The 107,773-nt window shown below is 33.5% G+C and overlaps 2 protein-coding genes across 9 annotated transcripts; both read left to right on the top strand.

Moving 5' to 3' along the window:
* The first annotated feature begins 26,992 nt into the window (after positions 1 to 26,992).
* RPA2 (Replication protein A2) lies at positions 26,993 to 64,847 on the top strand. 6 transcript variants are annotated; one of them, XM_076463761.1, is made up of 10 exons: positions 27,046 to 27,130; positions 33,865 to 34,142; positions 37,115 to 37,197; positions 45,140 to 45,240; positions 53,674 to 53,775; positions 54,262 to 54,378; positions 55,511 to 55,702; positions 57,306 to 57,440; positions 61,228 to 61,322; positions 64,548 to 64,847. In XM_076463761.1, exons 3-10 carry the CDS (start codon positions 37,185 to 37,187, stop codon positions 64,630 to 64,632), a joined length of 840 nt encoding a protein of 279 aa, XP_076319876.1. In that variant the 5' UTR covers positions 27,046 to 27,130; positions 33,865 to 34,142; positions 37,115 to 37,184; the 3' UTR covers positions 64,633 to 64,847. The 6 variants fall into 6 exon arrangements, with proteins under 6 accessions (XP_076319874.1, XP_076319879.1, XP_076319876.1 ...); XM_076463760.1 differs by having other exon boundaries at positions 33,865 to 34,259; XM_076463759.1 differs by lacking the exon at positions 33,865 to 34,142 and having other exon boundaries at positions 26,993 to 27,130.
* A 5,628-nt stretch (positions 64,848 to 70,475) lies between these two features.
* LOC143230344 (nose resistant to fluoxetine protein 6-like) lies at positions 70,476 to 102,169 on the top strand. Of its 3 annotated transcripts, none has more exons than XM_076463755.1 (15): positions 70,476 to 71,304; positions 73,775 to 74,007; positions 74,419 to 74,533; positions 75,742 to 75,829; positions 79,994 to 80,091; positions 80,256 to 80,423; positions 80,970 to 81,063; positions 81,936 to 82,028; positions 86,097 to 86,262; positions 88,311 to 88,390; positions 92,595 to 92,717; positions 94,691 to 94,811; positions 96,434 to 96,620; positions 99,163 to 99,305; positions 100,723 to 102,169. In XM_076463755.1, the coding sequence occupies exons 1-15, from the start codon at positions 70,527 to 70,529 to the stop codon at positions 101,053 to 101,055; spliced, it is 2,820 nt and encodes a 939-aa protein (XP_076319870.1). In that variant the 5' UTR covers positions 70,476 to 70,526; the 3' UTR covers positions 101,056 to 102,169. The 3 variants fall into 3 exon arrangements, with proteins under 3 accessions (XP_076319870.1, XP_076319872.1, XP_076319873.1); XM_076463757.1 differs by having other exon boundaries at positions 100,833 to 100,971; XM_076463758.1 differs by having other exon boundaries at positions 100,748 to 100,890.
* Positions 102,170 to 107,773: the final 5,604 nt, after the last annotated feature.

Here is a 107,773-nt window from a genome sequence, read left to right as displayed (position 1 = left end):
CTCCGTAACAAACATTTTTCAGTTTAAATCTTTCCTGGGAAAAGTAATACAAGATATATTTATTCTTCACATCCAGAAGAACTATTAAGACATCAATCCACCGTCACATGCTGATATATTTGATTCCACTATTCCCCTGCCACTAGATAAAGAATTATTGTTATTAATTTCTGATACAAGTACCTAACTTCTTGGTGGTGCAATGACCACTTGATGTTCAACTTCCAATACCATGTAGTGCACAAGAATGTCCTGACTATAGGTTATGAAGCTAGTCAAAGTATGCATCCACGTCTCTGTATGAAATCAGTTCCTGCAATTATAGCAGTTACTTCTTTCTGATATCTTTAGAAAAGAGCTGTCAAGAAAGGCATTTACCTGTGTTTCCCGGCAATACATCATTCAAAGTTACACTTTAAATACGAGGGCTGTTAAAAAAATACGCGGACTGACGTCATAAAACAAAATGTACTTTATTTAGAAGTTACAGGTCTTGAATCCCTTCAAAGTACTCTCCTCCCCAACGCACACACTTATCCCAACGGTGTTTCCACTTGTTGAAACAGTCCTGGTACGCTTCTTTTGTAATGTCCTCCAGCTCCTTCGTCGCATTTGCCTTAATCTCGGGAATCGTCTCAAATCTTCTTCCTCTCAAGAATTTTTTGAGTTTGGGGAACAATAAAAAATCGCAAGGAGCAAGGTTAGGTGAGTAGGGGGGTGGGGAAGAACAGTGATCGAGTGTTTGACCAAAAACTCACGAGTTCTGAGGCACAAATTTCGCAGCAACGCGGTGCATCTTCAATTTTTCGGTCAAAACCTCGTAACAAGATCCAACTGATATCCCACACTCTTCAGCAAACTCCCTGACAGTCAGACGTCGATTTGCCAGCACAAGGGTGTTGATTTTGTCGACGTGTGGGTCGTCAGTTGACGTGGAAGGACACTCATCATCTTCAATGGACTGTCGACCATCCTTAAAACGTTCATGCCACTTGAAACATGCCGTACGTTCATAGCAACATCACCGTAAGCCGTGTTAAGCATAGCAAAAGTTTCAGTCGCAGATTTTCCAAGTTTAACACAAAATTTCACAGCAAGTCGTTGCTCCTTTAGGTCATTCATTCTGAAATCCGCCAAACGAAAAAATCGCACTTCACATAAAACCGCGTAGCTCATACACAAATGAAGATATATGCAATCGGGAAATGGCGTCGTAATCAGCTGATCATTGCGAACCTAGCGACACCAAGCGGATTCCCCTGGAACCAACTGGAGCCGCGCAATTCAAACAGTCCGCGTATTTTTTTTAACATACCTCGTATGTATTATCCTGTGGTTTATTTCTGTGATCTGTTTTATTAGCTGTCTAACTATCATATATACACATGTGATAATTGACCAATGATATTTGACCAAAGAAATCTTAATTTTTCGTAAATCTCCTGTCAGTGACGTACTAAGAGGGTTACAAGGGGTCGATACACCTCAAGTGACAGCCAAAAGGTAGGTGCCATTGAGAGAGTTCAAATATCAATACAAATTTTCAAACCAAATGAAAAATCCTGCAAAGTAAGAAAAAAATTAAAAATGTTCAAACTATTACAACAGTTTAATGTTAATTTCCCTTATAAAACAAATTTTTAATTTTATTGACAATACAAATTTACAAACTAGAAATTAAATATTTGATAAAAATTATATCGAAAGATGTTTTAGTATCAGTTTGTTGAGCGTAGCCAATTGACTGCAACTGACATTTCAAGTCTTGTTCACTTGACTCTGTGACTTCATACATGAAGTATGTTTCATTAAATAATTATGATAATTATTTGCTGGTGTTTATAATAATATCATGGCATTTATACCAGTGTCCAGTAATTTTTGACAATGTAGTATTATAGTGATGTTTATGTGTTTACAAATGTATTGTCGTGATGTTATAATAAATGCATCGTCATGATGTTATAGAAACTCATGTTTATGAATGGTGGTCCCTGTGACTATTAGTGATCAGTAAAAAGACACAGAAAGTTACACTTTTTACTAAATTTTAGACTTGACTTCTTTACTACAACCATCACTATTGATCTAACTATTATGTGTATGACTGAGTGATTTTTTTTATGATTACTATATGGTGATATAACTGGATGATTGTTTAATGCAATTACATGATGGTGTTAAGAGAGAGAGGATGATGATATGATTGAATGGAGATGTGTTAATGCTTACATGCTTAATATAATAAACACCGTTTCTGATTTACATCAACAACTAGAGTACTATTCTATTTTGAATTATTACTAATGCTTAATTTCAGCAGTTTTACAATGTCTGGTGTGATATCATTGTATAATTAACATGTTGTTTATGCTTACTGCTTAATAAGTAATTATATCAATTATAATAGGTAGCGTATACTATACTATACTGCATTAGTATTAATTATCTCTGCTTGGCCCTTCAATGGCACAGTGTTATGTCTGCGGACTTATAATGTTGGAATCCGGATTTCGATACCCGGAGTTAGCAGAGCATAGGTAACCAATTGTGTAGCTCTGTGCTTTACTTCAAAGCAACAAGACAACAAAACTACAACGCCTCTGTTTGTCTGGGTTGATAGTATGATAACTCAATGGGTATCTGGTTGGAAAAAGTGTGAGAACCACTTGTTTGAAGCTTCATTGTTGTAATAAATTACTAGATATACTGTTAATTTTCACTTTGGTAGTGTCTCTTTATTTGTGAGTAATTTTAATAGTTTTTTGCGTTTTTAGGAGTCGTCTTTACACTTATCTCACAAAAAACAACAGAAAACACTCATATGAAGCGAAATCGACACAGTGGATTCCAACAAAGAAAAATGAAGAAGGCAAGATAGCGGGTGGCTGACGCATTGTTTGGATCAATTTTGAAGTGTGTAACGCTTTCATCATCAATGCAATAGGAGAAAGTCCTTAAGATATTCAGCTTGGTGAATCTGAAGGACAAATACAAGAAGTATCTTTACAAGCGGATTCAAAGAGAGAGAGAGCAAAAACTGAAAGATGGTAACTCATCTTTTAAAAGCACTGAATCTGATGGAGAGAAAGATAATGCTAACAGAAGTCCACACTAACAGGAGGGAGACTTTAATGAAGAAGAGGAGGCGAATAGATTTTCGATTTATTCCGGTTCCAAATAACTTGAGAGATTATCTTATTAAGAAAGGAGATGAATCCTTCCACAATAAAGATGGATTTGTCAGTGCAGTTCAAAGACAAGGAGAGAAAACCAAATGAAAGAGTGAACAGCTGGACACTGCATTGTTCTATAAAGCTGTGCCAAATGGCGAGAAAGTTTTGAGAACATGAATGATTTACTCTCTATCAAAATAGTTTGTTTTGTTTTTGCTGAAGATTGTTTACTCTTGATGACAAAGAAAATGGAACATCCAGCTTGGTCATTGAGTTTCAAGCATGGCGGAACATTGTGAAGCTCCAAGCTCTAAAACTGCTCATTGAGATCAGCGCAATGAAATTGTGGAGAGGGCCATTCATTATGCAACTACAAAGTTTGAAGATACATTTCTATGGAAATAAGATGGAGAGTAACGCTCCGAAAAAGGATGTCAGGAGAGATAGCAAAGGATGTTGGTCTCACATTGCCAGAGGAAATAAAAAAGGCTATGTTTGAATGTCTTGATCACTGTTATCAAGAATTGGAGATTTGTTTTAAAGCATGAATCAAATTCTGTCAATCTTTACTATTATTCAGCCAAACACTGGTTGTTACGACAGAAGAAGAACTTCGGAAGTGTATTCCAAAGTTGACTCAGATTTTCGATGAATTTTCTGACGAAAATATCAATGTGGGAATTGGACAACTTCGGAGGCATTTTGAAGCTTCCAAAATCAACGTTAAAGAGGCAAAGAAATGGACAACATTGCAGTTTCTGAAGTTTATTGTGAAATAGGATTTTTGCGAACTTCTTCCAAGCTTGTCACTGTGTTTGAGATTCGTTCTGACTGTTTGTGTTTCGATTGTTTCATGTGAAAAACGTTTTTCCAAATTGAAATTGTTAAAAATTTCTTTCGCTCGGCCATTAGTCTGACAAAATTGACAGATCTGGTTTTACTTTCAATTGAATATTAATATGCAAAGAATGTGATTTTAATGAGGTCATTGATCAATTTGGAGAAATTAAGACTCGAAAGCAGAGACTGTGAATTTTCTCTATTTATCTTTGAAGAAGAGGCTGAGCGTTGAGAGGGTTTCCTATATTTTTGTATGAAATAAAATGCACTATTACCTGTTCACTGAATTTTTATCGTCCTGCATTTTTCTTGTTTCCAATTATCTGATGACAGTACTGTACTATTTTAAAATTTACTTGCAAACATAATATATTTTTCTGTATATTTCAATTTTAAAATTGTTTATGGAGAAGTGCCAAACACTTTAGGTACGCACTTGTCTCGTGTAAAACTTGACCTTGTTTCTCAGGCAACCTAAAACAGCAACCATTCACCCCAGTATGGTCATACATTATACGGAAAACAAATGAAATCATTTAACTGCTGACACGGACTCGATCCCAGGGACTGACCATGTGACTACTTTAATTTGTATATAGTTTTAATATTATAATTAGAATCACTTCAAGTTGCAACATGAAATGATATTTTTTAATACTGAATAGCTTTAAACTTCTACAAGTACGTATATATATATATATTTGTACTTAAATTTTATTGCTCATGTTATCCTCTCGAATAACAATACGCACGAGTTGCTTACGAGCGTACCTCGTGAAAGCTTTCTATTTTATTATTACTGCTACCTATAGCACCCGTGCCCTGGACGGAAGCTATGTAAATTCATGATTAATGAAAAGTTATTTTAGCATATCAAAGTTGCTTCCCTTATACGTAAAAAAAAAAGAAAAAGTTTGTACTATCTTTCTTCACATGGATCCAACAAACCTTCATGCCAAGTTCGGTAAATATCCATCTACAGAGGGCAAAATGGAAATACAACAGAAAGAACTATAATATTTATAAATATATTACCAGCGTAAAAGCCCGTAAAAATAACGGGAAAATATTGTTGGATGGCTAACAAAAATTAAAGAATTTAACTAAAATTAAAATCTCGGACTCGAATGCTTAACCAACTTTAGAGCTGGAGGACTTATTCAGGTTGATGCTTTATTATCAGTAATTGACTGGATGAAGATCTATACGCTTCTAGTGGGAGACACAATCATCTTCCCGGAGATATTAAATGCTAAGGTGGGGCTTCACAGTCTAACCACTGCTAAATGTAAATGATATATTTAATGGCTGCCTGAAACTTAAGCCTTTGGGGTAAATGACTACTATCAGGAGAGGAAATGAGATGAATCTACGGATATCGGAAAACTGTATCAGACCAGGTAGAAGTTGGTCTGAATAATTAACATCATTTGGTGGATGTCATCATGGGGATGAAGGGCAATATACTATCCTGCCTCAAGTAAGTCACCTTGAGTTACTGTATGCAAATATGTATATTTTATATATCAATTAACTTTTTCGTAACTTTATTTCTTTGTTTGCTTTTGAATTTCGTGCAAAGCTACATGAAAGCTATTTGCGCCAGCCGTTTCTAATATAGCAGTATAATACTAGAGGGAAAACAGCTAGTCATCACCACCCACCGATTTTCCGTAGCTCCTCCATTTCATCTATCCTCTCTTAACATATGCAAAAATGACAGTTTTCATAATATAAAGCGTTTTCTCCATATTCATTTTTTTGTGTGTGTGAACCTAGGTTTCGTAAATATGTATATACGTATTGTCTATTTTTTCCCTTTTGTATTTATACTTTTGATTCAAAATCGTATATGGTTTCTTTAATTTATTTAATTTTAATTTTGTAAATGATTTACATTGTTGTATTTACACGTAATTTTGCATCTAACTATTGCTACTCCACTGTTTAGTTTAATTAAGATTTTGTGCACTGTTTTACATTCATACAGTTTTTTTGTGGTTTTTTGATTACTTTATTGTGTTTACTTTATTCAATTTATTCTAACACAGTTTTATTTTATTTGTTTATTACCAGGCATCTCACATTTTCAGCAAGTGTTTTACTGCTTTTATATATTTCATTCTTTTACATGAGTGGGCCTGGCATGGCCAGGTGGTTAAGGCACTTGACTCGTAATCCGAGAATCGCGGATTCGAATCCCCGTCACACCAAACATGCTCGCCCTTTCAGCTGTAGGGGTATTATAATGGCGTTACCACTATTCGTTGGTAAAATAGTAGCCCAAGAGTTGGCGGTGGGTGGTGATGACTAGTTGCCTTCCTTCTAGTTTACACTGCAAAATTAGGGAAGCCTAGCGCAGATAGCTCTCGTGTAGCTTTGCGCGAAATTCAAACCAAATCCACAAATCAGAAAACACTCTTACATGAGTGTGTGGTCTAGTGGCTAGGGTCTACAAATATAAAACCAAGGGTTAACGTTTTATAACCCATTATCATAAAAACACTTTTCGCAGTTTAGTGTTGTGATTTTTCCTAATTTTAAAATACTTCTGAAAGGTTGAAGAGTTCAGAGTGATAGTGATCTCATATATATATATGTACCATCCAATCATAGATAGTGGAGCACAGGATTTTATTTATAATGTAATTTATTAATATGGTAGTGAAATCCGTAAGAAAAATTGGATTTTGCAGAGGTTCAAGATATGACTTATTTATATTACAATCTAATTTGGAAACACCCCTTCTTTAATAACTTTGTTTTGTATTATAGCTTAAGTAGCAGAAATAATAGGTACAAGCAAGATAATATTATTTATCAAAAATTAATCGCCCTCACTAGTCCAATACCTTTTAGGTCATACATACAGAAACACAATCACTTGCCTTGTATTGTGTGCTAGCGCACTGCAGTTTTGTAAACTGTAAAGAGCTCCCTTAAATATTTGTTACTTGTGAAAATCTATGCCATGTCTCGTTCTTTGTAACCTAGCAGGAAACACACTTGTATACGAAAATCAGAAATTTCCTGTTTTTGCAAAATTAGTTGTCTGTTCTTTACTGGAAATCTTCGAGATACCACAGCTATATGGTGATCAAGTGTACATCCTACATAAATCCTACTGTAGTTGTGACTGAGGTGTAACAAGCCTTCAATCTACATTTTTAGCTGAACTTCTGACAAATCAGAAACTGACTTGAATAAGCATTTTACTCCTGTTTTTCTCTGTATAAATCCAATTCTGGTTTTTCTGTTTACAACTGGACTTGTTAGGATAGCAACAATCTTTCATTTTAGACAAACCTTTACGGCCGATGTCTCCCTTTTTTATTCAGAAAGGACTACAGGGACTTACTTGCTCTCCTAAGTCAGTGAAAAAGCTACGTTTTGGTGACATCTTAGAGGAAACATACGCTCCTAAATACAGTGAACTCCTCTTGCATTCGTAGGCCATTGGGGATATACCCATCGAGGTTACTCTGCCACACTACTTTCAATTCGCCACGAGGAGTTATTGTTGAGAGGAATTTGAAGAACATCCCCAAGTCAGAGATCCTCGCTGGTTTCTCTACCCATGAAGTTACTGCAGTGAGATGTATCTCCACTCGAAAAGTTGGAATTATGATGTCGACCAATATCCTAATTTTGATATTTACATCACCACATTCACCTGCCATTATCAAGGCAGGTTAACTAAATTGCAAAGTGTAGCCATATATTCCTAACTCTCTCAAATGTTTCCAATGTCAATAGTTCGGTCGCTCGAAGACATCATGTCGTAGTTCCTTTACGTGTACATGTTGCAGTGGCAAGGACCATGATGTTTACGAGTGTGGAATAGACCCTCATTGTATTAATTGTAGTAGCTCTTACCTATTTTACTTTCGTTCATGTCCTAGGAGGGTGGAAGAAAAAGAGGTACAGCATTTGAAAACGGTTTACAACATTTCTTACTCCAAGGCTCAAAAATTATTGTCCAGCACTTCTTCTCGGATGTATGCTGCTGCACTCCGTTGCACTGCTACAGTGGGAGTGCAGACATATCTGTCTGTTCCTCTGAAAAAATCGTTTTCAAACCACGTGAAAAGTCTTTTGCCCTCCACTTTTAAGAAGATTAATGCATCAATGTCAACACCCATCTCTGTTCCTGCTACTCCTTTCAGCAGATCCCCGGATCTATTTCCTTTGGTTCCGAGTTCGGGCGTTTCCTCCGGTCCATTTTCTTTGGCCGTGAGATGCAGAACGATTATTTGTTTATGCAGCTGCTCAATGTATTCCTAAAACCTCGATACGTTTTGCACGGTATCCTCGTCTATAGTAGAATCATACCTGCCACATGGCACGGAAGGCTCAAAAGCGAGCCTGGGATACCTTTATTAGGTATCCCACACTTTCAAATCGCATCGCTTTTCCGTGGGTCCGTGAACATTCGCGGCAGGTAAGAAGTAAAAGCCAGAGGGAATCTTGGATTAAATTCACATCCAACATTTCTTCTCACCAGTAGTTCCAAAGTCGTATGGGACAAGATTTTGAAGGTCTGTGGGGAGTATAATTCTGTCCCTTTTTCGATCTTGTTCTCTGATGGCCAGGAAGATGTTGATGTTTAGAGCATCACTGAGGCTTTCGGCGAAAGGTTTTTGCCGGGTATCTAGTACTTCTGCCTTATCCTTCACATTCATAGCCATAAAGACTCGAGCAGAGCGATCACCTCTTTCCTTTTGGACTGATCGTCTCTAAGACTATAATTGCTTCTTTACACTAGTGTAAATCAAGCTTGCTCTCCATCATCCTGGCAGAACATCTGTCAGACCTGATGATATACACTACGAGATGCTACGTCATCTTTCTCCTGCTTATTTTAACATTCTTCTGGTTGTTTTTAGATGAATCTGGCAGGAGAATGTTTTTCCTGATAAGTAGCACTAGGCTATTGTCCTACCTTTCCCTAAGACTGGAAAGGATCCCAAGATTCCTCCAAACTACCATCCAATTGCTTTGACGAATTGTATCTGTAAGATCTTAGAGATGATGGTTAATGCTCGTCTTGTTTGGTTTCTCGAATCAAACAACCTCCTCCTCCCCACCCAGTGTAGGTTTTGACGACAGTACTACACTGAACCACCAGATTCAACTTGAAATGTCAATTAGAGAAGCATTTTTCAAGCGGCAACGTCTTGTGTCAATATTCTTTGACCTTGAGAGGGTTTACGATACTATGTAGAGGTAGGGCATTTTGCGAGATCTCCACTCATATGGGTTGCATGACCATTTGCCCATTTATATTGAAAATATTTAATGAGCAGGTGATTCCAGGTTCATGTGAGTTTTTCCCGTTTTCTTCCTACAGGAACTTGGAGTTTCCCATGACTGTGTATTAAGTGTCGTACTTTTCAGCATAACAATTAATACCATCAGTGGATAATTCTCCTCTACTGTTGCAAACGGGCTATATGTCGACGATTTCCACATCTCATGACAATCGTCGAACATGAGATTTATCGAGCGGCAGCTACAGACTGCCTCTAATCGTTTATCGAAATGGATCACAGTAAACGGTTCTAACCTTTCTCTCTCTAAAACTGTTTGCATGCACTTTTGCCGCCAACGAGGTATTCACTCTGATCCTGAACTATAGGTGAAATTGTGCTTCCCATGGCCCCTAAGACAAAGTTTTTGGGGCTTATCTTTGATCATAAGCTGACCTTTATAAAACACATTAAGCAGTTACGAGTCAAGTGTAGGTAGGATTGAACATCCTTTGTGTCCTCTCTTCTACCTCTTGGGGAGTGGATCGACGTCATATGCTAAATATCTATCGTGGTCTAATTCAATCTGGAGTGGACTATGACTCTCTGGTCTATGGTCGTCCAGGACCTCAGCCTTGAATATGATGGACCCCGTTCGTCATCAAGGGCTTTCGCTCACTACAGGGGCTTTATCACTTCTCCAATCTAGAGTTTGTACACAGAATCTCATGAACCTCCTCTACATCTCCACCATTTGCTGTCTATACTGTATGCTTCAAAACTTCGATCCTTACCACAGCATTCCACCTGGACTGTGTTTTCCTTCCTATGTGGGCCATGCTTTTTCAGAAAAGACAATCTGCTATTGTTCCTTTTGGTCAACATTTCCACGGTTCACTGCCTAATCGTACACTATTTCTCTTACCTTGAATCACGTAGAAGCTAAGCAGTACTGGAATTGAACTATTTATACCAACTCGCTTAACTCTCTACTGGCCTTGGAATCGTTTCACGTTAGTTCTCACCTCGTTTTTGCCAATATTCATAACCAACTATCCCATTTATCTTTAACATTTACTTCTATCTAGTTCTTGGTATTCGCAGAAACGAGCTCGCCGACACCACAGTTAATTCTGTCTGCTCTGGCGCTATCACTGTCAAGCCTATTCCATACGTGGACTATGATCCTGTTTTCAGATAAAACTCTCTATTAGATTTTGGCTGGTTGTTTCCATAAGGATCAGAAAGACTAAGTTGTCCTAACTAAATTACGCATTGGTTACGATTTTTTATTTCGTGGTTTTCTTTTATCTGGGACTGATACACCAATGTGCATTCTATGTGACACTCAGGTCATTAAAGCCCACATTTTACTGTCGTAACGTTGCTACGACTCTGAACGACGGCACCATTTTAGACATTAACTGTCCACAGGTTTATCTATTTTTAACGCTATTTATTTTTTTTAATTCAAAGTTGGGCTTTGTTTTGCTTTAACGTGATTTCTTTTTAAGAATTTTAATAGTTTTTACTTTATTTTTAATTTTTTACAGGTTGTTTGGCGCAAATAGCCTAATTGCTTCGCGCCATAGAACACCAAACAACTAAACAACCAACCAAGACCACTAGATCTTCCAAAAGAAAGTTTACTTGATACATGGCTAAATTCACCCAGCTGAAGAGATAAGAGGCAAGGTGAAGTGCAGTGGTAATCTCAACCAATCTAAGTCTTTCCGAATTGGTTCTTTAGATTTGACTGACCTCGTAATCACAAAGTAACCATTAGAGTTTTCTTGCTATAGCTTTGATACCTTTTGTGTATCTTTAGGAAGCTTTTTTGGCAAGCTTTCAGTCAGAGGCGTAGATCCTGGGGGGGGATACGTCCCCCTTCATTTTAGGTGGGGGTATGGTGCATACAATAATCCCCTCCTACAGTTGGGTCTGTTGAATTGTTTTATTGCATCACAGGCCTACAAATTTTCTATTTGTTCTTGTGATTGTCATGTTCTTACCAATCGAATTACATAGTTAGGCCGAGATGTAGGCTTCTTCAGTAGCCGAAATGTACATCTTTAATATAGGTGTGTTTCTAAGCTTTTCTATCTAAGCGACAGTTCGTAAGTATTAGGTCTAAATATACATGCAAGGCTTGCAAGCACTATCATAGAATCTACCTACGTCTCGTACGTAGCGTAAGATTAGGTAAAATTTTCAACACAACAGATTAAACAGAGCATGAAATTCGAAAATATTACTCCCAAGCGTAAACTCCTGTGATCTAGATCTCGCAGGCCATTTTTAGCTTGTAGCTGCATCAATCTTATTTGTATATTGTGCAGTTTTCCTACGCCATTTATTCTTATGCATGTCTAGCCGGTTTTATTGTCGAATGCCTTACTCTCCTTAGCTGCCGAAGTCGCTGACCAGAGTGTACATTTAGTGTACAGTTAACGATAGGTTCGGGCCGCTCGGATTCAGATGCGCCCTACATCGCCCTCCTCCGCTCCCTTTAGTCTGAGCCTCGATTTTACAACAGGTCTCATTAGACCTGTGTTTGTGGCCCTCATTAATCCATGAAATTTCAGGTTATCACCGCCCTCTAATAAAGTGCTGCTGCTTTATGGTAAAAGAACAATATATTCTCTTATCATAGATAGTAAAAATATTGTATTTTCTTGTATAATTAGAACACAAAAGGAGCGATTTCAACGGCCTGAAACTTCTACTCGAATTGTATTGCTAGTTTTTGTTTAGGTGTTTTTATTTAATAGACGTGCTTGTAGACATTATATCACAACGTGTTTGCCTTTTAATGAGCTTTAACAGGAATATAATATATTTGTGACTGTTTAAGCATTTTTCGAGAAACTTGCAATTACTTGTGTTGTAACTAGCACACATTATTGTCCCAGCGATGCTCAGGCGGTCAGTCAACTCGGTAGTCATTGTGAGGTTGGCGCGTTCGACTTAAATACATTGTACAGTTCAGTCCTACTTCCATTCTGTTCTATCTTTATTCGTTGTACGTTGGAGTTTTTCAATAAAGACTGTATTTTAGCCTGTTGAGTCATCTGGAAAACATATTACAATTATGACAAGCAAGCGTCTGAAACTTTCCGATATTAGACAGTTCTGCAAGCCAGTTACTAGTACTACAAGTGACAATGCAGATGCAGATAATCCAACAATCTCAAACAAAGGAATAGAAACTTGCCATACAAAGGAAATACCATGTTCATCAAAGAACGAGTCTGAAAATACTTGTGCAACTATTACACATCATGAACCACCAGATAGCTGTGAAACAAGTTTGTGTAGTAATGAAAAATATGACACTCCACGAATACAGTGTGGAAAGCCATATCATCCAGACACACAACTAATACCACGACAGAAAGCAAAATCTCAAAATATCAACTTCCAGGACAAGTGGTTTGATGAGTTACCATTGCTGCATTTCGACAATCAGATTCAAAAAGTCATATGCTTTCATTGTGCCAAGGCGGAAAGTAAAGGCCTTTTTACAGGGAAATTGGAGAGGCCAGTGGAGTATACGCCACATCACCCCAGGCTCAGAATGAAATAATGGAGATGTTCAGCCATCAAATACTGAGAAACATAGCACACGAAGTGCAGCAAAGTAAAATCTTTGCATTAATGGTTAATGGCACTCAAGATTTTACAGGTGCCGAACAGGAAGCAATATGTGTACGATACGTAGATGAGAACCTTGACGTCCATGAGACATTTCTTGGTTTGTACAGTGTTTCCAATACAACTGGTGAAACAATATCCTCGACTAGACTTGATATACTGACTAGACTCAATTTACCACTCTCAGGATCAAGAGCACAAAATTGTGATGGAGCCGCTAACATGAGTGATGCGTACAGTGGATGCCAGGCAAAAATAAAAGAGAAGCAACCGTCAGCTTTGTTTTTTCAATGTGGAGCACACAATTTAATAATGCAACATGCAGTTGAAGCTTGTGAATGTGTTCGAGGGTACATGAACTTGGTGTCTTGCTTCAGAGATCAGGCAAATACAAGACAATCTCTGAAAATATTGTATCGTCAGACAGCTACAATGGTCCAGTTAAATATATCCGCCCACTATGTTCAACACGCTGGTTGTGCCGCCTATCTGTAATTACATGTGCTAATCATCACTACAGTGACATTGTTGATTCTTTGTCTGAATTAGCAAATGAAAAATCAGATGTAGCAGTGAAAGCACGAGGTCTGCTGGACACATTTGACAAAGGAAAGACAGTTTTAGGATTGTTGATGGCTCAGCATCCATTAGCTGCATTATAGGAACTAAACCGTGCATTCCAAGCAAAATCAGTGACAGTATCTGGCATGATTGAAGCATCTGCAATGATAGTTGGGCAATTGCGGGTATTGCGAACAGAGGAAAATTACAAGATATTTGATGAAGCTGAGAAAAAGATAACTTCCCTAGATCTGGTGCCTATTGAACTACCACGCATTCGCAGACCCTCCAGAAGGATCACAGGTAATGGCTCAGCACACCATTCTGCAACAGCTAGAGATTACTAGAAAAGCCAATATTTTGAATTTGTGGACACAGTCATAGAACATCTGACCAGTAGATTCAATGCAGACAGCAATGACTTGAGGCAATATCTGGCACTTGGGAACATGATCACATCTGGCAAGATTGACAACTCGGTTATAAACTTATATTCAGAAATCTCTGCACAACGGCTCGATTTTCAATTGCCCATGTTCAAAGGAACAACAAAAGCAGTATCCCTGAAAGGTGTGAAGGATACTTACTGTAAAACGCATAAAACAAGCCAGCAGATGTTTAGTGGAGTGTTTCTTCTCATGAAAATTTTGCTTGTATGTCCAGTATCCAGCTGCGAATGTGAACGCAGCTTTTCTGCATTAAGACGGTTGAAGACGTTGTTAAGGTCAACTATGTCTCAGTGCCGCCTCAACCATGGGGCAGTTTGTCACACTCACAAAGATGAAATCGACAAGATAAATACAGAAAAGCTTATGAAAGTATTCATAAACAGATCATCACAAAGGAGGTCTACGTTTGGGAATATGTAGACTAGAGGACTAAATGAATCTTACTTCAATGAAAAGTATGAATAATTATGTGTTACATTGTACTGATGTGTAATTTTCAAGAGTTCGCAAAGACATTTTAATTATTTTTATCAAACAACATGAACAGTTTTTCAGTAGATATAAACTTATCAAGGGTAATTACTAATTTTATTAATATTTGAAAACGTAATTCATGCAATAAAAGTTATTAGTAACCTTGTCAAGTATAATGGCCATCTTTTATACTGTGCAGTGTGCAGGAATAAATTCATGTGGCAGTTAATTATTCTATTAACATTTAGAAAACTGTTCACAACACCTCACTTATACAAACCTACATGGAAACCTTGAAGTATCGTGGCAACAAGATTACTCTGTGACTGCATGTTTACAGCTTTCAGATTCACGTGATCAGTTTGTTTGTTTTTGAATTTCGCACAAAGCTATTCGAGGGCTATCTGTGCTAGCCGTCCCTAATTTAGCAGTGTAAGACTAGAAGGAAGTCACCACCCTCCGCCAACTCTTGGACTACTCTTTTACCAACGAATAGTGGGATTGACCATAACATTATAACGCTCCCACTGCTGAAAGGGCGAGCGACGGCGATGCGAACCCGCAACCCTCAGATTACGAGTCGCACACCTTAACGTGCTTGGCCATGCCGGGCCCACGTAATCAGAGATTACCAATTTGCAAATTGAACAGTCCACATAAGTGGTTGCAAAAATCATCCCCCCCCCCATCGGGTGTGAAAAATCTACGCCCCTGCTTTCAGTAAACATTACAAGTATTTTATGCATTAAAAATCTGTTTTTTATTTAGTATTTTACTGTAAATTCGTTCATGAACTTATACAATCAGAGTTTTGACTGCTGTTTTTGCAAATTTATTTTCATGTTAAGATTACAAGCACCTTTATTCATCTGAATATTTTAAAATTTCATTTGTGTAACATTTAAACTCTCCTAAATAATTATCAAACACGTTTAGTAACAGTCTTCATTTCATTTGTTCTTTTCTCTCCCATAGTTTTATGCGGACTTGCTCGTTTTGATAGACCTTATAATCATCATAAAAATACGAAATAAATATAAATTACTATTTTTTTCTTTATAGAATTACTGCAGCTTGTAACATAAAATATAATTATTTATTCTAAATAGTTTAAATATCGTACATTCTGCAGCTGTTTACATTTAAAGTTATTGTTTACTTGCTATTTGAACTGCGTGTAATTAAAATCCCACCACACAAGTTGTAAATCACTCGCTGATCACGTCGCCCCCCCGCTAATACAGCGGTATGTCTCCGGATTTACAACGCTAACATCAGGGGTTCGATTCCCCTCGGTGGGCTGAGCAGATGGCCCTTCGTGGCTTTGCTATACGAAAAACACACACACACTATGATTACGTAGCTCATGTAACCATACTGAATGACACAAGGCACTAGCTATTCGCGAACGTATTTCGTGAATAAATTTTATTTCTTTCATCAATTTAACTAATTTAACCCAATAAGTTTCCAATTATTACATTGTACTTACTTGTACAAGAATAAATAAAGCATATAAACGAGAAACAATGAATACAGTATTTATTTTTGACATCTTTTTTGTTGTTGTTGTCGTCAGTTGCCCATGAAATTTAAACCTACTTTTTTTATAATAATGGTTCTAGTACACAAAATATTTTTATTTAATTAAATAAAGTACCTAAGAACACGGAATTATAACACGCACAGAGAAAAAAAGTTCTATAACTGTCATAATTTAACTGGTTTTCCAACTATAAAATAAAAAATCTTAAAATATTTCGAAAAGCTTCTCGGCCTCTCTCTCTCGGTGTTTGGGTAAAAAATGTTCATACCCTGGAGGGTCAGGTTCTCTATGATCTCTTCCTCCTCCCCGTAATTATGTTCTTGACGGATTGGTATTTATAATTGTAGAACTGAATATTATTGCAATGTCCATCTATTGTGGCTCATATATAGTGATTATTTTATTCTATCAGCAGAATGTCAAGTTTGTTGGTGGCATTTTTTTAATTGTTTAATACATATATATATTATACAATACAGATGCTCCTAATATTATTTATTATTATTATTATTATTTTTATTATTTAATATATATATATATATATATATATTATTTTTATTTATTTTTATATTTAAAATATAAGTTAACTGGGGAGAGATATTTAGGACTAGCTTCATCATGTATGAGGTACCTGTCCAGTTCGCATAGTAATTCGTTTTTCATCCAATTCTTATTAAAGTACATTATTGTACTATGTAGGAGTCTATCTGGTATGGTTGATATGTTCGAGTATTTGTGAATGAACTGAGATGATATAGTTCTTGGAACTCTGTATGCAGTTGTGACGAGTGTGTTTTGGATTGTTTGTAGTTTGGTTTTAATTATTTTATTGCTTACAGTTATCCATGCTGGAGCTGCATAATCTATTACAGGTCTAATGTATGTTTTATAGATTTTTTAGTATGTTATCTGTAGATGCTCCACTGTTTTTACCAGTTAGACTCCTAGCATAGTTAGTTCTTCGTCAGACTTTATTTTTAATTTCGTTCACATGATTGATCCAAGTTAGTTTTTAATCATAGGTCAGACCTAAAAATTTTGCCGATGGGGCAATCTGGAGTAGTGTGCCATTCATATATAATTCTGGCTGTTGGTTTTTATGTTTTGTCAATTTCGTAAAGACTACGAGTTGTGTTTTTGCTGTGTTTATTTTTATTCTATATTTTTGACAGTATTCACTTATTCTATTTAGTTGCGGTTGTATGTTAGTGGCTGCTATCGTAGGTGTTGCGGCACTTTTCCAGACTGCCACATCATCTGCAAACTGTAAAGAGAATCCATGATTCGGATCCCTCAGTGGCATATTGTTTACATACATGATGAAGAGTATAGGGCTAACCACCCCTCCCTGAGGGACACCAGCTTCTGGAGTAAAGTATTCAGAAAATGTTCCTTCAACATTTACTCTACACTTTCTATTTTACAAAAAGTTACATAACCAGCGAATAATTCCTCTCGGTAGTTCCATTTCATTCATTCAGAACCTTAGACCATCGTGCCACACAGTGTCGAATGCTTTCTCGATATCAAGGAAGCAAGCGACAGTACATTCTTTTTTTATTGAAGCTATCTATTATGGTTTCGGTTAATTTGATTAGGTGGTCTGTCGTTTGTCTAAATGTCCTGAATCTATTTTGTTCTTTTGGTAATTTTGATGTTATCTCCAAGAATGTGAAGAGTCTATTACTGATTATTCTTTCAAGAATTTTGCCTACACAGCTGGTCAGGCTGATTGGTCGGTGGCTATTAGGTTTATTTGCTGGCTTTCCTTCCTTATGGAACATTAATATATTTGCAAGCTTCCAAGAAAATGGGATGTATCCTGAGGATAGAGATGGGTTAAAAAGTGAACTTAGGTGGTCAAACAATTTCGGAGTGCCCTTTTTAGAAGGATAGCTTGTATTTCATCTTCACCTGGTGCTTTGTGTTTTGTGTTTTTTATTGCTTCGAGTAGTTCTTGAAGGGATGTTTCATTTGTTAGTAACGTGCTTGCATAATCTGTGTCGGAACTTGTATTTGTATCAGTTATGTTTATTGGAAAAATTGGTTCAAATTGATGTTTATTGTTTAATATGTGATTAGTGACTTTATTGTAGAAATATGTATCCATATCTGGATCAGTGTGAGTTTTAAAAGTATTTTGAAGTTGATCTTTGAAAGCTTCGGCTATTTCTTTATGTGTGTGTGCTATAGTATTATTATGTTCAAGTGAAGAATATTTCCTTATGTTTGTATTTTCATTGGTGAGTCTTTTAAGATGTGACCAGAATTTTTTCGGGTCAGTTTTATCATTTAGTTTTGAGCAGTAGTTGTCCCATTTATCTTGTTTTTATTGTTTTATTTGTGTTCTGATGTGATTTCTAATGTTGTTTATTTGCGTTTTGGTTTCTCTGTCTCTTGTTATTATGTACTGTCTTCTTAATTGTCTTCGTTTTTTGATTAGATTGATTATTTCTGTGGTGGGTTTCCATGTGTTGTTTGTTGTTTTATGGTGTTGTTTTGGTATTGTTAACTTGGTTGCTTTCTGAAGGCACTCCGTAATTGTTTGACAGTAGTTATCCATTTCAATATAGGTTTGAACTTCTTTTATAACTTTATTAGGTAATAGGTTGTCTAATTCCTGTTTGTAATTTTGCCAATCTGCTTTTCTGTAATTAAATTTTTCTTTCCTAAATGTTATATTTTTATTGGGGGCGAGATCGAAGACACAATATATTGGAAGGTGATCATTGTCAACATCTTTTCCCACTTGAAATTTTATTATTTTTTGGCTCAGATTATATGTACACATGCACAGGTCTAGTATGTCACTGGAGTTAGTGGCATACGCTGTATGTGTAGGGGTGGTATCATTTAATAAGACTATATTGTTATCATCTATGAATTGTAATAGACTTCTACCATTGTAGCTTGAGCTTCGGCATCCAAAGGTAACATTTTTACTATTTAAGTCACCCGTAACTATGAAGTTTTGGTTATGGGAAAAGATGTTGCTGACTAATGCTATATCTAGTTGTTTATTAGGTGAGCAGTAAATTCCTGCTACAGTTACTTTTGTTTTATTTCTTTGCAGGATATCGACAGTGACATATTCGTTGTTATTGCTCAATCTAATTTCTATTACTGATAGCTCCATTTTGTAGAGCAGCATAATGCCTCTGTTTTCATCATTTTTATTTGTTCTGTCTTTCCTTATTGTTGAATAATTTGGTATTTTAAATCTATTGTTAATGTATATCAGAGTTTAGCTTACTATTATAATGTGGGGGTTAGTTTCTTGTATTAGGTCTTCGATCTCATGTTTCTTGGAAGCTATTGCACCTTGGATGTTGATATACACTACTGTGAACATTATGCTGTGAGCATGTAACCAGTAAGTGTTGATATCATGTAGGGTATGTGTGGTGTGATGTGTTGTTTGGAGATATTAATCAGTAATTCGAAACAGTTGGTTGTTTGGTTCGGTTTTGTGTATTCTGTTACAAATTCTGAAAATATGTTTTTGATTATGGTTGTAAAAAGGCTTGTTTTATCTAGTGTGTTAGTATTCGTTTCTTGGAAGGTGGTGCTGTTTTATTGTGGCTTTTGTGTTTGTGTTAAGGTGTTCTTATCCTGAGTAATAATGTTCTGTTCTTGCTGTTTGTGTGGTTCTTTTCCTTTTAACATTTCTGCATATGTGGTTTTAGTTGTTTTATTAAATTCTGTTGATATGTCTGTTTTTGGTTGTCTGTTTGTATTTGGTTGATTCTGTTCTGATGATGGTGTTCTTATCTGATAAATACGTTCTTTTATTTGTTTGTATTTATCACATCCTTTATAGTTGACTGTGTGGGTTTGACCAGTTACAACATTTGGGTGTTTCTTTATCTTTTTTGCACTGGGTGATATGGTGTTCCCCGCCACAGCCGCAGCACCTCGGTGTTGCTAAGCAGGCTGCAGAAACATGTCCATATCTTTGGCAATTGTAACATTGTGTTACTACAATTGCCGGTGTTTTTAGTTGTTCTACTTGGTATTTTTGATACCAAAACGTTATTCCATTATTTATTAGTTTTAGAATGTTGTAACTGTGGTCTATGTCTATACATATAAGATTAGTGGGTGCCTGAGTTTTCTTTGAGATTATTCGCTGTATATTAGTATGTGGAATGGCTTGTTCGTCTAAAACTTGTATAATTGATTCAAGGTTAATGGTTTGGTGAACCTCTCTTACTACAATGACTTTAAACTGCGGCTTACTTCCTGGCAGGTGGATTTTAGTTTTAACTGGTTTGAAGGCATCTGCTAGCCACTCTTTCACTAATCTGTTTAGGTCAGCAGCGTCTTGTCCTTGAACAAGGACACCGCCTCGGGGCAGACGCTTGATATTAACAATAGTTACATGCGGCTTTCAGCGTTTAACCTCTGTCGCAAGTAGGGGTTGGTTGTACTGGCCTGGCATACCTTCTATAATGATTGAGAATTGTGGTGGTTTTGTTTTTTGTGCCATATTGTTACTTATTTTTTGTTCTTTCTGTAATGTTTTTTTTTCTTTATGATGTGACTGTAATAAAGCCTTCTTGATCTTCGGTGTCTGGCTCACTGTCTGTGGTATTTTTCACAATATTATTTTGAGTGTTTTCGGTAAATCTATCAACATCTACGGCGTTTGTTTTTACTTCTATTTCTTTTACATTGTTAGTTATTTTATTGTTAATGTTACTTGCAGGGGAAGCGACCTCTACCTCAGTATTAGTAACAACAACTGCTTCTTCTTCATTTTCGGAATTTTCCGTAGAGTTAGTTTAATAATTTTTCTTTTGACTTTTCTTCTTTTTCTTACATTATTCTGCTGTACTAAGTTCCTTTTTAGCTATAGTACATAGCGTCAATAATGGTGAATTAGTTAAATTACTTTTCGATTTGCCACCAACAAGACTTGACTTACTTGTTTTCTCTATATCCTGATGGGCATCGGTACTTTTTCCGTCTGCTATAGTTTTTCCTGGTCTGATTTTAATCTCCAGGTGAGATCTTAAACGCGTTTTCCCGCTCTGCTGTCAGTGATTTCTTTAGGTGGCCACCGCTGTAGTAGTAGTCTTTGTAGTCAATTGCACTGGTAATGTGTTATATATTTTTTCAGCTGTATTAGTTGGGGAAGCCTATCTATTTAATCTTTCCTTTTTAGCGTTGAGAGAACATGTCTGTATCTTTCTCACTCTCGCCAAAAGCCCTTTACTCGGCTTGAAAACCATGTTTGTTTGTTTTTGAATTTCGCGCAAAGCGGCACGAGGGCTATCTGCGCTAGCCATCCCTAATTTAGCAGTGTAAGACTAGAGGGAAGGCAGCTAGTCATCACCATCCACCGCCAACTCTTGGGCTACTCTTTTACCAACAAATAGTGGGATTGACCGACACATTATAACGCCCCCACGGCTGAAAGGGCGAGCATGTTTGGTGCGACCGGGATTTAAACCCGCGACCCTCAGATTACGAGTCGAACACCTTAACCCACCTGGCCATGTCGGGCTTGTGTTTGTTTTTTGTTGTTTTGAACTTCGCACAAAGCTACTTGAGGGCTATCTGTGCTAGCCGTCCCTAATTTAGCAGTGTAAGACTAGAGGGAAGGCAGCCAGTCATCACCACTCACCGCCAACTCTTGGGCTACTCTTTTACCAACGAATAGTGGGATTGACCGTCACATTATAACGCCCCCACGGCTAAAAGGGCGAGCATGTTTGGCGCTGGGGGGATGCGAACCCGCGACCCTTAGATTACGAGTCGCACGCCTTAACACGCTTGACCATGCCGGGTCGCCCGGGCTTGTGAAAGTGTTTAATCAGATAAGATAAACATTGGCCAACGAATAGTGGGATTGACCGTTAAATTATAACGCCCCAACGGCTGAAAGGGCGAGTATGTTTAGTGCGATGAGGATTCGAACTCGCGACCCTTAGATTATATGTCGAGCGCCTTAACCACCTGTCATGCTGGGCTGGTTTTTAAATTTAGATATAGAGATGGTCTGAAAATAAACGGAAAAGTAGTGTGACATTTGGAAAATTGCAATGTTTTATTTGTCTTTCAGGTTAGATCGAATGAAATATTTTTTTGCATATGCATTTATTCAGTGCAAGTATTCTGTTTTCGGTACTGTTACTAAAATATATCTTGACCTTATTCTCGCACTAGTCACACATTGCCATAGATTATTTCCTTATGATGTTGCTAAACTTCACGGAAGGTTTCACTGGATATTTTGCTGGCTTATAAATAATGAAATCTCTACCGACATTGATCAGAAACAGGTTCATTGAATGCAAAAACATAAAATTTTCTCAGTGTTTGTTCACAGAATAACCGGACAATGTGTGTGAGAACTATACTGTGAGAAAATTGACCATATTGAACGAGTATGTAGTGATTAATTGTTTAAGTCTTATTCATTTATTTTTGTTATTTTGAGCTTTCTCTCTATTCAATGGTAATGCTTTTTAACATCCTTCTATATTTTCTGCACTAAATTTCACTTATTTGTCTTAGATAAAGACTGGTTTTACACTTTTCGCATACTGCAACAGCTTTTCTCTTTTTAATTTAATCACGCGAGAAGTTCAGATGAACTATTTAGTAAACTTTTTACCATATCTCCCATTACTGAGGTAACAGTTTTTCTTTAAAAAATAAGTGAATCTAAGAATGCCGCAGGGCATTAAGTGAATAAGATAGTAAAATGTTTTAGTTTTCGTTGAGTAAAATACTTATTGTCACCTGTTCGTTTAATTATTTTGTTACTCATTCTACGAACCTTGAATAATATATAACAAGAGGCTAACTGGTGTTTTATCGCTGCTACCTTTTAATCAACTAAACTGGTATGATATGCAAACATACCATACACTTCCCACACCCCTAATTAAGTCTTCTTCAAGCGATCTTTTCATACTGAGGATTTTGGTCTTAATATTTAAAGTTGGTCAAAAGAGTCATTCAGCCCCTCACACGTTTGGGTAACTATCGCATCATCTATATCTAATCTCTAGTAAGAATGATTGCTTTGTAGAAAGTGAATATAATATTTTGTGCTGACAACTTGACTGGTGTCCAAAAGATATTAAATTCCTTACTTTGAAGATAGAGTGGTATTGTTGTTGTATTATAAGTTTGGACATTTGAGTTGAAATGAAACATTAACTATAAGTTTTAGCATATAACTTTGATATAAGTTTAAGTTTTAATTAGCTTTTACTCTTAATCTCACTACTGAAAGTTCCCACATAACTTTAACTTAGCATGATCTAAAAATGCCACACATGTCTTCAACTATTATTATTGAGTGATTTGAATAAAGATAGCTTTCCTATGTGCAAACTTACGTCCAGTATCTTTCTTTGTGTCAAACTCAGTTGAAGTCAAGGTAAGTCTGGTTTATGCTCTGTAACAGATTTTCTTGCAAACATCCAGCTATCGTTCGGCTCCTGCTCCAAAACTTACAGTTAACGCAATGAACGTAGGAATAAAAAAATAAGAAGAAAGAGTTAAATTGTTTGTTAAATTCTATCGAAAGCTATCCAAAACGTAGTTGCAATGACTATCACTAAATTTGAAGTTATAAACTATTGTAATGTATTTAACATTGCATTTTACTTTACCTTTAACGGGAAGGCTATATCTAATATTTGTTTTCGCACATAAGTTATGTTCCAGACTTTGTTCTATATTATAGAGATGTCACACCATAATATCCCTTAACACTGCTAAAAGAGCGAGTATGAACAGTGACGGGATTCGAACTCATGACTCACAGACTGCGAGTCAAACGCCTTAACCATCAGATCATGCTTAGCCATAGTAGGAAAGGCTATTGGAGAAAAGGTATAACTACATGCAGAACACTGGCATAAAAATATAGAGCAATAACCTAGGCATACCCAATATTTTAGTATTAATGCCGTCATGTAAGCAATCTGATCTTCAGCTATGGACTTGCCCAAGGGTTATACCTATATATTAGGTCCTTCTGATAATGTCACAATACAGTCACGAGAGTTAAGATTGTGCAGTTTTGGATACTTTCCTGAAAAAAAGTTCTGATCAGGACTGTCAATACTAAATGTTCACAGAAACATCATTTCAAAGGGAGAATAATGTATAGTGAAGTACCATCATGCATAAAAGTGACGACAAAAGGTGTTGCAAATCAGACAAGATCGTAGTTGTCAGTTTTTGTAATTATCACTGTCTAGTGTTAATATACGTCTATAGGCATTAAACCCTCAATCACCTATAAAAATGGCCTCACAATGAGGTGAGCGTGGAATTCACGCTATACTATAACTTTTGGTAAATGACAATGTGGTAAATAGTGTAAAATATACTTCAGTATAAAATGCCTGATGGGAAAAGGTTTACAACTTCATATTTGCAATAAGAGTTAGAGCAAAATTTAACAATTTCTGATAACTGACTGTTACCAACTTCTGCGTCTCCTTAGTTTTATGAGTAACAAGAAAGACTCTTCCTTAGGCACTTTTGCAAAAATAATCAATGATTGTGGAATGTGCAACTGACTAGAAACATTATATTCGTACATTGTATGTGTATGCTATTTATATAGCATAAGCTGCATACAGGTTCTCAGCAGTAGACTCTGGTATGGTTGACTTTCTACTATTCTCTGTACGTATTCGATTGACCTTGTTCCCTAAAACTGTATATGGGTTGCAAATAGTTTCTGATACATAAAATATTTTTGCCAAATTAGTTTCTTAGTTGTGACAGAATGCTGCACTAACACTTCAGCTGTTAAAATAATTTTAGTAATCGTACACGGCTTTACGCTGACAGTATTGTGTTCAGTTGGTGCCATTTCACATTACTTTTGATCTTTTATTCCCATTGAATTCTGCTAATGATGAAAAACTGTGTATCACATGTCTTCCCATCAGTCATTTTTGTAGAATTGTTTGCACGGTGTTTTAGAACTGCTGAACAAGTATGGCATTACATGCAGCTATTGCCAATGAATACTATCTCGAGCAGAGCAAGGTAATATAAGATTTTCTTGTATTGTATATTTAAGAGAAGATTACTCTAAATTTTGTTTCCGTAAGTAAGTTTACTATTTTATTTTATATTTATTACAGAGCTATTAAGTGCTAACTGCTACTATCCTTAATTTTGAACTACTGATCAAAAGAAAGACAGTCAATCAGCAGTGCCTCTATTACTCAACATCTGTTCTAAAAACTGATTGCCACTCTCATATTAGACCCACAACATAAATTGAATGGAATAATTGTGATATTGTTTAGATTAAAATTCAGCTCCAAAATCAAGATTTCTAACGTTCGTAGGGTTGGTCGATTGGACTGACTCTATGTTGGAGAAGGCGTTTTGACTAAAATTCCGAATTTATTTCTTGTAATTACATGAAAGATAGAAAGTTTTTAGTCAACTGTACAGGTATGATGTACACAAAAAAGCAGATATGGTACATATTTATTTGTACTCAAGATGTCTGTGAATTACAAACATCAGTCTGACACAACCAAGTTGAGTGCAACATGATGTTCAAGTGAAGATAAAAAAACACTTTTGTTCATTGTACAGTTTTCAAAAATTCTAGAACATTTGAAATGCATATTTTCAGCCTTTCTTGGCATTCTTGTTATTCTTACATATTGTACCTGGTATTTACAGTTCTTTGTCACGAACTGTCGCTAAATTAATAATGTAGAGTCAAATGAGTAATTGATAAGTAACATTAAACAGCAAAACTGAATAGCATTCCAAAAAGTCTTGTATTTTACTCTTTGATCCACCACCCCACCTATATACATAGGACTAACTCGATATTTAAGTATGTAATGCAAATAAAGAACAACGTATATATTGATCTATACCTATATCAATAAAAAATAATTTTAAACATGATGAAAGTCAGAGATTATTAAATATTCAATCAACCACACTTTTTGCATTTTCATTACTTGTAATATTTCACTATTTCACTGAATGCATAAGGTATAGAAAATAATAATTTCCTTCTGAGATTTCCTCTTCAAGGTGAAACAGATTAAACAACTACGTTACGCTAACAATTAAGATGCCATCCATGTCATTATCAAGACAATAAAAAGTTTAAATATAGTATTAGGTTTTTCGGCCTTTCCATTTTTTAAACTAAACAAAAACTATTAATAAATAAAATTTGAAAATTTTAATGCCAACCATTATCATTCATATACTTATCTCGCTTTCTCTTAAACTCTCTCTCTTAAATCTAATGCCTTTGCAATATCCGAAGGCAACAACCCTGTTAAAAAATAAAACTGTCTTAGTTGAAGATGACTCCTATCCTGTCAGAATTTATATTTATGTCTCATAGTCCTACTAGCAAGTATGAAAAAAGATGATGCATCAACACTAATAGTTCCCTTTACAATCTTTAACACCTCAATCAGATTCCTTCTAACTATTTTTTCTTCTTTTTTCAAAATAAAACAAGTTGAAATATTTCAACCTCTCCTTGTATAACAGCTCCTCCATCCCAGACACCATTTTCTTAACCCTCCTCGGAATCCTTTTCCACAGCTCAATGTCGTTCCTAACGTAAGAAACTTAAGGATGAACAAAGTATTCTAAATGTAGTCCAACAAGTGATCTGTACAATGAAATTATAATCTCCTTAGACTTATATTTTAAAAAATATTACAAGTAACAACCAAATAAATCTCTGCACTTATGTATTTCTTTAATAACTCACAAATATAGTTTACGTATATCTAGTTTAATTTCTCTCAGCAAGCTCAGTTAACTTCATATAGTATGCTTTTGATTTCCTTGTCAGACCAGGAAATGACACATAATGTGGCTAACAATTTAGCATTTGTTTTACATAATAAAATACAACCCTTGAATCTATACCTCACCGCTAAAGTTTTATTAGATAAAAAGTAACTTATTAAATATTTACTTTGTAGTAGAAGGTAAATAAGCTAGATTTTTAAAGCAAATAAAAAACATACAGCGAAGCTAAAGAAATGGAGGGAAGAAATACATAAACAATAAAATAAATTACATTAAATTATAATTTGATCGCCCTCTATGAAACATGAACTTCTTTGTTTGAGAGTATCGAAAGGCTTCCCGCGTTTAATTTGATATTGTACATTGAACTGTTCGTTTAAAGTCTTCATAGTAAGTATAAGGTATAATTGATGTTTAAAACTTAGTTATTACAAATGGTTGTTTTTTGTTCTTTAAAGAAGAGTAATTCTCTTTTTAATTTTTATAGCAGCTTTCACTTTCTGCCCCTGGAGTGTGTTGGCTATTTGTTAAAAGTATTACCAATGCAGTACTACTATTAGTACGAGTATTAATGATATAATTTATATAGAAATATAGCAGACCCGTGTGCATAGTGTTTGAAAGGATTCTTTAATTTGTGAAATCAAGAGTTTTCCATTTACAAGGTGTCGACATCCATGAGGCTGTTTCAAGACAAAAATGCTAATACTTCATCAGAAAACTTTAAACTATATAGAAAGTGTTGAAGAGCATAAGCAACTGTGTTATAACTATATAAGCATAATATTTTTACATAAAAATGATTCCCCCTACATAATATTTAGCGTACTAAATGATTAACATTAGTTGTTACACTTTTATATTACATTAAAGGCTGCGTATATTTTACCTAAAATGATTGGCATTGGGTGAAAGAAACTAAGATTGTAACGGACATAATGTGGTTGAAATAATTTAACACTTTCTTTTGGGCTCGAACTTAAACTAAAGAATATTATAATAATTACTGCTACATGTTCCACACTACTATTAGTACTGATAGTACTAGGATAATTAATTACCTTTAGCTCTTTCAACTGCTAATGGATATACAGAAACTGAAATGTTTAAAAGATGATAGAAAAATTAATAGAGAAAAGAGAATAAAAGTTTATTTCCTTAAAAATCCAAAAAATTTAAAAACTTAAAATTGCTTATTCAGTTAATAAAAGTTATTAAAAGTCACCCTGCTGTACCATATAAAAGTGAAATGGCAGGTTTGTAAAACCAAAAATATATGAAAACTATAGATAAAAAGAAAGAAGCTTTTTTTAACCTCAGAATTAACCTTAGTACATCATATAGAGTTAACAAAGGTCTAATACTATTGTAGTCTGAGGAAGTGAATACTTTGTTTTCCTCCTCCTGATATTGTTCATGTTGGGAGATTTGCCATTCAGTTAAGCAGTGGGATAGGTGGGCCTTGTTCCTCATGTTTATCGGATCAGCATACTTTCGCTTATCTCCACCAAGAGGAGATGTATTTAGATTCTCAATAAATGGACCTGTACAAATCTAGTTTGGAATCTGTGATTACTTTACAGATCAGGGAAGCTTGTCTTTAAGGTCAAGAGTTCTTGGGTACTTGGACAGAAGATGAGTCTGTCCTCTATATGTGTGTTAGGTAACTTTTTTCAATACTGTGGCAATGGTTTAAGGTCCGTCTCTCAAAGGGAAAAATTGTTCTGATATATTCCAACAGTTCCATGGTGGTATCTACTTTCATGTCAAGGAGGCACACATTCTAGAGACCTTTGTTGTTGTTTTCTTTTATTTTGGATTTTCTCAACTGGGCTCATTCCCATGGTATCAGTCTCTTAGCATGTCATGTTCCAGAAGTGAGGAATTTAATTGTAGATTACTTGTTCTTACCCAGTTGGATTCTTCCTAAAGAATGGATGGTACATCGCAAGGTTGTACTCTCAGTTTGTGACTCATTGGAATTCTCAACTGCATTTGCTTTGGTCTCTGATACCACATTCTCAATCACTAGCAATAGATGCATTCAGTCAGGACTGGACAGATTTACATCTGTATATACTTTTTTCCTAATTTGGCTTTTGCCCTGGATTCTGCCCCTCAGTGTGGAGTTTTGTACCTGGTGAGGGGACCTGCCAGGGAAGGCTCTGTTCAGTTTACCTCCTTTGGGATCCAAACATCCACCCACGTGTTTGCCATGCACAGCAACCCGTGAAGGGGAGGAGAGCATTCTGGTGGCTGAGGGGTCCAACCCTAACACACCACTTTAGCCTTGAATTCCTGTAAATGGGCAGCCTTGGGGTGGCCCCTTGGGTCAATTTGCTGGTCCATTTGGGCTAGGGTCAAACAAGTACTAGTGTTGGATGTTCTCAACAAGTGTTGTGAACATTATATCTGATGCTGGTGTTTGGGTATAGTGCTCATGAAACCCTGGCATTGCTGCAGTGTCCTTGTTTGACATTGTAGTGTGTCCCCTTGCTCCATGGTAGGTGGGGTCAGTGGGCATAGAAATTTCCCTCTCTTTATTATGGGTACTCCAATTAAAAATCTCAATAAAATAGTGAAAAAACAGTCTATAGGTAAATGACCACATCTTGAAGATTCAGAGCAGCAATCCTCACCATCTGTACCACCTGTTGTACCTCATTTTCTTATATTGCACTCACTTTCAGACAAACCTTTGGGGCAAATGTATCCTTTTTTCATTCAGAAGGGGCTAGAGGGACTTGTTGGCTCTCCAAAGTCAGTAAAGAAGCTTCGATCTGGTGACATATTGGTGGAAACATCCACATCTCAGTACAGTGAACTCTTCTTGCATTCAAAGGCAATTGGGGATATACCTACTGAGGTAACACCTCATGCTACTTTGAATTCATCACAAAGAGTTATTGTTGAGAGGGATTTGAAGAACATCCCAGAGTCGGAGATTCTTGCTGGTTCTCCACCCAAGGAGCTTCTGAAGTGAGGCGTATCTCCACTTCCAAAGATAGAATTGTGGTGCTAACCAATGTCCTCATTCTCACATTTATGTCACCATGTCCACCTGCCACCATCAAGGTAGGTTATCTTAATTGTAGAGTACGGCCATACATTCCAAACCCTCTCCGATGTTTCCAGTGTCAAAAGTTCGGTCACTTGAAGACGTCATGTTGTGGTTCCTTGATGTGTGCTCGTTGCAGTGGCAAGGACCATGATGCCTACGAGTGTGAAAAGGACCCTCATTGCATCAGTTGCAATGGCTGTCACTCGTTCTAGTTTCGTTCTTGCCCTAAATAGTTGGAAGAAAAAGAGGTGCATCATTTGAAAACAGTTCATAACATTACTTATCCTTATACATCTCGGAAGTATGCTGCTGCACTTCATTCCACAACTACTGTGGGAGTGCAGACAGATATTTCTGTGCCTTCTAAAGAATCATACTCCAAACAAATGAAAAGTCTTTTGACTTCCATGGTTAAAAAAATTGATGAATCAACTTCAACACCTATCTCTGTCCCTTGTATACATTCAACCAAACCCCAAGATCCACATCCTTTGGTTCCAGGTACAGGCTTTCCTTGGATCCATCTTCTTCTCTCACCCCAAGATGCAAAACAATCATTCGTTCACATCCTTAGTCTCTGGAATCCCCTTCCAATGGCAAAGACCTGCCCAATCGATCCAGGGCAGGATCCATTGAGGTCGATAGACCTCCCTCACATAAGGACAGTAAGGAAAAAAGATGTGGTCATAAACAGAAGGGTTCTCCACCTAATTCACCTACACGTTAATAAAAATAGCTACCCTGATACAATGGAACTGTCGAGGTTTACATTCTAATCTGGATGACATCAAAACTGATTACTTCTTACCATCCTGTTTGTCTTTCCTTACAGGAAACATGAAACCTGCCGATATAGTCACCTTTTGACAGTTTTTTTTATACAGAAATGACAGGCTATGTGATGGAGGGGTGGCACTGTTTGTTGATCAGCATGTGCTCACCCTGTCTTTGCCACTTGACACACCCTTGGAGGCCGTAGCCATCCGTGTTTCTTAGGGTCATACCATCACTGTTTGTTCTCTCTACCTGTTACCTGGAGAGACATATGATCAATCAGACCTTAATGCTTTCATTGAACAGTTGCTGTCTCCCTTTTCCAACCTGGGGGATTTTAATGGACATCATCACCTCTGGGGAAGTGCTGATATTGATAGGAGGGGTCGCTTTCTAGAGCATATGCTCTCTGATCACAACCTTTCTCTTTTCAATACTGGTTTTTCTACTTATTTTCATGCACCTAGTCAGTCCTTTACTGTTATTGATCTCTCACTTTGCTCCCTTTCATTATTTTCCCATTTTTCATGGAGGGATGACAGCAGTCCACAAGCCAGTGATTATTTACCTATAATCTTGAGAGAGACTGGCCATGGTTGATGTCACCCAACCCGCATGCCCCTGTAGAAGCTAGATCAAGGAAACTTGGCCCTCTTTCACTGCCCTCACAGAACTTGATCCAGCCATTGTCTGTAAGCCATCAATAGCTGACTGTGTGGCAGCAGTAACTGACTGTATTATACTGTATTTCTAAAACATTGACACGTTTTCCACTATATCCTCATCCATGGTGGAATTCTGCCTGTGACATGGCATGGAAGATGCAAAACCGAGCCTGGGATACTTTGTAGATATCCCACACTCTCGAACAGCATTGCTTTTCAGTGGGCCCATGCACATGCTTGATGGGTAAAACAGCAAAGCCAGAAGAAATCTTGGATTAAGTTCACAACCAGCATATCTTCTACTACCAGTTCCAAAATCATATGGGACAAGATTCAAAAGGTCAGTGGGCAATATCACTCTGTCCCCCTCTCGATCTTGCTCACTGTTGGCCAGGAAGTGGCTGATACCCAGAGCATCGTCGATACTCTAGGTGAAAGCTTTATACGGGTATCTAGCACTTTTGCTTCTTCTTCCACCTTCATAGCCATCAAGACTTGGGCAGAGCAATAACTTCTTTCCTTTCAAGCTGTTTGTCTCTATGACTATAATCGTCCCTTTACAGTGGTGGAACTCAAACTGGCTCTTCATCGGTCTGGCAGTTCATCAGTTGGACCTGATTATATACACTATGAGATGCTGCATCATCTATCTCCTGCTTCTTTTGCTATCCTTCTGATTGTTTTAAACCAGATCTAGCAGGAGAATGTTTTTCCTTATGCCTGGCACCAGGGTATTGTCCTACCTTTCTTCAAGCCTGGGAAGGATCCCAAGATTCCTTCAAACTACTGTCCAATTGCTTTTACGAGCTGTCTCTGTACAACCTTAGATAGGATGGTTAATGCTCATTTTGTTTGGTTCCTTGAATCAAACAACCTTCTCTTGCTCACCCAGTGTAGGTTCTGACAACAGGGCTTCACCATGGACCACCTGATTCGACTTGAAACGTCAATCAGAGAAGTCTGTCTCAAATGACAACATCTTGTATCAATATTCTTTGACATTGAGAAGGCTTATGATATAACATGGAGGTGTGGCATTTTGCGAGATCTCCATATATATGTGTTACCTGGCTATTTGCCCATTTTTATTACATTTTTTTTAATGTACAGGAGATTCTGAGTTCGTTTGGGTTTGACACTTTCTCATTCTTTTCTATAGGAACTTGGAGTCCTTTGGGGCTGTGTTCTGAGTGTTACACTTTTCAGTATAAAAATTAATGCCATCACTGAACATTGCCCCTTTTAACCTTCGTATCAAGGCTCAGTTGGATGAATTGGGTTTGTACTTGGATAACATTGCTGTATCTACTGGTCAGTCCATCCCACCATGGCTTCTTACAGTCCTCAGTTGTGACCTATCTTTAAGTCATCTGAAAAAAGTATACACTCCTGATTGGAAATACTGTCTGCTATTTGCCGAATATCTTTTGAACCATCCTTCCATTCCTATTTATACAGATGGTTGGAAATCAGGTGACTGTGTGGGCTCTGCCATGGTTTGTTGTGTGCAGAATCCCATCTACAGCTTCTGTGTTCACTGCTGAACTGTACACCATTTCTCTTGCCTTGGATCACATTAAAACTAAACAGTACTCAAACTGCACTATTTATACTAACTCACTTATTTCTCTACTGGCCCTGGAATCACTTCACGTTAGTTCACACCCTGTTTTCACTGATATTCAAAACTGACTGGCCCATCTCTCTTTAACATCTGCTTCTATCCAGTTTTTCTGAATATCGGGCCACGTTGGTATTCATGGGAACGAGCTCGCTGACACTTCAGCTAAGTCTATCTGCTCTGGAACTATCACTGCTGTGCCTATCCCATACATGGACTATGGTCCTGTATTCAAGGCTTGGCTCCATGTCAGCTGGCAGTTGACTTGGAGTGAGCAACACGAAAACAAGCTTTTTCAAATTAAACCCTATATTGGACTTTGGCCGTCTTATTTCCGTAAGGATCGGCAAGAGGAATGTGTTCTAACTGGACTACACATTGGTCACAGTTTTTTAACTCATTATTTTCTTTATCTGGAACTGATGTACCAGTGTGTAGTTTGTGTAACACTCAGATCACAATAAGCCACATTTTAGTTTCTTGTCATCATTACGATTCACAACGGCAGCACCATTTTCACCATATTCTGTCTCAAGGTTTGTCCATAACGTTAGACAGTGTTATTGGTGATGGTGGCACTGTCCACCTTGCTAATGTCTTTAGTTTTTTGAAGGCCATTCATCTTTTTAATGCCATTTAAGTTTTAGTTTATACATTGCACCTTTTTAATGTAGCTGCTTTTTAAAAATCACAGTTCATCTAGTTCAATTTGAAATTAGAAACTGGCCAAAACATTAGATAACTCGAAACCAGGACTGGAAAGGCCAACTTCAGGTGACTGATGATGGTTTTTGTACTTACCTGTTAGTCTTTTTGGCAAGTTATGATTATTACAGTTATGCTACACAAAGTCCTTTACAACTTGAATTACTGTAGTTTTTTTCTTGACATTGTAGACTAGATGTAAACATTGGTTTTATGCTATTTATGTTTTCTAAACTTTTTGTTTTACCTTAATTTCCTTTTATGAATTTTACTAAATTTACTTTTAACTTTTTACCAGATGTTTGCACAGATAGCCTAGCTGCTTTGTGTCATAAAACACTAAATCAACCAACCAACCCTGGGTTCTGACTGTTATGTTCTACTCTTGGTTGCACCATATTGCCCAGTTCAAGCATAGTTTCTGCTTCAGTATCTTTAGGAATGTCCACGTTTACCACTTCAACATTGGCACTCTTCTTTGAGACAAGATTGATTAGACATACTCTATCCAGATAATTGAAAACTCAGTTTTCATGATGGAAGCTATGACCAAGATAAGGGTTTAACTTGTAAAAGGTTCTCTGTATTTAACTAAAATCTCTTTGTATAGCAGTTACAACCATTTATCAACAGAAATGGAATATATATCATCAGTTGTGTATTAAAAGGAATTTAAACCATCTTTATCCAAAAGTATATACCGTATTTGTTTTTATGACTTTAATATTTGAGAAGGGTTTTGATTTGTTTATAGTGTCTATATGCAAGTAATCTTTTTCCACTGTTTTCAAGAATTTTAAATGTTGAAATATTTTTAAACTTCAATTCTATCAGGTCTACTAATATACTTTTGTATGACCTTTCCAGTTACTGATTTGGGATTTTACAGTTCTTTGACACTGGCATCTCTTAACCTGTCATTCTATTAGAAGCAGATTTTGCACTTGTGATATAACAATAATGACTACACTGGTGTGAACCATTCCAATAAGTACATTTATGGCAACATGGATCACTTTGTGCTGTGAGGGCTCTTTTACTTGTGTTGTGAATATTTGTTTGTCTAGCATCCATTGCAAGTAACTTATTGACTTGGAAAGAAATATATATATATATTTTATCACTCTCTTGGCTGGAACTTTGTACAACAAATTTGCTTTTGATGGCATCTCCATGTAGGGTAGGATGAGATTCTTTCAGTCCTGCCTTATTACAAACATATATAGGTAACCAATATGCATATTGCATGGGGTCAAGACCAAAAAATAATGGAACAGCATTGTGTAGAATAGCAATATATAAATCAGTTTTCTTTATGTATCATTATGTAAAGGTTTAGTAAGATCCCAGACCCTTTCAAAACATCCCAGTTAAAAAAAACAACAAATAAACTGCAGTTATTTCTTTGATTTCTTTTTGCACCAATCTTCTTCTCTTTATATGGAGCTTGTCAACTGTGGTGACCTGGTGGGCAAACTGTGTATACTTCACATGAGAGGCACTTAACAGAACTTCAACTCTCTCTGATGTTACAACACTAATTTTTTTCTATCAGCTCAGACCATCTACTGCCATCAAGCCAGTCACTAAAGTCTTAAGAATAACTATCTTAATATGCAGACCCCTCTTCTATGACAGCTACAAATTTGTCTTCACCATGTGTTTCAGGATTTGTCTACTGGATCTGCTTAGCAAGGGTATATAAAGTCTGATCCATGGCAGTCACAGGTATCTTGCCTGGGTTGACATGCTGAATTGTTTCATTAGCTTTTGTCTTTGCATGTTTTACCATTGCAGCTGAATAAGTATTTTCTGTTAGAAGAGGTAGTAAGGGAAATTAGTTTTTGACTGAATTTCTAGCATGGAAAACCGTCCTCTAAACAACTACAGTTTACCTCTGACTATTTCAACTACATTTCAAATCACTGACATTCTTATGTTTTTTTTTGGTTTTTTTTATTTTTGCATAACAAACTGGATGGTTTCACTATAACCACATTCTTCATTGTAGAAAGTAAGTTGAGCAAATGCAATTGATTTTACTGAAAATATTATTTGAACTACTTTTTTGCATTACAGGCTTTTTGCATGTGATTATAAGAGTCACACATTTGTTATGATAAATGCATTTAAGTCTAACATTGCTATATTAGCAAGAATTTAATGTATCTAAACTTGACAGCTAATTCTATTAATATGCACATCAATTTCATCAGTACTAGTTTTTGAAACTTTCCAACAGCTTCATTACAAAAGAATTGTAGAGATTCTTGTGTTGTAGTGTTAGTGGGTACATTAAAACTTGATCAAGATTTCTTGGAACTAGATTCAAATGAACCATCATATCTTGGTGTTTCTGATTCTCTTTTTTAATATCTGTCTAGTCTTGTTGGAAAATTGTATATATATTCTTGTGATACATTGCATCATTTAACTTGAGAATCTGAACAATTCATATGCAGCCATCAAGATTAAGTTGCAAGTTTTTTGAAAGACATTCTGTTGAATCAAGCTGCCAATTTTTCTGGTATACAGTCATATCCAGTTGGATACCTCATACTTTATTTTTCAGGACAGATTAAAGATTAAGCATTTATGTTTGCCATCTAACTGACAAAGAAAATATAAAGCCTAGTCTGTTGTGAGATAACTACAGGATTCTTCTCTAAATGTAATAAGTTTTTTTTCTAATTGGAATAGACATTTTGTTATCATGAATATTCTGCCACCCCTACACCATTAAACAAAACTAGTCACCATACCACCACACAAGCTGATACTTTTATTGAGCATGTGCATTTGGAAAAGAAGAATTTAATTAACTTAAGCCATTTTATGTACTTATGGTGAGGTGCTGTATCTTCAAATCATGGGAAATGTAATTAAACCTGAAAAATAGAAGAAATTTGTTTCCTATGGTCTTTTAATGTTGACTTCCATCTCAAAACAGTCTCTATCCCTTAAAATTAGTGATAAAACACTACAATATTAAACTTTAATAGAAAGGGAAAGTATACAATATGCACATTATTATAAAAATATATGTATGTGTATTGTATAATTCTAAATTTGTTTTAATGGGTGTATGAAAATTAGTTTGCAATCTATTTTCCCAGATGTAGTTAATGATGATAAAAAATACTAGTTTACATATATGTATTTTCTTCCATCTGTTTATGTTCATAATTGTTACCACTGACATTTTCTTGTAGTTGTTTTTGCTATATTTTTGTTTTTATGGTGTTTCTTTATATTAAGTAATATTTTTTGGAGATTTGTCTAAACCTACTGAGTTAATGTGAATGTCTTTTTATTCACAAATCATTTTGAGGAATGGAAGCCATGCTTTAAGTATTGACTAATATAAAAAAAGTAACATTACTTCTTTAAATAAAACAGATTTGATTTGATTTTTATAACCTCCAAATTTGATTATAATATTAGTATCACATAATTTGTTTACCATTTTGTGTAAAAACATTTACTCTGATACTAACATGGCATACTTTTCTGTTCTGATTAAATTATGCATTGACATTTTTCAACAGTTTTTCAAAATCTACATTAACAAAGGCCTTTATTAAAGAGACTGATTTGTTGTGAACTGAAACTTGCAACATGTGGAACACAAGTGAGTGCTTAAAATTTATGGACAGATTACATTTTTTGGTAGAGAGATACATTGATCTTTTAATGTATTTAGTTATTTTTTCTTTTTTGTATGGAATAATATATTTATGGTTTCTTTAAAAAGCTATTTGTATTGAAAATAATATTGAATTGTAAATGCCACAAGTGTAATTGAGGTTTTTGGATATGTCTAATGATGCAAGGTGTTGTTCAGAGCATGCAAAGAAAAAGTTGAAGTAATTCTGTTTATGAACTAAGGACCTGATTCAAACTGCAGTACAAAAATTAAGTCAAATTGATTTGTAAATGAAAACAGGTATTCATTTTAAATGTAAAAATATTTTGGTTTTCAGCTATACAGCATACAGTTTTCATTTATAATATATTTAAATAATAATTTCTATAATCTTAAGTGCAGCTAGACTTCTTCATTACAGAATTATTTTAAAGTTGGTTCTAAAGCTATTCTTCAAGTGCCATTGTTGAAAATTGAACATACATCATCTATACCTTTATAATTTATCAAAGGAAGACTGCTTTCTAGATAAAAATTCAGGCAATTTTTGTTGAATCTTCAAGTATCATAATGCATGCTAAACTCATTTCACTGGATGACTTAGAAACCTTGGTGGAATGCTTCTAGTAAGCTGGGACTTTCTTTTATTAAAGTTTCTCCAATTTCTCTTAAGTCATTTTTAGTTCACAATCTTACACTTATCAACTTCATTTAGCTGAAACTGTTTGTCAAATTGATATGTTGTTGGATAATTTTTTTCATTCTACATTTTCCTAAACTTATTGGTTGTCTTCCCAACAGTTACACACATTTCTTAGGAGGGATAATATGAAGAAGTAATTCTCTATTTGGGATTGGGATTCTTTTGCACAGTATTTTTTTTCTCACTTTCTGAGTCTTTTCCCCATGTACTTGTTTTCTTTTCTATTTCATGTTCATCTAGTACAGGGGTCACCAAACCTTTTTCACAGGGGGCCAGATTACTTGGGGAATGAGAAGTGCAGGCCTCATGATCATTATGTTCAATACTCATAAGCTAGAAGGAAAGCTCTCTGTAAAAGACTTAACACTAAGTTTAAGATGCCACATTAGCCACATGGGAGTAGCATGCAATACACACATATAATAAAATACAAACAGAAATACAACCAACATTTTTATTTACCAAAGGGTTATCAAAGAAGGTGACATTAGCAAAAACAATTGTCACATCTCACATAGTGAGTTCATATCTGAATTTCACTAGGCCAGAAAAAAGTTAGCGAGATTTATGAAATTGGCATTTGGCTTTCAAAATATCTTAAATATTCGGTTTTGAATTGCTGCATCCAATCATTAGAATTGCTTTCAAGTGTTCATCAGTCAACCTTGATTGATGTACCGACTTCACATATTTCATTTTTGAAAATGCTTGTTCACAAACATAAGTTGTTCCGAACACTGATGCCATACCAGATGCGAACTGCTTCAGCTTTGAAAAATCATCTTCAGGTATGCAGCTGTAAAATTCAATGAGTTGCCCCTCTCTGTGTTTTGCTTTCAACAAGTCATTTCCTTGCAAATTGATGACCTCCTTACTGACACAATCAAAAGGATTCTGAAAAAGGAGAATGTCACTTTTGATTTTGTTGAGATCCAAGAATCTCTCTAAAAATGCTTATTTAAATCAGCAATAATCTTTTTCTGAATCTCCAGGTTGACATCATCTGTGATTCCAGCATGAAACTCATTGAAACACTAAAAATGAGAGAGGTTTCCTCCTTCCAAATGTGCTTCAAACAGTGACATCTTTCTCTGAAATCCTTTAATGATTCTACAGAGATCACTGAAGTTGTTGAAAGGCTGATACTTTCAAAGAAATTGGCTTTTTCAGGACACTGCTCATTTGCTGCTTCCATCATACACTCTTTGATGAAGTTGCTATCAGTAAAAGGTTTTCCTTGCTTGCCATCCTATGCACTATTTTGTAACTTGTATGAGATTTATTTTCAGCAAACTTTTTCGTGAAGAGATATTTTGAGATTCTAAAGCACGTTTCATGGATTCAAATTTCTCAGATTGGAACTTTCCTGAAAATTTCAAATATGTTGATAAATGTTTTGTTTCATAGTGACACTGAAGATTGTACTCTTTCAAAACGGCAACACTTTTGGTGCATATCACACAAGTAGCTTTCTGGTTTTTTGTTTCCACAAAGAAGTACTTTTCTCCCTATTCTTCATTGAAAGCATGACACTCAGAGTAAACTTTTCTTCTTTTAAAAGCAGCCATAACGATGGGTGAAAAAAAACAGGATCTGAAAATGAAAAACACAGAACGCTGTGAGAAAAGTATTGTACTGGTCCAAGAACGCACAAACAAAATGTATTGAAATGTACATTTGCCACGACACTTACTTAAGAACGAGTTATGAAAAGCGCATAACCTGACTACTAAGAGAAATGAGCTTGTGAAGCGGTAACCCTAGGCTGCTGAAATTACAATACGAGTTGATAGGACGAGGGTTAAGTCTGTACTTATTTTTGAAATCCTAATGCTTTCATAGATACGTGCCTCGATATGAATAAACAGGCAGCAAGGACAAAAGAAGAATTTTCCTATTGGTTAAAAATGCATGTGACAGCCTTGTTTCTTTTTATCATAACTTCTTGTGTTTGTGTTCCAGCTTAAAGCAACCATCAGTGTGATTTATTTTGTTATGACAGATAGACATTTGATGAAATATCGCTTTGTATTTCCAAGTGGCTAGGTGCTGGTGGGCCACACAAAATGACCTCAAGGGCCGTATCTGGCCTGCAAGCCATAGTTTAGTGAACCCTGATCTAGTAGGAGTGTTACAACATAATTATGCCATTGCTGACTTTTTTTCCATTTTAATGGTTGTTCTTGATCTAAAATTTGATGTTTTACACCAATGATAATTTAAACCAATTGTTTTACGTAACTAGATTACTATTTTTAGATTATGGTCAATAAAAATGTATATGAGTTAAGTTTCTTCTTGTGTCAGTTTTGTGGCTAAGAATACTTATTCTTAAAATTAAACTGTAGTGGATTATTAAATTTCTAAACCATTATCATTAGTTAAAGCATACCAGAAAGTGCAGAAATCAAGTTAGTCATCCATGTTGTTCAAGGTGTTTATGACAGATGACTTGTGAACTGTCAGTGTAGGTTATTGCTTTGGGTGGAGGATGGTGATTAAAAGCACAGATAATAAAGCCATAAAATTAAAAGAAAAGAAGAGCAAGTGTTAAGAGTTAAAAATACAAACATAATACAAAGTGATGCATTAAAAAAAAAGTATTCATTTCATATTTTTCAACTTTTCAGTTCACTGTACATTCATAATTTCTTTACAGGAAGTGTTAGGATAGAGAAAATAACAGCTAAAATACTAGATGCCCTTTCTAAAGGCTTCCTCCACTAAAGTCTTAAGAGTAAATAAAACCAAAATTAAGAATAATAAATATTTTTATTTCTTGCTTTTCAAGTTCATGTGTCATACTGTGTTGTAGCCAATAGGTTTTGCATAATTCATTGCACATGCACATTTTACTTGTGTCACAACAGTACAAACTGCATCACTAAGTGTCTTTTATGTGATATCATTTTGGTGTTTATTGACTGACTGACAGACAACAGTAATATATCATGGTGCAAGTATTTAAAACACATAACCTCCCCCAGGCATACTTCAGCTTCTCTTTTGGGGAAAGTTTTAGATAAAAAAAGGTTTGATGTTAATTTAGAAGGTTCTGAAGGTTATACAAATGTAATACCAAAAAATAATACAAAAATATATTTTTATGCTTTCTATGAGAATGTCATTTCTCTCAGACTTACTGATCAAAGGGTTCATAAGTTCTCAGACAAATCTTCAACAGAAATACTTCCTTAAAAATTTCTTTTTTTATATACAGCAGTTTTGTAATGTTAACTAAAAGTGTTAAATTTTGTTAAGATACACTTAGTAACTTCAGAGTTAAATACAGTGTCAGATTGGCCTACTTTATACTTAATGTTAATAACTTGTTGCTTTCTCTCACTTAACTATCCTTCAATCCAATTAAGTAGTTATTTTCCAGTATCCACCAGTGTGATGTTTCAACCTATCTTCTCTGTGGAAATGTGTCAAATGTCTTTAAAATCTAAATATACATATCCTTTCATTCACCTGTATGATACAACATTCTTTCTTTAAAAAAACTGACAAATTAGTAAGGTGATTTCCATTTAGTTAATATGTGTTGATTTTCTTTTGTTATTCTGTATTTCTTTTAATGGTTTTGTAAATCTTTAATCTAATTAAGCCTTTTTTTCCACTACAGAAGTAATTCTGCTCTCTTTCTGTCAGTATTGGCCTTTAAAACATTAATGATAATATCAGTATATTTGCATAACAGCAGGTTTAGGTCAGTTCAGGTTTTTTAGTCTGCTCTAAGTTTCATATTTGTTTTAGATGTAAATACAACTTAGTTACTAAGCTTGGTAAATTATAGTAAAATTCTATGATATTGATAATGTAATATATAATTTTTTGGTTATTCAGCTGTAGATATATATATAAAACCTAAAAACATTGTTTGATATCCTCCACTTACAGAAATTTTAAAAGGCTTAGGAACCTATGTTCAGCACAAACAAATTTAAAGGCTGTAGCTGGAAGAGATAATTGTTTGCTTTACTTCATTTATTGGTCTATATTTTAAGACAAATAACTTTAATAACTTATTACTAAGTGGTAATAATCTACATACGTATATACTGTATTAAATAAAGTAAAAACCCTATAACCCAAGTGCTTTTGAAAGATGGGTCTTTCTTCTTCAGAGGCAAACTGGGAGTGGTGGTGTAATCGAACAGGTGATATATAAAGGGAGTTTAGTGGCATCATGAAGGTCATCAGGTTTTCCAGGAAATGTTTATTTCTCTGTGTACTATTGTAAACTCCTCATTTTTGTTACCATGAGGTTGATGGTGAGAATTAAGTGAAAAGGTGTTAGGGATATTTTAATTTATAAATGGCTAAATATATGAATATTTAAAACTATACTTAGGTGTTTAAGATGGAGACTAATTGAAAAAGATATACTAATCAATTTTTAAAAATAGGTATGAAAAATTATCTTAAATAGTAAGTTTTAGGAAATTCAGCTTCTATATTACATGAAAAAATAAGCACAGAAGAAAGTTGTGAAAAAATGTATATAATGTATTGTATCTGAAATTTAACTATATATTACAAAATGCTAGTCCACTAAAACACAGCCAAGACAGAATCACATTATAAAGACTAAAGGTTAGTTTCATATTAATATATATGGTAACATGAGCAGACAAGCATCACATCAATACAAGTTATGTTATATTGATCAGGCACGACTGGAAGGTCAATATAATAAATCAACATAAATATATAACATTACGAGACTTAAGCTACTTAAATAAATGTTTGTATCTTTGTGTTATGTATTCATTCTAGCACAAAACAGCAGGCAAAATGTATAGTCTTGCTGAAGACAAGCATTTGAAATATATTTAGTAAGTTTTAGACATTAGACAGATATTTGAGATTTTTAGGACAAAGAATAGTTTTTTAAACATAATATGAAAGCTAAGTAATGAAAGTTTTGATATTTTCACAAACAAATGTTAAGCAACAATACTTCATTATAACATCTGGTTTTTGTGTACCAAAACTTGTAATCTGTACTAAAAGTCCACTAAATTTTGTGAAGATACAATTACTGCATCAGTTACACTAAATATATAACACATGCAAATACATATATGAACTCACGTACATTATACTGAGCCCAATGCAAAATGGCTCATGTTATGCAAGTTTTAGGTTCATAATTTTATAAGAAAATATTTTCAGAAAATTCTAAGTCTTACCCTACTAGGAGAATTGTGACATTTGTTTTCTTGGTATTCTGTTTTCTATAGTTTAGTTACTACCTCTGAGAAGCATAGAATGTAATGTAAATTACTCATTAAAATATTGTCACTACTCAGACAAAGCATAATTTTTGTAGTCTTCAATCTTATTTGGTTACAGTGCCATAAATTACAAAACACCTCTTGCCACACCCACCTGTTACATTCTCTTACACATATTACCAATAGTTCTCTCTGATGTTTAATATTGCATTATTTATGACCTATAGAAGGTTTTAACCTGTGAAATAATGTATTATATTACATTATATTTTGTTTCCAGTGCAAACTTTATTCTTGTGGGAATCATCACATCAGTGTTAGCTGAATTCTTAATGGCTCTAGTTGCATAGCTAGAAAGTATGAAAAATTATCAAAGTTAATGGATACTGTCTTTACACATGTTGTTATTCTGTATTCATGGGTTAGTTATTTAATTAAACAAACAATTACATATTGTAGTGGCATTAGTTTAAAAAGACAGGATTAAGTTTCATAAACAGCAAAAAAAGGCTCCTATAAGTATTTATGTCTTAGTTTCATGTGTATTTTTATTTATTATTATAAAAGTAACTATATTTTAAAAATTAGATAAGTTTAGATCAAAAAAGTAGTAGTAATATTTTTCATAAGTCACAAATTATTTGTGAGTTACATGATAGGGTAATGCGAGCTACATGTTTACCGAGTGATTTACAACTTGCAAGATAGGATTATTAGTTAAACAGATGTATGCTGTTTAGGTGAACAAACAATTTCCTTCACAAATTTAAGTGTCATTCTATAAAGAAAAAAGTATAGGCTTTTTATGGTGGTTATGATGTCAATCAAATTGACTAACTCTGACTAGTTAGGCTGGAGAAAATAACAGATAAATTACAAGTTTTACAGAAACAAAGCTTAGATTTATCTAGGAGGTTTAAACAATTATACAAATGAAAATCACTTTGCACTTTGACTAGTGTAAAAAAATACTATATATTCATGGACAAATCTTTAGTAAAAATACTGCTTCAAAAATCAGATTCTTTTTGTGCAAAAGTTTGTAATACCTATTGAAAGCTTGAAACATTTAGTGAATATACCCAGAAGATATTAACAGATATTGCTTGAAAACTAAAAGGCCAATTTGAAGTCAAGTTGTAGGTTAACTCAATTGACCATGTAGCAAGAGAGTTACTTTTATAAAAGATATTTGGTTTAATACACTGTAGATGGGTGCTGGAGCTTCATAAAAACAGTTTGTCATGTTTAGTGTAGTTTTTGTACTAAAGAACAGTAATAGTACACAAAGATTATCTAATCATTCTATAAAAGTAATGGTTATTTGATACAATTTATTTTTATTTTTTTAAATAAAGTCAATTTCCAATTGTTTTTAAAACTATCAAGAAAAGTACGTCGGTGATTGTGATGTGTAAATTTTTGTTATTCTTGAGTTATTATCAGTAGCAGCATTCAACAGGACTTGTCAGTTATTGGTACTTGGAGTTTTGTTTTTGTTTTTCTGTTTTATAAAAATATCATTTAGAGGAAAATCATCTATTGATTAAGTATTTGAATACACATTATATGCATAACATTTATGCAGTTTTAACTTTGGGCATCAGTGACTGCAATAAATATTTATTTATGAAGAGTTGTGATAAATTTTAAGTTTCATAGTCATAGGAATTTTTTCTGATAAAAAAAAATGCATCACTAATATAAAGAATGACTTGATTAAACTTTTACTAAATGTTTGATCTAAAAATTTAGATTTCTTCTGAACTGTTAGTACTGAAGTGCGTATGTGTGAATGTAAACAAAAATGCATTAAAGAGTGTTAAATATTGAAACTGTATGTCCATTTAATTTTATGCTCTATGAGCATTTTTGTTAAGATTTATAAAAATTTCATGTTAACTAAGATTCTAAATACCTAACTTCATAAGCAACTAATTTGAATTAACAGCAAAAGACATTTCATTTGTTTCTTATTTAGATATGGATCAGCATAGTTTTGATCAAACAGGAGGGGGTTTTCTGAACTCTTCAGGGAATTTTGGATCACCTGCTATTGGTTCTCCTAATGAAAAGAGGAAGGTGCGTATTTAATGTGTAAAACAATTTTAAGAATTATATGATCTATATAAATGTAATAGCTGAGAGTAGAAAGTTTTTGAAAAGAACATTTCTATTAAGACAGTTCATAAGCTTGTTACATTTGAGTTATGCAGATGGTAAAACAATTTGCACATGTCTTTTAAAAGTATTATTTAAATTAATTAAATGAATTTGATTAGTCTCTGAAAAAATGTTCATTTCTTGGTTTTAAACCATATTTTCATCTCAGTTACAACTTGTTTTGTGTGATTTTGAAGTAATTTTTGTTGGTTTGTAAAACTAATAAATGCTTTTCTTGGTTTATAAGGTTTCTGTTTAATTTTCTTTTCTTTTTTTTATTCTAACATTTTGTTATTACTAACATTGTGTAACACTCACTGTTGTTCTTCATGACATTGGCAGTGCTGGATTAGTATTGATATATATATACAGCTATATCATTTGTCTGTGGCATATTTCTCACCAATATTCTGTTTGGTAAGATGTTATCCTCAGATCACTGAATGCATCAGTGGTAATAATTGACTACTCAGCATTTGCATTAGTAAATCTGCCTGATAGGGGTTGTGATATCTCATGTACAAATAAGTTTAATAAACATTTCACACAGTTTTCAAAAAGAAATATTTGCAAAAAAATACTTGATAAATGTGATTGAATGGCAATCTATTCTAGACTCATAGTAGGAACTATTTGATTGTTTTTGGGAATCAGTTTTTGTTTTGTTTATTACTTCTGTGTATATTATGGTATTGAACATTTCAAAAGTAAAAATAATAATATATCCTCACAACTAAAGTATATATATCTCTGGATCATAGGAGATGGAATTTTTAGTGTGTTCAAACCTATCCAGCCAAGCTGTCACATGCCCTTCTGTTTTGTTTAGGCTAGATATGGGAAAGCTGTACTGTAAGTTGACCTGTCCCTCTACACAGTGTAATTTGGGCCACAAGAGTGTAAGTTTAAATAAAATATTCAAGGGAGGTCAAGGTCTTCATAAAATAGTAATGAACTATAAATATCATATGAAGAGGATGCCACTAGCACCTTTTGTATAAAATGGCTTAAATGTCTTGAAATAAAGAAATTGTAATAAAGTGATCTATAGTTCTTTATTACTTCTTGAGTACAAGTCTCAAGTGTGTGTATCAGGTAGTTATATGGATCACTGAAGGACAAATTAGACCATCTCATAATACCTTTCTTGCCTGTGAAGAAATAAGGATCAGGGAGATTAAAAAACAACCACGTTTTGAAAGTCATTTAAACCTTGAAAATAACTAGATTTTTTGGCATAACACATTGTTTATTTTAGTTTTCTTGGTTAAAGAATAATCTTTCCAAAACACCACCTCTCCTCAACACTTTAGCTTTATCTTGATAAAGTTTCTCTTCTCTGCCAATCTGATCATTGATATGAATTATACCTTGCTTGCTCCAATCTTTTTACCTCATTATACTGCCCGTAGCAATTTCAGTATTATGAATCTCTTCACCTGCATGCCTTGTAAAAGACAAATTTTATATAAGGGTTAAGTTCTGTGGGGTCTCAACTCAGAGGTTTCATATAAGTATGGAAGAATTTCACCAAGAATTAGTGTGTTATTCAATTCTTAGAAGAGAATTAGTCATTCATTTCACATTTTCTCCTTTATTGTCTCTCATACCATTTGGTTTTCTACTTCTTAAGGACCTTCTTGCATCCAGCCATTGAGCTCAAGTCATCTAGGATCTTTGGCGCAACAAGCCAAAGAGCATGTTGACTTCTATTTCAAGGGTTTTTATTTATGGCTGTTTATAGCCCCAAAAAGAGACAGGAGATTGGTGACATTTTTTGTCTCAGTTGCTTAATCCAGCCAAGTCAGTTTATAATGGAGGTGTTTCTTTCCCTTTGATGGTTATTTTCACCCAGCCTATGGATTGCAAAATTCACACTCATCATTACATGAATGACTGGCTTCATTTGGCATAAATTCACAATCTCTGTTAGCAGAAGCTACAAAAATTGGATTTCTTATCAAATGGGAAAAGTCTATTCTTACTCCTACACAGTACCTCATCCATTTAGGGGTGATTTTTAGTTTCACTGTTAAGGTCATAATACAGTTGTCACTTTCACCACCAGTATGTGCATTTCTGTTTCTCTTTTAGGGACTTAGGCATCCATGGAATTGCTCATTCCTTTGGGTCAAGCTCACTTGCAGATCCTTCAGTGGTGATTTTGGAACCAGTGGGACATTTGCATAGATACTCCAGTTGTCCAGTAGTCTTGTTGGCTTCAAGTTTGCAAGACCTTGGCCAGTCGTTGTACAGGGAAAACACAACAATAGTTGGTGTCCCTCTACTGCTTCCATGTCCAGAGATACATCGTTTCACCCCAGTACTTGGGATCCTACTATGTCATTTGACTTATCCCCTGTTACTCTGATAGGCTGGATTCATCATTTGCTTTATATGGCTTACTTCAGGTTTTGATTGGAAAAATGGAGTCTTCTTAGAGTCTTAACTCATGAACTTCAACATATTCTGATCTCCCTAGCAGCTCAGTTGCTTCTCTCACTGTAAGAAATTGTACATGCTGGTATCTGGTCCACACCTAATACCTTTATATTTCACTATTTACATGATTTACATGTTTCCTCCACAGATAGGTTTAGGCTGTTCGATATATGCTCTGGCTCAGTTGTGACAGAGTTGAATAACTTCATTACATCTGTGTTCTATTTCATTTCAGGGAACCTCTCTTCATTATCATTTGGATCCTACTCAGTGATGGGTGCTGCCTGGCCAGTGATATTTTTTTCTATATCTGCACTAGCTACAAATAGACTAATAAATATAACTCCTGGTAGAAATGAACTCTGTTTAGATGGGGTGTTCCATAAGATCATCTTGGCACTTTCCAGGTGGTACTGTTATTCAGTATCATGCATAATATACAATATTGGACTTCCATTCATGGACTATCATGAGTAAAGCATAAAGGGATTTTCCCCATCCCTGCTGTTTCCTGGATTGTATAAATTTGGATTGGTTAATTTTTCAAAATAGAGATTTTAGTTCATCTGTTGCACTGTCTCTGGAATGTTTTTACTCAGAATTCCCAGTGCAAATTTTTCCCACACTTTTACATAATGGAGCATGGGATTTATTGCCACTCCCAGTTTTCAGTTGCTGAGGTGGTGAGTAGAGGTCTTTTCCTTCTGAGTGATGTTAGCTATTCCACTTAAGGAGAAGAGGGCAAAGCTAGACACCCTTCCATTCATAACTCTGGATTGTTTTTACGAGATGTTAGGTTAAAGCAGGACCAGCCTATGTGTGAGCCTCTTCATAATTCTTGTTCAGAGATAACACTTCACTATCCAGTTGTGTTGAATAAAGACCTTCATTTGGGTCTTTATATTACTTTTCATGATCATGGAAGAGGGTTCTTTGACCCCTTAAAAATACCATAGGCAGGAGGTGTTACCTTGTTTCTCAGGTTGGAAAGATAGAATTTAGGTTTCTAATCCCAGGCTGAATTATCTGTTTTTTTCAGGTTAAGTGAGGTGGGAATTGCCCTATAATTCTGAGTTCACTTTATTGCATTCTGTGCTTCTTCACATTAAGAGGAAGGTGTGTTCATTTGGATGCTACTTTCCTTTTCTTCATGATTCTAGTGGCTCACATACGGCATTCTGTAACTTTTAGGTTGGATTCCTGGACTCATAATTTTCAGTTCAGTTTGTTGCATTTTGTGCTTCTTCTGGTTGGGATGAAGATTTGTTCACTTGTATTGCTTGCCTTCACTTAGTGATTCTGTTGGTTTGACAGGCAACATTTTGTAACTTTCAGGTTGGGCTCCTTTAATATCATATTACTATAATATAACACTGCACCTTGAGTATATAGCCCTGTAATTCCAGTGCAATGTATTTGGGGCCTAAATAGCTTGTGAATGTTTATATTTCTACACAAGGTGAGTGTTGTTTTGCAGGAGGAACCAGTTTTGGAATAGATGTTCCTCCTTGCACGTTTATTTTCACAGTGTTTTGGTTTTGATGCTGTGGCTTTTTGTCTTTGTTGCACATGTATCTGATTTCACAGTATCTGAGTAAAGAGCATACGTATTCCATATGTATTGCAGATCTCACTAGTGTGCAATTCCATATCTCATTTTACATACATTTTCTACCCAGAGCTTTTTGCTCTCACTGAACCTTCCACCTTATCATTATTGGATAAGTAAAGTGTGAAAGGAGGTGTGTTTCAGAAGTTTACATTGTCCTATACAAAAAGATGTGTTTTCAGTAATACGTACCTTTTCAGACTATCCCACTGTTTTATGCAACTGTTTACAGATGCAAATATTAATAATCACTTTGGGGGAATTTAAGAAACCTACATGCTTTATTGGTAACATGTTTAAGCCTGTGTCAATGGGATTATATCTGTGAAGTTATACATGGTAATACTATAATTCTGAATTTACTGAATGTACCTTCATAAAATTTGGCATACTTTCAGTAAATACTATAAATCTATGGTACACAAAAAATTCTACTTTTTAATAGAAGTATATTTTTTACTAAAGGTTTTTGAATTTATGAAGCCTTTACTTAGTCGGTTAGACTAGTCTGTATGCAAGACACTTTCAGGTTAAAAATAAAAATACTTTTTATTACACAGTTTTTATATTTCATTTGTATAACCTCCTAAAAATATCATAAGTTTAGTTCTGTGGAACTTAATGCTTATATACTAGTTTCTATATCATAACACTAAATGTAGCAATATTATCATTGTAAAATAAAGTGGAGATAAAAAGTCTCTGAATGGATAATTTGTGGATTAATGGTCTTCACAGTTTAAACTCTTAACATTTTCACACCTGTTGTCTTTCATTTTATTGCTGTAGCTTTAATCAGTAGATCATTAGCAGTAATTACAATGAATGAATGAAGTGTATAATCCACGTAATCTTTGAGAGAAATCATAATCGTGTTGGACTTAACTTTTTTCTCTTATTTACTTCTTCAAATAAAAATTCATGTATCTTTAACATATGCATCTTGTAACACATCAGATTCATCAAGCACTAGAAGATGATGTCCAACTACTATAACTATGTAACTAGGTTAGAAGAAAAGATGCATTGAGTTTAACAATGACAATTGCACATGAATTATCTGAGGAGCACTCTCTAAGTTTGTCAACCAAACAGAAATAAACATAATGAGATTGAGCTGTAAAATTGTTTGCTTTCTAGTGGTTATAAACATGCCTCTCCAACAAAGATATGTTTTATAGATAAATTTGTTTAAAGCTACAATAAGATAGGAGAAGCTTCACCGATAGATACAAGAACTTTAAATTTATATCTTGGCAAATCAAAAAGATAGGAAGTTCAAATTTTATGTACTGATCTTTTGGTATCTAATTTGTGTTTTTAATTGGTTGTTCACTCTGAAACCCATAAGAGTTTATAAAAACATTTTTTTATAAAGGAATAATGAAAAGGGAGGTTGTATGATATGATGCAGAGAAATGAAAATTGAGAATTTATTTAAATACTTCATTTTGAAATTCAGTAATTACAGCTTAGTTTATATAAAACTTTGAATTATAAACTACATTTCACTGCCAGATATTTTAATACATATTAATAAATTTGTAAAGCAACCCTTTTAAAAATGATGCACGCTTTTGGCTGAGTAAAGATTGCATAGTTAACAGGCTTACATGATTTATCACAGTTTCTAGCTGCTAAAACATGAATAACATACTTTGTAAGATCAATTGAAACAATCTTAATTTGTTGTAAAAATAAATTTAAATGTTAAAATTAGTTAAAAGATATAACCAACAGAGCATTGGCTGAAGAGTATAGTGTTCAATTTTCAGTTACTAATTGAAACTTGGCTGTGCAGTCTGTACTGTATTATCAAAAGCTGTTGGATAAATTGTTTTTTAATTAATAATGTGTTTTATCAATGACACTAAAATCAGTAGGACATTTACTGTCCAACTATGACTGTCAAAAGACTTATTCTAAACTTAAATATTTTTTGTAACTTAGAATTCTAAGTTATGCATTCTTGTATGTTTATTAGAAGTTATATAAGTGAAGATTAATTTGTATTAGTTTTGAACTTCTAAAATTAAACTTGGGCATTAAACATCAAAATGGGTTCTGTTGCAACATATTTATTGGAACATGTCATTCAAGATATTGACAATATTAATGAGTAACTGACTTTTCCTTGTTGTACTGCAAGTATGTAAACTCAGAGTAGGGATACAAGTTTTTGATTGTATCTCTTTTTATCATCATGTTTGTGCAAGGGATCATGTGCACACTTAAATTTTATGTCTATAACTCCATGCACATGTTTCTATTCAAATATGATTGTTTTCAGTAGCATTTCTCAACGTGTTGAGTGATTGCTGTATCAGTATAAATATGAACCAAAGTCCAATGTAACGTATCTATCAGTGAATAGAACTACCAATGATTTGATTAATGACCATTACTTGTGTATGCTGTAACCTTATTTCTGTAATGTATATACTATGAATCTTTTTGTATGTAGGTGTTAGTACTATCTGGAAAGAAAATTAGGTAATGACATCATTGCTTTCTTCTGTCAATAGGTTGTCTGCAATCGGGCAAGAATGGTTGAATATCATTTCTTGGTGAATGATATGTCAAGATTCAAGATAAAGAAAAGCAGACAAAATAAAAAAAATATTGCTTTTATGTAACACAAACATTTTGGTTTATCAAAACTGAAGAAAATTCTATTGATTAACCCAGTACAGAGTTTAATGAGAACCCCATCACAGGGTTGCAAAGGCTTTGCATGGATATTCTTTAAAGAAGGAATTATGAAAACCAGTTCATATAACCGAGACTTATTTATTTGAAGCAGTTTTTGTTTTAGGTGTTAGCAAAGTTTGTATGTTAAAATTGCTATTTGCAAAAAATCTCCATTCTGTCCAGGTGGTGTGAAGTATCAGCTTTCAGTAAAGATGAAAGTGTCTAGAATTACCAACACTCATGCATAAAACTGAAACACTTTGGCCTGTTCTCACATTCACATTAACATCTTTTATAGTACGTCATTGTTATTTGGTTAACTGGATTCAGGGCAAATTCAGCATTACATTACACTGATCCAGAAAGTGCAGCAGATTGCAAAATTGTCTTCTGTATAGGTATTTGCAGCACTTTACCTCATGTCAGAGTTTTACGTTTTTCAAAAACCTCACTCAAATCTCTAAAAGATGGCAGCAGCTTTGCAATACCATAAATAAAAAGTGTTTGGGGTCAATCTGAATATATTTTGGGAACATAACGCATTTTATATCAGTACTGCCGATTCATCTGGTATTCAAAACTAAAACTCGTATGATTAGTACAGTATTTTGCTGGATGATGAACCAAAGTGTACAGAAGGAGAATATCTTGGGTCACATCTGTAATTTTACTGTTATCTGTAGGGAGATCTATAGCATGTAGATTATGAGAAAAAAAAATAATTTCAGCCTTTTGGTGATATATTTATAAATATTTAGCTTATCTTTAGAAGCTTGTAAGTTTTAAAAAAAAGTGCTATTCCTTGGATTTTCTAGTTTTTGTCATCTCAAAATTCAAAAGTTCACAGTTTTCAAACTATATGACCAATAAAGATGTAGAAAAAACAAATATTTATAGCTGTTTCACATGTTTACAGTTTTTGTCTACACAGGCAAGTAAGTATAATTATTGGTATTTAATTAATTAATGAGGCTGGTACTTCTAGCTAATGCTGTAGTGAAAGTTAAGAATTAATGACAGTGGCAGGTAGCCTTAGTAGCTTTTCAGTAACAAATATGGGGTAAGCAAGTTTAGTGACATTATTTTAATTACTTGTATAGTTGGAATAATAAAAATAGTAACAGTAGTAAAGCCTAATTTTAGTTTATATTTTCATGACAATTTTATTGTAATAATCAGAACAACTAATTTGATTTAATTTAAATTAACCAATTAGTTTAAGTTACTGTTTGATTTTGTTATTTTATTGAAAATAAATGTTAGTAAAGTTTATATGAAAAAATTAATCTAAAAGTAAGCATTTCAGTTATAGTTTTATTTTATAGATGACTAAAAAAGGAAATCTGTCAAAATTTGTACAAACAATATTAAGTGGGTTAATTTGCTGTGTCACTAAGGGCATTATTGTTACTTTAGTAAACACTTAAATAATTATTGTTTGTAAAATAATAAACATATGAATCATATACTGTATGTAACAACTGTCTTGAAGAAAACTATTATTATGGAATAATCAGATATAAAATTAGTTTATTATTAAGTATTATTGACATTATGTGCTTCATGATTTTATTTAAAGGATTAATCTTCATGTTTTTGTTTGTTTACAGAGTGAACGACTACACAATGTAGTTCCAGTGACAGTGGCTCAAGTTTTACAGGCATCAGATAAAGAGGAACACCTTACAGTTGGAAGTATGGAATGCCATATTGTAAGTTATTACTTTTGTCTTTTATTAGGCATGTAAAATATTTTAGGTGATTGGAATTGGAAAAAGTCAATTTTTAATTTTTTCCCTGCACAGTTTATAGATCAGTGAATACCATTGATTATTCTTTGGTTTGTCTAAAGTTAAGTACATTAATTAACTCATTTAAACAAATTTTTATTTGAGTTTTTCTTTATCCCAGAGCAGCTCCAAATACTTTGTTCTGAATGAAGCTTGTGAAGATAAAGTAATAAATTAAGGGTAAAGAAAGTTTCTTTAATGATAGTTTATATTAATCACAAATGTTAAGCTCAAATAAAAATATGAAGTCTAAGTAACCTAACTTTTCAAATCATAACATATAAATTTGAGTCTTTATGTTTAAAATTGTATTAAATTTTGTATGATACAAAAAACAGTACCAGTTAATTCCATCATTCTATAATATTTCTGTTTAATCAATGTGTTTGATCTATTTTTTTGACATAGTTGACACTTGTGGGACTGGTTCGCTTTGTTGATGAACAAACTATTCGAATAACATACCAACTGGATGATTTCACTGGCTCCCCACTTGAAGTACAGATGTGGTTTGGTGAAAATGAAGTGAGTTTAACCAAAATTTTAAAGTGTGATATATATAATAACAATATGTAATGAAATATTTATTTTTTACAGTTAGTAGGTTTATCTATCTCAACATTTTAAATCAACTACAATGACTATATCATTGAAAGTTGGTTTCCAAATATGGAACATGCAAAACTGTTATGAATTTTTATAAAATTCATATCAGTTCATTTCCATGAATTGATGCTGTGAACTGCTAAATGAGTTCTTTTGGTTGCATCATATTGATCAACTCAAGCATAGTTTCTGCTCCTTCAGTATCTGCAGGAATGTCCACCTCTACCTCTTCAACATTGGCAGTTTCTGGTATGACAACCTCGATCAGACATACTCCACCCACGTGACTGGAAACTCGATTTTCATGCTTGGAACATATTCTTGACATGGAATTTAAACCCTCTTCTTCCAAAAATATGTACCATATCCAATTTTATGACTTAGATATTTGAGAAGGGTCTTTCTTGCCTTGTCTATTGTGGTTAAATATAAATCATCCTTATCCACAGTTTTTAGGTATTCCGAATACTGAAAGGTTTTTAATCCCTACTTCTGCTCGCAAGTTGTTTGTTGTAAATTTAATTCCTAGCAGTACTATGTAAACTTCTTTGCTTGGTCAGTATTTATTATAAATATCAAATGTGGAATGTTTTTTTGTAGAATGCATTGATTTAAATTACTGAACTTTTTTTTTCTAACTGGTTATACCTGTTATAGGATAGTATACAGTTGTCTGAAGCAAAACAATTATTGTTATCCAGCCTTAAGTGCACTGATGTACATTGTTGAATGTTTGTTTTTTATGTATATTTTCTCATTGATTGCATCTAGAATAGTAGACAGTTGTCTGGATCAGAATGGTATTCAGGATTAACTTCATTGATATACATTAATGACAGTTTGTTTCTTCTTATTGATCATCTTTCAGACACTACTAAAAATTAGCTTACCTGATTGACCTTGGTGTAAGAAAGTAGGGATATCTGATTTTCTCAAAGCTGTATCTGTTGATGTACATTGCCGTGTTTTAATTTTGGGTCAAACATTTTAAAAAACCTAAGTTAAGGTCTTTACCTTTAGGATTTCAATACTTAAACTATTTGTTTTGGAGGAATTCAGTGACAAGAGATCTCCTATCATGGAAAACTCGTATCTTCGTGTGTATGGTGGACTTCGGACTTTTAAAGGGAAGAGATTGCTCAATGCCTTCAAAGTTATTCCAGTAACCAATCTTAATGAAGTTACAATGCACATTTTAGAAGTTGTTCACACTTCAATGGCAATTGCTGTTATGGATAGCCAGGTAGGACATCTCAGAGGTTCTTTTACAGAGTGGTTTATCAGTATAATTCTTGACATGTGTAACTAATATCACAATTTTTTATCTGATTGGGATTTTTTTCGATGCAGTACTGGTGGATGATATTTGAATATAATTAAGGGAAATCTCTTGATTTCTCCATAAAATAAAATTCATCTGGAGGTGAGGACTAAAAATGTCAACCTTATTTTTAGAATTTTATATTTACACAGTAAGAACAAAATTACAACTCTCAATTTTCAAATCCTATTACATTTTTAAATAGTTGGTCAGTTCATTTGTTATTCAGTTTTAACATTAAAATTTCATCAGATGACTTTAACATGTCCATTTGGATTTAAAGGGTGTCTTTGTATTAAAATTTGTTAAATGTTAAAAGTAGGTTGAATCTGGAAACTCTCAAAGGGTTTCAGATGTGACAATTTGAAGGCAAGTTTTTGTTTGTTAATTAATAATTTTTAAGTGAACTACAATGTCCTCAAGTCTTCATACTAGCTAGTACTAAGATCTTCCTGCTGGGAGTAAATTCAGTATTTATTGAAAAAGCCACATTCTCAACATCATTAATTATACAATTGCTAACATTATTTGCTCTTGCTATCAGTCATCTTTTTTTCAATTGAGATATGAATGAATTCACTTGCAATTTGACAGAAGAGGTCAAAGCATCACAGTAGTCAGGAGTAGGATGAGCAGACAGGAACATTTTGAAAGCAGTTACAGGAATAATATTGTGCCAGACTTGCTATACAATATCTACCAAAGTGATTTTAATGGGTTCCTGAATGCCTTTGCGTGTCATTTGGAGATTTCCATGCTTTTTGTTATGTTTGTGATGTGCTGATGAATTTGAGTCACTTTACTACTTCAAATCACTTTTGAGAAATGCTTTCTTTATAGCCAGTAAAAATTAAGAAAAACTGGAATCGGTAGTTTTGTTGTTTGTTTACAACAAAATGCCCCCACCCCCCCACTTGCAAGGGGCCTGTTAAATGTATTGTTCAAACAAAAGCTAATTATTGCCAGTTGGTCAAATTTAATATGTCATTGTAATGAAGAACAAGGTATTCTATTGTTTAGTTGAAAGTTAAAACTTGAGTAAAGAGGCATAAAACGTGGACTTAAGAAACTTTATTAATGTCAATTAATTCACTTTGAGTTTAAAACAAAATTCCTTTATTAACATTTGGTATCTATATTTCATGAACAATTATGTTCGAATATAGTAATTCAATATTCATTTTTTTTAAATTTTGAAACCAATGCAAGTTTTAAATTTATATTCAGATACTAAAGATTCATCTCAGATTATTCCTTTCATAATATGCATTTCAAACATAGCAGATATTTCAATGAAAAAATTTTAAAGGAAATATTTATCGAATAAATAAAAAAGGGTAATATTGTTTCTGCAACATAACTTTTTTTTTCCCCAGTCTTTATCGTTTAACTGTATTGTTTATTGGGTTACTTTTTGATTAATTATTTTTAAATAATTACATGTGAATGATCTGTTTATAGACTGTTTGAATTGAGAGCAAGATTTGTCATTTTTGTTCTGTAACTTATTTCTGGGGCCTTCTAGAATGTTCAGGCCATTTCAACTGCAGGGTTTCTTGCTAAGTCATTAGACAACACACAGATGGGTATGAATGTAAGTGGAGGAGCTATACTTGAAGATGTTGGAAATATGTTTGGATTGGATAGAAACCAGCAACTGGTAAGGATCTTAATCACAATTTTAATTATCTCAACATCATATATCAGTTGTTCACATGTTGTGTAAGTAATGCACATTTTATATCCTTCAAAGATACAAATATTTGTATGTGCCTTAGAAGCACAAAGTATAATTCAAATATAATTATTTGATATTATATTTTTTCTCTGAGAGCTTGAATTTTCATTCAAGTAACGAACTAGCATCAGTAAGCATAAAAATAAGAAAGGTAATGCTTCAAGTTTAATATAAATTAGAAGCAGTATATGTTTCTTGGTAAAAGTACAGTTGAAATGTTTATGAACTTTCAGTTCAAACTGTAAACAGGATTTTGGCTTCACAGTTGGAAGGACAGTATATAAAATGCTCTGATGCCTGTGTAATATATTTAATAACAGTATGATGAAACAATTATAGTTGTAATAGCAAAGACTATGTATTATTCACCTTTCTATGGATTCTCTCACCTACAAGTGATTATTATTATTATTACATGTATACAGGCAGACTTGACGGAAAGTGGTAGATGTTTTTTCTCTTTTGCTTTTACAGGTTGTGTGGCAAGAGTTCTAAGTGCATGTTTTTATGTCTAGTACATTAACTTGTATATTATTTTATTTTGGTGAGTTGACAATGCATAGCAAGTAGACCTTAATATTCTAATGCATGTTTCTACATGTTCTTCCACAAAAAAAAAAAAAAAGCAAATGAATGTAACAGTGCAAGACAGAAAGATGAAAAATTTGTATAAAAGAATAAATTGACATATATAAATAAAAAAAATTTAGTTTGTATGACTGGACAGATGGAATTAATCATTCAAACGAGCTTATGTATAAAGAAGAATTAAGTTCCTGTATATTTGTGTTGTGTATTGTTGGTGAAGCATTTTTAATAAACTAAAATACAAATGTGTCCATTAATATATTGTGTATCTGTTTTGAAAAGTGTGCAAAGTACTTTTCATGTTAAGGGTAAAATACTTCCTGATATAAAAAATCTTAAATTTCCTTTGTGTGATCCATAAAATCTCCTAAGTATATTTCAGACTATTTATTTTCAGTAAAAGTTTATATTTTATCTATTATTATTTCTACCTTATCTCTGTATGGGATTGGTCAGTTTAAACAGCTTCATAACCACAAAAGAAAATTGAAATAGAACATAGACCAATAACATACAAAAAGTAGACATTTCCTCCTAACTCTCAGAAATATTCTGTCTTTCTGTATGACAAGAGCCATTGCAGATTCATCTAAGCTAGCCTTAACTATCCCATGGGAATAAAGCCATTACACTAAGTGAAATGATGATTAGCTGTTCAGAACACAATGTTTTGATGATTTTGACTTTCTATAGGTAACATAAGATAAACAATGAAATTCTAACAGAGAGAATATGGCAGAAGGGGCATGATTTTTTATTTGATAGCTCTGTAACCAAACAAATTTGAAGGCTATAAAAATTGTTTGTCTGAGCAATGACAGTTTTATAGTGAGTAATTTATATTTAATTTTGCACATTTTGAAGGATGGTAGATAAAATAAGAAAGAAGATGCTTAGAAAAAAGTCTTGTCATACTGGTGGAAATATGGGAGTTTTTTTCAAAATATTGCTTTGTAGAAGTAAGATTTTAAAACTTGTATGCTATTAAAATATGGATTATTATTAGCTAAGTTTGCTAGTGAAGCTATAAATTAAAAACTAGTTAAACAAAGTTTTGAATTTAAGACACTAAAATATGGTGTTATGTGCAGTAAAGGATACCTGGGGTTGAGAGTGTTACAAATATAGTTCATTTCTTCATGATCAAACATCAAAGTTACTTTACACTTGATAAACAGTAAAATCAAGAGTTCTAGATTCTGTTGATTTTTTGCACTGAAAATTGTGTTTGAAGAATTTTTAAACCCATATTTTTATTATAATATGATACAGTGGCAAACAACAATGTATAAGGATAATGAATATCAATGTTCTGTAGTACACCTCATACTTTCAAAATAAATCACTTCATTATATATGCGTGCCATTTTTCCACTGAAACGCGGATTTCTGCGGTTTTCAAATGGCCAACGACCACCCACGAGATTTGTGTAAATTCGAGGAGAAAATATGAGAAATTTGGGGGCTGGGTAGGTGGTTTTTGAGAAGAAATTGTATTTTTTCAATGTTTATTGCAGAAAAAAAATCTGACCACCATCTTGGAGGCAGTCTTGTTTCGTCTCGTTGCAGGTCTTGTGGTCTGGTATCGTGTGCATACCAGACGATAAAATATTCTCTACGCTCCAAAGAAACAACAGCGATTGAAATGTTTAAAAGGAAAGATGTTCATTTTGATCCTGTAGGCAAGAGAATGTGTAAGGACATTAAATCAGCAGCTTCAAAGTATACCTCAAAGCTGAGGGAGAATCAGAAGAAAAGGGCAGAAAGGCTTGAGGCCTATGGTTCTGTGAAATCTGGCCCAGCCACCTTGGCTAAAGAAAAAGTCCAGGAAGCTGCAGAGGCACAGAGAGCTGCCCATTCAGAGAAGGAGAGAAAAAAAGCTCGGAAGAGAGCACTGGAAACCCTTGTCTCAAAAAAGAGGAAAGTAGCCAAGATTGATTAAAGGAAATTAAGTGATTTGAAATTTGACTGTAATTTATGCAGCAGAGCAGAAGTTGATATCAGTGACTGAAAAACATTTTATTATTATCTGCAGCATACAGTGCCAGTGGTTTATTTTAAAGCATATCATTAATTTTATTTTGAAGCAATGTCAAAGCTTTCCTTGATTTGCTGTTTCAGTTTGTATTGTGAAAGAATGAAAAATATACTGATATTGAGGTACCAGTAATTTACTGACAAGATTGTATAGATGAACAAGTTTTACTGTAGGTAGTCATGTAGAGTAATTTTAAGTAATTTGAAATTTTAATGGAATACATGCAGCAGAGCAGTAGTTGTTGATGTCAGTGACTGTACAAAATCTAATTTCTGAGGCATATCACTGATATCAGTAGTTTAATATTGAACCATATCAGTAGTTGAATTTTTAAGCAATGTCATAGCTTTCCTTCATATGCTGTTTTAGTTTGTATTGTCAATTTGTGAAAGAATGGAAAATTCACTGACATTAAGGTACCAGTAGTATAATGACAAGATTGCATAGCTGAACAATTTGAACTGTAGGTAGTCATGATTAGTCAAAAGAGTAATTTTATGTGATTTTAAAATTGTATGGAATATATGCAGCAGAGAAGTAGTTATTGGCAATGACTGTAAAACATTTAATTGGCAGCAAACCAGTAGTTGATGATGATGATGATATTGATGACAAAAAGGATAATAATGAAATGATTTGTATTTGAAATATTTACTGAGTTATTTTGGCTTTATTAACTCATATTACTAATATATTTTGTTTTATAAAAAAATTAAACTGAATAAATAGCAAATAAACAATCTTAAATTTCATTTATTTACTTTTTATTTTATTTGTTAATTTTAGATACTTTGATATATCTTCTAAAAAATGAATGCAAATTAAAAGAATAAATCAATTTGCTAAAAACTGTAAATGAAAGTTTTTAAAAATGAAAGGCTATATACCTTTTCCTCTTTTTTTTATAAATGTCATTGGTATGCCTGATTATACTTAAATTGTTTTGTCAATTCATTATTATATCTACATAGTGTGCTTCTATACTCAACTACTATGTTCTTATTACTATTAAGATGTGAAAATTATCTTTACAATATGAAGTTGTAACTAATACTATCTGTTGACAAAAATTGAAATTATCAGGTTTTCAGAGCTATCAGTGCAGCTACCAGTGAGGAAGGCATTAGTTTTCAGCATCTCTGCGAGAGCTTGAAATCATTGACTCCAGCTGTGATTCGGTAAGTAAAGAAATTATCTGTTTTATTTTTTTAATACAAGTGTTTTAGAGAAAATGAGCTTCAGCTACTGGTAGTTACATTGTTTAAGAGTAAAACTTGTTAAATTAGTTTTATATTTGTGACAATGGTTGTAAGATCAACAAAAAAGTTTTAAGCAAAAATAAAACAACTAATAAAAGTTTAATTTTATTAAACAAGTCTGACTTGTGAGATTTTTTATGTACATTCCTCCTAATTTGTCCATTGCTGTTCAAAATCAGAGGACTGTAAGCATAACAGTTCAGATCTTTCTTTTGTCTCCCACAGGTTGCAGTCTAAGAAACTTTTTGTTCAATACCAGTGAAAGACAAAAGTCTATGAAACAACTTTATAAAAGTTAGAGTTTAAATGCCATAAAGCAGTGAAGTATTGTAAATCAATAAACCTAAAGATTTTGAGTCAATGAATAAGTGAGTAAAAGTGTGGGAAAAACATCTTTACTTACCTTGCTTTTGATTAACAAATTTTAGGTCTGTTGGTTTCCAGTACTTCACCATCTTTTGGTGTTTGAACCATTTCTAATCATGTACATAAAAATAAATAAGTGACATTGAAAATCTCATGGTTTAGTGATTATTTGACATAAAATTTGAAAATCAGTGAATATTAATTTTTCTTTTCAGTATTAATATTAACAAATGCAAAAAAAGAAAATGTTCATACTTTATTTGGCAGATTTGTAGAGAAATGATTAGATTTGTACTACAGTGTGTGTATAAGTAACAGTGTCTTCAGGATTCTATTTTTTCCCTTACCATTGTATCAAAAATGTTTTTAAAATAGTAATAGTGGGGATTTCAAAAAATAAATCTGATAAGTGCATGGCACATTTCAAAATTAAAGAATTACTTCTTGGATAACTAGTTCTTTCACATTACTGAAAAATACATAAATTTGATAAATTAAAAATTGGTTCTTGCTATAAGTCATAGAGTATACTTGTTTGTTACTCCTATCATGATCACACTTCTGTAAGTTTTAGGTTTAGATGACAGAATTGTTTATCACAATTGCATAAAACCATAAAAATTATTTTTTACTTTTTATAATATCTACTAATAATTGAATTTACTACTGTATTATTTAATCACAAACACCAAATTTGACATTCAAACAGAAGGTAAATATTTTACTTTCAGTCTCCCTTATATGAAACTAAATGCATCATTGAGTTGAGAGCTAAGTAGTATCTAACTCTACGATGTAAAGTTATAGTTTACTATTCTGAAGACAAACTATATGATTATATTGCAGCATTATCTTGAATAGTTGCCATTCCTTTAACAAGACCTTTAGACCATGTGTAAATGTTTAAGTAAACCCTTACTAACAGTTTTTGTAGCTGCAGGCTTTTCCAGTCAAATTTACATTGGTCATGAATTTGTTCTTTCAGTACATGCATCTTCAGCTTTCCCATAAGAAAGCTTTAGGGATGAAATCTGATAATTTTACTTTTTGTCGTGTTTATCACTAAGCACAGTTGTATTTAATATGTAGGGATAGGCTGAGAAAAAAATGGATGTCACATTTTATGTATTGTCAATTATAGTATCAAATTTATGTTACAACATTACATGACGCTTTTTAAACACCTAACATAGGTTTTCAGTAGCTATTGAGACTTTCAGATTAAACAAAAAAAAACATTGCTAAAGTATAGAACCAGCAAGTAGTGTAACAGCCAAATGTTCTATTGATCATTCTGATTCTGGTGTCAGAAGTGTGAGAATGTTTGAATTTTTTGAGATGATTTACACACCAAAATGTTGCATTTTAACTTGGGACTTGCAGAAGCATTTTACTAATTTTAACATATGATGTCCATCAAGACAACTCATCAGGCTGAAACTGCTGCCTTCACATTAACTGCTATTCATGAAAAGAGAAGGAAGATAAGTAATAACTTTTTGAAAGTATAATGATGCCAAAATGTAAAGAAACAAGGTAGAGGTGAATACACAAAACCATACATAAGTTGCCTCTAAATTAATGTTACAAGCTTTATAGGAATTAGCCATTGTAAAAATTTAAAACATTACTCGGCTTAAATGTTTTTATTTAAACCTGAATTCATGCAAGTACAAGGAATTCAACATTTAGTTGTAGCTAAAACTTTTCTTTGAAATATTTTTCTGTGTGTGTAGTGATTTTTTTGTATGATCTTGTGCATTTATCACAACCTTGTTTTTGTACTGGTTGGCACTGCCAGCCTTACATCATCCATACTTTTTCAAAGTTTTTTATTACTTATTTGAATTAGTTTTGTCACTTATATTTGTTGACAAGCATTCGTAGTCTTATATATTGTAAGCTGCATATACATTGTTCACAGCCAAGCTAGTCTATTTATGCTGTGACCTCTGTCTGTTAATCATCACTCTTTATGCACAATGTTGCATTCATACTTAACATTAATTAAAATCATAAAATAGTGTGAGCGTGCAGATACATCACATTCATCTAAAGCATGTTTTAAAATATTTCACATTTGAGTGTTCACTTAAACAGGGTTGAAGTTATCTAGTAATTGGTTTAATATGTGATAAGTAACAAAAAAACTAGTGAAATAATTTAAACAAGGTTGAAGCTGTCTAGTAATTGGCTTAATGTGTGATAAATAACAAAAAAAAAATAGTGAAATCACTCATTCTTTTTATGAATACCAGCAGTGAATAGTGGAATGGTCATAATGATGCTATTTTTATCTGAATCATATTCTGTTAGGGTTCCTGTGTAACAAACAATGACAAGCAAGTGATTTAGTGCACAAATTGTTTAGAAAAGTTTGTTCCAAAAGCACATGAATTTCATAAAGTGTTCAGTAGGTTATGTTGGACTGATCACTGTATGGTTTAAGACTCCATAAGTTAAATGTACAAGCAAATCAAAGTGTAGCATTCTAAAGAATGTTTTGTGTGTATATGATGTAGTTATCCATTAAAGTGACTTTAAGATCTTAATTACAGCTTTTGATAAATGCAATATCTGCATAAAAGTCTACTGAATAACAGATTAAGGTTACAATTTAATTAAACTAGATTAATTGTAAATTTGTTTCTGTAATATTGTCAGTTCCAACAATCTAAATTTACTATTGTAAAATTCCTGTTTCACTTTGTTATAGCTCTTAGCTTAAGTTTAAATAATTATTGTTGTTATCATAGTGAATTTTTATGGTATTTACAGGAAAGTTGTTGAGTTCTTGAGCAATGAGGGACATATTTACACAACAACTGATGATGATCATTATAAAGCAACAGACAGTGGATAAGAAGAACAGCAACAAAAATATTGTACTTTGTTTTTGTAAACTTCTATATACAATTTTAGATTCTAAATACATTTTTGTACATCAAATTTGATCTGTGGAAAACTTTCTTTGAAACTGTGAAAATAAGTGATAAATTGGAAAAACAAATAATTAGTATTGTATGTTCAACTAAATCTTAAGAATGGAAACTTGATAATAAAGTCAGTCTAAAGTTGTGTGGTTGAATCTGTTAATAGTTTTCAAAGACATTGGTCCAATTCAAGATATAACTAATGCAAATTAAATTACATGATAAATTAAAGTAACAAATTAAGGGTGATAATTTTAGAAAAAAAACATTATTTTGGAAAATGTTCTTGTTGCCATTTAGCTCTATTACAGAATGATTGATTTTAAATTTCAAACCCAGTAATTTGAATTATGTTTATAGTGTTATATAAAAACTAAAACTTAAACAAAAGCTGAAGTGTGACATCACAAAATCACCATTTTAGCAGTTTTATTTGTGCATTTTTAAGAAGGCTTAATATCTTGATAATTAGTGTTTTAGATCAATAGTTCTTAATTTATAGTTCATGAAATGATTACCTAAATACTAAAAAAAATCACAAATATGACCTGTAGACCCCATTGGGATCCACAAAGAGATAAAATAAAATATTCAAGTAGTCTCTGAAAAAAACGTTTTGAGAATAACTGCTTTAGGTAACCAGTTGCTTTGTTGTTGTTGGTGGTGGTGATGGCTAATTTTTTTGTTTTTTTAAATAAAGAAATGAAAAATGCCAAGAAATTCTTTAGTAAAAATGTATTTGTTAGGAATTCCAAGCAATTGACCAATGGTTTTTATAACAGTACTCTCCCCTTATACTAGTGTATGGGTGCCAGTTTTGTGAGCTTATTTGTATCAATTCTCTACATTCTAAATATACTTTGGAACCTTGAAATTAATTAAATCAACTTTTACAAAATAAAGTTCTACCATTGAAAAAAAAAATCCAGTACTACTAATTTTCATAATGCAAGAAACTTATTTTTGCCCTAGTGACATCAGACTTGTATGCAAACACAGGTTAAGTAATTGTTCACTATAATATAGCTGTTTATGCCTTAATATACTGAGTGAAAGAAAGGTTTTTGGCTCACTTTATTAAACTTATTTGAAAAGAAAAACAGAAGCTTTAATAAAAAAACAACCACCATTTTTTAGGTAAATGTTCATTAAGGAAATACTGTTTTAAGTGAATAACCTGTATTGACGTCACGTTATAGTAAAGAACGGTGTAACATAACATATTTTAAGGTCATTTGATAGGAAAAACTTTTAAAGGAAGAAGAGTGTAACAGTCATAAATACCTTGTGTTAAAATTCATGGTAAAAAAAATTGATGAAAAAACCAAACTTCCAGTTAATTATTTCTATATTGTATATCATAGGCCTGAATTTCTTCAATGTATACTGTAACAATACTAATGATATGATTATTAAAGATGATTTAAACGTGATTTTGGCCGAGCATGGCCAAGCGTGTTAAGGCGTGCGACTCGTAATCTGAGGGGCGCGAGTTCGCATCCCTGTCGCACCAAACATGCTCACCCTTTCAGCCGTGGGGGCGTTATAATGTACGGTCAATCCCACTATTCATTGGTAAAAGAGTAGCCCAAGAGTTGGCGGTGGGTGGTGATGACTAGCTGCCTTATGTTTTACATTGATAAATTACGGACAGCTATCGTAGATAGCTCTCGCGTAGCCTTGTGCGAAATTCAAAAAACAAAGATTTGGAAATTTTTATTTTTTCCATTCTAAAAACCAAAATTACATGAATCACTAGTATATGAATAATATAGAATAAAATTTTCCTATATAGTGTTATAAAACGCTTTGAAGTTTAACCAGTTTTCAATAGTAAATGTTTTAATCGTTTAAAACTTCATCTTTGTGTGAATTGTAAACATTTGCAATTGATATTTTAAACAGATGTACGTTAAGATTTAGTGTGTGCGCTACGTAATTCCTCCAAAACTGTTGGACTCGTTGACTTAAAAGGTGTCAAACGAATAATGCCAGCCATAACGTTTCCACAAATGTAAAACATTTCACCCAACCCTTAATGACCAGGTGGTTAAGGCGCTCGGCTCGTAATTCGAGGGTCGCGGTTTCGAATCCCCGTCACATCAAACATACTCGCCCTTTCAGCCGTGGGGGCGTTATAATTCCACTATTCTTTGACAGAAGAGTAGCCCAAGAGTTGCGGTGTGTAATGATGACCAGTTGCCTTCCCTCTAGCCTTACACTACTAAGTTAGGGACCGCTAGTGCAGATAGCCCTCGTGTAGCTTTGCGCGAAATTCAGAAAACAAACCCAAACTCTAGCGAACCCGTGTAACTGTGGCAGGCGTTTATTGATCGCCTAGCAAAGTATTAGATGCAAATCTTTTGCATTCTATATATAAAATGCACGAAAATCTTAATTCACTAACGTTTTATATTATCGACGTAAATGGAACTATGTTTGTTTTGAATTTCGCGCAATGCTAAAAGAAGGCTATCTGTGCTAGCCGTCCCTAATTTAGCAGTGTAAGACTAAAGGGAAAGTAGCTAGTCATCACCATCCACCGCCAACGTGGTACCCACAGTACTCGAAATGTGTCCTGATTAACGAATTGTACAACTGTTCAACAAATTATAAGCTCTTTTGAATTGTATTTAGTATTTATTTAGATACAACCTAAGGTCCTCTTTACATTACCATCTCTTGGATGGATTAAAAGACTGACCAATTAGAACACCAAGATATTTTTTCGCCGGTCACACCATTAAAGTTATTTTCTTTAAAGATTATTTCCGTAATTCGTATTGTAGTGACCTACACACTTTATCTTGCAAATATTCGAATTAAAAACTATGTATCGTATATTTTCCAAATTCTCAGAAAATGCAAACCTGGTGCAGCATCCTCATAGTCAGCAACATCTATAACTTTAATAACACATTTAAACAATTTATTTACCATTCCTTTTTTTAAGCCATTGTTATAAATAAAAAAGAGAAAAGGTCTTAATCCTAAGCCCTGAAATACCCCAAACGTGATATTAATGTAGTTTTGAGTGAATACCATTTCTAATAACCTTTGGCTTTCTTCCACCTAACTAGTTGTCTGTCTAATGAGCTAACCTATTCCCCATGCGCATGTTTTTATAAGTCTTTTATATGACACCTTGTCAAATGCGTTCAATAAAAACCCTCATCTACATAAGTAGGAACCTCTTCAAAGAATGTCAATAAATTAATAGGGCATGATTTTCCTCTAGCAAAACCATGCTAACTATCCAACAAAAGTTTAAACTTGGTTAAAGAGCTTCGCAAAACCAAGTATCAGCTTTTCAAACTTTCCAACCATTGATGTTGTGGGTCTATAATTACCGTGACAATTTTTATCACTTCTCTTTAAAAGAGGAGTCACATTAGTTAACTTCCAATCTTCTGGCATCTACCCACTATTGAATAATTTAGAGAAATAGTAACAAGCGGCTTACATAGTCAGTTCTTAACTTACGTCAATCTCTGCTCTCAAATACTTAAGAATAGTAAATCTGTTACTTAAGTTCCTGCCCGGTCGACTTAAGATGTAAAATGTCAACTAAGAAAACGTGGGTTAGAAATTTAAATTAAGTGCGAAAAAGAATTATTAACACAATGATTCTTTAAATTAAGTAGTCAGATATCCAGTTTTTGTAAATTATATCAAAATCAAAATGACATATTAAAGTCGTATTTCTTTGTCACGTTACATATAACTTTATGAAGAAATTATCAAACCGAGTGAGCCGACCTTCTGAGGACCACAGAAGAGTTTCAGAGGGTCTTATCATGTATACAAAATACAGCTTTATATTAACAAACTCAGTATTTATAGATCTGATGAGCTGATTGGAGGAGGGACAATTACAATACGAAATATTTTGGAGAGTTTTATGCTGAGAAAGTCTGGGAATCCCTGTGGCTTAATGTATTTAAACTGCAATGTATTCGCATTGAAAAAATCTTTTGTATTCTGCTAGAGACTCTACCATATGATCATAGACATATGATACTGTCAGAAACTGAAAAATGTGTGTATGTGATAAAACCAGTTTCATGACCCACCAACTAAAATGGCAAAGGAAGTAAACAAACATTTACCTAGTAAACTGAGGCTGGTTTCAGATATTTAGCACCTCAGTGTTTATTTAGTGAGTGTGTCTATCACACAGTTTGAATGCTGGTTATACATAAGTGCTTATAATACTATCGTTAAGGTGAGAATGTGAACCACGAGTAAAGAAATATTCCTGAAAAATTTATAGAAAAAATAATTGAAAGCTCATACTCTTTTTCTAGTTTTGTTTTAATTCTTTTTGCACATATTCATTTTCTAAAAAACAAATATTTCCAACCCCAGTACATACTTATTCCACCCAACTTACTTCAAGTTAAAGTTTGTCTCAGCCGACTAGTTTGAAGCAGTAATTAGCAATAGCAATTCTAATAATTACCTGATAAAATACAACACGACAAGATGTTGAGGTCAGGAGAATAAACTTTTTAAGCTTTTTACTGTAAAGTATATTTACAGACGATAACACCATTTAATATTTTTACATAGCAATAACAAATTATTTGTGTATCTTCTTACATCATAGAACGCAAAAATGACGTTTTCTTGTAAATGATGTTATATCTCAATATTAAGAACTTCAACGCAGAAAGTAACAACTACGTTTTCTCTAAATTCTATTACATTACATTATGATTTAACTAAGTTTTGAATAGGTTGCTGCATTGCGCCATATAATAACTACATTTTATGTAAATATTGCTACATCGCAGTATGTAACAGTTAAGTTTTTCTTCTAAATGCTGCTATCATGCTTAATAAACTGTTCCTTTTGTGAGTGATACTGCGGAAAAATATATGTAACAGCTTAACTGAGTCCTCCGACCCAAAACCGCATTGTGGTGAAGCTAGGCATACCACAAGATAATATATAAAGATTTGAAATAAATAAACGATAGAAGTTCATTAGATAAGTACTACCTCAGCTGTTTTCATGATACATATGGCCGAGAAAATAGAAAAACAGGAACCCTATTTCATATGTATGTATATATCCCTGATAAGTCCCTCAAAACATCTTCAACGGACTTCTGCGACTTTGAAAGCTGGCATGCAAGTACAATGGGGGGCCAAGAGATCCTGTTGAAGATTTGTCCAGATGTATGGTCTTGTCATACTTTACTGAAGCTTGTTACAAATAAAACTGTTAGACGTAGTGTGAACTCCTTAGAATGCTCTGAATATGCAAACTGAGCGCTACTGTGGCACGTGTTTTATTGTAACCAAAAGAATTATAATATTGATTCCTAATTATTTTGGTGTGAATTACTCTTTAAATAAATTTGAGGGCTACAATAATTCTAGCTTTTGGTATTTAATTAAAGCTCTTAAATCAAAGTAAATTCAAATACAAAAGAAAGTATATGTACATTTATATCAACAAAATTATACTGTAACTTTAAACTCAACTTTACTGTATATTGTCAACTTTTTCAACATATAGGGTTTTGTTAGAAAATAATTTCTCAATTGTACCCATTGTTGTTGTTCAAGTTTGACACCAAAGTGAAAAACATTAATCAAATATGACGTCTGTACTTCAGTTTTACTTTCCTTTTCTTTGGAAATGCGCTTTCAACTTTTCACACATACCACGCTATTCTTGCAATTATTAACAAACAAGGAAAGCTTTTTATAACACCAACATGCAATGTGAAGTATGCACATTCGAGCTTTTTCCTCGTAAACATACTTGTAAAACAATCGTTTACTGTCTGACTTAGTTGAATCGAGTCAAAAGATGAAGTACACTAAACTATATGTTTGTCTCTTTAACTTGCTTAGGATTTCAATTGTTGCACCATACGATGTATCCACAGTGTCAGCTGATTTAGCTAAAAATAAATTAAAAGACCAGTTTCAGTTTGGTGACATTTCTACCACTTCCGCACAACCACACATTCTGAAAGATCGGACCACTGTAATGATTGACTCCAAGACGATAAGTAAAACGCCCTTAAGTCGCAGTATGCAGATTCTAAACCATAGTGGTCTAAAACAGCAGACTCAACTCTCTGCGTCAACTTTTGATAGTCTGTTACAAAATTCCAGCAGACTGATGCCGGAATTACTGTTATTGAACAATACGGGAAGGTTGAGTTCTAGAGTTTCAATACAATTACTGAAGAGTCTAGATTTTTCTCGAACGAGTCCCAGTGAATCGATTTCAGTTTTAAATCCGGTAATTGCTTCCACATCAGAACTTCCAACATCCATTCCACACTCTCGTGAGCAACCAAATCAAATCTTCTTATCATCAAATTTCTTCACCAATAACAATACACCGTTCTCAAGTCTTCCTACACGATTGATAAGTTCTTTGGAGACTACGGAGGATATTACTCGGATGTGGAAGGATATGAATAAAGAATTCCGCCATTTTGTGAACTCCTTGATGAAAGAGAACTTACCGACTTTGATACGATACAGTTATGAGAGTCAGATTTCTAGCTCATGCAATGTTGCTCTTCTCCGATTATTGTTTGCTCTCAGACGACTAGAACCATGGGCCATGGAATGTAAGTCAAACATATGAAAGATTGCTATAATAGTTGTTTTTTCCAACTAGAATCTTAATTTATAAAGATTTAAGATCAGAAGTAATACTTATTCTTTAGTTAATAGTAACTACTTCATTTCATTACAACAGGTTGTAATTTAATCGCAAATGTAATCATTAATCTTGTTTCGACGACACATATTGTACATCTTAAGAAACCTGACCTAAAGAATTAAAACAATATCATCATTCAGGTGTTATTGAGATTACAGTACAAAAATAACAATAATAACGAGGGCACACAACTGTTGAATCAATACTTTACAAGAAGTTTTTTTCTTTCCTTCTTACTTGTTTTAAGATATTACATGCTCCTACCAAGACCAGTTTTAAATTAGCTAAACTATTTACTAAATTATTTTATATATCTGATTTATTTACTTGACTTACTTTGCTTAGAAAGTGCTATTAAAACAGCAGTACAATAGAAGATCTAATGAAAAACAATCATTTTGAAGTTACACAATGACTTAATCCTATGATTAACAAGGAGAACTCTTCTGTCCAAATCGTAGTTTCAAGAAAACTGGGCATAATTTATAGTACATGAAACAAAGAAATTAATAGGTGTTCACATGGTATCTGTAAAACTTTAAAATCGATTGTTGTTTTCATAAAAACGATAACCAAGGAAACTGTAATGGCAGCAGTCTTGGTCCAGGTACCCTTATAAAATTAAAGATAAAATAATTTTTGTCTTGACAGTTTAGAGGAAACTTCATGCCAGTTATTATTTCTTAATAAGCGTTATTACTTTATAAAAAAAAGATATATGTAGTTAAATATTTGATTATTAAGAAATCTCACTTTTAAGAAATTAAATGAGTTTTGATATTGTATTTTATAGCTTAAAAATAATAACAACGTGCGTTGAATACGCCGAAATATTGGAAAAAATATAATATAAGATCAAATTTTGTGTTTAGCTTATTAAAATAGTTACCTTTTCCTTTGTTACAGGGAACAAAAAAAATATCAAAAAGGTAAAAAGATTATTATTTGCTGCTATATGAGTAACAAGTGTTATGAATGGTTGAATACATTATATTAAAAGACGAAGACATACAGGTCAGGTTGACAGATGCAAAACTTATTGTCTTCTGTTTCATCGGACTGTTAAAATGGGCGTTGGAAAACCATCGAAAAAACATTAGACTGGTAATAGAAAGCTTGCGGGTAGGAAGTATTTGTGTTGAACACGACAACCTTATGCGAAAGATTATTTTGCAATAAAAACTACAATTGTATATGATAGAACCTGACCAGCCATGACGACATTGACAGTAATAATATGGTTTCTGTGTTTCTTTTTTTTGAATTTCGTGTAAAGCTACTCGAGGGCTATCTGCGCTAGCCGTCCCTAATGTAGTAGTGTAAGACTAGAGGGAAGGCAGCTAGTCATCACCACCCACCACCAACTCTTGGGCTACTGTTTTACCAACGAATAGTGGGATTGACCGTAACATTATAACGCCCCCACAGCTGAAAGGGCGAGCATGTTTGGTGCGACCGGGATTCGAACCCGCGACCCTAGGATTATGAATCGAACGCCTTAACATGCTTGGCCATGCCGGGCCCAATAATATGGTAAGACCAAATTATCGTCGTAATCATCTTCTAGTGGAACGGTGGTAAATCTACGGATTCACAACACTAAAATCCAGAGTTCGGTTTTTCACATTATACACAACGTAATGCCAAAGCAAATATTTTCATAACATACTCTATTGTTGGGTGGTTTATTTGAATTATTTAATGGAAGTGACAAGAAGTCCAATTAATGTAAAAGTACCAAATTAGTTTATTTCTTTATATTTTGTACGTTTTTTACAGCTAAGTATAGTTGTAAGTTATAGAACTAATGTCACAAACGTTTAAATGCTAGACCCACAATTAAATATAAGCCAAACGTTCCGGCTGCAAGTAGTACATACAGCTAACTTAATTAATAATTATTTTGTTGGACAACCAGAAACAAATTCACCAAGTAACTCAGTAGCAGAACAAACGCGATAATTCTCACTGAATACACGTTATTTAATTTCTACCTGAACTTTCTGTTCGTATCTATACCTGTAGTCTCGTTTCTAGATATTTTGCAGTTCCTGAACACTACATAATCATTGTTATCAGCAACTCCCTCTACCGGACAGTCCCATGTAACAAAGTAGTGGGTTTGCGGACTTATAACACTAAAATCCGGTTCTATATCTATAATGAGCAGAGCACAGATAGCCAGTTGTACAGCTTTGTACTTAACTTTAATCGAAAGCAAATCTATGAAACAAATATATTACAGCATTGAAATATGTCCTACAACAATATAAAGTGCTTAGATTCTAAAAACATCAGTTTTCAGCACAAATATATCCACTTCTCTTCACCCAATTAGTTTCCAAAATGCTAAGTAAGTTTTTCTGTTATTTCAGTAATTGATGCTTCTGGAAAACTTCCTGATGGAGTTATGAGAGGAACGTTGGCTGCTTTTGGGAGCTACGACAATTGTTTGGAAATAAAGGAGACCATCTCACCTGAAAGGAAATCGGACATCATAACAGGAAAGTACTGTACAATAAAAGTACGTCCACCTCTTCCGAAAAAACCTAAAGTTATCAAAAATGGAGACATTATAATTGACGGGGATATTTTTTCTGAAAAGTCGGTATGTTTACCTTTTTCTTCAACTTCATGAACTAATGTGATTATTTGAACGTTTTCTCTGTAAAACTTCTTTACAGATTTATATACGAATTTATATATATTCTGTGTTACTTTGGGCTCATAGAATATTGAATCTTGCAAAAAAATAACTATACATAATGTTTCAAGCGACGCAAACAACCTTTCGTTTGTTACAGAAATACAGAAAAAAATACGTATTCTAAAAAGTAAAATATTTTACATTTTGTAGAAAGATAAAGTAATAAAGCTAAGTATAATTTTTGGAGTACAATAAACTGCTGTTTTTATTGTTATAAGACACAGTCTGAACAGTCTATCTCCTAGGGACGCAACGACATTTATTCCACTCAGTGTAATAAAGGAAATATTTCATATATTACTCATTTTCCAGGTTACAAACATACTTGCATCTCGTTCTTTCTTCTTTTACTTCGTGTGGTATCGAGTTGGTATGTGTGTACCGTCCAGCTGTTCGAGGGAAGACGTCGAAGAACTGGTAAAATCAGGTACTGTCTCATTTGGTGAATCGTGACTAATTCCATAAATTTTGTATTGGAAAATGTTTGTACGCTGTACTAAAGAATCATCACTAATTCTCTAGCTGTTCCTGTTTGAGGTCGAATAAGGCTAATGTGTTTGGACTCTAAATCACAGGATTCATGGTTTACGAGATGTTTCAAAATAAATCCGTACTATAGAGCCGTAGAAGGATTATAAGAGGGATAGTCGTATCTCATTATTCAGTCACATAAGAGAAGCTCAAAAGATGGCGATGAGTCCATCAGCACAAAATTAGATGTATCTATGTGAAGATAGCCCTTGTTTAGGTTTGCACGAAAATTCGAAAAATCGAGCTCACTTACTATTGCAGAATAATAATTATTTGTACTAAATATTGAGTTTTGGAACGTCATTACATTCGCAGATTAGTTCTAACTTTACATTAGAAACGCATATCACATAATGTGATAAAAATACTGTTAAACATTTACCATTTAAGGATAAAAGACTAATAATCAGAAGTATGCATAATATAGTATTCAAAACTATATTGTAAAAAAAATGTTTGGAAGAAAAGTTGCATCGATCAGAAATCAAAGGATTTCATATCAAAACTTGTACAGTTTAACATTTAAAACTATCATATAATATTTTATATTACTTAGATATCAATTTATATTGCAGAAGAACATACACCATCAAAAATTTAATAATTCTGGAAAACAATTTGCATCAATGCAATATTATATATAAGTGCACAATAAATTACACTGTTCAATGTATAGTGCAAGAGTATGTACCGTTTAGCAATCGAGAAACGCCATAAGTAATCAAAGTATATTGCACAATGAATGCTACACACAACAATCAGGCCTGATATGGCTAGGTGGTTAAGGTACTCGACTCGTAATCCGACAGCCGCGAGTTCGAATCGTGGGGGCGTTATAATGTGGTGGTCAATCCCACTATTTGGTGGTAAAAGAGTAGACCAATGGTTGATGGTGGGTGGTGATGACTAGTGGCCTTCCCTCTAGTCTTACACTGTCACTGTGATGGTGGATATTACTATAGTTAATCTACCTACAAAATATATTGGTAGATCATTACAGTTACATATAAGTTGTATTATATTGTTTGAAGGATTCGAAATAAATGCTTTTCAGGAGTATTGGGGAAAAATTGTTTCAATATAAATATTTTTTATGTTTTTCAGCGTTAAAAAAGAGCCATCTAGTGGTAGATGTTCCAAATTGTGAGATGAAGGTCACTGAACACATGACAACTGTACAAATCATTGTTATGTAAGTAATAATCGCTAACAAATTGTTTAAGATTAATTTCAAATCATAACAAAAGCAAATACAATATAAGTTATACTTTAAAAATTAAAATATTTAGTTCCGTAATATGTTATTGATTTCGTAAATGATAATGTAATTTGTAATAGATAGTTGTTCTTAAGGAGATGTAAAATTATATATTTTTATTTGTTACAATTTCATATTTGGTTTAGCTTCTATTATATGTTAGGTAAGACAAATTTGTTAAAATTTCCGATTAAAACTACAACTTACTACATAAACATTTCTACATTGAGGACAGAAATACGCACTGTGAAAATAAAAACAAAATATTGAATTAAGTAATACTTGATGCCATTTAAAGCGATGAAAATGTAAACTCACTCTTCAAAATAATCATTGCAAAATCGATTTTTTTGTTCTTTGCGTAATTCGTTTAAAAAGATAAACATAACTTACTATTTGCCCTAAAATATTATTTACTCATTACCTTCAAATGTATCACCTAACTAAAACTACTGATATCTCTATCAAACTATTCAGCCTCTACAAATATATAAAAAGAAAAAATCTCCACTTCTTGTTAAACTGTTGAGTCTTTCTAAGGATGTCCCATCTATGCCGACATGGCTATGTGGTTAAAACATTTACTTCGCAATCCGCGGGTTCGCATCTCCATTCACCCAAACTTGCTCGCTCTTTCAGAAGGGGGAGAAGGGGGTTATAATGTGATAGTCACTCCCACTAGTTGACCAAACAGTTGAAGGTGCAAATTAGGGACGACTAACGCGAAATTCCAGCCATCACTAGACAAATCATCTAAATTTTTGTAAATCAAGCAGTCCATCTCTACTAAACCCATTTTTCCTAATCCCCATAGCTCTCCTAGCCTTTTTAAATCTAGCTTATCCAAATCTAAACTAGAACTGTTAATATCTTCTAAACCCAAATTACAACACCTTCTATATTCAAACTACAAAGACTTTCTAAATTCAAATTATTAATTCTAACACCTGTAATCCAAAACTATACATTTCTATTGAATCTAATCTATCCAGCTATACTATATACGATTAAGATCTCTAAGTGGAAACTGCCTAAATTTTCTAAACCTAAACTATACAAAACTTATAAAGCTCTCTAAACTACATATATACAGTCATTGTGAAACCACTCCAGACGACTTCTCTAAACTTAAACAATCCAACCACTAAAATGAAAACTATATAAACCATCTAACCAATACTATTCAAGTAGTCTTAAAACAAGGTGTTCGAATTTACATACTAAACAGTTCATCCCCTTTAAATTCAAACTTCTAACTTCTTCAGAAACCTAATTAATCACCCTCTCTAAACACAGACTAATCTTTCGCGAAAGTTAAAACTAACATGTCTTCTTTAAACCAAAACTACCTACCACTTTTAAACTCAGAATATCCAACCATTATAAACTGAAACATTCCATTCCATACTAACCTAAATAATTCAGCCTTCACTGAACATAAACTATTCATTTAAGTTTAAGACAAAACTATCTGAGCTCTCTTAACCTTCTCTCAAGTTACAGTACTCAATCACTGGAAAACTAAATCATCTATCCATCTTCAATCCAAACTATTCAGTTCTTATCAATGCAAAAATACGCAGCCTTTATATTAAACGGAAACTGTTCAACCTTCTTTGAACTTTTACTACAAAACCCTTTCTAAATGCAAACTCTCTAGTCCTCTTTATTCCCCAACTATATTAGCCTTAATAAATTTAAGCCAACTATTCTTTACTAAATTTAAACAGCTTCTGTTAATGCAGTCAATCAGACCCATTGAAACTCATACAGTCAAACCCTCCAAATCCAACTTACCTAATATCTCTAAACATCAGCCATCCAATGTTTTATAGCTTAAACTAACCAGCCTTTCCAAACTCAAAAGTTTAACGTTGCCCTCTTATCTCTAACCCTCTTAATCCTAACTATCCACCTAACACTAAACCCAAAATATCAAGTTTTTCAAATCCAACTTCTTTAGCCTTCGCAAGTTCAAATAATCTTATTTTTCTGTGCTCAATCTTCTTTTACTTCTAAATTCAAGCTATTTTTTGAATCCTTGCTAAGAATATATTCCCTATTGAAAATTAGACTCTTTGAATCCAAACCACTCAGTTCCTCAAAATTAATCAATCTAAACAGAAAATACGCAAAACCTAAACTTAATGTTTTCAGTTCTTATTACTTCATGATATTCGCCCTTCTCTACTTCCATAGTATAATGTTTTCTCTAAACCAAAGGTACCGAGTCTTTTTAAATCTGACCTTTTTAAAATAAAACTATCCTATTAATTTTAATCAATCTTTAAAAATCTAAGATTGTCTAACTCATTTGAACCAGTCTTTCTATTTTTCCTTTTTCTTGCCTCATAGTAACTAGCCTTTCTAAACCTGAGATATCTTATCTTTTAGACACAATAATCTAGCTTTCTCTTAATCTTAAAAACCCCACCTAAGTATCATGTCTTATATAGAACTTTATCTATGTAGCTCCAGTAAACCAAACTGTGAAGTTCACCCAAAACTAACAGATTCACAATTTTGTCTAATCCTAAACTATTTCTCCTTTAAGCTCAACGTACCTAGCATTGCAAGTCCCAATTTTTCAAACATGTACAGCTATTTTAAGCCCAAACTAATGAGCTTATATAAACTAACTATCAGCCTAGTATGTCCAGGTGGTTAGGGCGCTCGGTCTGCAACATGAGGGTCACGAGTTCGAATCCCCATCACACCAAACATGCTTTACTTTCAGACGTGGGGCGTTGTAATGTAATGGTTAATACCACTATTCGTTCTTAAAAGAGCAGCTCAAGAGTTGGTGGTGAGTGGTGATGATACTTTTCTTCCCTCTAGTCTTACACTGCTAAATTATGATGTTTTTTAGCGAATTCAACAAACAAACAAACAAACAAATCAACTAATTATCCAGCATTCACTTGTTAAAAAAATATGAAAAATACTCAAAATTTAAACTTCAGTGCTTCTGATGTAACACAATTTAAATTTGTAAAACCAAACTTTCCATTACTTGTCAATTCTAACCATTTAATAATCTAAAACCAAAATAACCAATTCCAATTAAACCAAGGTATTTTTACACTTTACTCATTATCATGTACCATATAAAATTAATTTTCATTCAAACTTAAACTTTTCAACCTTCTTTAAGAAATACGAATCAAATCCTTTACATCTTATAATACTGGGCTTGTCAAAGGCTTTTTAACTCAAATTATTCTCAAACATTCTAAATACAAGTTGTCTAGTATTCGTAGGCTCATATTATCCTGTTTTTATTATCCATAACTCTACAGCTCTCTATATCAGCCCACCTAGGGGAATCGAACCCGTGATTTTAGCGTTGTAAATCCGGAGACATACCGCTGTACTCTTTTCAGAATCAAGTCTAACTACACAGCTCTTCTAATATTAATTACTTCGATTGACTTAATTCAAAACTATCCAACTTTATACAGTTCAAGCTCTCCATCTCCTTTAAGACTAAGCTATCTCACCTCTTCAAATTCCAACTTACAGCTTTCTCTAAACCTAATATGTTCAGTATTTCTAAATCCAGTTTATCTTATATTCTGAAACGAAAAATATCCAGCCTCTCCACTCAAAACCCAACTATCAAACTCCTTTAAACCGAAACTATCTAAACCCAAACTAAACAGCTATTTTTAACTCACACTGTCTAGTCCTCGTTTAATTACACGCTATTGAACTTTACATTTCCTGCTACATCAAACTTCCCAACCCTTTTTAACTCTAAGTAATTTAGTTTTTCCCAAAACGTATGAAATATACCATTCCCTGTTTACAAAATAGAGTAAATGCAGGTTTTTATAAAACACTTTTCATATTTTGTTTTAGTAAAACTATGTAAGTACTCGTGACTTTATTAACAAAATATTTTGTTTTAAAACATACATATTATTTACAATTAGTTTAAATAAAAATCATCTCAAGTTTTATAATTTATAATACATTTTAAGTTGAAAGCATATACTACGTTATAATTTTATTGTAAGTGAATAGAATGATATTAATAAACATGTAAAACAGCCAGACGTAGGAGTTTAACACATGTTGTCACTTCTGATGTTTCAGTTCTTTACTCACAGTATTGGTTCTTCTGGTGGTTACTGCTACTTCGGCTGAAATTTCATCTTGTTGGATAACAGGTTCTGGAAAACCGACTAAAAGAGGTTTGTAACTTATATTTATCTGTTTGTCTATCTACCCTTTCAAACCGTTTGAGTCGTATTTACAATGAAAAATACACAACTTATGTTTTTTTCTTTTCTTTTAAGATAAGTATCCAGGTTAAAAATAAACAATCAAAGGGAGTTTGATGCTTCATATATCACAGGTATTGCTACGAAAGCCTTGCTGTGTTTTTCTTTGGTCGAAAATTGGAACAAGTTGATGAATACAAAAGGTAACCGGCAGATGGAAACACTGAACGGAATGAAAATGTTTAGCATGCTGTGGGTCATTCTGGGTCATACTTATTATTTCGTAGAACTATTTTCCGCACGTACGTACAAGTTTCTATTCATATTTTCTATATAATGATTGTACTTTGTACTTATAACATCTTTAATGAACAACCTGAGCAACTAACTCATTGTAAGTTAAATGTGATGTTCCGAATAACGTCTTTCTTTTACTGAAGACTTTTAATGGTATATTGAATATCACCTATTCTTTCTTATAAGACCTGCCGAAGTACTTAAAATATTTCATTTAAGATTGTCGATGATAGTTATAATATCTTAATGGTATATCGTGGTATATAAAATACAGTACATACCTTTTTAAAATTTGGTCATTGTATTTATTAATATATGTTCAAAAGGTCTCCCTGTAGTATTTACAAAACCTTTACTGATAATTATATGTAAAATAGCTACAGTATTTTAATAAGAATTTACAGTGATACTTAAAGTACCTTTAGCACTTCTGTTAAGTAATTAAAGTGGTATTTTTATTGCTTAACTATTTTTGTAAACCATATCGGTGCTGAACACTCTTAGGTGTAATATTGAAATACTGATGATTTAGTTAACATATTTTTCAATAGGGGATATTTACCAATCTTTCTTCTCTATGAACAATGTGCCGTTCCAGATTATTTTGAACGCCTGGCTTGCTGTGGACACGTTCTTTTTCCTTGGGTTAGTACTTAACGTGGTTGACAATGTAAATGTTTCAACAATGGTGGCTGAGATTTGAATGATTATTAAATCACTATGCTAACAAAAACTGTCTCTTAGTTTCAATTAATTCATCCTCGTTGTCTCTATCATTTCCATAAGAGGTGCATTTGTGTGTGTGTGTGTGTTTTCTTATAGCAAATCCACATCGGGCTATCTGCTGCGTCTACTTCACACTTTAATTCCGAAGACTTACCACTGTCTAACTGGAGGACAATAGTTTACGTTGTACAGTCTCTTATCAGGAGTTTCTTTGTAGCTTCGCACTACCTAAGATAAAATGTCGTTTGTTTGGGTTTTAGGTAATTCACTAAACATAGTTTTATTCAGTATTCTTTCTTGAATTTTGCATCAAGATTAATGTATTTAAATCTATTAAGACTTAATGTACCTTTTTTAGTTATTTCTATCCTGTTTTATTTCAAGATAATCTGCTTTAACGTGGCTACATTCAGTATTTATTAGCTCTCTTTTTTTCTGCAAAGTAATGTGGTTACATTTAGTGAAACGTGATTAAGTGTAGATAAATTCAATGTAATGTGATTAAGTGTAGGTGAGTGTTTAGTGTTTTCTTGTATGTACCTGTTTTTATTCTTTTGCAATGTGGTTTGGTTTAAAGTAGTCGTGTTTATTTACAAGCGCGTGTTTATTTATTTATTTTTTTTTTGCTACGTAATGTGGTTGAATGCTCCTAAATATTTTACAGTCTAAAATTGTTTTTGGTTGTGTTGCACCGACTTGGAACCATAGACTCTGTGACTATTGGTGACAATTTTATATAACCTTGATGAGTAAAGTTTCAATGTTAATTACTCTATTATTATCTTATTAAGAGGCTTGGTCATGACATATGGAGTTCTAAAAAAGATGAAAAAATCTGAAGGAAAGTTGAACTTACTTATTGAAATACTGCACCGTTATTTAAGGTGAGTCAACCACATTTAGATACTTACAACGTAATTTACACCTTATTTTGAAGGCGTTTCGCCAATTTTAAGGCTATATTTAGGATTTAAACGTTTACAAGTACAAAAGTCTTGATAATTTTTTTCTATAAATATTTAGACTTAAAATTGTTAATATAATATATGAAGTATTATTTTCCCAAAGTTATTACAAGCTTGCGAATAGAAAACTTCAAAGACGATGTAGTATTACATTAAAGTACACTACACCAAAACATTAAAGCGACAATATTAGTAATATCTTCCAAAATCCACGGAAGTGGACTTCATAAATTATGTCCTTTTAGCATGTGGCGTTCACTTAAAAGGACAGTGCTATCAATTCGTTTTCACATAAGATTATTTACTGATTTACTATTTTAGTGTTCACTCTTCGATTTTAAAGACATGATCTTCCATGTTTTGATGTATTTATATTTGTAACTGGCAGTCCTGTTGATATCACAGCAACTCGTTTGTCTCGTTTGGCAGTCCGAACATGGATATAGAAGGTCAACTAGGCCATATAAAACCCACACTTTGTACAACAGGACTGCTAAGAATTACTAGTTCATTGCTTCTGAACTTAATACAAACAATCAGTAATCAACTGACAAAAACATATTCCATATATTTGATAAAAATGATAAAACTTATTTCAGTTCTGTAGTTGGTTACACAGCACTAAAATTTCAGTTGGACTTCCACTGAGTTTGCCAGGAATGGAAGCAGCTCCCTTTGGATTGTATACCTTCTTGAACAAACGCTGAAATAAAAAGAAAAAAAATACCTCTAGGTGAGAGAAGAATAATTGGGTCGGAAATGGCCAAGCGGTTAGCGTGTCTGTACTATAAATCTGAGGGTTCAAGATTCGCGTATCATCACAGATCAATCGAAATTTCGTGTCTTTACCATTCATTCATTTGGTGGTGATTTAGTTGTGGAGGGAGGAAACGTCAGTATTGATGATTCTAAATTTTACTATACTTCCGATAATAATTGCATTTAGAGCTCGACAACATATTAACGTTGTACTAGGCTGAATTCTACGACCTTTTGCCATCAGCCGTAATGGTAATTTGAACACAAATATACACAATAGGATTGTAAATTCGAAAACTTATCGTTGACCCACCGAGACACTATAAATCATAAAATGGCCAGCAAAAGTTTCTCACCTAAATCCAAATAGCACTTCTATAGCAGGTCTTCCTTATCTTTTCATACAACGTCAGAAATCTTAGCGTTGCACTGATTGTCTTAGTGTCGCCGTTTAACATTCGGCTTTGTTGTTCATTTGTTTAAAGAACAGTGTAATTGTAAAATCTTACCAATGTATAGCTATAAAAATGTTTTCTTGAATTCAGATTGTTTTAGATTGTATCTGGTAAACATGAGCGTTAGGCTTTAAACATCGGAAGCTGTATTTCATCAACACCGTATTCTTTGTTAGATTTAACACACTTATTGTTATACTCTGCAATCGTAGCATACGTACGACGGTGAAGGTATGAAAGTATAACTGGTACTCCTATTTTAACTAGTGAATTTTATTTCAAATATTCATAGTTTAACCTCTTCTACAAGTTCCGTCGAATTGTGGTTCTGTGACTAAGCAGTTTAAAATGCTTATATCGGGTTAAACTAGAAATACAGTCAAGTACGTGGTAACATCTAGCTCCATGTTAGTTTCATGCAAGTATATTTGACAAAGTTCATGGAACTACTTGAAACATTTTCAATTTTCTTTATTACTTGTGGTATGGAGCTTTTATTGATATATTATCATCTAAATGTAGGATTTTTGTATTGTCGTAGCTCAACTGATATAAGATATAAACTAAAGGAACAATAAAAGTGTCCAAGAATTATTACACTTATGACATAGACGCATTCACACACATGCGCACTTTTTTTGGCAGGAGAGTAATCGTAAATCTATCTATATTAAGGTCATTTCCTTTGTGGTTCGATCAAATAAATAATAACTTCCTATCGTCGAAGTTTGTTTCCTTTATTATATCCTCGTTTTCTTAAACCCCTTGACGGTAACTGCTTAAAACGAGCGCACACTGTATAGAGCACATTCACATTCAACTGCCGGTGGAAGACCGTAATCTACACAGTGAATCACTAGTCAGGAAATAGTTAAAGGTTTGGGGGAAGAAAATGGCGAAAAGAAATTCAGTATTAACATATTTTATCATATAATATTTACTACATTTTTATAGTTTTAGCATTAAAGTAATAGCAGAATTGGGAGCGTTGATTTCGGGTCTCAGTTTATACATCAGCAAACTCTCCTTTATTCAAAGGCTCTGCTCATCATTGGCCCTCGCCAGGACCATATACAAATTAAAATGGACAGAAACATCACATTCACGTGTGGTATGGACAAGAGCTTATGATTTGTTAGGGCTACTAAACGTTCACCGCTAGTATCCAATGCTAAAACTCATAACTGCAGTTTAGCCGGTTTTGGTAGAATTTTCAAAGAAAGTTCATCCCAAATGAGTACATTTTAGAAGACATTTTTGGAATTTTTCAATAAATGTAGCATATGAAGTTTGACAGTAACGTTTATTGTGCCAGCTTGACATTGAATTGCTATATACTATTAATATACGACAAGAAGAGGCTATACAAGTGAGTGCTGATCTAAATTACAAATTAATTGTAACGTAGTAGGCATTCCAAAACCATTTTCTAAGATAATTAAATATACCACTAAAATGGTTTCATTTTTCTAATGGAAAAATAGGCGATTATATGGAAGGTGTTGCCATAGATGCAAGGTTTTCATCATCCGTCACCATTTTCTTTTTCTATTTCCACGAAAAACAATGATGGGAAAAACTGCCCACATAACTTCTACCTTTTACTGTCGTAGATATGTGGATGTTGGTTTACAATTTATAAATACTTTGATCGGGTATCTCGATTTTTTACGATATATGAACAGCAAAAACAGCAGTGTGTAGTTTAGAAAATCATGAGGGTTGTGAACTTCCATTCTTAGACACTTTAATTAATTATAACAAGAATGACTTAAAGTGAAGGGTAGCACAAAAACTTTTACATGAATGTATTTTAACTTTACAACTGCATTCCTGATATTGTTATATACTCATTGATTGTTAAGTATCAACTGAAAAATGTTATCCGTAGGGTATACCCACAGATACAACAACTGAGGAGTATTTTCAAACCTAATTATCGCCTTAGTTTTTTCTTTAAATTCAAGAGACAAATTCCAACTTTACAATTTTATTATGTTGCTCCTAAGTTCATTTGTCTCTGCTGTTAACTGTGACTGTACAATTATTCAGAAGATAACATCGAATAAAGGTTACAGATAATTTGAATTTTATTCAAATTAGTCAGCCTCTAGTTGTTGTTGTTTTCTTTTTTACTTGAACGTCCTTCTCACTTGACAATCGATTTGGAAGGCAAATTAATTTATAAGAATACTATACTTTTGTATAAACGTATGGTAGGTCATAGAAATAGGATACTACATTCCTTGTCAGTCATTTGACAGAGCCTTGAATATTAGAGAGTTTAGTTTCGGGCCGCAGTTTATCATCAAAGTTCTAAGTTCCGATAGTTTAATAATAAAACAAAAAGAAAGGTGGTTGCTAATCGCTCAATATTTATTGTCTTTAGGATCTGACTCACAATCTGAAGGTCGTAAGTTTGAAACCCCGTCCCACTAAACATGTTCGTACTTTCAGCTGTACGGCGGGGGCATAATATTACTGTTACTTCCATTATTTCGTTTGTAAAAGAGCAGCCCAAGAGTTGACGGCGGGTGGTGATGACTAGTTGCCTTTCCAATAGTATTTCACTGATAAATTAGGGACGGCTAACAAAGATAGCTCTTGTATTGATTTGCGCAAAATTCAAAATTAACCAATTTTACACTAAAAAAGTGGAAGCTATCTATGTGTTTGCTGTATACATAGCAATGAAGAGTAGATAAAGTATGAATTCCTGAGGGTTATTTTACCACAACGCATATACTCATTTGTCTTATATTTTTTCTGAAAGGTTGACACCCACAATTTTGTTTGTTTTGGGTCTTTTATTTCTCGAACCGTTGACTGCTTCTGGGCCCTTCTGGAAGGAAAAGATAATGAAAGAAATTACAAATTGTGAATCGAATTGGTGGAGAATCTTAGTTTATGGAATCAACTGGGTAGACTACAAAGATATGGTAAGTTAGTGGTAACTTCTAACGTTATGACATACTGCATATATTTAAATAGAAACAAGTATCACCATCTGGAACTATGCTTAAGATTCAATTAATTTGATCACTTGTCTTCTATCTATGTATTTGTTTGTGCACTCACTACTATCTTATGAGGATTTCCTGATTATTAGAAGCTTTATGTGTTGTGACTTCTAACGTTATACAAGGAGCGTTTGAATGAAATTAGGGAAACCTTAAACAATAAAAAAAAATAAATTACCGGATGTAAATATTTATACCACCTTCCATATTGTCTTCCTGTACTTATTGCCACATTGGCCATAGTATGGTTAAATCTCTGCATTTCTGCCACATAGAAAATCTTTTGGCTACTCCCTCATTATATGATGTATGTCTTTCTTTATTTTAAAACATTCGCCTCATTGTACCTCTTTAGTGGGACCAAACAAATAGAAGAAACTTAGGACCAAGTATAAGCTGAATTCTGGGTAGGAACAAGAGCTCAGAGCCCAAGTTAAAAATCTTAGGTACTAATATTTGAGCAGTTTGAGAGTAAACTTTTTATGTTAAATTAACTATAAATAATTGGCTTGATATGTTTCTGGAACATTTTACACCAGTAAGCTTTAGAAGAGATTTTTGTCTCCTCAATAAAAAGGAAACACCTAATTATTCGCACTTCCATGCCATTACGTTATTTTTCAGGAATACGCTGATGATATGGTCATACAACTATTTAGAAGGTAACATCGAATAACGGCCACAATCAAGTTCAATTGTATTTAAGCTATTCAGCGTGTAGTTTTGCTTTTTTTCCTTCTTTTTAGTTAAATGTCCTTTCACTTAAAAATCAATTTGAAAACCAAGTTAATTTACGAGAATACTGTATTTATGTATAAACACATGATAGACGACAAAAAAAGGATTATGTTCTTTGTCAGTCGTTAGACATAAATTTTAGTAAAATATTATTAGTTCAGAAGAACGTTTAGGTAGCTAATGATCACATAAGACCAGGCGTGGCCCAGTTGTTAGTGTGCCTGAGCTGTGAATCTTAGGATTTATGGGCTTGCACTTGATGTTCCAAAAATCCACTCAATTTAGGGCCGTGGTTGTTCCATAAGAATGACGAACAAATTGCACTATTCCTTTACATAGGAGTAGCCAAAGTGTTGGCGGTTAGTACTGCTTACTAGCTATTTTCCTTCTGGGCTACCATATAAAAGTTAGAAACAGTTATTCACAAAAAGTTCTCCTCTAGTTTCACTCGATAGTATGAAATAATCTATTGAGCAACCAAAGACAATCAAACTTAAATTTGTGATAAGAACAACGTGAACTGTAAATGTCTTTTTTTTTCCACATTTCTTTGAATTTGTATATTTCGGATTCAAGATGAGAAGCGTGTAAAAATTCCATTCCAGACAAAATGTGTGTATCATTCACTTAACAAATACATTTAGTTAATATTTAGTAGTTAGCAAATCTGTTATAAATTTGTTTGATCTTTAGTGGTTACCACTCCTGTTATACATTTGTCTAATCTCTAATGGCTACTACACCTGTAGCTAATTTGTTTATCTCTAATAGTTAACATACTAATATTACGTTTATTTAGTCTTTAACAGTTACCTTACCTCTTGTACATTAGTTTAATCTCTAGCAGTTACAATATTAGTTTTATACTTATTTAATCTCTTGTGGTTATTTTACCAGTTTTATATTTGTTTAATCTTTAGGGTTTGCCACACTTCTTGTGCATTTATTTAATCCCTAGTGGCCATCACTGTTGTACAGTTTTTTATTGTTGATATTTATTTATTTACAACATTTATGGTGCATTTATTTATTCTAGTATTTTGTATTTATCACATTTATAAATTATATTGCATTTATTTATTTCATTTTATAGCTATTTCCATGACGTATTTAGTTTCACTCTTCTGTGGTATCTGTCACAGTTAACATACAGTTATTTACTTTCTTCTCAGGTGCTTAGGAAATTTATAATGCATTACTAATTATTACAAAATTTACTTTTTCCCTAGTGCTTACCACATTTATGGTACCTCAGTGTTGATATGCAACTGTTCATACCAATGTTACTGATAGCATGGCTTTTATACAAGTAAGTAGTGTTGATAAGTTTTGTGTTTTAGCAGTACAAGTTAAAACTTAGAACGTACCGCCAATTATCATAGTTTTAAAAATGCCATGTGACATATTTGTGTGAAAAATGTTGTTAGCTTCTTGCCCTTTTAAAGCTTTAAAATTCTTCAGTACAATAATATTTTGCATGTGACGTTGAATTGCATCCACCAATAGGACATTCAACTATCAAGATGATAATCAAACGAGCAGCTAGAGTTTAGCTGCTGTAATGTTTTAGTTGCCTTAAGTAAGGTATAATACCCATTAGCCTCCTTGACGAGGATTACTGCTGAAATCGTTGGGGACGCAGGACGATGGATAATCTCTTCTCACAGATGCCTCTTGCAACTGGGACAACTATAGAACAGATTTGTTCAAGTTAGTTGCCACTGAAACCTGCAGTAAGAAATGATATTCTTCTGCAATATTTTACCAATATCTATGGTATTTTACGAATCAAATAAAAACGTCAAAGGCGCGAAGGAAGTTCCTGAAAGATATGATGAAGGTGTCTCTCTCAGCAAGGAATGTCATGTGTGACAGATGAATCCTTTATGGATATTGGACAATATCTGATAGAGAGATGCTTATGATAATAAAATCTAAGCTTTTGAACATTGTAATAATACTAGTTTATGCACCGACATTTAAAAATGGGAAAAAGGACATTGACAGATTTTATGAAACACTGTTAGTTTCGAGAAAGTGGTTGTGGTGGTGGAAGATGCAAACGCAAAAATTGATTGTGTGTGAGTAGATAATATTGTTGGACCGCATGAATTTGGAAACAAAAATGTAAGAGAAGAGGAAATGACTGATTGTTGTGTTGCAAATGATCAACTCATTACGAATGCATGATTTGAGCAGAAACCGAAAAGAGGTTAATCCTAGAAAAATCGTGGAGATAATCTCAGAAATTAAATTGATTACATCACCATCAATAGAAGATCCAAAAATGGAGTAAAACAATCAAAATCATACCTACGAGCTTACTATGACAAGGACATATCTCTGTAGTATGATGCACTATCAACATAAGAAACCAACAACTGATTGTTGAAAAGTATGCATATGCGGTTAAAAATCGGTTTAAGGAATTTTAAGAAGAATGAAATACATCAAAATTGGAAATTTTAGAACAAGAATAATCATTGAAAAGATGGATAAGGTACACTGAAGATTTATTTCCCGGCAGTCGTGAAGAAAGGCTATCTATTAAAAAGAACACAGACAGATTGAAAATTCTCAAGTCAGAAACATAAACACTTATCGACAGAATAAAACCAAGTACAGCTACAGGACCAGATGAAATTCTAATAGAACAAATAAAATGTTTGGAAGAATTTAGGATACAAAAGTTAACAACTATTGTTAATGAGGTTTACTAAAATGACAAAATTCCCGAGGATCTCAGTATTTCTTTGTTTTTTGAATTTCGCGTAAAGCTACACGACGGCTCTCTTCGCTAGCCGACCCTAATTTAGTAGTATAAAGCTAGAGAGAAGGCAACTAGTCATAATTACTCACCACCAACTCTTGGGCTACTGATTTACCAACGAATAGTAGGATTGAGTGTCACATTATAATGGTCTTTTAACCTGACTTGTTTAATTACAGAAGTTCCTGAGATAAACTGAGGATTTACCAGAGATGATAATTGTCAGACATAATTTGAACTAGTGTTATGCTGATAACATAGTTTTAATAGCTGATTCAAAAAAGAATTTGTAAAAAAAATAGATAAAGTTTTTAGTGAAAGTGATAAGAAAGAGTTTGAGCAGATGAGTTGCGGATCTTAAGGCATGTCCTCAAGGTGTGTTGAACATGTCATACCTCAAACCAAAATATTTTATCAATCCTAGGCTGGTTAGTATCAGAAAGAGACAATTGTGGTTTCTTCAAGGAAAGAAGAAATTGAATGTGTAGTTGTAACTGGAACGATTGAAAAAAATAGAGATCATATAAGTCAGAGGTTTATTTATGTGAAGAGTCTATCTAAATGGGTAAATGTATCGATACTGGAAATTATTTATGCCTCAAGAGGAGGAAATTTGTGGAAGACCATTGTCATCAACGGCCTTTATGGATATGGTACACAGAGAGAGGGAGAGATTATTGAATAGGTACTGAGAACAAATTGTTCTTTTATAAAAAAGAAATTCACTGTTCCTTGCTACCCTCAAAATTACTTCCTCCATTGCATGTTTTGATTAATCTAATTGATTTCATATTATTATGTGAGACTGTAGTTTTCATTGTGGCAAAATTATGTTTAGGAGGGCAAAATCTACTTATCAATAAATGTGTTAATAGCCATACCAACCGTTCTGAGAAACATTTTTATTTCAAGTGGGTTTCTCGTCATCAAGAAAATAAATTTTTGAATTTGCATCTTGATATATTTTCTACTGATCTTCCAATAGACGTGAGTTTTGAATTTCCAGACAACCTTTAAGCATATATAATACATTAAAAAGTCAATTTCAAATGAAGTAGAAAACTTGACAGATAAGTGGCCAAATGTGATTGCTTCAGCCGTCATTCTCGTGAAAACAACATCTGCCTTTGACACATGAATGATGGCCTATTAGCCTTTATCAACTTTATATCTTTGTTTATCATCGTGTTAATGGTACAAAGAAATATGCTGAACTTCATTTAAAAATATAGGCAACACAAAGTTTACATTGCACAATAGATTAAAAAAATAAAAATGACTTTACATGTTTCGGTAGTTTCTGCTACCATCATCAGAAATAAAAAAATCTACGCGAACAGCGGAAATTTCTATAAGAATAGGTGAACTCGTTGTAGTTCACGGAGGTGACATGAATACTGCAAATAAGAAGTCACTATTTCCTTCCAAAATTCAGTAGCAATTACTGTGAACCCTTCATTTGTGTTTAACAAATGATTATTTAACTTACAACACAAAATTGCAATCAATTATCTGATACTGTTTAATATAATATTAAGCACAAAGAGCTATCTTTTCTCTGCCCACCACGGATATCGAGACCTACTTTCTAGTGCTATAAGTCAGCAGACATACCACTGTGCCACTGAAGATCTGTGTGTTAACACCTTATTTACTATATTGGGCTCCTTTAAAACTACTGCTTTGTGTTGCTGTATTCAACACCCTGTTTCCGCAGTGTGTTCAGCCAGCGGACTAATTAACATACTTTTATTACGTACATAACTTTTAGGTTCGTTAACGCGATATTTCAAATTGCATTTAATTTGGACCAATATATTTTTGTTACATTCACATCTAATTTGAAATATACCTTTGTTGTAGAATATCTTCTTTTTATTTCTAGTGCTAGGAAGTATTTTATCTTAATTTTATTAAATGACTTAAAAACTGCAAAAAAAAATGTTTTCTAAATACATTGGCAAACATACTACAGGGCTAATATCATGACATCTAGAGTATATCAGCAAAGAATAACATAATTTAAATTATTTTCAATCTTCTTGCGACGTGTTATCAATCTCTTAGATATAAATGGATCATGCCCTACCAGCTTGTTCGTTTCACTTAGGAAGACTTTGTATCTCAATGCACTAATGGAGAGACAGTATAAAAAGCTTATTGGAAACATTTTGTATCTCTGTTGAATTTAAAGTACTACCTTTAAATTTAAGCCTGGCATGGCCAAGCGCGTAAGGCGTGCGACTCATAATCCGAGGGTTGCGGGTCGCGCCCGCGTCGCGCCAAACATGCTCGCCCTCCCAGCCGTGGGGGCGTTATAATGTTACGGTCAATCCCACTATTCGCTAGTAAAAGAGTAGCCCAAGAGTTGGCGGTGGGTGGTGATGACTAGCTGCCTTCCTTCTAGTCTTACACTACTAAATTAGGGACGGCTCGGTGCAGTGGGCTAACAACCTACTCACTTAAATACCTGTTGAAGAATCCGCAAGCAATTGCGGCCCTATGTTCCTTGATGGAATCTAATGGTGATAACTACCTAAACTAAACTTTTAAATTTATGTTAGTATACTATATCTTGATCATTTCTTTAGAAAATATGTGAAAACTACACATTTTTGCATGTAAAACATCAAAAGCACATAATACACTTGAACAAGATATTGTATTATAATATTTCTAATAAGCGTGTTCTATTTCTCATGTGCAAACAAATGATAAGCTTGATGTCACTTATTATTTAAAGGTGGCCGAAGATGGGACTGCTATTAACATGCATAATAATTGTAGGATCGGCGACAACTGTTGGAATTATAACCTATCTGGAGGACTTTTATCCCACCATAGTTTTGTTATCACCTGATCAAGAGTAGGTATAAATTTGGTATTCTTATTTTAATTCCATTCAGCGAAATAAGTATATTATAAAGACTTAGGACTATGTTAGAAAGATAACATTAAAAACACAATACTCTTCATTAAAACAAGATATTAATTGTGTTCCACATAGCTCTAGACTTTAGCATTACTAGATGTGAGCTGTTTGTTTGTTTGTTTGTTTTTGTAATTTCGCGTAAAGCTACACGAGAGCTATCTGCGCTAGCCGTCCCTAATTTAGACTAAAGGGACGGCAGCTAGTTATCACCACCGTCCGCCAACTCTTGGGTTACTCTTTTACCAACGAAGAGTGGAATTGACCGTTACATTATAACGCCCCTACGGCTGAAAGGACGAGCATGTTTGGTGCGACGGAGATTTGGAACCGCGACCCTCAGATTACGAGTCGAACACCTTAACCCACCTGGGCCATAGATGTGAACGAAGTACACTTTATTTGCTGGTGAAGATTATTTGAAACAGACTCTTAATATCTTATGAATAACTTAGAAGAGTGCACCATTTATATGTTCACTAAGGTCCTCAAAATAACACACGTATAACCTGCTGGAAGTTCACAGATGGATACGTTTGTGTTTGTGTATTCTTATAGCAAAGCCACATCGGGCTATCTGCTGAGTCCACCGAGGGGAATTGAACCCCTGATTTTAGCGTTGTAAATCTGAAGACTTACTGCTGTCCCAGTGGGAGACCAGATGGAGACGACCATTAGGTTTTTGGTGAAGAATACCATGTGTAGATCCTACCAAAAGTCCTCAGTATATATCCATTACATTTTGGTGAGGAACAACATATGTACATTCTATCAAAAGGTCTCAGAAGAATACTTCAGTTACACTTTGGTGAGGAAAAGCTCATGTAAGCTCCCCAGTGGCTCAGCGGTATGGCTGTGGACTTACAACGCTAAAAACCGGGTTTCGATACCCGTGGTGGGCAGAGCACAGATGGCCCATTGTGTAGCTTTGTGCTTAATTCAAACAACAACTAAATGACAAGCTCATGTAGATATGCACATCCTTCAAAAGGTCCTCAAAAGAACATATGTAATATTGCTATATAACAAGGTTATGTTTCTTCGAACACTTCCATTTTATATTTCTGTTGAAAACCCTTAGATGACACCCTTTGACATGAAAAAAAAAGAACGTATGCATATTCTACTGAAGCTCTCTGATGAAGATCTGTGGGAAATATATGTATATCTTGACATCAAGACGAATGCTTAAAGCAAAATAAATCAATTATTTATTGGCGAAAGTACTTAGCTAAACACCTTCAATAGTTATTAAAGATGTCTTACCTAAAAACACATCCATTACATTCTGATGACTGATGAGTGTTCTACGGAAGACATTCAAAACAATAAATCTGTTATGTCTTGGTGAATTCTTGAATAGTATGTATTTATATCCTAACGAAGATTTTAAAAAGAAGGCATAATTCATATCCTTGTGAAGGCCTTCCATTAATTCCTTCATTAGTTCCTGATGAAGATCCGTAGTGAAAAAGTTCTCGGAAGGAAATTAAATTAGTTGTCATTAGAGATTCTTAGGAAAACACATCCTTTATGTAATTATGCTCATCTTGGCAGAAGTTATCATAAGGAGAATTATTTTAAGAAATGGTTATATTAATTTCTATAATTAATATAGTAACATTACTTTCGTCAGGACACATCAAGGAACGTCGCTTCTTTATGTTCGTGGTAAAAGTATTTCTAAGCACTCTATGCTAACCGAACCTGTATGAGGTTTGTATGATTTTTCTTAAATATTAACTCTGACCAAACTTCTATATTGTCCTAGTAAACTTTAATAAGCTGATACTTTGTAATCTAATGTTTTATTTTGAAACTAATTAAACAATTCCAGCTCAATTCAATCATTGAACTTGGTGTTATTTCATGCATTAACAGTTAATTTTATGATTCTATTTTTCTCATAGGTTTTCTAAAAAAATCGCAACATACATCTATTTGAAACCGTACACACATCTTGGACCATATGCAGTCGGTGTCATTGTTGGTTACATGTTAGTAAATCACGAGAATGTAGCTCTTCCCAAGGTAAGTTTGATCAACTAGTTCTAATGTTAACATTGAATAGAAAGTCAGTTATTGATAAAACATATTAAAAGAATCCACCTAAAACTCGTTAAACTTCACTTTTCGTATTTCAAATTGTTATTCAAACTATTCGAAAACAGGTTATGACATTATCAAAAGTTTTAAAACATAATTGGCGTAAAATTCAAAATACGTTATACTGATGAAACGTAATTTCTTATTGCAACTATCAAAATAATCCTTAGTTATATCAATTGTCACAAAATGTCTTTATAACTCCAACTTACAAAACGAAACAACGTAAGCAAAAAACAACTTATGAAATTCAAATAAATCGCTTCAACTTAATCCTATAAAACAGTGTTCATTTAAAAAAAATTCTATTCAAAGCTTGAGGGAACCAGGGAGAAAACTTTATAACTAACTGCACTTCATTAAAAATATTTTTCTTAAACTACAAATGATATGCAGATAACTTTCACAACTATTTTCTCTCGTAGTGTTCCATAGTTCTGAGAGAATCCAACTTTAAGCAATGAACATGCAACAATCAAGTCGCGCATTAAAACAATTCTACAAACGTCTTTCCAACAATTAATCAATACAGTTTCATGACTAAATAAACACAGATAATATTTACACGGGAGTGTAAAAAATAATAATTATTATTAGTATAACAACTTACATGATATACGAGAACATTTTCATAAAACCCTTGAAAATGAAAGTTGAAAAACGGTAAAAAGAACGAAAGAGAAAAGATAAAAAGTCGTCAGTTTTGTCGTATTCAAAATTAGTTACGAAACTGAGTAGTACGCAGCCACCTGATTCAGTTTCCTTTTTGATTATTAAACTTTCAGCTATTGTGCTGTCAGCATAACTGTTTTCACAGTGTAAACCGATTAGGGGATAGTTTCAACAGCCTGAGTGTTTCAAAACCTAAGACAAATGCTCATTGGTCGTTTCTGTTTTTCTGCACATCGGACATGCTCGATCAACCTATCCGTTACTACTCTCACTACAAAAACAAACACGTTCTGTTGTATTACATGTTAAAGTAAAGCCAGTATACACTCAGAGTTTTGCTGAAACTACACATGAAATTATAATACAGGTCAGCAGCTACACAAGTTATATACATGAAGTTATAACTCAGACTAGTAGCTACACAAGTTGTATACATGAAGTTAAAACACAAGCCAGCAGCGACACAATTTGTTATTTGAGTTGTTCCAAAGCTGAACAACAATAAACAAACACTTTTGATTTTTGATGCTTATTCAGATATCTTACATTATTTTAACTCCTTCATAGAGTTTCGTGAGCAGCTGACAACATTATACAAGTTATTTACCTGAACAATGTGTTTTACCATACTTTGCTAATAATATCATACAATAAGACCTACGTCAGTGAAAATCTATAAACTCAAGTGCTATTTTTTTTTTTATGTTCGTGTGCTACTTTTTTAAAATATTAATTCCAAACATAGCATAACCTGAAATGTTGATCGATATAATGTATCAAAATTGAACTTAAACTGGTTTAGATATAGTTAAAGTACAAAAAGCGTTTGTTTTTGTTGGAAAAATTACTCATGTGATAATTTTTCTTGTAATTAGTTTGCCAAGTTCATTGGGTGGATGATCAGTGTTAGCTTTAACCTGGTGGTGCTATTGCTAACGTACCCTTGGAATAACGGAACTATCCCTGGTGTCTCAGTTTCAGTTGCGTATGCTTCAATCCATAGAATCATTTGGGCAACTGGAATTGGATGGACGACTTTTATGTCCGTAGTTGATCAAACAAGTAAGTTGTGAAACTTTATTAGAATAATAGCGTTAAACGCTAAAACTAAAATCTTAAACACTTCAAAAATTTATTCTCATTAAATTATTTTCACAAGTAAGCAGGTATTAACTAACTGTCAGTTCCTTCTAAGCAGCCCTCTACTGTCACAGTTGTTAAAACATTGATGCCAACCAAATTTCATACAGCATCACTCACTACTAAATGGCAGCTATAATTATTAATTAAGTGGACTACGCTAGAAAATACCAAACAAACAACATCAATAGATTATCGTGACCACAAAGTTACAGGTGTACAATGTTTGTACTTTGCAAAATCAGCATTGAGGATATATTTTATTTCACCATTCGAGTTTGCAGTTGAAGTTACTTCACACTGATGTTTAATACTGTTTCTTACTGCCGTATAAAACACTATATACATAGAACTTGAAATGCGTTTGGCCAAAGTTGAAGTTGTAATTACAGAGTTTAAGGTAAGGATAAAATGTTGACGATCATACCGATTTTGCACTGCAACCTGAGAAACAAATACCTTACAATAACTAAACAAACGTTTTGGTATATTGTTTTATTCTAAATACGCAGAATTGCAAGGAAAACATTGAATACCATAGAATACCTATGTCGTTACGTTGACATTCTTCGTGAGACTAATTAAAGGTATCTCATGTTAACTTTTAAAGTGTAATTATACATGCTTGTTTCCGTGCCGTGTATGCGAATCTATACTGTCCTGTTATAATGATTTTTTTACTAAATTGAAACAGAAACGCCCCTGTTGCTAAGCAGAAAGTCTCACAGCTTACAACACTAATATTCGAGTTTAAATAGCTGCTGTGGGAAGAGAATAAGCAGTCCATTCTGTAGCTTTGTGATTAACAACAAACAAACTAACTAACAATGCAACAAAAGGTAAAAATAAAATGAAAATATTCCTAAAATAAATGACATAATCACCCTATTTTGTGTTTACGTAACTTCTGGTACAAGGACTTCAACGTTCGTCCCTTAAGAGGGGTGGCTTGAACGTATTTGAATAATTACATGTGACACTTATGAATCCACTTTTGTGTCTACAGTTGTGCTCGGTGAGAACAAGTAGTTAGTGTACCGTATTGTGGATTGTGTTACAATCGTACTGTAACAAGAAAAAAACCGCGCCACCTTGTTAGAAAGTAATACATAAATAACATCAGGAATCTTAGGGTACACTGGATTCCTCTTGTTAAACGTACTAAACGTTCTGCACAAAAGTAAAGAGACTCAGAACAGTGTTCTGGACTTTTACCGATTGTTCTCGAAAAGGAAGTGATATCAGGAAAAGAGTGAGGTCATCAATGTAGCAGAGGAAGTATTCCAATGTAACGCTTACTTAAAATATTGTGAAAATACTGAATATGTTTTGCAAACAACATCTTTCCTCTTTTATCCACTACAGGACTAATGGAATCATAAGTATTCTAGTCACTTACAAAACAAGGTTTACAACTGTGAAAAAACCTAGGACTATTTGTTCAACATCATCATCAATCTCGTCTTCGAACACAAAACTTAACCGAGTAGTGTTAATACATTCTTGATTATACTGGAATTCCTAGCTTTCTGTTCTGATTCATTCGATTATTCTCTTAGAAAAGAATATCCAGAACATTACCTGAACAAACAAATCGAGCATATTCATAGAGATGAAGATTTGAAGTAACTTCAGATGCAAGTTTTAAATAAATTTATTTCTATTATGAAGTTCAAAGACAATAAAAGTATGAACAATGCGTTTCTGATAAATAAGAATATCGATAATTGACTGGCATTGTTTTTTTTTAATCGGAATTTTCAACGTTAATGTTAACTATGCTCTAAATTAGTAACAGTCACATCCCTTTATTTAGGAGCCCGGCATGGCCAAGTGTCTTAAGGCGTTCGACTTGTCATCCGAGGGTCGTGGGTTCGAATCCAGGTCACACCAAACATCCCGCCCTTTCAGCCGTGGGGGCGTTATAATGTGACGGTCAATCCCACTATTCGTTGGTAAAAGAGTAGCCCAAGAGTTGGCGGTGGGTGGTGATGACTAGCTGTCTTTCTCTCTTGTCTTACACTGCTAAATTAGAGACGGCTAGCGCAGATAGCCCTCGAGTAGCTTTGTGCGAAATTCAAAACAAACCCATTATTCAGTTGCTGTAGTCTAAAAGTTGACAGTGATTGCTGTTGAGTACTATTTTACTTTTAATCTATCAGTCAAAAATTAGAAACGATTAACGTAGGTAATCCTTGTGTTATTTTGCGCAAATATCACAAACAGTATACAAAATTTATATATATGTAACTGTTATGCCCATCTAAGTTTCCAATGTATCACTGTTGATTTAAAAAAATAATAATACCTTATGTATTCTGTTTCAAAACAAATATGTTTACAAGTCTCATACGTCGGACTTCTCAAACAATACACAAGAGACAGTACCATTATTAGGTTTCTACTCAGCTTGTTGGGTATTTAATCGAAAACCTGAACTTATAGCCAGCTTATGCTGTTCCAGATCCAGTAAAGATGGTACTCTCGTGGAAAGGCTTTGTACCAATCAGTCGCCTCAGCTACTCTCTTTATGTGGTTCACCTGTTGGTGATCTGGTTGCGAGTGTGGACCTTTAGAGAACGTGTGGTTTTCCACCACTATGACCTGGTTTGTACCTTTTTCAGTAGTTGTGGTTCTTATGGCTTTTATTTGAAATATTTAAAATAACAGTGATTGTACGCAGTGATTATAAAGAAAAATAAATTTTTAAAATGGTGATGATATTTTAAAAACTACTTCCCTCAAGGGAAGAAAAATGTCACCATAAACATACTGAGAATAGTATATTAAAGGAAAGCCGACGTTGTATGGAGTTCTTCAAAATTCCATCAGTATAATTCAGTATATTAAATCTCTCCTTAAATGTACCTGCTGTAGGCATCATGTGTTTTGTATAGTAATCATCGACCTTTGCAATACTCCATGCATTAGCATGAATTATATTCAAATCACCAAATAAAAGTAATACGAATTTAGAAGAAATTAAATTCAGGTATACAGTGTAATGCGGTTTTGAATCACCCTGTACTACGTCGAAACTTCCCAGAATGAAACTTATAATTCTTAACGTACCTCGGGTGAAATTCTGTTACTCTAAGTTAAACATTTTTGAGATGTAATCACTTTTAAAAACGAGAATTTTTTTTAAAAACAAGCTTGTATTTAAGAAATCCAGCAACAGGAAGCAGTTTTCATTTTGTTTTTAAGAGATATTTTAAAGGTATATTTCTTGTTTTAGTTACTAAGAGAATGCAATAAGATAAAGTTTAGTTTCTCTCAGAACTTAGTTTTTAATATATATAATATTTAAATATTACAGCGTTTGTAAAACCAGCATTTCATACATTATTTTATATGTTACAAGTTATTACCTGAAAACCATTTTGTTAAATACCAGAATTTGTCGGCTAATAACAGACATTCTTATCATGCTAATACTAAAAGCTGATAAACCTCTTTTAATGTTAATAGCATTAACCAACACTCGGTGATAAACACCTTGTCAAACTAATAGCAACAACAACACACAATAATAAACATCTTATTGTGTTGATAACAGCAACCAACAATTAATGATAACTACGTTATGATGCTAAGAGTAACAACTAACATACAGTGATAAACACTTTATCGTACTACTAGCAACAACCAAAACAAAGGGATAAACATTTTATCGTGCTAATAGTAACAACCAACACAGTGATAAACACCTTATCATGCAAACAGCAACAACTAAAACACTATAATAAACATCCTATTCTGCTAATAACAATAACTGACAGAGAGTAATAAACATTACAGTAAAGATGAACACAAGACATGTGAAAATATTTGAAACTAGGCACGATATGAAGGGAAATAATACAGGGAAAGCATTAGAATTACAGCAATGCTAGACTAGTGAAAGTTTATACACGTGTTTGCTTGAACAAACCAAATATTGTGAATGCTGATGACGATTTAAGTTTTGTTTCCCTTCACTCCATATATATGTATATTTGTTGTTGTTGTTGTTGTTGTTCAGTTATACCAGTTCTTTGGCCATCTAGTGGTAAGCATTGGAGCGGCTTGTGTGTGCTACCTACTTGTGGAAGCGCCATTTTCCAATCTAGAGTGTTTTCTACTTTCTCAAAGGCAGTGTAGGGTCCCAGAAAAACCTAAATCTAATCAGATGAAGAATGAACCATCACCTAATGTTTTACAAGAGACAGTCATCGAAGAAGAAGCCGTTTCAACAAAGAGAAACATTGTAGTTAACAATGGAAATGTTCAGAGCTCTTGTAGAATACATAACAACAGTCAAGCTAGCAGTCAAAATAAAGTATATGACAATTACAGCTTCACAAGTCGGCTTTAGCTTCAATACACAATACATATTTCCAGCTTTTCTTTAGGTGGAAGCGAATTCATCACACTTTGATGTTTTTCCAAACTTCAATAAAAATAAAACAAAAACAAAAAAAGTTAAATAATTTGTTTAGTCAGTCCTTTGTAACAAAACAAAGTTTTAAATATTGCATAAAAACGCTATTACAGACCATAAATCCTTTGTAGTGAAAAACTTGTATTTTTGTCTGCAGAATTAAATGACCAATGGTTTCTGAGAAGAGCTAAAATAAAACATCTGTACTTAATCCACTTTTTAGTGTTACGTTTTTATTGATGTTTTAAATGTATTGGAATTCAACTGATTTTTTGTGTTAGTAAAAATTACAGTATAAATATAATTGAGTAATAAATATTGGGTTAGACACTATAATTTTTTAACTTAAATAGAGATATTTGTCTTTGAATAAAAGTATAACTTAGTAAGCGAAAATAAACTGATTTTGAAAAATGTAATAAACAGAATGTATAATAAAATTTTTATATCACACGAATTGATATAAGATTGGCATTAGAACGTTTTTAAGCGAATGGTATTAAGAGCGTTGTGTTAAACACAATAACTTAAATATCATCGATAAATGGTGTTGCTAAAGTTACTATTGATGATTCCAAAACTTATATTGTCAACAAATGTTACATAAGTTGTGTGATATCTTTAAAAACATTGTTAATGACTTCACACATTATATAAACATTTAGTATTACTAAAAAATATGTTTGGTCTTATTGTTTGTAGAAAATACCCAAAAAGTAGCGTGTAAGAAAAATATATTAGTTTTATCTCTCAGCAACTAATACAAACTAGAGAACTCAGTAGAACTCATACCTCTGTCACGCAGCGTTAATCGTATACTTTACACATATGTGTTTGTTTGACAAGTCGAATATTCTGAATAAAGTTTTGTTTTCTATCAATTCATACATAAATATAGTTTTTGTTCAGGTGTATCAGTTGTTTGACCAGACATTAGCATTACAGCAATGCATTTGCGCTAGACTAGTGAAACTTTATACATTTGAGTATACAGGAAATGATAACCGAATGTTTAGTTTGCAAACGAAAGTGTGTCCGCATTTCCATAATTATCAATTATAATTATCAATTTATACATTTGAGTATACAGGAAATGATAACCGAATGTTTAGTTTGCAAACGAAAGTGTGTCCGCATTTCCATAATTATCAACGGACAGAGACCATTTTTCACTGGACAACGAGAAATAATATTATATATATATATAACCAAGTTTTGTCAACATACTATAATGTTTTACTGAATTATATAGCAACAATAATGTGAAAAATCGGTCTCCATGTTAACAGATAGAGATTGCTTTATTTTCGTGACGTAGTCGTGACCTTGACCCTCGAAAAACTAGTCATACCTATATTTTGTTTTAAACAAAGTGTTTAACAACTTTCGTTGAAATCCATTCAACCTTTTCTGAAAAATCCTGCTGAAAAACACAAAGAAACACATACGTTCGGTTGCGGAGATTGTGAAGAAACAGCGTTACGTCTAAACTTCTCAAAGCAAAAATTGTTAGAAATTTTGCACATGAAATTGATAATTAGTATTACAAGAAATACCTTGTTTTGTCTTGTTGTGTGAATAAATCACTGTTTTATTGACAATTGATAAAACTCCAGGAGTTGTAAAACATATGAATGTCAGTCTCTAATAAAGAACATTGCTCATTTATTCCATACACCTACTACTCTGAGAAACCACATCATATTCTTCCCTACTAAACTCTGCCAAGAGAAACCAGGCGTGAACAGCTTTTAAGTGTGGCCGTACTGGGGATCTGAGGGTTCATGTCCTGTTGCTTAAAAAAGAAATCGAACTTTGAAGATGTGGTGTATGAAAGAGGTGAACAAATCTCATTATTCGTGTAACCAAAAGAGTTGGCGGCAGGTGCTCCTGACTCTCTTAAAATTTTAGACAACTATGCGTAAGCAGTTCTTGTGTATGTTTGTCTAAAAATTTTAAAATAAAAATGCTAGTGAAACATGTTACATTGTTAATCGCCATAAAAGAAGCTACACAAACATCTAGCTGGTAAAACTCCCGTAAGAAAGCCTAATCCTTAGTTTATTTTCACTTCGGACGTTTTTATTTACTTCAATATACATTATATTAGAAAAAAACATCGTGTTGTATGTAATAACCGGTATAAACTGGTGACTAAGGCTGCTTTCTCCAAACAAAGAAGTTTTGTTTGAATTAAATATAAGCAACGAGGGTGGTTTTATAAGGAAACATAATGCACTAAAGCAGTTTTCTATCATTATTTACATGTATACATGTCTTTAAATGAGACTCTCTTATTTGTTTTTACATGCTTATTCAGAATAGGGTGTGTTCATATATGGTACCAACATTTGTATGATACAGTTGTACTAACTTGTAAAACTTCAATTGTAAATATTTATCGTGAAAATAAAACGGCAGTCAATACAATTTAAATAAAGAGTTCAACAAGAACAACAACAAAACACCACATCAACGACAGCAGAACTCATTTGAAATTTAAAAGAAAAAGTGATTAATTTGTTTTTAAAAGCATCTCACATCAAATGGAATCTCTATTAATAAAAATAAATCTATCAATATCAATCTGTAAATTCGATTAATATAAAGAGTCAGTCCTTACATACATTATCGAGTGTATGTAAGAAAATCTGAAGTAATGTCAACAGTGAGGTGAAATATGGAAGAAAAACGTTCGTGGTGATAAATCTTACTTTAACAACGACAAAACCAAGGAAATTACTCATATTTCAGGGAAAAAATAAAAAAATCTAGTTATTTCTTTATAAAATCAACAACAACAATTCATGGTAATAAATATTACTCTAACAATGTCTGAGTTAAAATGATGTACGCAGATTGCAGAGAATAATATATAAAACAGGAATACGAAAAAGAAATCCTTATAATAAATATTACTCTAACAATGTCAGAGTTAAAATGAAGTACGCAGATTACAGAGAATAATATCTAAAACAGGAATACGAAGAAGAAATCCTAATAATAAATATCCTCTAAAAATGTCAGAGTTAAAATGAAGTACGCAGATTACAGAGAATAATATCTAAAACAGAAATACGAAGAAGAAATCCTAATAATAAATATTACTCTAAAATGTCAGAATTAAAATGAAGTACGCAGATTATGGAGAATGATATATAAAACAGGAATATGAAGAAGAAATCCTAATAATAAATATTACTCTAACAATGTCAGATCATTTTTACATTGTCGTTCTTCTTATTCAAACAATAATCGGCTAATGAATTTTCTCATATCGTGGCCCTCAGGAATGAACCCCAAGATTTCCGACCTTGAATCCCATGGAATTTTTTTTCTTCTGGGGACTGTGCAAGGCATGTATATGCAAAGAAAAGATCGGGTACACAGAAGATCTGAAACAACGAATTCACGAGGAGTGTCAGATTTTTGACATGGACAGAATATTTTCTTTTTTCGCAGTGTTCAAATTTGTTTCGAATTACAAGGATAACACGTGAAACACAGTCCGTAGAAGCATACAGGACTAAGAATTCTCAACAGTTGTAGAGATCAAACCAGAAAACACTGAAATGTTTCCTGACAGACAGAATTTGTAGTTTTACCAGGTGAGCGAGTTAACATTACAAACTTTATTTCAGGACTATTACTACAAACAGATTGTATCTACTTTCTATATGCCAAATTAACCTTGTATTTTTAACATTTACTATAACAACGAAACAAAGATTAACTTTACTCGACAGTGTAACAAATTATAAAAAGGTTAAAATCGTTTAACAGTGTTTTGTCGCACAACATTGATCTGGATCTAAGATAATTCCGACAAAGTCCTTTGGCTAAACGTTGAAAAAAATAATGGGTTTATCTCAGAATGGCTAGTATGGGTATTAACACTTATTGATAAGGACTGTTTGTTTGTTTTGTTTTTTGGAATTTCGCACAAAGCTACAGGAGGGCTATCTGCGCTAGCCGTCTCTAATTTAGCAGTGTAAGACTAAAGGGAAAGCAGCTAGTCATCACCACCCACCGCCAACTCTTGGGCTACACTTTTACTGACAAATAGTGAGATTGACCGTTACATTATAATGCTCCCACGGCTGAAAGGGCGAGCATGTTTGGTGCAACGGGGATTTGAACCCATGACCCTCAAATTACGAGTCGAACGCCTTAACAGACCTGGCCTATTGATAAGGAGAGAACAACATTTCGATCTTCCTAAGTCACCTTCAGGTTAAAATGGTTATCCCATGTTTATCGTAATTAATTTTTAAATAACTCCTTTGGAATGTATAATTATATACACATATACTTTTTTTGCTAATATTAAGATAAATATTAGAATAACTCAAGTCTACCACTCTTCATAGCTCTTTTTAGCGAATTTACTGTACTTCTCTTTGTTTTGTTTACACACAATATAATTCGTCCAATAAAAATGTATTCGCATACAACTACTCTTAATTAAACTAGAGCTAAGAATATTATAATAAAACAACTAAAATGTTAGTTAACATTAGTTTGTTCAAAAATATAATTCAACTAGTTTTCATCTTTAGTAAAATATCTATTTTCAAGAATTATAGAATATTAAATATATATCTGAATCTTCGAAACAGTTTTCCAATATTATAAATTACTGACAATTATAAACAAAAAACTCAAAGATTCTGGACAGAAATATTAAACTACATGAAACCCCCTTTTTTTATAACTATGTGCTTATCGTACTTTTTAATTCTTGTTGGCTCAATAGCGAGTATGCCGGACTGTGGATCTAAGGTTTAGTGATTCGTATCTTACAAAAATAAATCGTGCACCCTACTGTGAGTGCATTATAAGAGTAGCAGTCAAAATCCTCTATTTAGTCCTATAAACTAGTCAAACAGTTGGCGTTGTTTTAGCTGCCTACCTTCTGGTGTATAACACAAAAATTAGAGAAGACTCTCGTAAACACACTTCGTGTAGCTTTCCTCGAAATTCAACAAAAACAATAAAGTTTATATCTCGCTTATATGGTGCTTTCCTATAATTTCCTCTTTGGCCCGGCTTGGCCAGGTGGGTTAAGGGGTGCGACTCGTAATCTGAGGGTCGCAGGTTTGAATATCCGTCGCACCAAACATGTTCGCCCTTTCAGCCATGGGGGCGTTATAACGTGACGATCAATCCCACTATTCGTTGGTAAAGAGTAGCCCAAGGGTTGGTGGTGAGTGGTGATGACTAGCTGCCTTCCATCTAGTTTTACTCTGCTAAATTAGGGATGGCTAGCGTAGATAGCCCTTGAGTAGTTTTGCGCGGAATTCAAAACAAAACAAACAATTTACTTTTCATAACAGGTAACACTGGCATAAATCAACCTGTTTTTCTTTGGTACCATTTTAGACGTTTTTCTTTTCTCTGGACTTATGCGTCATTGGTGATGGTGACACTGTCCAACTTGCTCGTGCTTTTAACTTTTTACGAGCCATTGGCCTTTTTAATTCTACTTAAATCCTTTATCCGATGTTTGAACATTGTTTTGTTTTAAAGTGATTTATTTTTACCTTTCCTTTTTTTTTGTTGCCCTCCAGTAGCATAGCAGTATGTTTGCGGACTTACAACGCTAAAAACACGCAGCCCATTGGGTTGCTTTGCGCTTAACTACAAACAATTTCCTGTTTTTTACTGGTTGTTTGACGCAGACAGCCTAGTTGCTTTGCGCCAATAGACGCCAACTAACCAACCGCATAACGCAAAATGAGATATAAATTTAAAAGTATAGGATAGTAGTGTTGAATGTTCTTAACGTAGTAAAGTTATACAGTGTCCATAACCTATCTGATCCATTTTAAGAATTAATAACTTCAAAATTATTATCCCTTAATTTTGTCCACCCTTAAGACCGGTTGACTGATTTAACCTTAGAACCCTAATAATACACTAAGAAATGTTCAATGCAATCAGAATTTATTATACATTTATCTTCTCAATTACTGAAATCCAAGAAATAATTGTAGAGGTGGAACTAGAGTAAGACATGTTTTTCTAAATCAGGGGTGTTTAATGGTTTAAATTTGTTTGTTTGTTTATTGTTATGCACAAAGCTACACAATGAGCTATCTGTGCTATGCTCGTGGTAGGTATCGAAAGATGGTTTTCAGCGTTATAAGCCCCAAACCAGACGCCTAAGTCACTGAAATACAATGAATATAAAGCTGTAAACTCAATAATGGGCTACACCACGTAATTCAATGTATAGTTATTAGTGATAAAAAGCTATATGGGGAACTTTTATCTTGAATGAAGATAAGGATTAGAGCGTTTCACTCGTAATACTCAGGTTGCGGATGGGAATCTCCATCTCACCAAATCAGTTCGCATTTTTAGCCGTCGGGGCATTGTAAAGTGACAGCCATTTCCACTGTTTGTTGATAAAAAAGTAACCCAAAGGTTAGCTGTGAGTAATGATGACTAGCAGCCTACCATCACCAAATATAGTATCAGATCATCCCATAAGTAATGTCGTTTGTAACACTAAGATTTAAAAGAAGAAAACATAACTGAAATAACAACTTTAATCAATCATGTACTTTTCATCATTTTGAATAACAGTCTGCCAATGTCACAAAAGATTTTCAATACCACGCTTATAAAAATCAGAGTTTTGAGACAA

Source organism: Tachypleus tridentatus, chromosome 10, assembly GCF_004210375.1.
Source record: "Tachypleus tridentatus isolate NWPU-2018 chromosome 10, ASM421037v1, whole genome shotgun sequence".
In the NCBI taxonomy this organism is placed as follows: domain Eukaryota; kingdom Metazoa; phylum Arthropoda; class Merostomata; order Xiphosura; family Limulidae; genus Tachypleus; species Tachypleus tridentatus.
The sequence above is the reverse complement of the archived record's forward strand: the minus strand, read 5'-3'. Positions and strand labels throughout refer to the sequence as shown.

Bases quoted from the DNA above. Each gene is read 5' to 3' on its own strand.
- LOC143230344 (XM_076463755.1), top strand. From the start codon at position 70,527: ATGAAGTACACTAAACTATATGTTTGTCTCTTTAACTTGCTTAGGATT. The intron at 80,424-80,969 runs GTACGTACAAGT...ATTTTTCAATAG, and splicing joins CGTAGAACTATTTTCCGCAC to GGGATATTTACCAATCTTTC. The intron at 92,718-94,690 runs GTAGGTATAAAT...TTTTTCTCATAG, and splicing joins TTGTTATCACCTGATCAAGA to GTTTTCTAAAAAAATCGCAA.
- RPA2 (XM_076463759.1), top strand. The intron at 54,379-55,510 runs GTGAGTTTAACC...TTTGTTTTGGAG, and splicing joins TGTGGTTTGGTGAAAATGAA to GAATTCAGTGACAAGAGATC. The intron at 57,441-61,227 runs GTAAGGATCTTA...TGAAATTATCAG, and splicing joins TGGATAGAAACCAGCAACTG to GTTTTCAGAGCTATCAGTGC.